Raw genomic sequence first — 111,634 nt, forward strand, 5'->3', positions numbered from 1 at the left:
GTATTCTAGCTAATTCGGTCTTTTTGCATCATGTATAGTCAGGGTTAGCTAGGTTTCTCACTCCAATAATTAAGCTCTAACCCAATTATTATGAACCCACTTTATTTAGTCTAAATGCAAGCTGCGCGCCTTATTATATCTTACGGAGACTATCCAATGATTGGTGACCTCTTTCCAAATGAAAACGTCGTATGCTATGGTTAGGTGCAATATCTATGTCATCTACTCTTTCTAAATGCAAATGTCGTTTCATCATGTTATGACAAGTTGTGGTTAATAAATTATGGGAAAACTGTAATGATTTTTATCGATCCTTGTTCATTTTTTAAAAAATGTTTAATTACCAATTTGAACTTGGAATTGAAACGAAATTCAAAGTTTGATTAATCTACTAATTTTAGCTTTAAAAGTGAACCATCTTTTTGTTTTAAAAAAGTCACCATATATATAATATGTTCTCTAATTTCGCTCTGATCTTTTGTCTCTTTATTTCTTAGTAAAGCATTATTCAATAGCAAAGCTGAGGTAGCTTGTCGAATATAAGATGTTCTCCGGTGGCTCCTTTTGGAGCCGGCCGGGTATAAACAAGTATGAACAAAGTTAGTAAAATGAGATCATTGATTAGCTTCCACCTATCCATTAATTAATGGTATAAACATACAAGATCATACAAACAGTGCAATTTTTATAATGATAAAATCAAGATAATCATGATTTGTCAAGATCATATTGTAAATATTAGTGTTTAATAATGAAAAGATCAAGATGATTACTTGTTTGAGATGACATGAATTCACCTAACCATTCAAGGACGAATCATGTAAAGGCCTGTGGCTAGGGAGGGCTAAGAAAAAAGGAAAAGAGGAAAAGTTAAAAATATATATATATATATATATATATATATATATATATATATATATATATATATATATATCTCCAAAATATGAAAAAGAAGTTATAAAGTGGGCTTGAGCTTCAATGTTTCACGTGATTCATGCCAGTCGCATTGTGTAGTATTTTTCGGTACTTTATTTTTTTTCATTTTATAAAAACAGAAATACTACTCTTTATTTTAAATTTTATCATCCACAATCATTATTATTATGTGATATATTGTAGGTAACTATTATTTAAATGTTTAAATAATAATCCTAATAAGGATTGATCAAGATGATCAGAAAGACTTGGATTTGGGCTTTAGAGGTATTAGATTTCTGGTTACGTTCTTCTATGGGAGCGAATTTAGAGGACTCCATGTCTGCAATTCACATGCGCTTATCTATATTTGTTTGAGTTGCCAGCAGAGCCGCAGTTGAGGGCAATATTATCAACATCAATGTAACGTGGAGTAGAATTAGCTATAGAAATATGAGAGAGAAGGAAGAGTAAGAAGACGAGCATAATAGGTCATGCGAGTATTGAGATGTTCCCCATGGGAGCAAGCTGAGATGATCACACACAAACGGGAAAACAAAAGGGCAAGCTAGCCTTTATATTCAAACTGCATAGAGATGTATCACAGCTAACATTATATGTACGTGCCAAGCAGCCGTACGCGCGTGCTCGAAATTTCATACCAGCTTCCCCACCTTCGCTTTCGGTAAAAGTAGCACGTGTGACTTGACTTTATTTGTAACATGATGAGCTTTTTGTCAAAAAATATATAAATTTAAAAAATATTATTATTTTATTCAAAAGTTAGTATCAAAGTACGCGTAATTTTGAAATGATTTCGTGCTAATTATATTATTTTATTTAATTAGTTAAGCACGTATTTCTTCCCACTGGCCTATAATATCATATACAAATTAATATCGTGATAATTAAATACCTTTTGAAGTAATATCACACTTAACACTACAAGGTTAAAGACTTTTACCAGTGATTATGTATCGCTGGCTATACCCACAAAATCGCTGGCGTACGTCTATGCCAGCGACAAATAAGTCGCTGCTATTTCGCCAGTATTAAAGCCCCACTTTAGATCTAGTCCAACGGAACCAAAAACTCGCCGCCATATTTTTGTTGTTACCGGCGAAATTTTATTCACCGATTAATGTACTTAATCGTCGCAAACTCAATATAGGATTTAGTTGTTAAACGCTAGGAAAGATATATAGCAGCGACTAATTTTTGACGCCAAAAGTGAAAATATCGCTGCCAATTATATTTACCAGCGACCAATCAAAATCGCCGTAATATAACTTCAACTGTGTAGGTGCATTTGGCAGCGATTAATAGTCGCTGGGTTTTATTAATACCCGCAATTTTTTTATCGCTGAGATTGGAGATGTCACTTTTACCAGCGAACACGAGATCGCTACCAAATGATAACTTACGGCGACTTTTTGATCGCCGTTAATTGGAGATGTCCCTTTAGCGGCGATGTGAATATCGCCGCTTTTTAATTATAGACAGTGATTTTGAGTTTCGCCGTAATTTAGTCATTTGTATTTAAATTTTTTTTGCGGCGAATGTTATATCGCTAGTATAAGGTTATAGTAGCAATATGTACATCGCTGGTGTAGACTTAGTAAAGTGAAAGTGATTTAGCGGCGATAAATTAGTCGCCGGCGAAGGCTTTAATTCGCCGCAAAAGATGTTTCGTGCTTAAATTTCCTGGGCCTGATTTTCTTTCTAGGCCTGGTTTTTAGTTGTTCCTAAATGCAACATTCATAATTAATGGCTGCCAAGAAATGAAAGTTGAACATCGATATAACATGCAAAATAAAATCCCATCAACAAACATCCAAGCCCATCAACAAATCCAAACTCATATGTATTACAATGGGGTGGTGTATTGTATTCTCATATACAAACTGAGCTATATCCATTCATATTAAATAACCATCACAGTCATTTCTCATTTTGTATTCAACTCTACTATCCACTGAGAATAAAATTACCAATATCAAACAAAGCCCTAAGCGTCGTCTCTGTAAAGTAATAGGGAACCCCCCCCCCCCCCCCCCCCCCCCCCCCCCCCCACAAAAATGCTATATATATGGCCCCTCATGCCCATGTACAGATCCTGCGACTTTAACCCAACAACGGCCAGGTTCAGTACTGGATTGGGCTAGCTTGGACCAAGTGTTGCAGCACGGGATGGGTTGTAAGCACTAGGTCTCCTCACCTTAATAGGGGCACCTTGGAAAAAGTAGAAACAATGAAAGGCATCAGTCCCATGTCATGTACTAACCCATCCAACTAATACATAGGTGGTAGCTTATGAAGACAAATCGAACTCAAGCACCAAAATACCTGGACCAGCACTGTTTCCTCCAATTGCAGCCATAACATGACCGAAAATATGTTGCAACAGACTGCAGTAGAACATTTAAGATAATTAGGGTACCCTTGGGTTTTCCCAATGAGCATGGCTAACAAGAATAAATAGTAAACCAAGCTTACAACTAAGACCAGTTTTTGCACTCCAAATGGGGCGGCTTTTTGTGTTCTTTACTTATGTTTATGGAAGCAAATTTTAACCCAAATAAATTAGATGCAACTGCACATGGCCTGAACTCATGCATACCTGTGATATCCCAGTGAATAGACCCTCAAACAATGTTTCCGGTCATAGTGCCCACCTCTTCCTCCCTGTAAAAGTAAATTATCCCAGTGAGAGGCATGCTGAATATCCAATGTAGGATCACGTCTCATTCTCAGAAGGTTTAAATTTTGGAATAACCAAATTAGAAACATTAATCGTATATATAATTATACGAAAAATATTATTTCTTATAATTTCGCAGAGAATGGTGCAAATCTGGCTAGCTAGCTATATGATCATGGTATTAGAGGATTGGCGCCATGAGTCCTTCATCAGCTCTGGAACTTAATTAAGAGTTAATATCTCATTATATCCATAGGCAGGGTCTAATAATATATATTATATAGGTGGTCTGTAAAACAAATTAGGCTTAGCTTAGCTTGAAAATGACTGGAAAATTAACCAACTTCCTCAACTCATTTGCATAAATCACCAAAGAGAGCATAAGTAATAGTCCATGCCAAATAGGACCTTGCAAATGTAATCTAGAATAAGAAATATAAGAGTGAATAGAAAATTCTAATGGATGGATCAGAGGATATTCCCCTAATCATTTGAACTTGTTCTCAATGAGAAAGACCCCTCGATCGTAAAAATGATTTATTTCCTCATCTTTAACATACATCTTATATTCCCTCCAGAAACTTTATTCTTTTATTGTGCCACCTCTATGGTCAAAATTTCTCACCATGGATATAAGAAAGATTAATATACAATATTCTTTGCAATTCTTTTATAAGTGATTTCAATTTAACTGCAGAGAAGTATACCTTTGCAAACTCAATTTGAACCATTAATTTATCTAGTTCCTATATTTATAAAAGCTATCAATTTCTGGAGCTGTGATAAATCCAAGAGAAGAAAAATGGAAAGTATATTTTACAGGTCCAAGATGGAGTCTGGCATTGTGGTTATCCAAGTGTTCATATTAGCTGTTGGTGTTTCCTACTGATGTTACAGATTTTTTTACCAAAAAAAGCTTTGCACCTTATTACAAGATGAACACTTTTGGTGAAGTGGTTATGGCACAATGCACAGATTAATAAATCTCCTCAACATTACATAAAGTTAAAGGTTTCGCTTCCACAAATAAGAGATTGCTACTATATTATTGACCACTTCAGATTATTCATGTGTGTCTCTTTCAGCTGCCTTCCAACTTCATTCTTCTTGAGCTCAGTTATACTTACAGACATTGGGCTAATCTCTAAATAAGATCAACTAACATATTCAAAACAACAAAAGTAAAAGGTTTGTCAAGTTGTAAAACGTATAGAAAAATTCATGAAAAGTTGGCAAACATGAAAAATTCATGTTTCAAAGTACGCACACCAGAATACAACAGAGTGCTATAGATGTCCGTATATAGTGTGGCATAACACTTTGCAAAAAGGGCATTTATGCCGACTTTTCAGCTTTCTAACTAAACTAAGTTTTCTTCGTTAAACACAACCATAACCAGTTAATGGTTTAAATAAGACCGAAAAACTAGCAGGGCTGCAACCAAGGATCAAGATCACTCTCCCTAGACATTTTCCCATCCTAAGCTAACAGCTTCAACCAATAACTCTTGTGAAAGGTGGTATGCGAGACAAGTTCTAACTAAACCAACTTTATCCTTACGTAGGTTTTTAGCCTAGCTTTTCATTGTCACTGCACCAATCATATCAGTAAACACTGGGAATCTATCGTCGACTCAAATAACCATAAAATCACCCATATCGAACTAGTACACTTAAAAGATACAAGCAAACAATCAGCAAGAGGCTCACCATAGAATATTTTGAGAAAAGATCCTTAGGCAGCTGTCACATCCCACTAGCTGAGTGTACGTAGATATTCTTCTGGATAGAGGACGACAGGAGCAACTGTGGCAAACACCAAAAATAGCATTAATATTCAGCTCTATTTGGGAAACCAAGTTGCTAGAAATATATTTGAGAACTTCATTTGTACAAGTACATTTTATGGTGGATAACTCCAAATGATACTAACCCCATTTTCAGACCATGAGAGATCCAAGCAGATCCCCGGTGTAGACATAGATCCAAGATTTATATAAATATATATATAGCCTAGTGTCGTATAGACTAAGTCCAAAAACCACCCAAAAGCACAACACGTCGACACCCTAACTTCATATCTCCCCGGTGTCACAAAAAACCACCCAAAAAATGTGCCCTTTTATGAGAAGCCCCTTATGGGCCGGGGGAATCGTTACACTGAGTCTGTCGAACTGACTCAGTGAACGATGGGAAAGTCCTAAAGAAAGACTGCATCAGATTGTCATTTTGTATTTGATGCTCCCTCAGCTCCCGCAACTCTGTCCTCATTTCATCCAGCTGACTCTTGTAAGCTTCAGCATCCTTCTTATATTGTTCAGCATCCTTCCTATATTGTTCAGAATCTTTCTTGTGCTTTTCAGCCTCAGACATGTATTGTTGCATTTGAAGTTTGTCACGTTGTCTACTTTACTCGGGGATGACCATTTCCCCAAGTCCCCGTGCATATCCAGGTCGATGGCCAAGAACCTCCCTAAAGACAATCGCTGCCGCCTCATCACTACATTGCTCTGGTCGTAGGCCATCCAACCTACCTTGCATCTCCTTCTGCACATTGACAAAGCAACGATTAGAAAGAAATAATCAGCTAGTGCTATGTTAATAAAATTATCACGTATAGAAAGAAACATAGACCCCAACGGCTGTTTCTGCACTACTCACATAAGTACTTTCTGTAGCTTCTGTGATAAATGCATTCTTTTTCTTCGACCAACACGTCTCTTTGTAGAAGTCGACCAAATTTCCATTCTCATTGCGCTGTCATGTGTGACAAATGAGTATAAGAATACTTATTTAATATAAGAAAACGTTATTCTGTGGATGAACCATGTGACATTTGAACAACAAAAGCTATGAGTAACCACCTTTAGTGATAGTAATGTAATATTGTCACTAAAATCTCCAAGTAAAGTGCATTTTCACTATTCTATTGAAATGAAAAGATTGTTTTTCCTTAGACATACCTTTTGCTCAAGTAATCGGACGAATGATTTACGTCCTGATGTGTGGTTAATGGCCTGCTTGTTTCGGTTCTCCCGATTTTGAGCTGAAATTTTCTGTCATACACATTAGGGAACAATTACTTATAATAGACAAACATATTTGCCACAACAATATTTAGACATATTAAATTGATGCATATTATATGGTTGTATGTGAGAAAGATCATCTGTACCTTGAAGGCATCGCTGCCCCAACTTTCACACAACTTCACCCATACAATGAGGTCCACTAGACTAGTTCCATTAGCCAACGCTTCTACGTGGCTTCCATAGGATTCATAAATCTTGTGCAAGTCGTGGTGGAAGGAGTTGAAGCGCTTACGTAAGGCCTTTGTCACCGTCAATCGGTGGTTTTCGTGATCCCAGTCCAACACAAAGTCACTCTACATAAGGCAGCATGCAAACAATCAATGTGTCATCTCGTTATTTAGGTGATGATTATACTACATAAACAACTTCCAAACAATCACAAGAACAAATTTGTATATATACCCGAACACGGTCGATGAGCTCCTCTTTAATCGCTGGTGGACATCCGACCAACGCTTGTAACTCATGTCACAGTATTGTTTAACAATCCACGATACTCGTGTTGTGAACATAGAAGCGTGTTCACAATATGGGGCTGTCTCACCATCATTTATCTTCAACTGCACTTTCCCATTCTTCCTTAGCTTGTCAAAGAAAATGCATCTAGATGGCCCACGAGTTCTTGAGCTCTGTTGAGTCGTTCCTTCGGTCTCCATTGGGGCATCTGCAGCTGTATTTTAAGGTGCAATATATTAGTATTTTTAACATCAAGTGGAATATTCACACTTAATAACACATACAAACATGTTGTTGCTTTCAAAATTAAAGTATTGGAAAAATACTCACCAGTTTGTTCTCGTGTAGGTGATTGTTCCACTATATTTGGTGGGGTTCTTGAATAGGTTCTGGCGCGTGACTTGGCACAACGCATGGTGGGGGACTTGGGGGCTGTGTCGAATCATCCGAGGAGGATTGATTACACTCCTCCGTGCTGTGATATGAAGATAATTTCGCACCACGGGGTCGGATGTGACGACCTGAGTATGGATATAACGCCTTGCACCTCGAAGACCGCGAAGTCTGCCTCTGCCTCTTGAACTGGGCCCCGGCTGGGTACCTGCACGAGTACAAGTTAATAACATAGTGGGATAAAATTCAGAACATAATTGATACAAAATAATCTCAATATGCACAGATAGGTTCGTAAACAAGGTCATTTATCTACAATTTTCAGTTACTTTTAGGTAGATTAACCCTTACACTATGAGACTTTAAATAGAGAAACGAATAACTGAGAGTCGGCCGTATATATACCTTGATAATGCATAGTGCTCCTCACACAGCCTCCTGGTATTGAACGTAACCTGAAGCAATAAACATCACATGTTAGATACCATTTAATTTAGGTATGGATGTTGTAAATTTTGAATACTACTCTCAAGATTGTTTGCTACTTGCATAAAAAATAGTTCGAGCCAGGTAAAATGAAATTCTTCATGGTGGTAAGAAATAAATCAGAGCATATATTTCAGCCAAACTCATATTGAACTGTCTATATACATATACCAATTTCAAAGTCAATCTCATATTGTCAGATGTCTATATACAAATGGAAATTTCGAACAAGAAACCTAATATCTCAACCTTAAATGAACGAAGTTCCTGGGTTGTACTTATAGGTTGCCAGGCTCATCAGATGTTGAGTGGACATCCTCATCTGAATGTTCCCCCTCATTTGTTGATAGGTCATCTTCAACTGAATATTCTCCCTCACTGGCCGCATTTCCAGAATCAGAAGTGATCATGTCATCATTAATAAAGCTTGTTAAATCTATGCATTGACCAACCGGATCCATGATTTCTCGTGCATCTACATGGCTAGGTAGTCTATCAGGCATATTCAGTTGAGTTGCCACTTGATCTGTGTTATCACACTGCAATGGTTCATAATAATATGATGGCTCGTTTTCTTGATCGGCATCAGGAGTACTTGATTCCCCATCAATATCTTCAAGAGCTCTCGGGAGTGGCAGAATGTTGTATACATTCCTATTTGCATAGTTCTGCACAACACCTCAATTCCCTTTCGCCCTTAAATCTCTTATGTAGAAGCATTGATCAGCCTGACTCGCCAACACGAATGGTTCATCCTTGTACCAATTCCTGTTCATGTTGACACTAATCATATGGTCATCCACCCGCACCCCTCGTTTTCGATCACCAACGTCAAACCAATCACATTCAAACAGGTACACCCGACGCCACTCCATGTAGCGTAACTCTACAATATTATTAATAACTCCATAGAAGTCCAAGTTATTTGTGGCCTCATCACCAGTTACCACCACTCCAAAATTTTGTGTACGCCGGCGAAGTTCACGCTGTTTCGTATGAAACCTTTTTCCATTTATTATGCAAGCAGCATATGTTGCAACCCAACGGTCAGGCCCGCAAGCTAACGCATACAGATCAGCAGACACATCAAGTGTATGCGAGGTACGATGTTCCTGGATCTATATATTTAAAAAAGCAAATTTCATAACGTTTATTGTCGATTAGATCCAAATCATATAAAATGAAACCTATAGCAGCGCATCTTAGATAGGAATGGATAAGAACTTACACGTTGCTTAAACCAAGTTGGAAACTCAGTTTGGTGCGTGCGATCGATGCAATCTGGGTGTTGCACCTTACATTTCTCGTAGTGTTCCCTACATTTCGTGCATCGAGGCGAAGCAACATATTGAAGTTAGATGGTATTGGATTCATAACAACTTGTATAGAATGAAAGATGATTTTTAAGTAGACTCGTTAATGCTTACTCTATATAAGGTCCAATCTCCGCACAATTATTGAGCACGTACCAGATGGCTGCCCTAAATAGTTTATCTTCTAATTGCACGTTAGAAGGCATGCCCAAGGGACGGACTTTCTGGTTGAAAATTTTGAACCCATCTAACGTTTCCTCTTCGTCAGCATCAATGTTGCGGTCCGGTCGACTAAACCTCGTCTCAACGTCTTTGAGGTACATGGAGCAAAATGTCAAGCATTCGGTGTGAATGTAGGCCTCGGCTATTGAACCTTCTGGGCGGGCTTTATTCTTAACATACCGCTTGAATTTGTCGAGATACCTCTCAAATGGGTACATCCACCTATATTGTACAGGACCCCCAAGTCTGGCCTCATGGGGTAAATGAACAGCTAGGTGGACCATAACATCGAAAAAAGAAGGAGGAAATATCATCTCCAATTTGCATAGAATGGTGACAACATCAGTTTGGAGTTGGGCCAGGCGGTTGACATCAAGTGTTCGAGCGCACAACTCTTTGAAGAAAGTACCAAGTTCAGTCAAAGCCAAGCCAATATCACTTCTTAAATACCCCCCAGCAGCAATGGGGAGTAGCCTTTGAAGGAAAACGTGACAGTCATGGCTTTTCAACCCTGAGATTTTGCACTCACGTCGAGAGACACAGTTTGAGATATTGGAAGCGAACCCATCTAGAAATTTGATATCAGACAACCACTCACAAAATTTATTCCTTTGCTCGACGTTTAATGTATACTGTGCATGTGGCATTGTTACACGATCACCATCACGCCTCAAGTGTAATTCTTTTCTATAGCCCAAAAGCTCTAAGTCACGCCTTGAATTGATGTTATCCTTACTTTTCCCTGGACTGTTCATTAAAGTAAATAAGATGTTGTCGGCAATATTTTTCTCAATATGCATAACATCTAAATTATGCCGAAGTCGAACTGTTGACCAATAAGGTAACACGAAGAATATGCTACACTTTGTCCAGTTCAACTCTTTAGCAGTGCATTTTTTCTTCGTATGAGATTTGCCAAACTGAACATCTCCAATCATCTGCAATTGATTTTGAATCTCTTCAGCTCCTACATCCCTTGGTGGCATGCGATGATCTTCTCTACCGTTGAACAACCCTTTCCTCCTTCTCCATATGTGATCTGGGGGTAAGAAACGTCGATGTCCCATGTAACAATGTTTTCGGCCATATTTCAACCAATTAGAGTCTGTGTCTGCATTGCAAGACGGACAAGCCAATTTTCCCTTTGTTGACCAACTAGACAGATTCCCATAGGCAGGAAAATCATTGATCGTCCACAATAAGGCAGCATGCAACATAAACGTCTCCTTAGTTGAGGCATCATATGTAGGTACCCCATCTTCCCACAATTCAAGCAGTTCATCGATCAACGGCTGCAAGTATACATCAATCTCATTTCCTGGTGACCTTGGGCCAGGAATAATCAGAGATGTCATGAAGAATTGGTCTTTCATGCATGACCACGGTGGCAAGTTATAGGGGACAAGGATCACTGGCCAAATGCTATGAGGTTTAGCCAAGTTGTTGAATGGAGTGAAGCCATCACTTGCCAGATCGAGCCTAACATTGCGAGGATCCGAAGCGAACCAACCATGATCTTCATCAAATTTCTTCCAGCACTCAGAGTCGGCCGGATGTCTCATACAAGTATCTTCTTTTGTCTGTTGCTCTTTGTGCCATCGCATATCACCTGCTATCTTGGCAGACATGAAGAGACGCTACAATCTTGATTTCAAAGGAAAGTGACGCAACACTTTTTGAGGTACCGCGCGTGGTCTGTTTGTATTTGGTATCCACCTCGAAGCCTTACATACAGGGCATTCATTAAGAGCAGCATTTTCCTTCCAATATAAGATACAGTCATTGGGGCACGCATGGATTTTGTGATACTTGAAGCCCAAACCGCGCTCCAAAGACCTTGACTCCTCATATGATTGTGGCAATAGGGCATTAGGAAAAGCAGACCTCAACAAATCAAGGAGCATGTCAAACGACTTAAATGACCATCCACCGATTGATTTGATGTGTAACAACTTCACAACGAATGATAACTTTGAAAATTCTGTACACCCATCGAAAAGAGGACGTCGGGCATCCTCTAGTAGCTGGTCAAAAGATGGGGCTGGTCCATCTACATGTATTGATGGCCTGTTTGGCATAGGAGTGCTATCTTGAGGCACATCAACGAAGGTGCCTGCCCGGATGTCATCCAACATATGCTGCATGTCATCTATGTATTCGTCTTCTTGGATGATATCGTCATCAAGATCATCATCACTGACGTACAATGTTGTCTCCTCCTCCCCATGAAATATCCACTGGGTGTAATTTGGGTTGATCCCTTTAATAAACAAATGGGTTTCCACCTCAGGTATAGGCAGCCACAGATTGTTAAGGCATGCACGACATGGACACCGAATGCGAGCCCTTCCACTTGCATGGTTTCGTGCTTGTGTGAGGAAATATTTAACGCCTTCGGCGTATGCAGGTGATACAAGCCTATCGGGTCATTAATCTAACTTTTGTCCATCTAAACAAAGACATGGTGGGCAAGAAAGTTAGGTCAGCAGAGACTTTAAATATATAAGTTCGATGAAAAACTCACCATAGGCCAAATGTTGAGATAGGAAAATAAATGTTTAAATTGAAGATGATTTATGAGATTGGCTAGCTAGGCATCTCAGAAGGTTTAAACTCCCACAAATTTTCAAGGATAATTGGCTAACAAAACTTTATTGGGAGCTACAATGTTTATGACATCATATGATGCCATATGTCCCAAAAAAATTTTAAACCGGGGGGATTCATCAAATGAATTAACGTGAGCCAAGTATCGATGAGGACGCTAGCTACGTAGTCCCTAGTTGTCCCCTCTTAAGGTTGTAATGTGTATTGATATATATATATATATATATATATATATTATATATATGTATTTATCAATACTGGACCAATAATGTTTGATTGTGATAGTAATAACCGTCGATGACCAACTACATGTCTAAGCCCCTTCACTCTCATGTATATATATATGGATTATGTGTGTGTGTGTGGGTATGCTTGAGATATACACATGATATATATAGACTTGAAAATGAACAACATCACCCAAAACAAAAAACCAATTACAAGAGAGTTTGGTAAGTAGAATACACTTGACTTAGAGTGATTATCTAAACATAATCCATAAAAATATGCAAACTCAGAAGGTCTAGCATATATAATAACACTCACAAAAAAAACATCCACCTATGTTTTGAGAATGAGCAAAATAGATAAAATATCGTCTTGAAGCTGTGTATGGATATTTATTACCTTCAATCCCCAACTAAAGGAATTTCAGCTCACACAAGAGTGAAATGGCTCCTCAACAAGCTTGTTGTCTGAGTCAAGTGTTTTTTAATCAAAAGCACAACACGTCCGCCTTACAATCTGCACCCAACAGTACCGAGTAATTTTCAGAACAAATCTCAATACCAAAATATAACACAAACAAAATCAAGAAACAAAAAAATATATATATATATACTAATAAAAGCCAAAAAATGTAGGAGCTAGAGGATTTAATCACAATATCAAAGACCTTTACCAACTATATAATTTCAAGTACAAAGCACTTTCCTTACATCCTCTTAACTTAGGGAAAATCAACTACAAAACACAACATCAAACCATGTTTTGCGCTATCCATAGTTAGCGTAAAACCAAACTTTCCTTTGTTGCAGCCAAAATTCAGAGGGAGGGACGTTTGTCGTGGGCGCTTAACTAGTTAATGTAGCTTGCATGATTGAACGTTGTTCCAAGAATTGCTTTGCCTCGTATTACGCTATTGTTTGAAAACAGAGCACATTATGTGATTCATGTTCAAAATATACCGACTGCACTATATGCATCTTAAGGTTTGGCAATGGGTTGCAATATCTAGCACGCACAACTCAAATGTGTCGTATAATAAGGTTAAATCCTACTAATTCCGTGCATATAACCTGTGATTAATTAGTGCCATCAATGGCATAAATCACATTCTCAGGTCCCATGAGTTTTATTACCAAAAATAAGTCCAGCCACTGAACCAACAAGGAACAAGTAAGTCCCTAAAATGACGACAAAAAAACATCAGAGAGATAGAGAATAAGGGGTTGCAAGCTGACCAGATTCAAAGAGCTTTGAGAATATCCTCAGCCCCACTGAACGTAAACGCTCCGCCTTCCTCCAAATTCAAGTTACATAGGAACATGCACATTTGTTTCGCAAGTTAAAGAAAAGTATTGACAAAAAAAAAAACACAAATTTTGCATGTCCAGTGTTCATGAGAAATAACCATTTCCAACCAAATACATAGTCAAGACTAAACTAATTACATGATCAGAGTGCATTTGGCAAATGACGAATTTTGGAATAAGCACAAAAACGAATTTTAGATTTCATTGAAAGGAGGAAAACAGATAAATTAGCAACGACAGATACCTATACGGTAGTTCCCTTCCCTGGAGCCGCCAACGATTATGCTTGACTGCGGCAAATCTTCAACTTGGGAAACGAAATGGAGGCAGAGAACGAATATTGTAAGGGAAGGAAACGTAGGGATTCGGCTTGTTACTAGTGGAAATGAAGGGGAGTGGATTTTTTCATTTTACTAGCTGAAAATCAAGAACCAACAACGGCAGGGAGAAAATTGTCGGAAAATGGGACAGTGAAAACCCGCTTTCGGTGAACGCGAAGGAGCTGACGCCGTGGGCAAACACTGGTTAGGGCAGCGGAGCAGGTGCAATAGTCGCCGGGTTCATCGAAGTGCAGAAGGTGGGTGTTGGGGGAAATGTGTTTGGGGGAAAATAATTAAGACCCCAAACCTGGATGTCGATTTGGCGCCCAAACAGTGTGTTGCGGGGAAGTTTAGAGCATTGTTACAGAAAATTTTTCTACCAGCGACTTTAACCGCCCCTATAGACCATAAAATCGTTGCAATAGCCATCTTCTATGGACCCAGTATACCATCGGTCGTATTTCATTTAAAAACTAGCGGCGGTTTTTAACTCGCCGCTAAATAATACTTTTCCCAACGAATTGTTTTGCGGCGACTAATAACTCGCCGGTATAGACCAACTTTCTTGTAGTGTAAGAAATATTATAAATTAACGGGAAACAATATATAGTATCAACGGGAAAAATATTACCTGTAATGAGTCTAGCTTTAGAAAAAAGCAGCACATTTGTATGCCTTTAGGAAATATTTGTTATTCCTCAAAATTAATATATAGTGATGAATCCTAAAAAAGTTAGCAAATTAAAAACAAAAGATAAGAAGCCAGCCAAGGGGAAACATAGAAACAAAGCAGATATTTCAACGTGCATGTAATAATAATTTACAGCACAAAGAGTGTAAATAATACAATTAGAAGCTCATGCATATATATATTTATATAATATTATTTTATATATTAGTTGTACACATTAATAATATAATTTTCATCCAAGGGATCACCATTGACCACATATACAATCAAAACTATTTAATAAAATGTTAAAGATATCACTTAATATTAATTTTACTAATTTATATTTTTTGTATTAATTTTTCTGTCAAGAAAAAAAAATGTTCATGGATCAAATAAGACCAAATAGACCAATAAGGCCGATAGTTAATGGTTCAGTCCAACAAAAATGATGGATCAAAATTTTCGATCCTTGACATCCCCTGAATTGGATCGAACCGATTACATTCTTAAATACTATTATGGGTTGGGCATAGGAGTGAGCATGAAAGACATTGAATAGGCCTTATTTTCTGCTTGTTGTGGGCGTTTTTTAACAATTAAGGATTTGTTTCAATACTAAGAGTATCTCAAATGATCAAAGTTTATCTATAAGGATGATGCTAGAGCCACAGCGGGAGCCCATAGGAGTGAGCATGAAAGACATTGAATAGGCCTTATTTTCTGCTTGTTGTGGGCGTTTTTTAACAATTAAGGATTTGTTTCAATACTAAGAGTATCTCAAATGATCAAAGTTTATCTATAAGGATGATGCTAGAGCCACCGCTGGGGCTCCCGCTGGGAGCTCCCGTTGGCTCTAACATAGTATTTTTTCATGTGTTTTTTTTTAGTTATTTTTTATATAGATGTTTTAATACTTTTAAATGTTTTGAAAAAATAAAATAAATTTAGAACATCATTAAAAAACACTTCCTTAATTAGAAGATAAAAAAAAATCATTAAAAAATACTTCCTTAATCACGAAGTAAAATAAAAATCATTAAAAAATACTTCCCTAATCACAAAGTAAAATAAAAAAAATATTACTTCATGATTAAGTAAGTATCTTTTAATAATTTTATGAATTTTTTATTTTTTAAAAATATTTAAAATTATTAAAAAAAATCTACATAAAACAAAAAAATACATAAAAAATACAACTAGAGCCCAGCGGGAGCCCCGAGCGGGGGCTCTAGCATTATTCTTATCTATAAATAATAGTGAGTTAAGATATTTCAGTAGATTTTGTGTAAGAATATGGGTCTCATTGAGATATATTTAGAAGTATAAAGTAAATTAAAAATTGTTTAACTTTATAGGTAGTTGAAAAAGTAATAAATTTTAACAATGATCTTGTTGTTGTAGTGATGGGATAATTATGAAAAATTTAAAAAGTAATTAGTCCCATCAGCGATTTGTCTTCGTCTTCTAAATAAATAGTGATGAGAACACATGATCCACTTGAGATCATTTCAAATGGACATAATTGTGATCGTTTGAATGCTGAGTATAGTCTAATATATGAAACTACCTCAAATCACCTTAGCATCCAAATAAAACTTAATAGTATTATTGTAACTGGGTAAAGAGGAGTGATGATCAAAAGAACGAGGGTGTAGAGACCAAGGGTGCGCCGCAAGAGTACACACATATATGACTGTTTAATGGAACAGTCATATATACTGATCATAATTCAGCTTTTCAAGTTTGTGAAATTACAACTACATTCCCTTTTTGTTGATTAAATTTGGAAATTACACCAATCACTTAAATTAACAAACCACTCAAATCAATGTTCTTGCTATTTTATTGATTAATTTATTCGCAAATTAGTAACAAAGTAAAAATACTTTCTAATTTATAGTTCTAATAACTTTTTTTTACCAGTGATCCATGCCATATATAGTTCTCTCACTCCGCATGGTGTACGTACTTTGCTTGACCATTGAGGTCTTCCATTATTGTCATTAGGTCAACTTTAATTTTACAAGAACGTACTTTAATCTTTATAAGTGGGTCAGGTACGGTTTCTTCGGCACTCTCTTTTCTTTGTAATGTCTACCTTTTTTTAATTAAGCTAGGGTGGTACGAATAATTTAGTGCAGATATATTATATGTTTAAGTACTTCACTGGATCTGAGAAACACAGACAAAGAAGTGTGATGCCACGCGCCATAAAAAGGAACAGAACTTGACCCCGTTAATTAATTAGCTCCACAACCATCTCCATCGCCCCTTTTGTTGCTTATGATCCTAAACATTTTCTTCTGGAGCTCGATCGACCTGAAATATTCAAGCTTAAAACGTCCCGGCCATGCATCTCGATTAATTTCATGTTCAAGCTGGTTGGTTTATTAATGATCCATCGAAATAGCTAATTACGACTTAATCACGAACTTTGTTGTTTTGTTGGTTAAACAGTACACTTGATTTAATATAAATTAAAGAATTATTTTGTTTAATAAACGGATACTTGATTTTTTAGTGCGTACGCGTAGTCCATTCATTAACCCTTCAACAGTGATCTTTGTCTGTACAGCTAGCGTGGAATAAAATAAATGTTTGCAACTTTATATATATATATATATATATATATATATATATATATATATACACTAGCAGTGGCTCAACGTGCGAGGCACGTTTACCCTGTTGGAAGGAAAAAAAAAGTTTACCAAAACTATATATAAAAACCCTTTGTAAAAGCAGATAACAATACAAATTTATTAAGAAATATGTTCATTACATAGAACACAAACGTAATGGTATTAAAGCTGTATGAGCTTAGAACATAGCAAATGATTTCGTGAATAATTATTTCAAGTCCATCAAAATAAAGCTTTGATGAAATACTTTTGTGTTCACCATACAGTTAACGTACATAATATAATTCTCTACATGTGACATATGATTGAATCATTGCGTTACCTGTTAGTTCACAAAAATTTACAGTATAAGCCCACAGTAGTAAAAACAAAGTTGGTGCTAAATAGAACCAATAACTTATTTTCATAATGCCTTCTAAAAAAGTCTTGTATGCCTGATTATATATAAAATTAACAGTAGGAGTTATGTAGAATACCACATATCATTCTTTTATTTATTTATTTCATTCTATTCTAACCTGATTTAATTGTCAGCTCCTCATTTTCAACAAATCAATTTTTATATTGTAATGGCAGATTTGTTTAAACGACTCTTAACATTTAAAGACTTATGATAAAATATGATTTTTACCCAACTACTTGGACTGCATAAGTCTCTTTTTCATATAATTTCTAAATGAGATAGTATCAAGTTTGTACGGAAATATTAGCACAATTTCAAATGAGATGTGAAATCAATTTTTAGCATCCAACAACTACCACTTAGTAACTGTAACAATAAACTTGCAATAGATTAAATAGAAGAAATCCTAGAAAAAGAAAACACAAGATGTGGATTTCTGAATTCTGATAGATTGTAGAAGAACATAGAACCTTGTCAAGGGGACACCTTCACCTTCTTTATAATTAGCTGGAGCTCGCATAAAACCCCAGTAACATCTGCCAAAACAACATTAATATCCATGTTAGACACACAAAATTACTATCCATATTAGACACACTAATGTGTGAATAAGTTAAAAAGAAGATGCTAATGCTAAAGTTAACCTGGCAATTTCTTGTCAAGGAAGAACACTGTCAAATTTACAGTATACCTGAAAAAGAATATAACAGTTCACAACCACTAAAACAATACCAATTAGTCTATTCAATAACATAACAAAATCCTTCTTTTGTTTACCAAGTGACAACAATATCGATTATGTAATGCTTGTGAGAAGCTATAATCAGGAGGCTCGAAATAATGACAAGTAGCCAAGCAAACTACTTAAGGTACCTGCAAGGATAAGCCCACAATAGTTATAAAAAAGTTACAGCTACATAGAACCAAAAAATTATTTTCATAATGTCAAACATCTGATAAAAAAAAAAAATCTCGTATTCCTGATAAAGTCAGCCCCTTTGTCTCCACCTATATATGCAATTGAGAAACAATAAAGACAATTGTCATGAACAAGCATAAGAAGCAATTGAGAATGACTATTTACCTTATTGTGCCTTATTTCTTCCATGTCAGAACAAATAATAACGTAAAAATAATGTGTGATAAAAAAATCAAATCACCGCAGCCATATATCATCTCCCCCAGGGAACTGCACATCAATTCAAATCATATGAGCAAGCTGGTGATGATTATATAATTACAGAAGCGTTGAGAGGGGAAAACATAAATAGCAGACTTCTATAAATAACAATCCAGGAGCCTATCATAAAAACCCTTTTGACTAACCAAAACTTTTCTTTATTTTAAAACATAAATAATAAAACATTTGATTTCTAGAAAGGAATTCCCTTTGAACAAAAAAAAAAAAAAAAAAGCCAAAGTTCAATATTTTAGCATTCAATATTTTAGCATTTAGGGCATTTCTATTTCTTTCTCTTAGCATTCCCAGAACTAAAGGACCAAATTCAAAGCCATAAGAAGAAGGGAAAAAAAAAAAGAGAACCTCAAAGGGAAACATTTTTTAAAGGAAAATAATAATTTGAAACATACGATCCTTAACATTATCTAATACAATATCATTTGTGTATATGCAGTAGGATCTGACCCGAAAACTATAGCACACAAAAATCAAAATCCAAAACCTTTCATCTCATCTTGTTAATATATCAGGAAACTAATGCACATCGCAATATACATAAAAAAACATGCAAAGAAATCAGGGTGTTCGAAAAATATAACAAAACTTTCACGATGTGTTTGGCTGCCAAGAAAAAGTCAGAAGTTTTGAATTTGAAAAAACGTAATCTAAAATCCTAGCAAAACGACAATGTAACATTCAAAGTACCAAACCCTCATTCACTTCCCATTACCTTCGCTTTCTCTGAAAGCACACACAGAGACCGACGAAGATCACTAATTTCAAATGCTACACCCAGATTAAATCTGAAAATAAGAGAATAAGAAAGAAGCAGAAAATACAAAACTAAAGAAAATCCCTGCGTCTGTACCTTAACCAGTGGGTAACCGAGGAAGAAAGTCCAACCAAACGCAACAACAACAAAAACTTCGAATCGGTGTTTTGAGTAAAAATAAATGAGGGGTTATTGCTTCATTTTCGATTAGGAAAACTCCTTTTTTTGGTTTAGTTGTAGACTTTCTTCCTCCTCGTGCTTTCTAGGTTTTCTGGGTTATTGCAAAAATCAGAGAGAAATATATTTTGCTCAGACAGGGACGAAATCGAACGAAGTGAGCAAAAAAAAATCAGGTCCTTCTCTCTCTCCCTTCCCGAAGCCCTCTCTCTATCTCTCGAATCTTGTTAGATCCTTATATCGCTGCCATGTGTCGCCCAATGGGCCCAGCCTCGTCGGCCTCAACGCCACCGATCTCCCCATGCCGACCACCAACGTAAGGTGGTAAGCCCTTTCCCTCCCCTTGGATCTCTCTCCCTCTCGAATCTAGATAGATCCGTGTACCCACGCCTAGCCCCGCCACCCACAGCCACTGGCAGCGCCACCACGAGGCACCGTGGGCCTCCTCCATGTCGAGCCACCCCGATCCACCACTACTCCAGCCCAGCCCAGCCCAGCCCAGCGTCCTTCTCCCATTCTCTATTTCTCAACCCGCGGCCTCCAGCCCTCCCCGTGTCGCCACCAACTGCCTTAGACCACCACGGCCCATGTCCCAGCCCACCTTCCTTAGCTACTGCCTCTGTTCCCTACACCACCAAGTGAAGAAAAGACCAAAAGAAGAAGAAGATGCAGAGATGGTGTTACGCGGAACACGTAGAAAGTAAATAACAAAAATAAAAACAAAACCGTAATAAGACCCAACCACAAATGGCACAGATGGAAGAAATAAAGTGACTGTTCATTCATGTTCATTTGTGTATAGCCGCTTTTAAGATATAAGGGATATATATTGTAACGCTCCGATCCCAATGATCTAAAGAGTTAACTCATATAATCTGATAATCAACTCCAACAATGCTAATATATTTCTAAAACCAAGAATATATCCTTCCAAATCTTCAAAACAACGCAAATACTTCAATTTAATAAACCATACATATTCACATATCAAGTCCTCAATATCACAACCCAAATAAAATATCAACTTTTCTTCATGTCTCAAATAACAAACTAGAATAAAATAAAATTGACATAAGTCTCTATAAACCATCTAAATCCATTGAAAACAACTTAACAAATAAATAACATTCAACAGAAACACTAATACCGTGAGATACCCAAAACTATTCATAGCTAATCTTATCCACAAACTCTAATATTGATATGCAGCTGTCAATGTCATCTGAAAATATTTGAAGATTAAGGGGTGAGTTATCAACAACTCAACAAGCAGAGAGCATATACTAGCATGTAAATATGAGCATTTATAACGTTTGATATGCAGAACAAAACATTTTCTTTCAGAATGTAGAAATAACATATTTCTATTTTCGAAATGCATAAACCAAAACTTGGTGCAAAAACATTAGAGCGAAATTTCTAAAAAGACAAAATTATTCCCAAAAGGAAAATACATTGGCATATCCAAACTGAAACATTATATTTATATCATCTCATAGCATCACATAGGGACAAATACCATGTTTAACCCCCGTGGTAGGGTTATAAACCACCATTATACCCATGGCTGGGCTGTATACCATGTTTCACTCCCGTAGTAGGGTTATAAACCACCATTATACCCATGGCTAGACCATATACCATGCTTCACCCCTGTGGTAGGATTATAAACCACCATTATACCCATGGTTGGGCCTTAACAGAAACAGAACGGAACATCATCGGAACCAGATCACATTCAGATACAGAATCAGAACTTCATGCCAAGGTTTTCAGATAACACATCATATTAAAACAAAATACTGAATAGTTTCAGATCATTTCACATGTTCGAAATAAGAAAAAACAAAACATTTTCATTTATTCATAACAAAAACTTTTAAATTTTTATATTCGCTCTTTCTGCATAGTTCAGAAACAGAATGCACAAAGTTAGCTCATGTATACACCAGTCATGATAGAAAATACTTTCTCTTATATAGAATTTATGCCAATACAGAACAAACATCTGAGGTCATTTTCATATTTCTTTTTAAAGACAAACATGCATATTTTTAAAGTCAACCTCATTTCACTTCTTTTATGCAAATCTAATATATAAACCTCGCTTACCTGACTTCCGTGTATTATCTACGCTTTGAGTCGGAACTCCAGTAGAAACACCACCTAACCAAAACATATACCCAATATTTAATAAATCAATCCAGTAAGCAACTATTTATTGAGTAATAAACCAAAACAGCCCTTTATTAACTCAATAACTATCAAAAAACTAAACCCGAACAGTACCCTTCTCAAACCCTTAGCATTTAAACCCCATCACAGCCACTAAAAATTTCCACGCAGCAGCCAAATACGACTCATAAAGATTACCTCTTACCAACAAGCATCTAATCAAAGACAATCAACCCCAAAACGCCACTCCACCTTTGATCAATGTTAATCCTCACCAGCCATGTAATTAGAATTCCACACCACCACTATATCAACTACACTTTATCCACATTTCAAAAACCAACAATGTAATACCCAAGAATATTATCAAAAGTTTCGGAAGAGACTTATCTTAAATAGTCACAAAAGCTTCGCACCTCCTCAAATCAAAGCAACCCACTGTAAACTAAGCCCAAAATTCACTGGAATCTCTAGTGAAAGAGATAGTGGTCTGCGCAAGGAAGGATGGAGGGGTCTGAGTGTGTGCACGGCAACCAAAACAGAGTGGGTGTGTGTGTGAAAACAAATCAAAGCAAAACAGAGTAAAATAGGGTCTGTGTGAGTAAAACCAGAGGAAAAAAATGAATGAGAGAAGGGAGTTATTGACGGTAGTGCGAAAATGATGAGGAGAAGGTCGACAGTGATAGCTCCAAAAACTCAGGGTTGAATGCACGGTGAAGGGAGAGATAAGTTGAGAGGAAACCGATTGAAAAGTGTCTGCTGAAAGGTGAGGATTTTTTTTTTTTTTTAACGTGAGAAGAGATAAAAGCAACTGCAGAAGTTATGGGTTTGGTGCGTACGGGTTGAGAAATATGCAGAATTGCAGTGCAAGGGAAGCTCCCGCGGAGAAGAAAAACAGTGCAGCAAAAAGAAAAAAAAAACTCACCAAGTGACGCCGTTTCAAGCTTCCTTCAAGTGATCACTTGTCGTGGGCCGGGCTCTATCAAGTCGGGCTGGGCTTTGGCCCAGGCGTTACATATATATATATATATATGTGTGTGTGTGTGTGTGTGTGTGTGTGTGTGATCATATCAACATTGTCTGATTGGTGTGATAAAGTCTACATCATGCATGATTGAAGCATACCATTTCTCCTGTTATATATAAATATATATATATATATATATAGTTTTAATTAAAGTTATATACGTGTAACTAGGGCTGCAACCCGATGACAATTAATCGGGTCTGGGCCCGATCCGATCCGACCCATTACTATTTGTGCGCCAATCCGGTCCGACCTGACCGGTTACTGTGCGGGTCGGATTGGTTTTTTTTTTTTTTTTTCTTTCTTTCTTTCTTTCCCTAGTACATCCCATAGTAGTTATTGTGTATTACCAACGGTTGAAACGTCATATTTTTGTAGACTAAGTTTATGCCAACCTCACTTCAACCATACTTACTAAGAAAAACTTATTAATGGCTAATGATACCACTAATCACCTCCTTCCTTAAAACTGTTTGATTTAATGGCTAACATATAGGTTAAATTTGTACAAAAACTAATAAAAAAAAACATACAAAAGTCATCTATTACAAAAACTATCTAAATTAGAAAATATGAATATCAATTATTACAAAAGACTAAGGAGCATCCAACGATCAAATTATAGCAGCTTCCCATCTCTTCCTCTATATCTGCCATTATGAAAAAATCTTAACACAAAATCAATAATGGCACATTAAATAATTTTTTAAGATCATTTTCAGCCAAAGTACAAATACTTTTACTCAAAAAGAAGTAAGGAAATGTCAAAATATTCAACTCAACCAAATGAAAACAGAGCAGTAATGCCTAAATATCAATGCTCTGTTCAGAGAAAAAACATAAGGATCAAGATTCTCTTTAATTCTCTATTGGTAATTATTAATAAAAATTAAGGATCAAGATCCTCTTCAATTTTCTACTGAATTGAATGGTCTAGTTTGAAGAGAGATATAGGGAAAAAATGCTACAGCTTTTGTAACAAATTAAAGACCTATCTAAAACTACATTTTGTTCCTGCCAAACTAATTTAACTTGCTTTTCTGGACCGTGAGACTAATAACAAATCAACCTCTAGACCATTTTTTTATAAGTAAATCAACCTCTAGACCATGAGAAGAATATGAATGCAAACCATGTCCATAATAATTAACTTCATCCAATCGAGTGAAAGCAGAAATTTCCTCAAATCTTACAATCATAACTTTCTACATTATTAGCCTCACCTTTATTTTTTTTACTTTCCCATTTTCCCCAAATTAAATAACCATATATAATGCAGTATGTTTCTATATGAATATATAATATTTGCTTAAACCAAGACGCCTTTGGTAAAGCTTTGTCTTCCTAATAGTTCTAACCATAGCAATAATATGGAACGTCATTATAACTATTTTAAACATATATCTAATCATTTATAAAGGTTTTTTTTGTCTTTAATTTGTTTTTGACTTAACGAGAGGAGATGATTATATTTTGCCAAAACTTGAGATGAAAAACTACAAACAGTACTTTTCATATTAACTTGGTTGGCTGCATCACACTCAAATTGTCGTGGGTCTTTTGTATATATTCTCAGCTATTGTGAGTTCCTTCCAATTTACAATGCAGTATGCAGTTTCCAGAATTGGAGGCGACCATGTCCACTTAATAATCATTTTCCTGCTTACTAATCTCTCTATCAACCCCTTATGCATGTCAATGTGAAAAAGCATTAGACAAATATAGCTAGACAATTGTGCGTTTAATGAAACATATAATAGATACAAAATGACTAAAATTATAATGCCATGAGCTTTTCTACTGATCCTTATCCACAACCGGTGATGAAAAAACGAAGAACAGGTAACTAGATGACAAGCAGCAAGCCTAAAAATTGAAATGGCAAGAGAGTAGAGGTCATATTCCCAGAGTAGGTGAATAGGAGAATCTTCACACTAGTCCAAAGAAATAAAACAATCTCTATATATATTTCCCCATTAGCCTATTTATTCATGGAACTTTAAATAATTACACCATAACTATTACATATAGTTGTCTGCATCTTTAGAGTGCTTTAACCTTCCTATACAGAGAGTAAATGAGAAAAATGAATAATTGCTTCAGTTATCTGCTTATCTTTTCGGTTCTAGTAGGCTCATTGGAGAAGTTCAATCTATCATGTGGTGCCAATCCTACTTATGGCTTCACCTCTGTCCCATTAACAGAAGCAAATTTCAAGTTACAAAAACCATATGACATACCTCTCGAGCAACGATACAGTTATGTTAATGGGGTTCACAGATTAGGATAACTAGTTTTTTGGGCCATGACGCTTATTTTCCATTCATTAAGTGAAGGTTCAAGGTTTTAATCTGTAAACCTACAAGTGATGTCCAGTAAAGGTAAGACCCATCTTGTTTTGGAGTAAACTACCACCACCCAAACAAAAAAAATACTAAAAGTTTGGATAATAAAACCAGACCCAAAAAATTAACGTGGCATAAAACCCAACAAAACAAAAGAATCTTCACATTCCCAAACATCAATTTTTCCCTCAATAACTGATGATAATCATCTGTTCATCTAACCTCAAAGAATATCTTCATTCCTCTTGCTATTACCCCGAATTCACATGATCTATTTTTTGGTAAGTAAATCACATCACCTCAGGAAGTGAAAAGCAAATCTACATATCAGATGGTGTTAAGGGACGACAGAAACAAGTGGAACGAGGTAGAGAGATTGAAAATCTACTTTTCTGTTCTACTTGAGTGATTGAAAAAAAAATAGAGAGAATCGAAACAGAGAGAGTCGAGAGATAGAGAGATAACCTTGGAACGGGGCAGTGGAACGGAGGCCTAGAAGCTCGAAGTCGGAGAACAGTTATGGCAACAGCGACGGCGACGAAGAAGGGCGACGGAGACTAGGGTTTCCGCAATGGTTTCGAAGGGATTCAGAAGAGAGTGATGATAGTGATGAAGAGAGGGATTTCGGTTTTGACGGGTTCGACGGGTTGATAGTTTAAAACCCGTTATTAAACTCTGACCCGATGAACCCGTTTTTATTCGAGTGGACCAAGTCGGTTTTGACAGACGGATCGGGCCCAAGGCCTTTCTGCACAACCCTACGTGTAACCTTTAAATTTGTTGTGGAAATTGTAGTTTATTCTCCAGCAAAATTAGACATACACATCGATTCAAACATACGAACATAACTGCATGGGAGTAGTATTATCCCGGCCAATCCTTAAAGAAAACAACAACAGAAGGATTTAATAAAACAAAAAGACACACACATAAGCATAGGATCTTATAGAATAACGAAGTTTACAGCTGATCAAAGAGGCGCATTTCCATGATTCAAGATCAGCAGCGTGAGAAGATATTCCCCTTGACACAAAGGTGATATTCTTTCTTTATCTGGGAGATACAAGTAGCATAAGGTGCGTCTTGAGGTTGACCACAAGTAATGGCTGGTTGTCCAGGTATGTCAGGTTTGGGCTTTGGATAGGTAATAAGCATCCGGCTTGCGTAAGGATTCATCAGCAACTCCAACTCTAATTCCTCCTCGAACAGGCATTCATCGAGGCGGCCACTGCATCGAAAACTGTTGTTGGCCTTCACAATGATAGAAGCACTGCAACAATATGCGTTGAGGAGTATGATAAGCATCACGAGAAATGCCAGATCAGGATGCATCCTCCCCGATCCCACCTTCATCTTGTAAGTGACGACCTCCATTGCAGTATTCCTTAATTTCTACTGATAACTCTTACAAGCTGATCAGAGCTCCCTTCACAAATCACTCGCATGCATGCATGATGTCTGTTAAGGGTACTAGCTAGCTATACTTATAATAGCGTGTAAATTAGAATATCAGTGTTTACCAAAAGAATAGTAGATCCCTATAGAGTATAGTGCGCCACTAGAGCATGCTTATTGTTTAATGGGAAAAATTATACCGACAGCACCCTTATTAAAGTTTTGGGACCCTGAGATTACACCACTATATTCGATCTTGTTTATTAAAATATATAGACCCTAACTTCGCAGATTTAAAAGATATGTTGCGGGGCCAACCTCGCACTATATACAAGAAACGAATTCCTAATATATTATTATTATAATGGTCAATAACACTTGGCGGAGACCAAATTATTAAAAGAAGTAACTAAAATACTTTTAAAATATTGTGTAAATCTTGTATATATATTTTTTTTAAAATGCCGAATATACTATTAAAAAAATAATTTATTCATATAAATTTTAGATTTATCTATCTTTTTTAAATAAAATACACGAGACTTATACATCCAACTAAGATTATAAATTATATAATTGTTTTTATTAAAGTATTCTAGCTAATTCGGTCTTTTTGCATCATGTATAGTCAGGGTTAGCTAGGTTTCTCGCTCCAATAATTAAGCTCTAACCCAATTATGATGAACCCACTTTATTTAGTCTAAGGGTGAGTTTTGATCTTGAAGTGAGCTGAATTGAATTGAGTTGAGTTAATAAAATATTATTAAAATATTATTATTTATTATTATTATTGTTTTAAAATTTGAAAAAGTTGAATTGTTTATTATATTTTATATTAAGATTTAAAAAAATTATAATAATGAATTGAGATGAATTGTATTTCCAAACGGAGCCAAATGCAAGTTGCGCGCCTTATTATATCTTATTTTCTACATAGATTATCCAATGATTGGTGACCTCTTTCCAAACGAAAACGTCGATCATATGCTATGGTTAGGTGCAATATCTATGTCTGATGTCATCTACTCTTTCCAAATGCAAATGTCGTATCATGTTATGAGAAGTTGTGGTTAATAATTAATTATGCGAAAACTTTAATGTATCATTTTTATCCTTATTCATTTTTTATAAAATGTTTACCAATTTGAACTTGGAATTGAAACGAAATTCAAACTTTGATTAATCTACTAATTTTAGCTTTACAAGTGAACCATCTTTTTGTTTTAAAAAAGACTGACCATATAATATGTTCTCTGAATTTCTCTCTGATCCTCTCTGTCTTTATTCCTTACAAAGCATTATTCAACAGCAAAGCTGAGGTAGCTTGTCGAATATATATATATAAGACGTTCTCCGGTGGCTCCTTTTGGGGCTGGCCGTGCCGGGTATAAACAAGTATATATGAACAAAATTACAAACAATGCAATTTTTTATAATGATAGAATCAAGAAACTCATGATTTGTCAAGATCATATTGTAAATATTAGTGTTTAATAATGAAAAGATCAACATGATTACTTGTTTTCGATTACATGAATTCACCTAATCATTCGAGGACGAATCATCATGTACAGGCCTGTGGCTAGGGAGGGCAAGGAAAAAAGCAAAAGAGAAAAGTGGAAAAGTAAAGTGGGCTTGAGCTTCAATGTTTCACGTGATTCATGGCAGTTGCATTTTGCAGTATTTTTCGGTACTTTATATTTTTCATTTTATAAAAAATAAAAAATAAAAAAAAAAAACAGAAATACTATTCTTTATAATTTTAAGTTTTATCATCTACAATCATGATTACTATGTGATATATTTTAAGTAACTATTATTTAAATAAATAATATATAAAATCACTTAAGTTTTTTAAATCAATAAATAAAAACTGATCATATTTACGGTGATAAGTACTCCGTTATTGATGTTGGAATCTTCGTTCCATTGAGCTAATTAAAAGATACAATAAATGGACTTTTTATCTTTCCAAGTAGGTCAGGTTTACTTTCTTTAAGAATCTCTTACTTTGTAAAGTGCATAGATATTTCACTTTTTGGGTCCAGTTAACAACACGCGCCAGAAACAAACGAAGAAACTTGAGCCGTTCTAATGGTCTGTGGGTCGGAGTCCACTCGATAGAGGTAATCCACCTCAATTAATTCGGTTTATTTGGAGACAAGTGCATGCTAGCTGTCGCCTTTATGGTTTTGTTGCCATCCTAAACATTTTATTTTTTGAACTTTGCTACACAACCTCCACCACACTTCATACTCCATCTTATTTTTAATTTTTTTAATTTTTAATATATTTTTAAAATTCTTTTTTGAATTTATTCTTTTTAAATTATTTCAAATTCTCTATTAATTATTCATATAATAAATATTTAATAAAAGAAAAAAAATAATAAAAATTAAAAATAATATGGAGTGTGGAGTGTTAGGATGTTATGAAGATTTTTTGTTATTTTTTTCTTGAACTCGACCACAATTCAAGCTCAAAATCCGATCGTCTAGCCTTTACATAAGAAAACCCGCCGTGTTATCCAGACCCTCCTTGAAAACTGAAATCCGCCTGTTTTTTTTTTTTTTTTTTTTTTTTTGATAAACCTCATCTCATTGATTAAAACATGATCATAACAGGTGCCGAATACAGGGAGGTGTTTCCTCCATATCTACTATACATTGAGATTCCATCAGAGTAGACAAAGCATCTTTACCTAGAGTATGTGCTATTACATTGCCTTCTCTATAGATATGATTAACTGTACATACATCAAAACATAAGATAGTAGATCTAATTTCTGATATAATCAAACCAAAATAACTCTCATCAACTGGTTGTTTCTGAATATCCATGACCACTTTTTTGGAATCACCTTCTAGAATTATCTTTCTCATTCCTAGATGAACTCCAAAGTTTGCTGCTGTAAAAGCTCCTGTTACTTCTGCTAACTGTGGATCATGAAGTAGAGATTGTTTCTTTCTAATGGTGGCCAATATGTTGCCTTCCTCGTCCCTGACAATTATGCCAATTCCAATCATACACTGACTTTTATTGACTGCCACGTCCCAATTGATCTTGCTAAATCCTAGTGGTGGAATCTGCCAAGTACTAGTTCTTGTTGTATTGTTATTAACACTATGTGATGCCCTTGTTTCCATTGTCTCAATATCTTGTAACATTTGAAGCACTCTGATCTGTACTGATTTAGGATCAATCAAGATGTTTTTAAAAATAAATTCATTCCTTCTCCACCAAAGATTCTATAAAGTTAGAGACAGTTCTTCCATTTCTTTTTTTTCCAGTTTACTAAACATATCTTCAAGTAGTACCTTTAAACTCTTGCATGATACCTTGCTCTTTTGGATCTTCATTGAACATTGTCCTAGGATATCATTTGCAGAGATGCATTCTCATAGAATATGTTCTATGGTTTCTGGTTCTTTTAAACAAAGAGGGCAAAACTGATCTTCTAAAATCTTTTTCTTACACAAGTTAACCTTGGTTGGAAGAATGTTGAGGCAGGCTCTCCACAAGAAATTCTTAGCTGCATGAGGGATATCAAGTTTCCATAATCTGGTCCAGCCTTTTGCAATGCAGGGATTTTGTGAGCTTTGTCCAATTTTCCTTTCTTGAATCTCTCCTTGTAGATAATAAGCACTTCTAACAGTAAAAATACCATTTTTTATACTTCTCCACATCAATTTATCAACCCTGTTGTGTAAGCTAATTGGAATTTGGCAAATTGTTTCAGCATCTTCAGTTGAGAAAACTTCTTTTATCAGATCACAGTTCCATTCTCTTTTTTCCTCATTGATTAATGCCACAACCCTTGCATCTGTTCCCAGCATATTCAATCCACTTTGAGGCAAAAAAGTAATAGGTTTTGGCATCCATTTATCTAACCATATTCTAACTGATTCACCATTACCAATCCTCCACAAAGTTCCCTCCTGAATCAAGGATTTAGCATATAAAATGCTCCTCCAAATATATGATGGAGAGCTACCTAACTTAGCATGAAAAAAATCAGAGTTGGGGTAGTATTTATGATGTAACACTTGTGATGCTAGAGAATTAGGGAACTGAGTCAATCTCCAACCTTGTTTTGCCAACAAAGCAATGTTGAAATTTTCAAAGTCTCTAAAACCCAATCCTCCCTCATCTTTAGATTTCCCCATTTGTTTCCAATTTATCCAACTGAGCTTTCTTTCCTGATTTATTTGACCCCACCGGTAACCTTTTTTCAACCTATTAAGGTCTTCCAACAATCTTTTAGGTAATTTGAAAAGTCCCATAGAGTAGGTAGGCTGTGACACCCCGACTCCCAAGTACAAAAATAAGGGAATCGTGACGTCAGGATGAAGACAACACGAGTCACACATCCCAACGAAATGTGCTCAAGTGTGTGCAACATGCAAGAGTGCACAATAAAAATCGCAGCGGATAATATAAATAAGTCATCTAAGTACCAGAAATTTAAATACAAATATTCAAAACAAATTACCTTTAAAGAGTTATACAGTCATCCCAAATATATTACAAAGGCAATACATAAATTGATAAAAAAAAACGAAACTCGATAAACAGGGGCAATCCCAGATCACTCCACCAACGGAGCCAAGCTAAGGCTCGCCATCCTCATCTGTATCAACATCTGCGATACCATAAAATGGTACCACAGGTAAGTATAAACCAAACAACTCTCGGGATAAAAATATATTAATGCAACCAACATGCATTCATATGACAAAATACACTTAGCCATAAAATACCATTTTTCCCAGAAAAATGATTATTTCCAACACACGCCAAAATCTCATTTTGGCCCAAAAATATAGTCTGTCATTTTTCCAGAAAATGATTCACACAAAACAAACCAATTATCGGACACTGTAGGTGGGAGTCGCAGGTGGGACTCTACCTCCGTCCCTGCTTACCACCATCCCTACCGCGTGCACCGTAGGCGGGAATCACAGGCGGGACACAACCACCATCCCTGCTTACCACCATCCCTACCGTGTGCACTGTAGGCAGGAATCGCAGGCGGGACTCTACCACCATCCTGCTTACCACCATCCCTACAGTTCATTTTCCTTTTTCTCAAACCAGTCAATCCAGTTGTTTCAAACACACCCAAAAATCATTTCTCACATGAAAACCCAATTTTCAAATAAACACATGAACATGTATGCAATCATGCGAAAACCCAGTTTTCAGTTACAAACATGAACATGCGTGCAAATGCAATGAACAAAACACGACACCAATATCCAACAACCAACAATGTCAGCACAATCCAATCACAAACCAAACATACAATCAACTCCGTCCGCAATCCATCCGACCCCCGAACTGCTCAGACTCAGTCCGGCATAACCAACCAGTTCATAGTAATATGTGTTAGTGTAAAAATGCATTTAAATCACGAAAGTTCTTTGGAAAAAATACTTACAGTGCTATATTATAATTTTTGAAGGATCACGAAGCTGCAAGAAGTGGCGGCTCAGCAACGTAACAGTCTAAAATACACTGTGGTCGTGGGTCTCAAATACGCACTTTTGAATGGGGATAAACTAAGACCCGAAATTGATAGGGTACGGCCTAGAGAGGTCGGTGAAGCCAATGGTGGTGGTGGTTTGCCGTGGGTGGTGGCGCAAAGGGTGGTTTTAAGGCCAAAAAGTCTGAAACGGAGATGGGCTTGGTTGTGCTTCACCGGTGACGGATCGGAGCCGGGGTTGGGTCCATTGGGTTGCCAAGAGGTCAGCGATGAAGTGGTGAAGAGATAGTGGCCGGAGGTGGCGCGACGGCGGCGCGCGAAGGAAGAGAAGGCCGCGGCTTTAAGCCGTGCGTGGAGGAGAACGCCGGCGAGACAGGGGCTGGGATTGACGGGGTGGTGTCGCCGGCCGATGGGGAGGTGGACGGAGGGGCGGTGTCGGTCACCGGCGGCTCACGGCAGCTGGCTGGTTGAAGAGAAATCGGACGGGGAGAGAGAGAGAGAGAGAGTGTTGCGCGGGATGGGGGGAAACTGGGGAAAAAGAAAAAGAAAGAAAAGAAAAAGGAGAAAAAGAAAAATGAAGGGAAAGAAATGAGGTCCAATCCTCATATCTTGGGTCACAGAAAATGATCCAACGAAAATGATTTTAAAACAGCAAATCAATTAAATTAAATTAAACGTAATGATACAATGAAAATAAAATAATTAAATCTCACAATCAATTAATTTAAAAGAAGAACAATTTAAATGTACAACAGTAAATAAATATTAAGAAAACATAACAATTTAATTTTCACAATTTAAAGATCATAAAATAACCCATTTAAAATATCCGATAATTATAAAATAAGAGAATAAATTTTTGAATTATTAAAATAATCCTTCAATAAAAATACACTAAAATACGGGATGTTACATCCTCCCCCCTTAAAAAAAAATTTCGTCCTCGAAATTTGTAGAGTCAAACATCACGCTAAAGCAGGATACAAGACATAACCAGAACACGCTTAAGAAAAATCACACGACCTCCAACACCCAACGGGTATGGGTACGGCTTGCATAACTTTTCCCAAAACTCAAGAATAAACCACACAAGACATCCATTACGAAAGATCAGGTTAGACCCTTACCTGCCATAACTCCAGCGTCCTGAGTCTCTGGAACCTCTTCGTCAGCACTACCAGGAGTCAACGCGTACATCCGAGCCTGACCTAATTGCCTTTGACTACCTCTACCACCGCGATGACCACCCTGATTCCCTTGAGTCCGATTAGGACACTCACGAGGAAAGTGTCCCGTCTGACCGCACTCATAGCACTGGTTCCAACCCTGACGACACTCGCCCTCTTGAGCTCTATTACATCTGCCACAAACTGGAGCTCGACCCCCAATACGTACACCAGAGGTTGCCTGCGATCGAGACCCGATCCTCTGCACGAACTTCTGCGGCGACCCGGAGTTGCTCCCTTCACCATCAACGTTCAGTCGCTTCTTACCCGGAGGGGAGCCTACCACAGCACCTCGCTCTCGCTCAGCAATGCAGGCCACCTCAACCAACCTCTGGAAGTTCTGGATTTGCAGGCATGCAACTTGTCTGCGGATCTGAGAGCGCAACCCTTCCTGAAAACGTTCGGCCCGCAACTCTTCTGTGGCTATCATATGAGACGCAAATCGCCCAAGCTCTACAAATTTTCTAGCATATTGCTAGACAGTCATATCCCCTTGGACCAAGTTATTGAATTTCCGAGCCTTTTGCCGTCTCACAAAAACAGGGAAGAAGCGATCGTCGAACTCTTTCTTGAAGCGCTACCAAGACACAGCCGCCAAAGATCCCAACTCCATCTCTAGGAGTTCTCGCTTAGTCTTCCACCAATTAGCTGCTTCACCTTGCAACAGGTAACTCCCATACAACACCTTCTGGGCCTCTGTACAACCACAAACTTCGAATGTCCTCTCGAGGTCTTCAATCCACCTCCCAGCTCGAAGTGGATCTTCTTCGCCCGTGAAGGCAGGAGTCCTATGTGCCAAGAAACGCTCATAGGTGCACCTGACTTGCACCACCCTATTCTGCTCTCCTTACTGTGGACGAAAATTCTGCTGAAGAAACTCTGTCACCCTATTCAACGCCCTCGCCATGGCATAATTTCCATCACCCCTCGGTAATTCATCATCGGGCTCATTAGCTTGCCTTCTTGGTCGTACAATCTTCCTGCTATAACGTAACCCTTAACCCCACTATCAGCTCAAAATAAACTAAAATATAATTATAGTAAAATAAATTAAAATACAACAATATCACATAAAATAAAATAAATAAAACCAACAAAATAAAATATCATAAGACAAAAGGAATAAAACAAATGAAATAGTACACAAGAAAATAATTGAAACAAGTAAAATTGCCAGCCATATAATAAAATAACTAAATAAACTAAAATAACAAAAATAAGATAAATAAACAAACAATTAACGTACAATAAAATAAATAAAACAATTAAAATAATATACTCCCAACAAAATAATTTCAAATCACAATTTTAAAATTTTCTGGTACTTCACCTAAGGGACATGTGGGTTTACCCAGCGCCGAACTGCTCTGATACCACCTGTGACGTCCCGACTCCCACGTACAAAAATAAGGGAATCTTGACTCAGGATGATGATAACACGGGTCACGCATCCCAACGAAATGTGCTCAAGTGTGTGCAACATGCAAGAGTGCACAATAAAAATCGTAGCAGATAATATAAATAAGTCATCTAAGTACCAGAAATTTAAATACAAATATTCAAAACAAATTACCTTTAAAGAGTTATACAGTCATCCCAAATATATTACAAAGGCAATACATAAATTGATAAAAAAAACGAAACTCGATAAACAAGGGCAATCCCATATCACTCCACCAACGGAGCCAAGCTAAGGCTCGCCACTCTCATCTGTATCAAAATCTGCAATACCATAAAATAGTACCACAGGTAAGTATAAACCAAACAACTCTCGGGATAAAAACATATTAATGCAACCAACATGCATTCATATGACAAAATACACTTAGCCATAAAATACCATTTTTTCCAGAAAAATTATTATTTCCAACACATACCAAAATCTCATTTTGGCCCAAAAATATAGTCTGTCATTTTTCCAGAAAATGATTCACACAAAACAAACCAATTATCGGACAATGTAGGCTGGAGTCGCAGGCGGGACTCTACCTCCGTCCCTGCTTACCACCATCCCTACCGCGTGCACCGTAGGCGGGAATCACAGGCGGGACACAACCACCATCCCTGCTTACTACCATCCCTACAGTTCCTTTTCCTTTTTCTCAAACCAGTCAATTTAATTGTTTCAAACACACCCAAAAATCATTTCTCACATAAAAATCCAGTTTTCAAATAAACACATGAACATGTATGCAATCATGCGAAAACCCAGTTTTCAGTTACAAACATGAACATGCGTGCAAATGCAGTGAACAAAACACGACACCAATATCCAACAACCAACAATGTCAACACAATCTAATCACAAACCAAACATACAATCAACTCCGTCCGCAATCCATCCGACCCCCGAACTGCTCGGACTCAGTCCGGCATAACCAACCAGTTCACAGTAATATATGTTAGTGCAAAAATACATTTAAATCACGAAAGTTCTTTAGAAAAAATACTTACAGTGCTATATTATAATTTTTAAAGGATCACGAAGTTGCAAGAAGTGGCGGCTCAGCAACGTAACAGTGTAAAATACACTGTGGCCGTGGGTCTCAAATACCCACTTTTGAATGGGGACAAACTAAGGCTCGAAATTGATAGGGTAGGGTCTAGAGAGGTCGGTGAAGCCAATGTTGGTGGTGGTTTGCGGTGGGTGGCGGCGCAAATGGTGGTTTTAAGGCCAAAAAGTTTGAAACAGAGATGGGCTTGGTTGTGCTTCACCGGTGACGGATCGGAGCCGGGGTTGGGTCCATTGGGTTGCCAAGAGGTCGGGGATGAAGTGGTGAAGAGATGGTGGCCAGAGGTGGCGCGACGGCGGCGCACGAAGGAAGAGAAGGTCGCGGCTTCAAGCCGTGCGTGGAGGAGAACGCCGGCGAGATAGGGGCTGGGATTGACGGGGTGGTGTCGCCGGCCGATGGGGAGGTGGACGGAGGGAGCGGTGTCGGTCACCGGCGGCTCACGGCGGCGGGCTGGTTGAAGAGAAATCGGACGGGGAGAGAGAGAGAGAGAGAGAGTGTCGCGTGGGATGGGGGGGAAACTGGGGAAAAAGAAAAAGAAAGAAAAGAAAAAGGAGAAAAAGAAAAATGAAGGGAAAGAAATGAGGTTCAATCCTCACATCTTGGATCACAGAAAATGATCCAACAAAAATGATTTTAAAACAGCAAATCAATTAAATTAAATTAAACGTAATGATACAATGAAAATAAAATAATTAAATCCCACAATCAATTAATTTAAAAGAAGAACAATTTAAATGTACAACAGTAAATAAATATTAAGAAAACATAACAATTTAATTTTCACAATTTAAAGATCATAAAATAACCCATTTAAAATATCCGATAATTATAAAATAAGAGAATAGATTTTTGAATTATTAAAATAATCATTCAATAAAAATATACTAAAATACGGGGTGTTACATAGGCAAAGCTTGGATAACTGATTTAAGCAATATCACTTTACCTGCCTTTGACAGAAACTTCAACTTCCAATTGTTAAGCCTTCCTCTGACTCTGTCAAGAATGTTGTTGAAAGCCCTTTTTCTAGATCTTCCAAACAAAGCTCGCAATCCCAAATATTTCTCGTAAGAACTTGTAGCCCTAATCCCTGCGATACTGAGAATACAATCTCTTGTGTGTTCTCTTGTGTTTTTGCTGAAAAATAAGGAGGATTTTTCTTTGTTTACCATTTGACCCGATGCTAATTCATATTGACCTATCAAATCAAGCATTCTACTCCATTCTAAAGATGTAGCTTGACAAAATAACAAGCTATCATCTGCCAAAAATAGATGATTTATTGTTAAAAGTCCTCTTGCCATTGGAAATCCTTAAATCAATCTCATCCTTTCTGCCTTGTTGAGTAACTGACTAAAAGCCTCTGAACACAAAATGAAAAGATAGGGTGACAAAGGATCACCCTGTCTTATGCCTCTCGAAGGTATAAAAGATTGTTGTGGATTCCCATTTAACAAAATGGAATAAGAGATTGTTTTAACACAGTTAAGAATAAGATCTGTCCATCTGTTTTCAAAACCCATCCTTTGCATTACAGCTTCTATAAAACTCCATTCCAATCTGTCATAAGCCTTGCTCATGTCTAATTTTAATGCCATATACCCATTTGATCCTCTCAATCTACTTTGCATAGAATGTAAGACCTCAAAAGCAACTATAACATTATCAGCAATTAATCTCCCAGGTACAAAACCACTTTGAGTATCAGCAATGATTATTGGCAAAATAATTTTTAATCTGTTGGCTAATACCTTGGCAATAATCTTGTAGATAACATTACACAAACTGATTGGTCGAAATTCAGTAACCTTCTTGGGATTATTGCATTTGGGAATGAGGACAATGAATGTATCATTAATAGAACTGTCCCATTTGTTTGTGTTTAAAGCTAAGATAACTGCCTTACAAAGATCATTACCTACTGTTTGCCAGTTCTATTGAAAGAATCCAGCTGAAAATCCATCTGGTCCTGGAGAGCTCATAGGATTCATGCTGAAAACTGCCTTTTCCACCTCTGTAATTGTAAATTCTGTTAGAAGCTTTCTATTCATTTCCTCATAAACAATAGGTTGCAAAGATTCCAGACATTCTAATTGACCAGAAGGATTAGAAGATGTAAACAGATTGGTGAAAAAACTTTGAAAGATTTGGTTTATCCCTTGTGGAGAATTGAATAAGGTACCATTTTCATCACTACTACTGCTGATATGATTTGATTTTTTCCTCTGAGTAGCACAAGAATGAAAATACTTGGTATTTCTATCCCCATTTTGAAGCCATATTTGCTTTGCTCTCTGTCTCCACTTCAGGTCCTCTTCCTCTAATCTCAATGACACTTCTTTCTTTATCTGCTTTATTTCTTATGAGTCTCTACCTGTATTCCTCTCCTGAAGTTGGATCAGTTTTGCCTTTCTATCCTCAATAAAACCTTTTGACTCCCTTTTTTGAAACATACACCATCTCAATAACTTGTCCTTGCATCTGTTGAGCTTGTTTGAAACTCCTGTGATAGTACTTCCAGTAATTGAGTTACCCTGCCAAGCTATTGAGATTATTCCTTTGCATTCACTCTTCTGACCCCAACTATATTCATATTTAAAAATCCTTTCCTTCCTTCTTTCATATAGAAATTGGGTGTTTAGTTCTAACAGAATAGAGTTATGGTCTGAGGTGCAAGCTGGTAATATGATGACATTGATATCCTGGTACAGATTGATGAAGTGAGAATTAGCAAGAACTCGATCCAACCTTTCTTTAGTGAACTCCTCTCCTTGTCTATTATTGGTCCAAGTATATTTTGGTCCTCTATATCCCATATCAATCAGATCAAAAAATGCAAAGTTTGAATAAAGGATTCCATCTGTGCTCGAGGTCTTAAACCTCCCCCAACTTTTTCATCTTGTTGTACTATTTCATTGAAATCCCCCATGCAAATCCAGGGTCTGTTATCAACTGGTTTTAGCCTTCTTAATAATTGTCAACTCCCCTCTCTAAGTGCTGTGCAAGGATTACCATAGAAGCCTGTGAGTAACCATATCTTCCCATTTTCAGGATCAGTGACATTGACAGAAATATGATAATTAGTATAGGACTCCAAATCTATATGAAACAAAGATTTCCACATTATTGTTAATCCTCCACTGAATCCTTTACTGTCTATTATAAAACTTCTGTCAAAACCAAGTTTATTTCTGATTCTTTCCATATTCTCCCTCTTACTCTTTGTTTCAATGAGGAAGATGACATGTGGGCTCTTTTGCTTCACCATAAAGTGAAGCTCTCTAACTGTTCGAGGGTTCCCAAGCCCTCGACAGTTCCAACTTAGGCATCTCATTTTTGTTGGTGGGGCTACTGAACAGGCTCCACCATTGATACCTGAGTTATGCTCCTTTCAGGACTGAGCTTATCTTTTTTTTCTTGAGAAGACCCTAATGTTCAGTGCTATCTACACCTGAATTCTGTCTTTTCCTGCTACTAGTTTCATTTGAATAAGTTCCCACAGATAACATATCAACATCCCTAGCGAAAGGTACTGCTCTTGCTCTTTTCTTCCAACTTTTTCCTTTATTAACAATTTCCTCAATCTCAGATGAGCTGGAAGCCCCATTCCTCAATAGTATGCTAGATTCCTCCTGCAGACCACCCTTGATGTTTAACTCAGAATCCAACTGGTTAATAAAAGATTAAGGGCATGTTTGGGTAATGATGAGATGATATGAGAATTCTATGAATAGTAGTGAAATGATTTGTGAATAGTAGTTAAATGGTTTGAGTTAAGATATTTTATTGGATTTTGAAAAATGAGAGAATAAAATTGAATAAAAATATTATAAAGTTAAAAAATTGTTTGAATATAATTTTTTATATTTTGAAATTTGAAAATGTTGTATTATTTTTTGTGTTTTGTTTAAAAATTTAGGAACGTTGTAATAATTAGATAATGATTAGATGGAAAATTTGAAAATTTGAAATTGAAAAATAATTTTTGTTTGAGAAATGTTTGGCAATGAAATTATGAAAAGTTTTGAGATGAGATGAGATTAAAGGTGACAATATAAGACCCATGAACCCAACATGAACATGACACAAAATTAATGAGTTTGTATTTGATATAAATAGGTTGAGTAAAAAAAGATTGACCTGTTAAGACACGATTAATAAACGGGCTAACCCACTTAACCCAAAATCAACCCACAATAACTCATTTAAATCTTATTTCAAAATTAAAATTTTGTTATTGTTGAGTTATAATATTAGTATTTTTCAATATGTTTACATTTTTATTATTAGGATTACAATTTTAGACCAAAGCTTATATTCGTTATTTAGGGTCTGTAATATTGATTTTATTATAGATTAAAATTTGAAAAATATTAACATTTTTTATTATGAGATTTTAAATTTTAAATTATTTATTATAATTTATATAAAAATTTAAAAAAATTATAATAATAAAATAACATCAAACATTTAATTCAAACGAGCCTCGGTCCATTATCAAGTAGTCTGCCATTTATGTTCTCTGGACCCGCAGGGCTCGAGTCCCAAGATATCGCATGGAAATCCTTGCCCTTCCAATTTTATCCATGAAAGTCTTTCGCTTTAGAAGTGGGTCATATTTGTCATCTTAATTCTTTTCTTTTCTTTTTCCTCTTTATTCCTCATGAGCAATTAAAAGCAGTTGTAGCTTGTTTGTAAAGCGTCTGACGATATTGTCGGTGGCTCCTAATTAATTAGAATAATGCTAGAGTATATGTTTTTATGTGTTTTTTTATTTAATTATTTTTTATATAGATTTTTTAATAATTTTTAAAAAATAAAGAAGTTCACAATATTATTAAAAAATATTTTCTTAATCATGAAGTTTAAGGAAGTATTTTTTTAATAATTTTTTTTTACTTTCTAATTAAGGAAATGTTTTTAATGATATTTTAAATTTATTTTATTTTTTAAAAATATTAAGAAGGATTAAAAAAATCTATATAAAAAATTACTTAAAAAAAAACAAATGAAAACACATGTTATAGCTCTAGTGGGAACTCTCAGCGAGAGTCTTAGCGGGAGCTGTAGCATCATCTAATTAATTATTAAAATATTATTCACTGAAAATACAACCTCATTCAATAGTAACTTTTAAGTACTAAACAAGCACAACATTCGGTTTTCAACTTCTTTAAATTTGGTCTCTGTAATATAAATAATTATATTTATATTTTTTTATTAATTTAAAACTTTTAAAATAAGTGATGATTTAATATAATATTAGAGTAAATGTCTTCATCTGAATTTTGATTCTACATTTTATCTTATTAATTAAATCTTTTATATTTTAGATCTATTTATTGAAAAAGAGTCTAGCATATTACATACGTATAAGGAGAGTATTAAGAATATAATATAAATAATAAAATCTATATGCTATGATAATTTGACGTGATGCATGCATATATCATGCCATGCACTCATGACATCCTACACTAGTAATCTTTGCTTGACCATGCATAATGCATGTCGTGGTCTTCCATTGTCTTTATTTTTCTGATCAATAATTGGGTTCTTTTGTACTCTCCTAGCTTCAATTATTATTGATGTTGGATTTTTCAACTAAAGCAAGAAGCTGTAGTGATGTTCACGAAAAGGTAATCCATGTGCATGATTTAAACAACTTTAATCTTTATAAGTACTCCCCACCACACCTTTATTCGGCGACGTCTTTACTTTTTTTTAAAGTTGCCTGCATGAGTTTGAGAGATCATCATATACAAAAAAGGATACATGAAAAATAATAAAGACACGTACAATTCTTGATAATTGCGACTCTATTTTGAATTGAGAACACATCTATAAAATACAATTGTAAGGTATCGTTTTTTTGTAAAAATACTCTATATCTTCTATATATATATTTAGAATCAAAATATATGGCCATGTTTGGTTTAACAAGCATTTAAAAAAAATCAATTAATATTAAACCAAACCAAACATCTTTAAATCTAAAATATTCTATTTCAACTTTTTAACTTTTCATTCAACCATTACCTAACCATTATCTAAACACAAAATTCAATACAATTTTTAGAAACTGCAAAACAAAAATATTTTTAAAAAAGTAAATTCAATTTTTTTAGTATTACCTATTCTCTTTCACAAACTAATTCAATGCAACACTTATTCTAAAAAAATATTATTCAAAATTTTCTCTCTCCATTTCAACAACTTGATATAAGAAAATTATTTATCCGTGGTCTTCTATTTTTTACGAAAATGACTATTTCTTCAAAAGTAGTCTATTTTTATCGTAAATAGTCATTATTCTTATAAATAATCTGTCACGAATGTTTTTTTTTTTCTTGTAGTGAATGTTCAAAAATCCTTAAAATCTTTAAATTTTATTGAAATATTTCATAACTAAACATGGTCGCATCACGTTCATCAATAAAAATATGGAACTTGGGACCGGTAAGGAACTAATAGTCTTGGTTATTTGATATATATAACCGTGGAGTTGTGCTACTAATCCCCCATTGTTATTACACCTTCAATAGTGTGATGGTTTGTATAACGCATGGACTGAAAATATGTATTTCTAACTATTTTATTATATATATATAATTGAAGTCGCACATTCAAAGTGAAAAATTATTATATTTTGAGATCCACGAAAATATCGAGCTGAGTTTGGATTTTTCCAAGCTCATTTCGTTAGGTAATGAACTTTAAACATTGGCTCTGTTTTGATTTTCGTTTAGTTAATGAACCAAACGCAAAATTGTTCGGTTTGGGTTTTTAGCCTATTTATAAGGTCTGGTCCAGCTACCTCAGGGCCTTCCATAGCCCGGGTTTACAATGGTCTTAGTTCTAGGCCCATCTTGAGATTCGGATGGAAATATGATTGAAGTATATTTGCAATGAGTCCGGCCCAAAGTAACTGTTCTGATTAGTGATGGCCTTAATTTTGTAACCAAACATACAGGAAATCAAATATTATATATTTTTTTTTTGAAGTCTACTTTTGGAAAATATTGAATTAAACCAAATGGCATCCAATTCATAAAAGCTATATATTATTAGTAAGGAGAAAATCTTGGTCAATTGATTTTAACATGTGATTGGCGTTGCATATGCCACTGAAAATATCAACTATATTTAACATTTGGAAAAATTCTATTTATCATTCCTTACACCATATACCAACATATAATTTATCATTTTTATTATTTTATTTAAACACACATTGAAAAAAAATCTATTGATGTGTAAACAAAAGTGTTTAAATAGAATGATAAAAATAACTAATCATGTGTTGGTGTGTGGTGTGGATATGATTAGTAACATTTCTCACACACTTTATTGAGTATAGGGTTGTAAAAGAATTATAAAATAATTGAAGTTAACAACTTTTTCACAATAATCCATCTTTTCTATTTTGTTTTAATGGTTGGAAAAAACTAGGATATATAGATCAAGTACAAATCAATTCGTTAAAGTGCCGTTTGGATAGTGAGTTGAGATGAGATAATTTAATATGGAAGTTGAATAAAATATTATTATAATATTATTTTTTAATATAATTATTATTTTATGATTTGAAAATATTAAATTGTTTATTATATTTTGTATAAGAATTTAAAAAAATTATAATGATTAAATAAAATAAAATTAACTAAAAATTCAAACAGGGCCTAAGTTATTCTCTAAAATGTCGAAGACACAACGGAAATATTATGTTATCAAATATAATATATAGATAAATTTTATTCTTAGTCTGGTTTTTTTTTTATCACACACCACATGACTTTTGATGTGGCAAACTCCATCTAAGAGAAGTCCGGTCCATTTGTGAATCTCGTTGTAGTGAATTGCTCATAGCCCCAGCATCACTCTCCCCCTCTCCCATCTCCCATTGCCTCTGAGCAATAAGAAATCCCTCTTCGATCCCCCTCTTGTTGATCCCCTCTCTCACGTGAACATAATTGGAAGCTCCTATCGATTGCCTCTTCCCCCTATGCATATCCCCCCTCTCATCGGTCCCATTAATGAATCGCTCGTAGCCTTAGCATCCATAGACCCTCTAAGTATTACATTGGATGTTTTACATTGCAGATGTGGATGAAAAAAAGAAAAAGAAAAAAAAAGAAGATGGATAGTGGGAGTCTCGCTTCTCTATGTTGGGTGGGTGCAGTGAGCTTTTGAGCAAATGCGAAATCAACGCCCCACAGGCGAACAAAATTCGTTGTTGGCTTTATTGTGTTCAAATGCACGTATTGTGTTCAAGCAAATTTGTTGTTGGCTTATCAGATATTGTATCCAACAAATGTCTAGTAGCTACCCAGGAAAATAACTCCCCACATGAGGACAAAATTCAAGGAGCAGCTTGAATATGGAGCGAAGACAACGAAGAACTGTAAAACCATGGATTAGCTTAAATATGGAGAGAAGACAATAAATACATGAAAATATTGAAAATTGTACAAAAATCATTGCAGCTTGAATATGGAGTGAGAGAAATTTGAAATCAACCTGATAGTGATTTGGGGTATGTATCATTGTATTGTAAGGTAAAACGCACGCTTTTTTTTTTTTTTTTATCATCGACGTGTGTGTGTATGAAACTTGCAGGTAGATGAATAGCATGGCTCATCTTGCCAATCCATACTTGTTTGGCACGTTGTAATACGTACTCGCTAGTCGACGCTTCGTAGTACTGTCCTGCATGTTGCTCAAATTGCCATGAAATAAACCTTAAATATTAATTTTAAATTATTTTACTATTATTTATAAATTTTTAAATATTATTACTATTTTATTATTATTTACAAATATTTTGAAATGTTCTTAATATCCAACTCAGCCCTAAATAGCAACTCGTTGATCAAATTAATTAATTTTTATTTTCAAGATTTTTCACATTTCTAAAATGATAAGTGAGTTATCTCACTGATTTTTATTCTAAAAAATTCAGAAAATTGAAAACAATAATAATAATAAAAATAAAAATAAAAACTCAGTCAAGTGGTTGTCATTGGTGGCCAAGTAGCATGGTATGAGTATCAAACCACGTGACCGTAAGTGTCTTGGTACTTGGTAATGGTAGGCATGCGTCTAATATATATAATTATATATATATAGACGATCCAAAAGTCACCATATTATTTTTCTCTTCATATTCTTTAAGATAAGAATTCACATTATATATATTTAATGCGCATGCCATTTCGAGAATATCACATGCATTATATATCTATTGTGAGTTTTGTTCTCTCTAACTTTTTAATAGAGATTTGGTTCATCATAAAAACTATTACTATATATATATATATATCAATAGTGGTGTCTCATATTATAATTTAAGTCCATCGAACATATGGAAATGATTTTTTTGTTAATTAATGTTCAATTATATTGTTTTGATGCGATGATATGATCTGTAAATGATTAGATCAATTATTATTTTTTAAAAAATAAATCTAGATATTGATAAATAATGTCATATCAATGCAATAAGAGTTAGGACGCTGTTATTTGGCTATATGAGTTTACCACTCATATGGATCGCTTGACCTAGAAGCATCACATGGCACTAGCATATTATATTATATATAAAAAAAATACTACATATACTTACAATTTTATGCAAATAACTATGCGTGCTAATGTGCCAGCTTTTGAAATGTTGAAAACTTTATAATTCAAAATTTGAATTAAAAAAAAATTTGATAAAATGGGTAAATACTCAATAACTATAATATTGTGCGTATAACTAAGTTATACGTACAAGTAACATTGCTAAAAAAACATAATGTAAAACTCATTTTATTTTTGCTTATTATCATCAGTATTAATTCGTTATCGCAATGACACGTATATGGACAATGATTCCCTAACTACAGACATTATCAAATTCATTAATAAACCATCAAAATGTACTATTCAATTCATGACAAAGCAATAATGTTCCTAGAAGTTTTGATCTCAATCTTCTTTGTATTCAATTAACGACCAAACAATAATGTTGTCAGTATGTTTTCAAAATCACACTTTCATTTATATTTCTATTTGTGATGGGCCTTGTTTTATAGTGATTGTTATTAATAACAAAACAGAATTAGGAGAAATGGATTCCAAGAAAATATGCATCACGTACAATTGAGGAAAATAAAACAGTTGTTTTTTCACTGTTACGTCCACAAACGAATTATACAAAAATAATCTTATAAATTGATGTGGTTTTATTTAATCTGTTAGATCTACTTTACAATAAACGTAACTTTATAATATGAAGAACCACATCGATCCACATTAACTTATGAGATTATTTTGTATAATTAATTTGTGATTAGAATATTTTTTCTTTTTTATAAGTTATGCGTGAGTATAATATTTTCATAATTAATTAAATTTATATCGTAATTTTAATTATTTTTATGTTTTAAAAATATTTAATTAAGTAACGCGACAGAATATGACAGCATCAGAGCATTTGGACTGACGGATCATTCAAATTTAAGGGAACGCTCACGCTCGGCCACACAGAGAGATGATAGAAGAATATATATCTTCTATAAGAAAATCACGCGCCGTGTTTGGTATCTTTTGGATTTACGTGGGGAGGGTTGGATTCTCATTTCTCACTTCTCTTTAGGTTCCGGTGTAGTGTGGCGGTGGCGTCATCTGAAAATTCTCTGAAACAATATGTACATGTACTCCAAAAAAACCATTGTATTTTATGTTTGTTCATCCAAGACACTATCTTAGATCCGTAAGGTTGGTTAAAAACAGTTAGCTAACGAAGATCTTTGTCCCCGAGTGGTTCTGACCTCATTCACTCTGTCAACCACTTTCTTTCTGAACCACCTTCACTTCCCGCGGAACACACATCCTCCTTCTTTGATGGGCAAGAAGCAGCACTTGGACTGGACCTCAAAGTCAATTGTTTCCTCCGGTAGCGAGAGGGTCTCTCTTTTGAATAAGGAGGTTTTGTTTTCTCTCTACTGGTTTTTTTTGTCTTTCTTTATGGGTCATGTATCGGAGGGTCATGGTTGTTCGTGTGTTGGAGGTTTTGCTACCATAGCCATATCAAGAACTTGGTTACATTCAATTTCTGTATTCATTGACGACAATTTTTATTTTTCTTTTATTTCCCCAATGTCTTTGGGTACACTATTTCATGAATTCTTTTCTATTGACATTGGTTGATTGAACTTACATGGTTTGGTTGTTTGCTGCATGCGTAGGAAGAAGTTATTCTGAAATTCTTGCGCTTTAGTTTGTTTTTAGCTTGCTCTTTATATTCGTTCATTTTGTTTCTCTCGTTCAAATTTTTATTCCCATGCTTTGTGTACGTGTGTACATACCTCTATTTAGTAGGCCTTGATGAGTCTGCTTATTTTGAAAAGGATAATTATGAGTCTTTAATTGAGAGAAGATTATTAAGGTCCTTTTTAATTCGTCCTGAAAAAAGAGAGACTTCGCTTTGGTTCATGTAGGCAAAGAAGAAAGCAAACGAAGAGCAATCCGCTGATGGTCTTGTGACAGACCTTGAGCACGGGGATGCAGTAGAGGTGATGACTATTCATACTACTAAGCCTACAGTTCTATTTGCCTCTGATTCAAAGCATTTTTTGGCAAAAATTTTATGGTTGTGTTTTGGCAAATGCAGGCAGCAAATGTTGGATTCTGCAGAGTATTATCACTGGTAGATGAGGAAGTTTTTTATGCATTCTGATTTTGTAGAAATGAGTTAAAAAATGTCTTAAGTTGTTGAAATCCTGCTGTTTTACAGGCAAAGCCCGATGCAGGGAAGCTAGTTGTTGCCACCATTGCCCTGTTGATCGCATCCACATCAAGTATTCTGATTGTATGTTGACTTGCCTATTGGTGGACATGCGTGTTCTTTCTCCTGTTTTTATCTTCTCCCCTTAGTTAGCATCTAACACGAATATAGGGAATGGCATATAATGAATGATTGTAAGAATGGTATGTAGTGAATGGATTGTTATCTTAACTGCCAAGTACCTTTTAGGATTGCTGCTGGCTCAACATGCCAAGCATCTTTTAGAATTGCTGTTTGCTCACCAGCACTGATTAGTGTGCTATTGGAACTTTATGTTCTATTGTGAATCCTGTATATGTTGGAGATTCAAGGAAAATGGAAAACTTGGTTTTTGATGAGGACAAAATCCTGATAGATATACCACATTTAATTACAAATAAGTTTCACGATTGATCCAATGATATAGGTTAACATTTTGTGTATCATCATGTCAAAAATATCAAAGAGTAAGTTCTTAACTCCACCAAGAAAAAGCTTTCTAGTCAAAATCTTTTTCTTTCATGCAGGGCATAATTTGAAGATAGCCCTCTGTTGCTTTTTTTCATCAATCTCTTTTTTCTGACAAGTAACATCCGACTTTTTTCCAAATATGCTCTTATGACATATCAAAAGTTACAATGAAACTACACACTCCAAGTTCATTTGGATCTCCACTGACTGAACTTCTCCTTTTCCCCAATTTATGTCTGAACACATAGTTAGCAATTCTACCACATAATTTTAGTGGGAATTTACAAAACAGCAGCTTGTAATACCAATATAGAATCAAAGAATATGAAGTTAACAAGCATGAAGGTTCTCTCCATAAATTAAGGTGGATCTGAACTAATTAGCTTCTGAAGCTTCCTTTGGCCCTCACTGGTGCATGAAAGATGAGTGCCAAGGAGCCTAGATAAGTGTTTTTCTGGATATACGAGACTTTGGCAAGCCTTTGCCATCTGCATAGACCTCTTTGTCTGAATGTTCTCCTCAATGCAGTATGGGGAATCTTGCTTCTCTTTTTCAATGGCCTTAATGTCTGATGCATCATGAATGTGGTTTTCAATCAGATGATTGTGAGACTTTCGATAATGGATCACCTAGATTTTCTGTGGGATTGCCCAAACACCAGTCTAGTTTGTTAGTACTGGCCTAGGATTTTAAACAGCATTACTTCTATCTTGGGTGGTATTGCTCTGTTTTTTCCCGGATTACGGCTTCTGATTTTTTTTTATAATGATAGTCTCAGTTACCAAGTGATGATAATCATTGGTAGTTCCTTTTGCAACTGGATAGTTGCATGTTTTAGTGAAAGCTTTTGATCTGACTCCATTTTCTGATTAGCTGAAAGAGATAGGTCCACATAGAATATGGATCAAAAAGTTATAGAAAGTAAATTTCAGCATATAACTCAGTTTTCATTTTCTGATGAGCATGTAACTCCATTCCCTCAGTTTTCATTTCATTCGTTTTTTTTTTCTAAAAAATATTATTATTCTTGTTGTGCAGCCAAAATATGGTGGTATGATAATAGACATTGTATCAAGAGAAATCAGAACTCCTGAACAGCAGTCAGAAGCTCTGGATGCTATCAAGGACACCATATTGGATATTGTGCTTATAGTGGTCATTGGGTATGATACTCTCAAATTTACAGAAACGAGAAAAAATAGTTTCTAATAAAGATAAGTTGAAGGAATGTGTGTGCATGTGTGTGCGCGCACGTGTGTGAGTGTCATCAATAAAATCCTTGTTTTACTGATCAAAAAAATGTACAATGTCCAATAAGCTGAAGGATGTCTTTCTAGAACAGAAGAAAAATAAGATCTCCATAGTTTCCAGCTCTTTTTTCCTTCCTAGGTAACAACATAAATTTCCTGATTTGAAACTTGAAAGCGTTATTTTTAGTGAGGCCTACTCTGTAGAGATTTTACTCTGGAAACTCAACTTTCTTCAAACTAGAAATGACAAAAGCAAGAATTCTAACAACTTCTATTAAGGTAAGTTTACTCTTTTCAACTTTCCCTTGCTTCGCTGTAACTTAAAGCTTAACACTGCAAATGCAATACAATCCAACGTACTATTGATTCTACAAGATCTCCATCAAGTGTGTGTTTTAGCTACAATATGCTTCGTGCCAAAAGTGGATAATATCAAACATTTGCTTGAATTAGTTATATTGTGGCATGAGAATGATGATGTAGTGCATGACCTGCTTCAGAGTCTTCACCTTTAGATAAAAAAAAAAAGGCATCTGCCTTTGAGGTAGATCCATCTAAATTTAAACGATATGTTGAACCTTTACATGTGCTTGTGTGGGTAGATTCCTATCTTTGTATTGAATTTCACAGCCTATATTATCATTGTGTTGTTTGCTGTTAATTGACCATGGTCTTTTTAGTTCTCTGTGCACAGCACTTCGAGCATGGTTGTTTGCTTCTGCCAGTGAAAGGGTTGTAACTCGTGTGAGAAAGGACTTATTCAGTCACCTTATACATCAGGTTAGACCCATTAATCCTCAGAATTATAAAACATGGGACAGCTACTTGCGAGATATGAAAAGACCCAGAAACACACGTACTGCAAACTAATTTTTAAACCACTCTACTAATTAGTATATCGTTTTTTTTTAATGCATTATGCAGCATAGATTTTTAAAGTGAGACTAACTTATTTAGTGTGAGTTCCAAAGGTGGCAGGTTAAGCACTATCAGAAACAATGATAATTGATTTTAGAAAATGGTTACCAAGTAATCCTGTTGTCATCTTATTAGTATTGATGTGGAATCTAAAATCCCTTTGGCATGGTTGCTCCTACATGGTTCAACAGGAAATAGCATTCTTTGATGTTACTCGAACGGGGGAACTCCTAAGCCGGCTATCTGAAGACACACAGATCATAAAGAATGCTGCAACGACCAATCTTTCTGAGGCACTCCGAAATCTGACAACTGCATTAATTGGCATTGCCTTCATGTTCACATCTTCTTGGAAGTTAACATGTAATTGATTTTATTTGCTTGCAGTAATGCTCACTAGTCTAATAACCCTTTTGCTTATTGTATTCTTTTTTTTTTTTTCCTGCTTAGTGTTGGCTTTGGCCGTAGTGCCAGTCATTTCAGTTGCTGTTCGAAAATTTGGGCGCTATCTTCGTGAACTCTCACATGCAACTCAAGCTGCAGCTGCAGTCGCTGCCTCAATTGCGGAGGTTTGTAAGCCATATGAACATTTATATGGTTATTTAATTATTTTGAATTGCTCTGTGCATGGTACTGGGAACCATGTGGTTTTCTATATTTTTAGTATTTTAATCCATAAATCCTTGCATTTAGAAAAAAAAATTAAGTGGCAGAAAGGAAGTCTAACAGGTAGTTTTGAGGACTTTAGATTACGATTGATTATATGGCAAGGGGCAAAGGTTGGGGAGTAGAATATTCAAAAGCTTGCTATAATAAGGGGAAGAAAGAGTAAAGATTTGATTATGTTAAAGCACCAGGAGTATCCTGGTTGTGGATTGAACTTTTAGGTCCACAAACCAAAATAGAATAGCTGGGGTAAAGGATTTGTTGAAGAAGATGGGAAAAAAAAAGGAAGAAAAAGGTTGTGACTCCGAAGAAGTTCTGTGCTGATTTGCTTGGATTCCTCGTGCTTCAGTTTTTCTAGGTCAATATGTTGATATTAAGTAGTTCCAGACATGCTTTTATAAGTAATATAAAATTTCGTTAAAAAAAATGGATCCAAGTACACTGGACATATAGAACAACCAAGTAAGTCATTATTAGGAATATTTTTAGTCAGTTTTTAATTCAAAAGTAATCCTTTTTCCTGAGCAATATTGACTCTTACTCTTAGGAATCTTTTGGGGCCATCCGAACGGTCAGATCTTTTGCTCAAGAAGCTTATGCAATTTCAAATTACTCAGAAAAGGTTGACGAGACGTTGAAGCTTGGTCTTAGACAAGCTGTGAGTTTCTTGACTAATCTTTGTCCCATCTTTCTCAGTCTCTCTTTGTCAAAGTTTCTGAGTTTTTCCTTTTCTACCACAGAGAGTAGTTGGTCTATTTTTTGGAGGACTAAATGCGGCATCCACATTATCTGTCATCGTAGTGGTGGTTTATGGAGCTTACTTGACAATAACAGGCTTCATGACTGCAGGCTCCCTTACATCCTTCATTCTTTACAGCCTTACAGGTACTTCCCTTCATTGTGAATAGCCTGCAAAATGGGACCTCAAGAGGCAGTGTTCAAGTTCAGTTTTCATTTTAGACAAAGTCATAATAAACTTTTAAAATTTTTAAGAACTGTGGGCAAAAGTATAGATCTCTCATGGTAAAAGAATGTAGTAGATGCTTAAAATGTGATAAATTTCTGTACAGGATCACTGAATTATGGGAAATAGCCTCTTAAGAGGCTTCAAGTTGGATGAATGTTGACACTTGACAGTTGACCTTGTTATTGTTCTGCTTTGAAATTGTGTTAATCATGTTATCTCATTATATGGTTATGTTAAATCAATCTTTGAAGACAAAGCTAGCATGTTTTCGATATTGTTGTTTGGTTGCTTCTCTCTCTCTCTCTCTCTCTCTCTACAAAAGCTTTATAGCTGTTATAAATATACAAAATTGCTAAAATTCTCTGCCTGCAGTTGGATCCTCGGTATCCTCTTTATCAGGATTATATACAACAACAATGAAAGCTGCAGGAGCAAGCAGAAGAGTTTTTCAGCTCCTGGATCGTATCTCAGTTATGCCAAAATCCGGAGATAGGTGCCCCATGGGGTAAGTTGTATTAAACCCCCTCTTGTTTTCATCCTTTTATCAAGATTGAAGTTATATCTTTGTCAGTAATGTCAGTCCTCAATACTTAACCAAAAAAATAAAAAGTGATGTCGGGTCCTTGATGGCAGAAACCCCGACGGAGATGTGGAATTAGATGATGTCTGGTTTGCTTACCCTTCTCGCCCAACTCATATGGTACTCAAGGTAATAAAACTCCTTAATCAGATTGTATTGTGAACTTGACGTAATGAGCATGATACTAAGAATTGATTTTTTGCAAATAGATTATTGCATCTGTTTCATGCGTACTATGACACTGAAATTGGCTTTATTGATCTAGCCCTTGCAGTCTTTACGATTAGGATGTGATAAAATGAAAAAAGATTAATAAATCGTAATACAAATGAATAATTAATTCTAAGATTCAATTTGGCTCTGCTTTGTTGCCCAGAAGCTCGGTTTGAACATGCTTAGCATAGTTCAAGACTTCCAAGTGTTTCTAGAACTTTCTTCTCATGTCAAGTGCTTTGTTTCCCAGGCCTTAGTGTGTATAGAAATACTAAGCATGTAGGACTTCTAACAATTTTCCTTGTCGTTATGTCTCCAACCTTTGATTCAAGTGCAGGGTATAAGTTTAAAACTAAGGCCTGGTTCAAAAGTTGCTCTTGTTGGTCCAAGTGGTGGTGGAAAGGTAAATATCGTAGGTTCAACATCTCTCTCTCTCTCTTATTTTTTTTCCTCTTGTGCCATTTGATATGTTGAGGAAGTGATTTTGCATTTGTTGATTGTTATAATTATTTATTATTTGTTGCAGACGACAATAGCCAACTTAATTGAGAGGTTCTATGACCCTCTCAAAGGAAAGATTTTGCTAAATGGGCTTCCACTAGTGGAAATATCACATGAATATCTTCATAAAATGGTAATTATAATTCTAAATATTTTCTGGTCGTACATTCAATTTTGTAGGATTTAGTTGTCTTGGCTCCACTTTACCTACAGATATTTTGTGTCGTAACATTAAGACATCTCTTCTCCCATTGATTATGCTCTCCTTTTGTGGCGTCTAATAATTGTTTGATACCATTAGACCTGTGAGACTTATTTGACCCTTTTATTTCCTGTATTTTATGATATTACAGATCAGTATCGTCAGCCAGGAGCCTGTTCTTTTCAATTGTTCCGTGGAAGAAAACATTGCCTACGGGTTCAATGGAAGAGCTAGCAGTACCGAGATAGAAACTGTAGCTGTGAGTTTAATCTCTTTTTTATTTTTCTTTTCTCTTAGCAAATGAACGTCTTTGAATTTTCTCTCCATTTGTGAATTGTGATAAAGTGATAATTATTCCAGAAAATGGCCAACGCCCATGAATTCATAGAAAAGTTTCCTGAAAAGTATCGAACTGTTGTTGGAGAACGTGGATTGAGGCTGTCAGGTGGCCAGAAACAAAGAGTAGCAATTGCCAGAGCGCTATTAATGAATCCAAAAGTTTTGCTACTGGATGAAGCCACTAGTGCTCTAGATGCTGAAAGTGAATACCTTGTTCAGGTGAGATTGATAGATTTTAGCAATGTAGGGATTTGAAAAGCACCAAATTTGTTGTGCATCTAAGCTGATGATGACCCGTGCATTCCTGCCTAAATATCTGTCTCAATTTTTAAAAGACCGACATTTCTTTTTAAACCATCTAGAGCTCCTCCACTTTCATCCTGCCCAACTATTACAAATAGAAAATAAAACCATCTAATTTTCTAATGTGTTCATTGGAACGACTGAACGACATTCTTGTGTGAATGTTTACTAGTCTCTCTCTGCTGGCCATTTTGACTCTCTTGGTCACACATAGCTATCACCCTCCGAGCGTGAAGAAACAAAAGAAAAACCAAACCCAAAATAAAGAATATCATCACCTTATTTCTCTTTATAAAAAAACTACATCCTTAGACAGGAATGCTTTGATATGCGAGTTCACAGCAAGTCATTGTCATGGGACCAAGTCTACCAACTGATTCATCGCCCTCCCCTGATAAGAGACTTCATAATTATTGCTACTTACTTCTAAAATGTTAGGTTCCATAGCATATACTGACAAGCAGCATGTAGCAAGAATGATTTAAGAATGAGGGTTCAATTCATTCCTATTCATGCTAGAAGATGAGAAAAAGGGGAGGATCAGTGAAAGAAGAATCAGAAGATAAAATTCAGATATACAGAATTTTCCTTATTTGACTACCATGAAATATCAACTTACCTCTTCTCATGCTATATATAGGATGCCATGGATTCTCTGATGAGGGGAAGGACTGTTCTTGTCATAGCACACAGGCTTTCAACAGTCAAAAGTGCAGACAGTGTTGCTGTTATATCAGATGGTCAGATAGCTGAAAGCGGCACCCACGAGGAGCTACTCAGCCAAGATGGAATTTACACTGCATTAGTGAGGAGACAATTACAAGCCCCAAGTACTGCATTGTAGTTTAAAACTGTAGATAAAACTACAGGAAGCAGGAATGAATCAAAATAATAGGTGAGGTCAAGTTGATTGAAATTCCAATGCTGGCTTCTCCTTCATGCTTATTGTGTAGATCGCGTAGATGAAGAAGTTCTTGGTCTCAAATTATTATCAAGTCCTCTTCCTACCTTGATCCTTTATTAGATGTACAAAAACCTTATTACTTCCCAGTTGTTATGGAAGTGTTCACCATCCAGATTACCCAGAAGCATTGTTGGTACAAAATCTTTTTTTCTTTAAAATGATTTTGGAAAACTGGCGGCTCATGGTACCTTTAAATATGCTGATTTTTGCTTGGTTGGCAGACGGGTGATTTTCAACCCAAATGTGCCTCTGACCATTTGTTTGGATGATATTTTTTAGTCTTTCTACTTACAGATCAGTCTAAATGATACACCTTTTGCGTTGATAACATGGCAAAACCTATCTCCAATTAAAATTTTGAATTTTAAATTTGTTTAATCTTGGATATCAGCGATGCGGAGACTAGGTAGGGTTGGATCATAAATAGAGTTTTCCTAATTTTAATTCCCATTGTATATCCTCTGCTCAACGGCAGACATGCAAAAATTAGACTAATATTATTCACCGTCTTTTTTATCATCATTCTTCCGTCATATCATAAATTTGTATTAAATGATTGGAATAGAAATTATTTGTTATAGTTCATTTGTGAACTAATCACGCGATATTACATTAGAGAATGTTGAAAGAACCATGATAATTATAATAATTAAAAAAAAAATCTAAAAATTTAAGAAAAGGCTGGCTCTAGCTCGCAGAATATCAGGGCTAACATTTGATTTATGAACTTATCTATGGGGGCTTCTTATATATGGATTGTTTCTACTCTTACCGCGAAAGGTAAACGGAGTGCGCACCGGAAGGGTAGGTAACTTTAGTATTCTTATTCAAAGCACAACCAAAAATTAAATAGTGCAATATTTTCCATGTGTGTATTAAGTATTAACTATATGATAGGGTCGATGCTTGACAAAATAATGGAGTTTGCTTGAGAGGCAATTGCTGTGGCGTCAATGTCATGGATCAATATCAGGCTGATGTCTTATCTCAACTGGCTGGATTTCTAAATGCATCACAGGTCTAAAACACAAGTTTGACTTTTCCAATAAGAAGATAAAGACCGAGAGCTAAACATTTTGAATTGACTTGGGGTGGAAAATGTACTCCAAAATTCCAAATGCAGCAGACAAGATGGGGTGAGTAGATCATGAATCAACAACAACTATGAATGAAAATTACAACCCATCAAAAATTTCGGCAGATTTAGGTTTAAGTTCCAAAAATACAAAAATGGGAATCAAATTTCCATGATTCACTACCGTACCAGTCTTCACTATCTCCTGCTAAAGATCTTTTGAACTAACTATATGGGTTGAGGAAATTCTTAACGAATCATCAAGCCTTGCATTGCCTGTGAGCCATCTTCAGTGATCCTGTTAGCTTGAATGGTGCTGATAACATTTGCAATGTTACCCTGGAAATAGAAACACGTCACTCATTAAGTGTCTTGTGCATATTCGGGACAGAATGACAAGCTAGTCAACATGAAATCCTGTGAGAACGCACCAGCAGTGCAAACCCACACCTTAAAAAATGTTTCCCTTCAATGACAATACACTTTCTCTAAGATAACTAGGATTTTTCTTTAGTAGACAGCATCAAATTGATAGTTACTACATAACAATAAACCACAAACTTCTTTCATCGGGCAATTAAGTAGACGGAGCATATTTATTTCAAAGAAACTGTGGGAAGTTCTTTTTACCCGCCATGCAGCAAGCCTTGTTCCAAGTGTTTCCCACTGATGCTGCCCAAATACACGCTCAGTACAGCGGCTACATGTCAAACATTCTCAGTAAGAATACAAGAAATTGATGTGGGTTGGCAGCCAACTATAGACCATACATCAACAGCCAAGTACTGAAATCAGATCTTGCTATAATCAAAGCCAAATGAACCACACACAGAAGGAGCTAAGAGTGCACCTCACAATCACAACTTGATTCATCTGGTCCATTTTACAGTCAATTAACTTGAATGTTATTGCCTTCACCACCCACAATTCCACCTCGTCATCATTGACCTGCAACATGCACCCAATATAACCAAGGAGGAAAACCAAAACCAAAAAGAGAAGAAGTCAAAGAAATTTACTCCGAGTGTATCTCTGATAACAGCATAAGGAATCTGGCCAGAGTCATCAGAGGCAAGATCCACCAGCGACATCAACCGCATCTTTGTGATACAATCTTCATGGACAAGACCTAAATCATTGCAAGAAGCATTTTCCCAACAAAAACTTAAGTCATGTAAAGTTTAATAAAGCTAAACTCATTCTTTTTGACAAGTAAATGAAAGTTTTAGTGATAAACTAAAAGAGATGCAGCCCGAGTATACATAGGATATACAAGAGAAAAATGTAAGAAGCAATGCAGTGAGCGTGTAATGAACATATAGATTACTGAAAGTGTACCACAGCTTTTAAGCAAAGTAGAATTTGCAGCATGAAACTCCAAGTAGGCGTCAAGCCTCTGAGTCAGAAAAATTTTAAGAAGCTGATATACCAGTGCATATTTAGCATCCTTCTCCAACTGCCCTACAGCAGGCATATCTAGCAAGTCACACTGCAATGCAGCAATAAAGAGTCAATTCCATGTCCTCCCAAAATTACAAGTCTCTAGGCGAATATGAAAGACATGCATATGTTGATGCATTTAAAAAACAAAAAAATTACATTCATGCCCAAAATAATCAGATCCACCCAAAAGTAAGCATATCACAAAATTCAATTTTCTCCATCCAAGAAAATGAAGTAAGAAAAACACCAAATGACAGCACTCCTGCAACCCTAGGTTGGCATCCCAAAGAAGATTTTATACCCAATCAACCCATTAGACCTATGTACTGCCCACCACAATAAATGCATATTAAAATTCAATCAAGTATTGCGTAAAGAGAACGACCACATTTACTAATATCCATTAATTTGAGAGGCCGGTGCCTTATCTCACACCGGGAATCTATTACCTCACAAAGACACTCTAATGTTTATTTTATTTTTTTGATAAGTAAACAATTTTATTAATCAATGACTAGGCATAGCCAAATAGACACTAATGTTTATTTTAATTAATTACACAAGAGCAAAGTATTCATATCTTTTTTCATATGCAATACATAAAAATATACAATTTCCCATTTCTTAGAAATCTGAAAGAACTATAGAGAGCTGAGCAGCATAATAAATACAAAGAACTCTCTTAAATTACTTAACTACCAAAAAGAAAAATATTAAGCATACTGATAGAGAAATTTATAAATAAATCATATTATGTTGATAAAACAAATAACCATACAAATAAGAGTATATGAGTATAGTAAGTAGCACATATACACTCCTAATAAAGTATAAGTAATAATTCACTAAGAGTGCATGATACCTGAAACATGTCAGCAGCCTTCACAAACTCCACAATTGCACGTACAGCTTCCTCCTTGGCTTCACTCATTGTATATGCATCTTCACCAGAAAACGTTGCCAAGTATTTTACCAGGAATTTGAAAGAGTCCTTTGACGAGCTGGACTTATAAGGTAAAAAAAATACGCACAAAATTTAATACTGACGACTCCATCTTTTACTTCTCTAAGAAATCATGTTGCATTTAGTGATGACACAAATAGATGATGACACAAAAACTTGGATACTACAACTGCTTCCCAGCTAACATATATCGAGAACTATTTCACTTTCATGTGTGACCCTTCCCCCAATACCTTTTATGTTCTTTCAAAACATTAGAGATGGTAAGAAAGAGCTCTCGCCGATCTGATATCCCGATATTCCACTGTTGGAGGAAGCTATCCATCTTTTTGAATGAAGGAACGATGTGTTCAGTGGCTTTCCCATTGGATGCCAAAGTTAGGGCCTTCATGTAAACATGGAACTGGCCGTGAGGGTTCTCCAGTAGGTTGTACAGATTGAACAAGCTAGAGGGAGAAAGAAACAACTATAAGAGATGCCTTCAAAACTTTGCAAGCTAAGATAATAACAATTAAAAGTGACATTACATCTTTAACCGCAATGCAGGTTTTTCATTTGGCTGTTGAATAATCTTCCCAGATATAACTTTCGCCATCTCAATCTCTTCATCTGAACTTTCAGACTTCGTAACAAGGTTGCAGATAACAGTGAAGATGCACTCAAGATCTGGGGAAGAAATCAACAAACGGCATTCTTGTCAATATGAATGATAAAAACAAAAAATTTCAAACTACAAAGAAAGCAATATATTGTCAGAAGTTTAACCCTCACTAAATATTAGATAACAAGGTGAAGTTCAAACTGGGCAACACAAAATTTGCAGCATTCAATGTAAATCATCTTATCTGTACTATCAGTTCTTGTTTACTGATCTAAAAAACAATCTGTACTATAGTGTTTGCCTTAAAATGATGACAGACATATTCAAAATAAATCATCCTAAAGTAAAGTGCTAAGGAAATGGTGTGTATAATTCTAATCATAACCCCCACAATAAGGGAAATGAACAAGATTCTGTACATTTGAGCATCATTGAAGAATCCAAAGCATTTATCTAGTAACAAAGTAAAAGGCAACACATAATTTTGAGTGAATAAATTTGACAAGAGGAGGAAACAGCAATACCCTTTACTTCCTGTACTTTCTCTTCTTACAGAAACCAATTATTAATCTTAGTGACTGGTGAAATGTAGGACTACAAAACTTGGAATGGCCATGGAATTGTACCAAAAAAAATCCCTTGCACACAGACATTAGCACATACCTAAAATCATTCACCAGAACCAGACATCACCAATGACAGTCCTTGGGGCACTAGATCTCAGTCCTTCGGGCTTGATGTATGTTGGGTAGTTTTTCGCGGGCTTTTGGGGCAATAGGAGCTCTCTAGTATGGGTTAGGGATTTTCTTGTATACATCCAATGTACTTGGTTACTCCTATTGATATATATATATATATATAAAATATTTCTGCTTATAAAAAAAAAAAAAAAAAGGATCTCAGTCCTTCCTACTAATCTATTGACTTAGCCCTCTTTACTCATGTCATTAATTTGAGGACTTCATATCAATCTGATAAAGCCTATGAAACTGTCAACCAAGTTGCGCCTAGCTCTCATACAAACTAATTATTACTCTTTTACACAAATTACAGATAGAACATTGTTCAAAATAAACTCAAGACAATCAAGTTACATAGGGAAAAATCATCAGCACATATTACTTAATTAATTGCTATAGAGCTTGACACTTTTTCGGATAGATAATCCTACAGATCATTTTCAAGAAATTTAAAAATCATTGAACAGAGAGAATTGGCACCTTTCTCAGACACCTTTGAGAATATCAAGTCAGCAGAGGCGAGCATCAGTGAAGCCAACTCCAACCATTTGTTCATTACAATCCATTCTTGGGCTTCAATGCAAAGTCTGGTAACTTGCGGCTCGGCAACCTAACCAACGACCAAGACTGGTAATTTTACGCACACAATAACCTTAACAAATACCAACAGATAAAAAGCAATCGTGCAACGTAGCCATACCGGGGCTAGTCCAGTGATAAAAGAAACTTGACGCCCTATATCACAATTCCCTTTACATGCCATTTTTTTCTCATTAATCAGATGCATTATAATCGAATTAATGAGTACAAAACTAAATTTTACAGGGCCCCAGAAATCATAATATGTAAAAGAAATTCTTCTGTCAAAATTGATACAAATTCTTACATCATAAAAATCGCCTAAACTCAGGAACACCAACAAAATAAACCAAGTTTTTTGCGTAGTATTTGAGACGCACACGTATAGATTCGTATATATGGCCATGTATGCATATAAGGATGGTGAAGGAGGAAGAGTGGTACCTCAGGGCCGGCGTCCGCCCAGGCGAGCTCGGAAGTGAATCGGACAACGGTGAGCGCCGGATCTTCCTCGGAGGTTGGGACCACAGTCGTCATTGTTGAAGCCCTCTGCAACTGAAAAGAGTTGAAAAGCCTAATTTTTGCTGTAGAGCGGAGAACAGCAGAGAGGGAGAAACCCTAGATAGGATCAACGGGGATGAGGTTTACGCTGCAGAAATTTTAGAAGTGTTATTACCTTTTTAGGCTTTTCGAAAGCTACAGTAGACGGCTATTACTCTCTGTAATTTGCTAATTATTTTTTACTCTACGCCTTCTTTTTCCCGTCAAAATTCCTCCATGTTTACCCCTTTTTTTTTCGCCCTTTTGTTAATTACTGTGTATAATAAATTGTTAATTATTCCTCTTTGGCATTATGATTTATTTACAATGTTACACCAATAGATTTACATAAACTACCATGCAAATGAATCAAATTAATTTGCTTTACGCAATGCAACAAGTCATTCTAAAATTACGTTTGGATGTTAAGATTAGTTGAGTTGAATTGTAAATAATAGCATTTTATGAATCTCATTGTGATAGATTTAACTTTTTTAAGTTGAGATAAATTTAACTTTTTCGGTTCTGGCCGAAAGAAAAAAACTGATAGAATTGAAAATGATAATGATGGGAATACATGGATCAAAGTTTTATTGTTATTTTTTCTTGAACATGTAAAGATGATAATGCTAGTCTTGATCGGAAAGAAAGTATACTTCTTGAAGAAGGTTTGTGCGACGGTACAACTAATAGGAATAAAGGCAGCAACTTGAGAAACAATACCCATTGGGGTTAATATATAATTCTGCACTCAGGCTTGTTTGGATGGTAAAAATATTTTATCTCATCTCATCATTACAATTTTTTAAAATTTTTATACAAAATATAGTAAACAATTTAACTTTTTCAATTTTCAAAACAAGAATAATATTAAAAAATAATATTTTAACAATATTTTATTCAACTTTCATCTCAACCTATATCATCTTAACCCACTATCTACACGGCAACAAAGTATGCGTGCAGACTGGGCCGGTAGCCGCTGCAATAGCTGTTTATTTGCTTGTTAAACTGCAGAAAACAGTACTCTTTGACATAGGTATCCAGGTAAAGCTTGTTGAAGTGAAGAATCGAGTTGCATCCTCCAAATTCAACTAGTTATCTATAATCCCTTTCTCTAAGAGTATATTAGCATCCTTGGCAGTGTTAATGAGGTTGTCAAAGAGTATAGGGTAACAAGTGATCACAGGTCTACAATTTGGCTGACACTGTTTGAAACTGATTAGGTTTCGAAAGTCCGTTTCTGTGGTTTCTTGAATCAGTAGAGGTGGGTGGGATTTACCATTGTGAAATTTGATGTCTAGGATGTTACTAGATGTTACTCTTGTGAACTTGATTCCGACCTCTTCCAAAATCCCTGCAGAAGGAATTGGTTGCCACCCATGAGTGTCGCCATCAATTCTTGTAGTTGAGAAAATCAGTGAATTCCTTAGCAAGTCAAGGATATGCTTGCTTCCATGGAGATGTTTGTTTCCATGGAGGTGTTCCATACGCTTGTTCAAGGATAATGGTGTTGATTGGAATATGTTACCGAAGAATTTAAGGGCAAGTTGTACTAGGGATATGTTTTCAAGATGGCTGGTCATGTGGAAGAGGCGCTCAAGCACAAACCAAGGCATTTGGTTTTCCAGCAAACACAAGTCATGGTGAATAAAAGACATAGTGAATACAGAGCAGTCCGTATCTCTAAGCTCCCTATTTGTGTGTCTGAGGAACAACTTGATTATGAAGCAACCATCAAGTACCAAGATCTCCACAAATTCATTATTGGGATGGCTAATTGGTGGGACATAGCACCCATGAGCCTCCCCTTCAACCTCTGCAATGTGTTTTATCATCTCACCCAGCTTTTGGGTCGAATCTGGAGATCTACTAATAAGGGCTTAAAGATACTTGAGTTTAACTTCTTCCGTGTCTTCCAAGCTTGCTTGGGCCTGGTGGAAGGGTCCAATTGAAAATGCATCCGGGATGTAAGCTTTCTCATTATGCCTGTTGAGTTTTTGGGGGGTTTTGAAGATGCAACACCAAGAATACATGCTTCGACTTTGGGACATCTTACCTCCCAAAAAAACAAAGTTCTAACAAAAAATAATCTAATCTCTTCTGATGAATGCTATCTATCTTCAAAGGTCCAGTCATTTCGTGCTTGTCAATTGCACTAAAGAATACATATAGGAATCATCTTCCACACAGCTGAGATTTGTGAAATACCGCCCAAGTTCATCCAACATGCTAGAAGTTCAACCATTGTTACAAGCACTAGGCTAGCTCTACCCGTCTGGACTCTGAATACATCATCTCATATCACTCTAACAACCTCCTAATGTAGTAGAAGATGATCCACCTACAGTCTCACCACTTTGTTTGCACATACAACACCAGTCCACTACTATCACCTTGCATTTTTGTAAGTTACCAATATCAAAATCTTTCCCAGAAACGTTGTTCAAGCCAAAAATACCGCCTTTAGAGGTGCCTTATTCCTCCAAATCGTGATTATTCTACAGTTGTATGAGGGCCTTACAGAAAATATGAACAAAAAAATATACTTTTTTTGGCAAGTACCTACCACAAAATATCAGCTCTTTGAGTACTCAGTCTCATGGAACATAAGAGTTGGAAAAAATCTGCAAAGTTGCTGACTTTCCAATCTTGGGCCGCTCTAGTAAAACTCACATTCCATTGGAGTCACCAACCATCACCATCAGGTTTGCCACTAAAGCTTCTTCTCAAGTGCAAGTCTGAACACTGTAGGGAGTGAATCCTTGAGGGCGCTATCTTCACGCCATATGTCATGTCAAAATTTAGTTCTTGAACCGTCTCCCAATTCTAGTATGAAGAACTAACACGCCCAACCCTTGTCTAATGTGCTTCCATATTTCCATGCTTTTCAACTTTTTGTTCTAATCATTTTCTAATTATTATAAATTTTTCAAATTCCAAAATAAACACAAAAAATAATATAACTTTTTCAAATTTTAAAATAAAAATTATATTCAAACAATTTTTTAATTTTATAATATTTTTATTCAACTTTTTCTTTCTAATTTTTCAAAACTCAATAAAATATTTTAATTTAAATTATTTTATTACTATTTACAAATATAATGAGATATTCTATGTATCCAAGGTGGCAACGTATTTCATATCTTTAATCTGTCTCTTCTTCTACCATTCGAGTATTGGGAGGTTAGATCTCTCCATTTGCCACAGAAACTTCCATTGGGATCGGTGAAATCCAAACTAAGATTTTCAGTTGGATAATATTACGGAGTTACGCTTGATTTGTTTGGGCATGGAAATGCAATATTTCTCATAAAAAGCCGCCGACATTATTAAGTCGTTACATTCCGTATCTTTCATTTCATCATCTTTGGTTTTCGGAAAATGCCACACATAATTTTAAATTTTAAATTTTAAAATATATCTTTTAAATTAAATTATATACTACGTGAATGATATGTAATGTAAAAGACTTTGAATAGAGTTATTCTTAGTTCTTTATTTTCTTAATAATATTAGATATAGTTATGGGTTATGCAGGTACAACATATTTTTTTTTAAAAAGAGTGGAGTCCACCATTAAAAAATTAATTTATTCACGTAGATTCTATGTTTACTTATTTTTTTCAAAAGGAGTACGCGACAATTTCGTACTCTATATTGCAAATATTATTTCTCTTATTTCCATGTACTCTAAGTAATCATTAGGAAGAAGTGCTTGATAATTCAGTATGTTTCCACTACGGAACGACCTAGGCAAATAAATGTGAATTGATTGTAATTCACTTTTGTTTTTGCCTAATTTGGCCACAAAGGATAGTACAATCTTATCACGAGAGTTAAACATGGTCTCTGTTCTGATATGATGCCTCTGTTCTGTTATGACAATGTTCAGTTATGTTATGCCAAATGATTTTTTTTTCTTAAAGATAAGTATTTCTGAATTATCGCTGTGATATTTTAGATATCATGTTTTGTTTTGCATTTCTCTAAATGACATTTCTCTAAAATGCCAAATGATATTTTAGTATTTCTAAATTGTCGCTATGATGTTTTGCATTTCTGAATTGTTGATAACTCACACATTATCTCTATAATATTTTACAAATGGTTTTGATAGTTCAGCCGAAAATCAAGAATAGGAAGCGTGGACAAGATTAATTGAGAATAGTGGACTTGATACATAAGAGTACTATTACTATTGGACGATTTTATTCAGCAGATTGGATTTCATTATATTTATTTGGTTTATTGGGATGTTGATAAATTATTGAGATTTATAGAATTTGGTTTATTGGGATGTTGACAAATTATTGAGACTTGTGGAATTGGTGGTACATTATGCTGAGGTCCTTTTAGAGGAACATCTACATTTAGTCTAAATAAATGCGTTTATGCTTATAAAATCTTTGGAGTATATATATTTTGTACTGTTGGGAGATGATTTTTAGACGCTAGGAAGTAACTCCTTGACCCTCTGGGTACAGGGCGTTACAATTCCTCTTAGGCATTATGATTTATTTACAATGTTACACCAATAGATTACATAAACTGCCATGCAAATGAATCAAATTAATTTGCTTTACACAATGCAACAAGTCACTACTAAGAGATCACTTTATCGGTTCTGGCCAAAAGAAAGAAACTGGTGGAACTGAAAAGGATGAGAACACATGGATCAAACTTGTGTTGTTATTTTAATGTCTCTACACCACATACCATCATAATTTGATTATTTATATTTATGGAAATTTGCTCAACTTATTTACATGTTGAGGGTCCATATCCATGACAAGTTAGATTTGGAACTCTATTTATGCCTTCCACAAGCTTACAGGTGATGATCATGTCTAATCAGATTGATTAAAAGAAATCAAAAACATTTTTAAGTAAATACACGTTTTTTTTTTTCCATTAGGTCGGGTCTATAATCAGTATACATGATGACAACATGTAAAGATGATAATGCTAGTCTTGATTGGAAAGAAAGTTTACTTCTTGAAGATGGTTTGTATGACGGTACAACCATTGAGAATAAAGGCAGCAACTTGAGAAATAATACCCATTGGGGTTAATATATAATTCCGCACCAAGTATGCGCGCAGTCTGGGCCAATTGCCGTTGTAGTATCTGTTTATTTGCTTGTTAAACTCCAAAAAATAGTACTCTTTGACATAGGTATCCAGGTAAAGCTTGTTGAAGAATCGAGTTGCATCCTCCAGATTCAACCAGTTATCTATAATCCCATTCTCTAAGAATATATTAACATCCTTGGCAGTGCTAATGAGGTTGTCAAAGAGTATAGCGTAAGAAGTGATCACGGGTCTGCAATTTGGTTGACACTGTTCGAAACATATAAGATTTCGAAAGACAGTTTCTGTGGTTTCTTGAATCAATAGAGGTGGGATTTCTAGCACACCATTGTGAAATTTGATGTCCAGGATGTTACTAGACGCTACTCTCATGAACTTGATTCCGGCCTCTTCCAAAATCCTTGCAGAAGGAAATGGTTGCCACCCTAAAGTTTCACCCTCAATTCTTGTAGTTGAGAAAATCAGTGAATTCCTTAGCAGGTCAAGGATATGCTTGCTTCCATTGAGGTGCTCCAGACGCTTGTTCGAGGATAACGGTGCTGATTGGAATATGTTATCAAAGAAGCTAAGGGCAAGTTGAACGAGGGGAATGTTTTTAGGATGGGTTGTCATGTGGAAGAGGCGCTCAAGCACAAACCAAGGCATTTGGTTTTCCAGCAAACACAAGTCATGGTAAAGAAGTTGGAGCATAAAAGACATGGTGAATACAGGGTCGTCTGTATCTCTAAGCTCCCTGTTTGTGTGTCTGAGGAACAGCTCGATTATGAAGCAACCATCGAGTACCAAGATCTCCACAAATTCATTATTGGGATGGCTAATTGGTGGGACATAGCACCCACGAGCCTCCCCTTCAACCTCTGCAATGTCTTTTATCATCTCACCCAGCTTTTGGGTCGGATCTGGAGATCTACTAATAAGGGCTTGAAGATACTTGAGTTTAACTTCTTCTGTGTCTTTCAGGCTTTCTTTGGCATGGTGGAAGGGTCCAATTGAAAATGCATCCGGGATGTACGCTTTCTCATTATGCCTTTTGAGTATTTGGGGGGTTTTGAAGATGCAGCACCGAGAAGACATGCTTGGACTTTGGGACATCTTACCCAGTAATGAAGATGTCAATGACCCAACATCGATTCCAACATGTAATTGAGACATTTTAAGATTTGTTTGCCTTTTCTTAATTTTGTGCTAGCTGCCCCTGGCTGTCATTGTATTCTGTAACAAAAGAAACACAACCACTTGAAAAGAGTGGAGAAAAGAAATTCATGTCCATATATATAATTCTCTTCAAAGATAACAGCAAACAAACATTCTGATCAGATAATATGAAAGTAACAATAACAACATGAATGAAATGCATGACAACAAGTGTTTCAGATATGAAACTGAATTTCAAATATTCCCCATGAAAACTTGTTCAAATGGCAACAAAATGACTTCCAAAATGTCAACCAAGTATACTATAGATAGTCAATTGGTAATGTACATACTGGTTTAAACAGTGCATGGACCACTGGTAGGCTCTCTCACAATTGCTAGGCCTGATCTATAATTGTCAATCACCAAAATATACTTAGTCCTGCTTTCGGCAAGAAAAACCTATACATAAGATAAAGAACTGACAAGAAAATTTCAAATCTGTCTTTTGCAAGAGTAGCAGGAAAAGAAGAAACGAAATGAAATGGAAAAAAAAAAAAAAAAAAAAGGGAGAGAAAATAAAAGAATTAGTTATAAATGTATACTAACACCTGCCGGAGCAAGACGTACGGGAGATATTTGCTCAATCCAAGCCAATATGGTTTCCCTTAATAATGCTATGCCTAGCAACAGCACTCTATATATAAGCTTTGCAACATTAATATATCACTACAAAAAAAAAAAAAAAAAAAGAAAGGGCATTTGGGACAGATTATTTGCGATGAGATGAATGACTATCTGGGATAAAAACAGACTCATTTTAGTATGAAATAATCATTTTCGCAGAAAATATTTGACAACAAATAAACAATTTTCTTGTAATGAATCGTTACAAAAATTAAAGTGATTAAAATGTTTAAGAGGAGAAGCCAATGAAGATGTTATCAGTTGTATAAATGAATAAATCTATTTGAAAGCTTAGTCGTGCATGGACACACTAATTAAATATATTATTAATATGAAAATCTATTTGAAAGCCAATGAAGATGTTATTACTTTTGTGACATCTTTTTATGATTGCAGCATTTCTCTTTTATAAATGATTTGTCTCCAAAGCCATATTCCTTTACAATTAATTAACGTGGCTGAGAATGAAACCCTTCTCTTTTAATTCAAAAGAAATAAGAATGAAGATGTGCACATCGATTGGCCTGTGCAGGTCATGACTTTGGCTATGTATATTTTAGTTTCAATTTTATCTCATTCTTATCATTTTCTAAAATTAGATATTTAAATTGGGACAGAAAGAATACAATATGGTATTTATATAGCGGCCTTTTAGGTAATCTCTACTAGTAGTTAATTTCACATGATCGACAATAATAAATAAAGTAAAAGTAAAAGGGAACTTCGATCCTCAAGAATATATATATCCTTTGCTTCATTGAATTAAAAGTCAGTTTCAAAGTATTCTCATTAATTCACTGTTTGCATGATAACGAAATAAAAAGGTAATTGCTCAATTACCAAGCAAAGGATCCAAAGATCCAGATCTTCTGATGATCTTAATACACAGATCAAAGAGTTCACTATCTTACAAAAAAATGGTCATTGTCGGTCCAACTTACAACTTCTATATGAGGTGCATTAATTTCAGATTGGGCATGCAATGGGGAGGACAATATATAAAGAAAAATTATTTCCTTGATGTATATGTAATTAAAGTGCTTATATGACATAATTTAATTTAACAAATAAGATTTTAAATTTAAATCTAACAAATCAAATCTATATGAATAGTATCATATGCTAAAAAATAAAATAATTCATATCATGTAAAACTACAAATAAAGAATCCGAGGTAAACAAGCTCGTCTGTTAATGGGCTTCTTTTCTCTCTCTCTCTCTCTCTCTTATAATTAAATTAATTTATTGTGTACATTAATCCCTATTGATTATATTCGATCTTTCAATATTTTGCTATCTCGTTCTCAGTCTCGATCTTTGTCTCTATCTCTCGCTATAAGGTGCGCGCATGCATGAGGTACTGCAACGCCAAAAAAATCTAGGATTTTAATTTAAATCCCATCTTCCGGCCACCTCCGATGGACATGGATTATGCAATGTTCCTTTTTAGATGCAAGCTGCCACCATGAATTAATCATTAAGTATGATGTATTTCGTATCGTTTGTCTCTTATTCTACAAATCGAGTATGGTGAAGTTTTCTCCCCATTTGCCACGCAAACTTCCATCCGGATCGGTGAAATCCAAACTGAGATTTTCATGAGTTGGATAAGATTACGATCGAAGTCATGCTTTGTTTGGACATGGAAATGCAATATTTCTAATGAAATATTGCCGCCGACATTTTTAAGTTCGTTACATTTCATATATATATATATATATATATATATATATATATATCTGTCGTTTCTTCTACATCTTTACTTTCCTTATTTTCCCCGTACTCTAAAATGATTTAGGAAGAAATGCTTGATAATTCAGTCTGTTACCACTGCGGAATGACGAACGTCGTAGACAAATAAATGTCAACTTATTGTAATTTGTACATGAGTTTAGAGATCTATAAATAAATAATTTCGTGCTCAAAGTCTTATTCATGGCAGGTTAATGAGTAATGATCATCTGTACGTTGATCAAGGCTTTGATCCAGACATGATGAGCCCTGCAACCGAATAAATTAAATTTGCTTTATTACACAAACGCAAGAAGCCATTTTTAAGAGACATCAGGATTTCATTAATGGTTTTAACCAAAAGAAAAACTGGTCATGAAAATGAAGGGAATTCATAGGTACTTAAAGCCAAATTAACTACACATTGATACACATGACTATGATCTCGGTCGAGTAGTATGTGATCAGGAGGAGTCTAGCTAGCTAATAGGAAAGGAAGTCTCTGCTGCTGAGATCACTTCTTGACGATGGAACGCACAGCTTGTACGATGCCGCAAATATTGAGGACAACTGCAGCAATTTGAGAACTGATACCCATTGGGGTGTACAAATAATTGCGCACCAAAAAAGTGCGTAATTTGGGCCAAGTGTTGTGGCAATGTAAGTGGATATCATTGGATAGTTGGAGATAGAAGTACTGTTTGACATAGGTATCCAGGTAAAGCTTGTTGAAGAATTGAGTTGCATCCTCCAGATTCAACCAGTTATGTATAATCCCATTCTCTATGAGTATATTAACATCTTTGGAAGTTTTGATGAGGTTGTTAAAGAGTATGGCGTAAGAAGTGATCACGGGTCTGCAACCTGGTAGACACTGTTAGTAACTGATTAGGTTTCGAAACCCAACTTCTGTGGTTTCCTGAATCAATAATGGTGGGATTTCTAGTACATGATCATTGCGTAATTTGATGTCCAGGATGGAACTAGATTTTACTCTCTGGAACTTGATTCCACCCTCTTCCAGAATCCTTGCAGAAGGAATTGGCTGCATTCCTAAAGTGCCGCCTACGCCTAGTCCTGTTGATTTCCAAATCAGTAAATTCCTTAACAAATCAAGAATATGCTTGTTTCCATTGGGCCCGTCCTCAGGTTTATCCGTGGGTAGAGGTTCTGATTGGAATGTTGTAGCAAAGAATTTAAGGGCAAGTGCAACGAGGGGTGGGCTTGATCTATGGCGGCCGCTGGTCATGACGAACAGGCGCTCAAGCACCAGCCAAGGTATTTGGTTTTCCAGCAAACACAGGTCATGGCGTAGAAGCTGAAACATACAAGACATGTTAAATACAGGGTCTTCCGAATCTCTGAGCTCTTGATGAGCGTGTCTTAGGAACAGCTCGATAATGAAGCAGCCATCGAGTACCAAGATTTTCACAAACTCATTTTCATTGGGAAGGCAAGCTTGCGGGGCGTAACACTCACGAGCCTCCCTTTCAATCTCCCCAATGCCTTTTATTATCTCATCCAACTTTTGTTTTGGATTTGGAGATGATGATCTACGAATGAGGGCTTGGAAATACTTGACTTTAACTTTTTCTGTGGCTTTTAGGCTCTGGTCGGTACGGTGAAAAGGTCCAATTGAAAATGCATTGGGGGCATAAGCTTTTTCATTATGCCTTCTGAGTATTTTTGGGGTTAAGAAGATGCAGCATCTAGGAGGCATGTTTAGATTGGGGCCCTCCATCATATTTAGTAATGAAGATGACAATGACACTACATCTATTGCAACATGTTGCCTTCTTTCCCCTGCCATCACGATTTTCTTTGCTTTCTCTTTCTTGGCCCAGAGTTCAGTTCATGTATCGTTTTCCTGTAGAAAAGAACCCCACCACCTTATAAAACAGGCAACAGAAGGATGACTTCCAGAGTGTCAACCAAAATAACATATATGTATATAGATGATGACAGGATAAATAGACTGTAATCGACGTACGTGCTAGTTTAAATGAACCCACTTGTAGGCGTGCTCGATCTCTCAGTAATTCTTGCCCAATTGGCCTGGTCTTTTAAATGTCATCATTAACCAACGTCCTTGCTTCCTCCAGCTTTCTGCAAGAAAAATCAATACAGAACATAATGAATCGAGAAGATCAAAACTTCAAACTTGCCCATGGAGGGATAGGATCATGAAAAACAGAATGTGAAAAATGGAAGAGGAAGAAGCATTTTTGTTCAGCAAATCCATGTTGAAGATCACACAGCTTATAAATGAAAACTCATGCAATAAATGCTTACATGACCTATTGCATGCATGGAACAAGATTTGAGCCATAGGCCCATATATATATACATATATATATATATGTATATGGCTTCTAATTGTCATATACTATGCCTAGTAACAGAAATCTATATATATATATATATATATATATATATAAGGTTTGCAGACGTCAGAGCGAGGAATAAAGGGAAGATTCTAGAAAACTCTAAGGGCCCCCTCCCATTTTGCATTTCGATGAAGTTAATGAAAATTCTTGTCGATTCTATGCAATCAATTCTAGTACTGTTAGTTTCTATAAATGGATATTAACTTATGTTAATGAATCAAATGATATTGCTATACAAAAAACTCCAATCTACTCTTAATTACCAACGTTGGTTGTAGCTAGCAGCTTGAATGTTCTTCATATTTAATGTGTTACATATGATTTGCATTTGAAACTGTTGTATTTATTAAACAGAATTTATTCACCTGTCCTCTTGGTCCAATAGATCTAGCTTGTTGGATTTCTCATGTTTCTTTACTTTTTTATGTCACTTCTATTAATATTGTACTTAGTATTATATAAACAAAACATAAGTGAATAATTAAGATCATGAGAGTGAAACTGTGAAACACGAGGGTATGCCCTTCTAGGGAGAGATTCTTAAAGAACGAATGAAAAAGGAAATGAAGTAATGATTTAAGAATTATTCCCTTCTTTTTCTTTTTTTTCTTTAAAAAAGAGAGGAAAAGAGCTGAAAATTGCACTCATCCTCCATCCACTTTGGAATTGGATCAGAATGCTTAAGAGGGAATGGAACAGAGGAGTGGATCCCATGATCTATTCCTTTCATTTCCTTTGAAGATGTCTTCCAAATTAGATCTCGATTGTTCATTTTCTTCAATCCTTTCTATCCAAATAAGTTAAAATATAAAACAAAAAAACATTTTAGGAATATCACTATATTTATCTTGGTTATTTTAAACTAAGATATTTGGACTGGGATTGAAAGAATACACTGTATTTGGACTGTAATGGTCTTTTATTATCTCTCTGGATTACAAAAATACAAAAAGAGAAAGTTCACAAATAATCTCAATGAGAATATATCCATTGCTTCATATCGAATTAAATTATATCTTTCGACTTGCTGTCTTTAGTGCTGGAATAAATCAATGAGCAAACAAAAGACGATATCTCAATGAAGATAAGGTTCACAATCTGAAAAGAGAGGAGAGCCACCCATATTAAGTATCGCGTGGTGGCGAGCATTCTATTAGTAAGTCTAATGGAGCGGGGTGATAAAAAGATTAAAAAGTTGAGAGTATAATTTATACAAAACTCGAGGAATAACCCATCTTAATAGGCAAACTATTTTAGTATTTAACTCTAATGTAAGCTAATAGTTTGAAGTTATTCACATTGCTAATCTATTATGTTGTTCAGGGCAGAATTGAGTTATCTATACATGAATCAAACTTGCTTTGCACAAATAGTTGTTGGTTTTGGCCAAAATATAAATATTGGTGGGAATGATAGGAAGCCATAGATTAAGCTAAATTGCAGATAATAGTAGTTCTTTTATCTAATTAGGCGCGATATTCAGGCCAACAGCTGCTGCACTACTAGTTTTGTGTCTCGCTTAATTGCTGAGAAAGCTGGTACTCGTTTAACTTGTGAACAAGATATTGCATGCTACTGGTATCTGATCTTTCCCAAAACTTAAAAAACACTTTCTGGAAGACACACACTTGTAACCAAGCAACCAGTTAAAGTTTCAAACCATCCAAGACAGCCATTAATTCAGCCATATTTATTAGTGCCCCTCCTGTAATGACTAGAAAAACCAACCAAGAATCTCCCAGAAGCATCCTTTCAGGGAGAGTTTGTTCAAAGGTTTAAAAGCATCCTTACTTCTTCTTCTTTTTAAAGAACGTATACAACTTTACTCTTCCTTCCAAAGGTTAAGAAGGAACTGAAGCTTTGGACTCTTAGTAGGTGTATTAAGAAGGAACTGAACTAGAATGTGTGTTTGATATAAAATCCCCGACATCTGTTTTTTCTTCTTCTATTTCTTTAAATCAAAGGACGTCCAGCCACATAAATTCCATCCAGACAATTCTACACTGCCCAAGGACAAAGTACATTTTTTTTCATAGAAGAGATACTTATTTTAACAATAACGAAAGATATCAGCTCATAGTGCATGACTGATGCATTCACGAGGATCAAAGACATCAGTTCCCACCACTACCACCAAAGAGGTACCCCAGCGAAGATCCACCACCAGGGGCAGAGTGAACTTTGGTTGAAGGCCGATCCTGCACTCACATTTGCAAACATTTTGAAAACATTATGATAATATTAGCATCTAGAGACTTAGAAGAGACCCTTGGCAATCAAACAGCGGCAAATAACTTGAGGCAGGTCGACAGAACCATCAATATTCTTCAGGGGAAAAAACAAAAAGCAAAAGAAATGACATATAAGTACAATTACAAACTCCCTCTGAAATGTAAACAATAGGATATCCTCCCGATTGATAAAAATTTTATAACAATAAAACTATTCTGGTGAAGTGTCATGGGTGTGTGTTGACTACATTCAGCTTTGCTTACAAAAGGAGAAAAAAAAAATAGCATTTAGAACACGCTAGCATGGTAACATTGCTAAGGGAGGAACTTGAGTGTGATTGGGTTAGGTGCATTTCTCCAACTTGAAATCGGGTGCAAGCACATTGGTTTTATATCTGCTACAGTATCAATATCATTACGAGGTGCTTGGACAAGTACTCACTAATTATTCAGCATGGTGCTTTGAACACCAAATCTGAACAAAAAATGCAACATTATTATACAAAGGAATATACCATAATCACCAAAAGGACTAAAGGGCATCAAGAACACATGGACACAATGGAATTCTTTTGGTTTCAAGATTGTCCACATCACATTAGCATATAAAGTCTCTATGACAATCCAAATTTGGAATTTATATACCTACAAGAATTGCTAATTCAGTGGATAGCTCTAGACAGAGGCAGAAAAACAAGCCAAGCTTAAAGGTGACCTGCAGTAATGATGCAGTTATTAGCACCAGTTCCCCCACCATCTTGTGCCATATCAAGCATATGGGAGTATCTGCAACTGATCTATGAGGTGTATGATGATTATTATATTCATAATATGATTGAAAGGAATGAATGTGGGACTACAACGCAGCCAAACCAATTTATTACACTGTTTCTATTCCAAAAGAGAACAAAATTGTGCATACAGCAGTACATTAAATCAGATCATAGTCAGTGCAGATACTACTTGATCAGCCCCTTCCCCATATCTCACTAATGGGACAACTCTCAGGTTGGATCCAGTTTGGCACCTTTTAGATTTAGTGGATTTTATTCATCTAAGAGAACAAATGCAAAGAGTTGGAATCTGGTTTCCGGTCTGTTCCTATTGTAAATATACCAGTCTGAAGGCTAAAGTGCCCAAAAGAACTCTATGAGTTTATGGATTTACGAAAATTTTAATGAGAAAATAGGCAAAGATGACTATTGAATATAATATGGTCTGAATGATCTTGACGCACTTGAATAGGATCATACCGTAATAAAGTTGCCACAGTTCTGCCCATCAGCCCGGGAGTAATTGTTTGTAAGATGCCCCTGAACACCTGCTGGAATCTGCTTATCGATTGGTTGTGAAGCAGCAGCAGTCTTTAGTGAAGGCCCATTTTTTGTTGCTGGCTCTTGGTTCTGAGCAACTTGGGTATTCTTAGTGGTCTCTCCTGTTCCAAATAGGTAACCCAAAGAACTCTGTCCACCGCCGGCACTGACACCCCGACCCATTTCCTCCCAATTTCAGTCAGATACTCTTAACTGATGAGAACATTGAAAGTTCAAAGTACATACAGAAGTAAATGCAAATATGAATAAAACATACAGAAAGCATCATAAATTATTCTTCATGAACTAGGTGAATTCACAACTTGTGCCTTCATTGACAGGAATGTCACAAACACACTTCAAGAGATAACAAGGTTCATTTCTTAATCAATTTAATAATATTATAAATCTTACAGGATTGGTCCATATCAGAATGTTGAGCACATCAAGCTACACTAGTAAGTGGGCACCAAAACTGGATGAGAAAACTAATCTTCTTTAGCACTTGCTACACGACCCAAATAGACTGGTCGGTAACTCCAAATAACCTTTGCCATCCTCCCTTTTTCTTTGTGCAATTATTTCATCCCTTCAACCCGATTTCATGTGCTGAACACACCAATTGAGGAGTTTATTAATATTTTGACAGGTGATGGTAACAATCTCTATCCTAAGCTATAACTTCTTTACTTTTCCTCCAAATCTTCAAACCATCATTTGTTACCAAGTAAGACAGGACATCAAGATCTCATGGAGCTCCAGCCTTGATTAACTCCGTTCTCAATACACAGCTTAAGAAGCCTCCTTTTCCTACGTTCTAAATACATGGACTTCAAATTTCGTCCATACAAAATGCACATATAGTCTGGGTCATCCTCACTCTTTTCATAACCAAAACAAAAATAATGTAAACGGGACATTGAACTTTTGTTCAAACAGCATTTCCCTCTCTCCTAATCACAGGACAGAAGGTGACGCCAATGCCATGCGTTCAAGACGGGAAAATTCAAAATAATATAACCGGCCGGAGAAGTAAAATTCTAAAATCCCCCCTCATAATCACATAACCAACTAACAATACAGCAAAATAAAGCACATTCAAACCCAATTTATATAAGCCCAACACAAGCTCATTAATAATAATCCCAACACACACCAAAAAAAAAAACCCAATAGATATCACGTAGAAGACAGTCAAGATAATGCATTAATCCATTAGCCTAGCACCGTAACCAAATTGCACAAAAATAAATCATTTACACAATGATGTATGTATACATGTCGAATAAAAATCAGCAGAAATTATAAGAAAACGTGAAAGATGCAGCGAGAAAGCGTGCGTTCGGTAATGAAATGGGATCTGAGCTTTGAAGCCTAAACAGGAAAGTGGTGGAATGGATTTCGTACCTTCGGTTTTGGGACACCAAAACCTGAAGCAAAGCAAACAGAGAATGCGAAGGAAAATGCAAAGCAAACAAGTGGTAAATATAGTGGTTCTCATCGATGTTGATGTTATGTTTAGGTTGAAGTAGCAAAACATTGACGTGGTCAACGTCCGAGCTGGCATTGTCGGTTGAGAAGCGTTTTCGCAAATTTATGTAAAAAATTTTCTTTTTTAATTGGACTCGTTTATAAAAAAATATATATTATATTCATCGTCTTTTTTATTATTATTTTTTTCTCATTTTATGATATTGTATTAAATAATAAATTTATAAGTAAAACATCATAAATAATTTTTAATCATTTAATATTACTTATAAAAAAAATTATTCTTTTTAATGGAACGCATGTTTTTATAATAGTGGGGCTACTATGCCGCCCCACCTTTACTGCTAGACGTATTGCCTAGTATTTTTTTTACATTTTTTAATACATTTAAATATTTTTAAAAAATAAAAAAATACATCAATATACTTAAAATCACTTCTTTAACTATTAAGTAAAAAAAATTATGCAAGCGGTCAAATGGAGCAATCAAATAAGCCCGCAACTATCTTTTCCCTTTTTATAAAGATAGTAAAACATTTATTAATTACCTATCATTCTCTTTTCGGTTTGGTTAAAGGGGTCGGTCTTGAAAAAATCTATCAATCATCCTAACTTTCATCATTTTCTCTTCATCCCATGATGTGGTATTAAATAATAAGTTTACAAGTGAAATGTAATAGATAATTTTCAATCACTTAATGCTATATCATAGGATGATGGAAAGATGATAGAAGTTGAAATGATGAGTAGCATTACTCGTCGGTCTTGGTTGGCAAAGCTATGGAACTCACGTGTGGTTTTTCAGAAGAAGTAACAATAGGATGCCACGCGCAAAGTCGATGTGATGCTGATTACCTATCAAACACCACTTGATTTCAAATCCAATCGATCTAAATATAATTTATGTGTTTTTTGTTTTTCAAACTCAGAACAGTTTTTTGAAAATAGTGGAAATTGTGTAAATTGCTTTTGTTCTTATTCGTTAAAAAAATCAAGATAAGATATATTAATCAAAATTGTTTTAGAGATTATTTTGGTGTGAAGAATTTAGTTGAATATTAAAAAAAATCTGCTTCATATAGTTACTTTTGCGTACTTCTTACGCATTATATTAATATGATTAGTCAAAGCAATATTTTATATTAAAAAAACGATACAATCAATCATATTAGTATAGTGCGTAAAAGAGTATGCAAAAGTGACTACGTATAGAATTTTTAATTAAAAAAATTTGAGAAATTTTGAAAAGCCCCTTGATGCCAAACAAACACCTCTAGTTTAAAAGACCCAACTTCGTGGACACTGATTGGGGGGTGGGGGGGGCCCTTGTGGTGCACTTTGCTTATACGTTTGTGGTTTTTGTTGCTGGGGGCAAAGGAAAGCCACGGGCGAGGACGGCAACTGAGAATACTTTTACCTCAAAAGCTGCCAAAACCCAAGCTTTCTCATGCAGTGAAGTGTCCATGTTGTGTATGTCTCAAGAACCAGTGCACCAACTGATGTCTTGCTCATAAAGTGCGTAGCCGACGGGTTAGGTGCCATCTTATATCAATGACAGACAAAAGAAGAAAGGCCTGTTTGGTGGGAAGTTTAGGAAAAGGGGAAAAATAAAAGAAAAATAATCCAAAATAGTGAACCCTAAGTGATCTCCATCTCAAACACCATCACAAAGCATTTAGCTGAATATAATTCGTTAAACCGAGATACTATTGTATTGATCGTCAAGACATCAGTTTTTTTTTTTTTTTTAACCATTTTTATTCATTGAATAAGGTCCCAAGTTGGAAAATCCCATCCCAATCTCAAAAGATGTGGTTAATTTTATATTTTAATTACATATAAGCAGTACTCCAGAAGGATAAACGTGAACATATTTACGTTGAGGTGAAAGCACTACATAGAATTTTATCAATGTTACGAGCATTTACACTATCACCAGAACTGCATAAATGAATGATGAATGAATCCGGTAGTTTTACCATATCATGTCAGCGGAGCCTTAGCAGGGATAAGTCTCTAGATGCCATCTAGCTACAAGACTGATTTTAAATTGAGGGGATCTTTGAGATCTCTACCAATAATTTGTGTAGGGCTTGAGGCTTTGAGAAAAAGGGCGAGTGGTCGGCGCCTTTTATCCGAAAAACGCATTCTGGGGGGCTCGAGTTTATCATGCTCTGTTGGAGAGCGATGGGTATGGCATTGTCTTCAGGAGTCTCTATATAAAACCGCCTCACAGATCCGTACTTAATATCAGTAAGAGAGAGCTTCTCCAAAACTGGTGCAAAGGGCATTGGCCTCATTGAAACAGACGCCAAAGCAACATCCTGGAATGGGAGAAGCAGAAAGCGATCAGCAAAAATGACAGAAAGTGAGCAAGTTTGAACAAAAATACAGACATATGAGGGACAGTTTGCAACGTCAATAAGCCATTTCAAAATAGGACGGCAAACTTTTGTAGAATGAAAACTACTTCAACGTTGAGCATGAACTAAATAGCATGGCACAATAGCAGCAAACTAAAGGTCATACTTCTATAAAGTTGACTAGTAATACAGAAACAAATAGACAACCCTCTAAAACATTCATTTCAAACTAAAACTGTAAAACATTAAAGCCAATTCCACATTCCCCATTAAAATTCAAGATTTGTATGTTTTCCTATGGGTTCAATGTCCACGCCAGGCTTCCAGCACATATCAATTATTGCAAAGACCATGTCAAGACAGGCTAAAAGGCGCTTTGTTGTCTCTATCATCTTCAACTTAATAATGTTACCACATTGGCTAGTCCTTTATCAGCTTCATTAAGTTGGCAAGTCCTTTATAGGCTTTCACAAATGTTGTGGAAACAACCTAATCGGAGCTATGAGGTACACAGCTAGATGATCTTAAGTCTTATATGTGAAGATCCAATCAAGACAATGCAAACCATGTGAGTGCCACATGCACATTCACACACCTCTCCCCGATTGCATTTTGTGTATGTCAACATATCCATGTTCCTAACAAGCATTCAATAGAAGTCTCCCAAATTTCACAATCATGCGTGACTAAATCAATTTACAAAGGATAAACACAACACAGTTTTCTTATCAATAATTTAATAAATTTGAAGTAAAATATACCTTGGCAGGACTTTGGTTGAATAGCAAATCTCTCAACAATGATCTTTCTATATCAACAGAAGTTGGAGGCTGATCGTTCCCATTTGCATATAAAAATATCTGAGCTTGTCGCATTAGATCATTGGAACCTGCCTGCAATTTAATAATGTATTAGTCAATGTCAACCCCAACAATTGTTATACCTAACTTTTTCTTATTGAAAAATAGCATTGTCCCCTTTTATAGCCAAACTTATCATTAGAGGAATGCAAGGGTCAGACATTCGTTAAAGTTATTCTTCCTGCACCTCTGGATTCACCGAGGTTCACCCCTCATGATGTCAGGCTCATAAGTTACACACTGTATTATGGGGCCAGAGCTAGTTCCAAACCCTAAGTTTTATTCTTGGGTGAGTCTCAAGTTTCGCTGGGGTGTCATTTCATTCTATGAAGGTTTGAGTACAATATCAGAGCAAAAGCAATATTTTCTTGCGTGTGTGTGTGTGTGGGGGGGGGGGGGGGGGGGGGGGGGGGGGGGGGGGTGTTGGGGTGGGGGAAGATTTGCACATATATATTGGCAACCCTTGGAAGGGGGTTGCTTCAGTAAAGGGGACATAGAAACAGCTCAAATTGCACAATACAAAATTCATCGTTTAATAGAAAGTAAACAATTCAAAAAATACAGATGTACTACAATGAAGGGGGAACCTGTTTGGAGAACATATCAAGAGTACTTTGTCCATTAGTCAGCATAGCTGCAGCAATAAAAACAGCCTTTGAGATTTTAGAAGGAAAAGACTCCATTGCATGTGATATACATGCACCACCAAAATCATGTCCCACCAAGATAACCTGCATAAATTTCAAAGCAATAAGAAAGTAAAAAAAAAAAAATAGAGATATATTCGCAAAACAATGCTCTACTAACTTATGATCCACTTAGAATATTATGGGGGATTAGCAAATAATTTTCCATAACAAAAGAAATAAATTTCATCAGCAAAATTCACTATTCTAGTTGGCAAGTATAAATTAAGGGAAACCATCAAAAAAATTTATTAAGGTTTTTCAAACTAAGCACTGCAACATGTAAATCCCAATTGCTAATGCAGTAATATGACAAATATAAGAATTTTTAACTCAAAAACTAAACAGCAAGTTCAAATACTTCTAGTATGAGCAAGCTGTATTGGTTCCATTCATCTCTCTCTCTCTCTCTCTCTCTCTCTCTCTCTCTCTCACACACACACACACACAATTTGAGTTTGGCAGTTTTGTTCATCTCATTTGGCAATGAGGAAGCCGAAATCTAGTGCAAGAGGGAACCCTCAAATTGTTAAATTTTTCAGAGATTGTGTTATGTGAGCACACTGGTGGACATAAAAAAACAAATTAAACTAAAAAGAAATAGAAAGAACCTTCTCGCCTTCAGCAAGATTTTCAAGAAAACCGGTGAGTGGCTTCACGTATTGTGAAAGACTGGTAATGTTATTTGTATCATATGCATGAATCCCGGAACCAGTCAAGTCTATGGCAGATACTTTGAAACCACCTTCTTCTAGAAGTGCTATAGTTTTATACCAACACCAAGCACCAAAGCCACCCCCATGGACAAGGACAAAACGGTTGGTTTCTAGATCATCAAGCTTTATATCCTGTCAAACAGAGACAGTTTGGAATAAAAAGCAATTCAAAATTACTTATAAAAAGTCAATTTAAAATTATGAACACTGAGACAAAATAAAATAAAATAATTTAGCCAGATACCAACCCAAATCAGCAAGTGATTACATGCACAACTTTAAACTTAATTCCTATCATGTAAACATTGCCTCTAAACATAAATTGGACCGCAAAAACTACTTTGTGTGCTCTTATACGTTACTAAGTCATTACAGAAAAAGTATAACGATGGTTACACAAACGACCGTATATTTGTGTGTAGACTACCGTTGGTTTACACCACGATTATGTCTAAGGACTACCATGTCTAACAGAGTTCTTAATTGAGCATAAACAACAACTCATCATTTATGTTACTCACAAACGAAAGAGAAACCTTTGAATATATATCCATTGATTGCCTTCAGTTTTATCAGTTGCCACATTTACCTTGCACCACATGATATGCATGCAACCATTTTTATCACAAAGAAGAAAGTAGTTTTTGTCAATTTCCTTCAGTCTCGCTATAATAAAGAAAATATCCAGAACAAAAAGGAGTGGAGTTACGTAATATATTGTTAATCATATGCCAACAAAGCAGAGGGATGCAAATTAAATAGCATGGAGACTTAAATTCTGCACCAAGTGTAATGACCTCCAATTTTCTATTTAAGACTCATTTTCAATGATTTTTAATTCATTAAAGAGTATCCACAAAAAGTAAAACGCCTCCAACAAAATATTTCCAATATAAGCTTAAATATGGGCATCCCATACAGTCATAACTCAAGAATATGCTCAAAATCAAAATAGTAGATCATATTCCAAAATATTATGACCCATGGTTAAGAAAATTCATGACCTAGAGGACCGCATCTCCCAATTCATACGGTGACCTCGTAATCATTATTAAGATAGCACAAGAGATGCAACACATACATAATGTATAAAGATCTGCTGAGGCACATATATACATATAAACGAAAATGGCAAGCAACTATCGAAGCTAATCTTAGACCTCCACGTAATCATAATTATTCCCATACCGACCCCCAAAAAAAAAAAAATCAAATGTCATAAACATCGTATCATCGATGAAACCACCATAGAAGAAAATTCACCACAACAACCGCAGTACAGCATCAATTCCATAAATAAAACTTCCATTTCGAGAAAACCAAGAACTCAAATAACAAAGAAACAGAAATCATACATCAACTTCAAAACTACTCCGAATTCCGACTATGTCATCCAATACGATAGCCTTCAGAATAGCAAGGGAAAAAAACCACAAACCCGAACCTGATTAACAAGCTGGTGAGGCTGCAGCAGAGGATCAGTGAGTGACCGGGCCCTTGAGCTTGAACTCCGAGGCAGTTGGTTCTTCTTGGACTCCGAATTCGGGTACCGGAGCGAAGCGGATCGATCGAACGGGAGAGTACCGTTGTGTTGTTGTAAGATGATGGTGGCAGCGGCGAGGGCTTGCTCTTGAATTAAAGCGTCGTCTAATTTTTCTTTGCGCGACGATCGGATTCGGGTCCATCGGTTGCTTGAATTGGAGGACACTGCTGGCGGGTTAGCAATCCGTTTTGCTGGTTTCTTTCTGTTCACCGGCTTGGGTGAGAGGCAGGCACAGAGGTTGCCCATTGGTGGTGCATGTAGGTAACACAAGCACACGCAAACACACGCCAATAAACAGAGAAAGATGGAGATGGAGACGGAGATGGAGCTTTCGCAGAAGGGAACAAATGGCGGCGAAGTCAGAGCCTCAGAGGTCACAAGAGCAGAGCGTTATTTGGAAGAATACGGTACTCTTGGGGGTACTGAAGAGAGCGTGTTTATTTATGTTCGGTGAGAAAGTGGATGACAAAGATGGTCTTGGTTTTGCCGTGAAACTTCGCCTCAAATTAGCCTTCCTCTTTGCACTTTTTGGTCAAATGAGAGAGTCCCAATCAAAAAACAAAATAATAATAATAAAATAAATTTTATTTATCAATTACTATTTATTCACACATTTCATATCTACAACTTTTTTTATAGGGTGTGGACGTAATTTTTTATAGAATGTAAAATTTTTTTTATAAGATGTGTGATATGAAATAATGAATAATGATTGATTAAAAAAATTTTCTAATAATAATAATAATAATGATGAACACTACATTGTTGTTTTTAAATTTTAAATTTTCTTATTTTTAATTGCATAAACGATTTCTTAAATAACTTGAAATAATGTAATAAAAGTGTAAATAGTAATATTTTAAATACTTTTTCTTTTAAGAAACGAAACTATAGTATCTCAATTTTACCTTATTTTCTTGTTATCGAATTTAATTTAATTAGAGTCTCTTCGTCCATGCTTGAACCTGTATTTTTATTGGAGTACATATCTTTTAATCCACAAAAAGGCTATTCTTAAACTGTTTTTATAGTTATTTTATTTTCTTAAAACGTGTATCGTCAATGGACAATGTTACAGTTGATTTCCCACACTAGGCGTACGTGACAGAGAATCCCCAATAGAATGGAATTAGAACATCCTACGAAAACTGAACTACTTTTAGCATTCAAAAAACACGTTTTTGTGTTACAAATTAATATCAATGGTCAAACAGGAAGAATTTCATGATAATGACATCTTAAAATTTCTTGGAGAGTAATATGAAATGGGAGACTTAAAATTGTGCCCAAAAAAAAAAAGAAGAAAGGAGGTTGATGAGGTCTTGTCTCTCCATATTTTTATTTATTTATTTATTATCTTCATAAAAAATAAATAGGATAAAAGGAAAGACAAAGCTCATGATGTTTTTTTTAGGTAGTTGAGTTGAATATGAAGTTGCTCCGTTGCTATGGCCTTCAGAACTGTGAAGATCCTCACTTTTGTTTAATTGCTTACGACTCTTTTTGCGTCTTTTGCCGATGGTGTGCAGTGTAAAGTAGTGGGTGGAAATTGTTTTGCTTTAATTGCCACCCACTTTATACCATGTTGATTGCCCCCAGCTTTTATTTTAAAATTTGCTTATTTAAATATAATTTATATGACTATATTTTATTTATATAAACTTATAAATATTATATTTTTATTTTAAAAACTTTTGAACTTGACATCAATGATAGCTAAGCCAAAGGGTGGTTTCTCTCAATTCAAATGAACAAGCATGTGTTTTAGAAAATAAAAAGTAAAAGATAAACAAGCATGCTCAATTTCTTGAAATTTAACCAAAAGATCTTGTGTAATGATATCCTTACAACCGGTTTACTACTCTTTTACTATTTATATTATATTTAAAAAAATTTTATTTTTTTATTATTTTATTTTAAGTATATTTTTAACATCTTTAATCATTAAAAAAAATTAAAAAAATATATAATTTTACTACTAGTCACTTTCTTAACTATTGAGTAAAATAAAAAAATCAAATAAAAAAAAGTAATAAATAAGTAGTAAGAGAATAGTAATCTTATAATTTTTCAAAGATTTTTTGGCGATCAGTTGCTTCATTATTGCAGGTTTTTTTTTTAGTACAATTATTAACACTTTTGTGAAATGAAAATCCGGTAATGAGGTAGATTCAGGACCACTTCTTTCTATTGCAAACCGAATGGAATGCAGACGGCATCATAGCAAAGCATATATACATATATAGATAGATAGATAGCATTGTACGCTCTACTCTAGGCATGAGTAGAGAGAGCATCATGGAAGATTTATGCATTCGAGCATGTGGTTGCATGATATGCATGAGATCATCCTCTTGCAGAGTAACATGTGAAAGTACAGCACATGAAAAACTGACCAAAAAAAAAAAAAGTTATCATCATCTGGCTGAACCCACGATGGTTGCAGAGGTGAACAAGCCCTGAAAAACTGTTCAACAGTCTCTTATTTTAAGTAGTAGATCCTTTTCAATTGTCATGTCAATGGCTTTTTGTTGTTTATTCTTAAACGAGAAATGATATTTACAGTCGTGTAAACGCCGTACAATCATTTTAAAAAAAATAAATAAATATGAGATTCACATGAAAAGAAATTAATTGTTAATAGTAGACCTCACTCTTTTTCAAAATGACTGCATGACATTTACGTATTCCACGACTGTATATAACATTACACTTCTTAAATATATACTTCTTCTGCCCTTTCATCTGTTGTCCAAATCTTAATACGAACCCTTTGCCAAATTTATTTAAGGCTAATGCTATCTCGTAAAATGTATATGTATTATACAGTCATTTAAAAAAAAAAAGATATATTATTAAAATATTTTTTTTATGTAGATAAATATCTATTTATTTTTTTAAAATGATTATATAACGCTTACATATCATAACTATAACTATCATTTCACTTTATTTAATATGAATCTTTTGTAAAATAAATTGAGATAAAAATTAAAAAATAAAATAAAATTCTATTAGAATATTTTTTTAATATTATTTTATTTTAAGATTTAAAAAAATTAAATTATTTATTTTATTTTATATAAGAATTTAAAAATATTATAATAATTAAATAAAATAAAATGATACGAGAATAATTATAAAAACAAACATGCTACGTCATAAACTCCGATTATTTTTTCTTCTTCCCTTTCTTCTCCAACAAAGATGTTCAATACACTTATGAATCCATCCGCTCGCTGCAATCGTGGTCACGACTGTTGGGTAATAATTCAACCGTGCAAATGAGGGATATGGACAAAAGATGTGCAGATACTATTATCCCATAGTTACTCAATGTTCTCGAGATTCTCTCTATAATGTGATCATCATGGCTTATTTGGACATTAGAGTATCTCAAAATCCAATCAATAGATTCGTTTGGTTAAGCAATTTAAATGAAATAAAAAAATTTATAAAAAAAATTATGTATTTAAATAGTAAGATAAGATGAAATAATTTTTAATTTAAGATTTAAAAAAGTATAGGTCCCACTGTTAATTAGAGAGTCGAAAAGTACATTGTTTATGTACTATTTACTATAAGTTTTTACTGTTCATGCACTGTTTAATATCAGTATTTACTATTTATTATTGTTTATTTAAGTAGATATTTTAAATTTAGAAATAAAATATAGTGTATTTGGATGGAAAAAACTACTGTACGGTATATATGATTAGCTAACCAAATGCGGCCTAACAATAAAATATTTTGAGTTAAAGATATTTTAATGAGTTTTAAGAATAAGGGATAAAAGTTTAAATAAAATTATATAAAAGTTAATAAATTATTTGAAAATAATTTTTATTTTAAAATTTATAAAATCTATATTAATTTTTTAATATTAATCTTATGAAAAGGCGGGATATTAGTGGGTATCAAAAATTAGATAAATATTCGATATAAAATCCACCTTATTTAAAAAAAAAAAAAAAAAAAAAAAAAAAAAAAAAAAAAAAAAAAACGTTAAAGTCCAGCCCATATTACAAGACAAAGAGATAGAGAGAGCCTGCTATGTAAAATTTGAGACTTGAGAGGATATAAAGTAGGGATTTGAAATAAATATACGCAAGGCAACTAGGCTGGCGGCTGGGTAAACAGCCCAAGATTAAATTGGACTGGGCTAGACTGCCAGAGTTAAAAAGGCCGGAACTATCCGGCTCACTTTCTAACCAGGTCCTGCCTTTCCGAGTTCCAGCTTGGAGACATGTTTATCTTTGCTTGTAGAGTGAGAGATCCCAAAACGCACCCAGAAAAAACCTCATCGTACAGTCGTACTCCATCTGAGATTCCAAGTCTCAAAACTCTCAAAGGTGCGCTCACACCGCTTGGCTGCGACATTGAAAGTTTGAAACTATAAGGTCAGAACTTTCTCCCTCCCTCTCTCTCTCTCTCTCTCTCTCTCTCTCTCTACCAAAATATTTCTGCATCCATATTGTAGTTTCGCATACAAGACTTTTCATAGTTCGGACCCGATATTACCATAAAAAAATTAGTTTTATTTAGATAAGCCCGTTTACAACCGTCCCTGTGGCTTTCTTTTCATGAAATTTGGAACGGCTTTGTTTCATGAAACTCGAAAGAAAAAAAAAATTATTTTTATTTTTTCCTTGGGTGTTCTATGCAACCACCCATAGTGTACTTGTTTGTTAGTTAATTTGTTTATCTTTGTTTTGAGATTTGCTGGGTGTTGATATCATTCCCGTTATCGTTTTCACTTTGTTGTTGGTTGATGATAAATTGGTATATATTTTGTTATTAATTGGATGTTATGTAAATGAGGATAATCTGTTGAAATGGTTTTGTTTATATTGCGATATGCGCTTAAAAAGAATGGAGATTCAATAAGAACTATTTGAATTTCCCTACAACGTACTACCCTTGCACTTTGGCCGTTTTATGTTTTATCGATAATTAATGATACCTCTAAATTTTATTTTGTAACCAAATACATATATAGAGGAAAACACCTAGCTAAAACGAGAAAATATGAATTCACTTGGTACTAGCATTGGATAATTTCGCTTCTTGGTATGAGCTCTCCAAAATCTAGCTTAGTTGCCATATTTGCAGCGCTTGAATGATTTTGGGCTGCGATTTAGGTCTTACTTATATTTTAGGATGTATTTTTTTTTTTTATTTCTTCCCCTTTTAGAGTAGTGAAAACTGAAATCATATAATAATCCAGTAAAGAAAAACATCTTTACTTGTTAAACAAAGAGAAACTTTAAATATAACTTATTTCACTTCCTAAGATTCAATTATTTCACTCTGGCAGGCAACATTTTGTGTACTAGATACTAAGTTGTATTTGTAGTTATTTGTATGTTATATGATCCTCAATTCTTATGAAATCTTGCTGTATATATTTTATTGCGTGTTTGCTCCTTTTTTGTTTTTGTTTTGTTTACTATCATTTTTTTAAAAAATAGGGGCATTTCAATCAGTTTCAACTGGGGGTATTTCATGAATGAAGGATCCGATAAAGCATGTGGAACCGACCCAGTTATGGCAACTAATAGAAAACGATCCTTACAGGAAAGTTATAAAGTCTTCAGGAATTGTAACTCTTCTGCAATGGCCAAGAGTGAAGTGCAGGATACTGTCTCTGAAGAAAATCCATCAATCGGCACTCCCTTTGCAGGAATTGAACAAACAGGAATGGAAACAATCCAGCATCCTTTGGAACTGAATTTGGCAAGTAAAAAGAAAAGAAAAAGATGAAAGCTCAAAAGCTGTCAGAGGAAGGGTGTTTGACTAGCACAAATTATATGAGTACTATGTCAGCACTAAGTCTATCAGATGGAAGAAACAGTGGAGGAAAAGTTGTTTCACTGGGTACTGATGAAACTAGTTCCTTCTTTGTGATCAATTCTTCACGACATCTATTACATAACAATTCTAATAATTTAAGCAATGGAAACTCTTACTTGATGACCAAGAGTGAAGTGCAAGATACTGTCTTAGGAGGAGGCTCAACACCATGCCCTTCCTTGGCTAGGACTGAACAGACTGGCATGGAAACGAGCCAAAAGCTTATGCAAGTGGATGTGGCACGAAGGAAGAAAAGGAATAGGAAAAATCAGAAGAAGAAGGCTAAGGCACTGCAAAATAATGGACAAGGTCCAAAGCATCCAGATCAAGGCTGCATGATTAGCACTAATCATACAGACGTTGTGTCAGCACTGAGTCTATCAGATGAAAGAAACAGTGGGGGAAAGTTGTTTCACTGACTGATGAAACTAAATCCTTCTCTGTGACCAATTCTTCACGACATCTATTACATAACAATTCTAAGAACTTAAGCAATGGAAACTCTTACTTGATGACCAAGAGTGAAGTGCAAGATACTGTCTTAGGAGGAGGCTCAACACTGTGCCCTTCCTTGGCTAGGACTGAACAGACTGGCATGGAAACAAGCCAAAAGCTTATGCAAGTGGATGTGGCATGTAGGAAGAAAAGGAATAGGAAAAGTCAGAAGAAGAAGGCTAAGGCACTGCAAAATAACGGACAAGGTCCAAACATCCAGATCAAGGGTGCATGACTAGCACTAATCATACAGATGTTGTGTCAGCCCTGAGTCTATCAAATGGAAGAAACAGTGGAGGAAAAGTTGTTTCACTAGGTACTGATGAAACTAGTTCCTTCTTTGTGACCAATTCTTCACGACATCTATTACATAACAATTATAATAATTTAAGCAATGGAAACTCTTACTTGATGACCAAGAGTGAAGTGCAAGATACTGTCTTAGGAAGCGGCTCAGCACTATGCCCTTCCTTGGCTAGGACTGAACAGACTGGCATGGAAACAAGCCAAAATCTTATGCAAGTGGATGTGACACGTAGGAAGAAAAGGAATGGGAAAAGTTGGAAGAAGAAGGCTAAGGCACTGCAATATAACGGACAAGGTCCAAAGCATCCAGATCAAGGCTGCATGACTAGCACTAATCATGCAGATGTTGTGTCAACAATAAGTCTATCAGATGAAAGAAACGGTGAAAAAGTTGTTTCATTGGGTACTGATGAAACTAATTCTTTATGGGCAACCAATTATTCACAAAGTCTGTCACATGGCAATTATAAGGCCTTCAGCAATGCTACTTCTTCTTCAGCGGCCCAGAGTGAAGTGCAAGCTACTGTCCTAGGAGTAGATATAACGCTCTACCCTTCACGTGCTAGAATTGAACAAACAGGCATGGAAACAGCCAAAAATCCTGTGGAAGTGAATGTGTCGAGTAAAAAGAAATCAAGAAGTCTGAAGAAGAAACCTAAGGCACTGCAAATTAGCGGACAAGTTGAAAAGCTACCAGAGGAAGGTTGTGTAACAAAAATTATGAATGTCGTGTCCACACAAAGTCATCATACGAATATTATGTCAGCAACGTGTCCCTTGGATGCAAGAATAGAAAAATCTATTTCATTGGGTCCTGATGCAACCAATTCTTTTCCAAGTCTGTCACATGAGAATCAAAAAGTCTCCACGAATGCTAATTCGTTTTCAATGAGCAAGAGTGAAGTAAAGGATATTATTCTAGGAGTGGATTCAACAGTGTGCCCTTCTTTTTCTAGGATTGAAGAGGTGGGCAAAGAAACAACCCAAATTCTGTGCACGTGATTCCAGCTAGTAAAAAGAAGAAAGAAAAGAGAAGTTGGAAGAAGTCTGATGCACTGCAAAATAGTAGTGAAGCTCGAACGCTCCCGGAGGAAAGTTGCCCATCTATTAAGAATCATATGAATATTATATCAACTCTATCTCCATCAGATGAGAGAAATAACTGCTCAGAGATTTCTCATATTCCTCTTTTGCGAGCACCAATTGGTCATCTGAGGAAGAAGCTTCTTATTCTTGATATAAACGGTCTGCTTGCGGATATAGTTCGTCCACCTCCAAAGAAATGCAAATCAGACATAAACATTGCAGGACGGGCAAGTGAGAAATGTCTTTTTAACATGAGTAATGCTAGGTACAAGCTCAGTAGACAAGTCCGTGCAAGTTCTTTGTAAAAAAGTGGGTCCACTAAAAAAGAATTGCTCATTATACATTTTTCAAGGTGGGTCTACTTTTTACAATGGCATGCGCGAGACTTGTCTATTTGGGGCTTGTACAAATCATCTCTTTTTTAATATTGTTCACTCACAAGGTTCAATGTCCTTTCGCCTTCAAAATTGAGTATTTTGCTCCTTGTTTTCAGTTTTCAAGAGGCCCTTCTATCTTGATTTCCTGACATTCTGCTTTGAGAGATTTGAAGTTGGTGTGTGGTCCTCAAGATCCAAGTACTCTTCAATCAACGCTTACATTATGTCATTCATATATCTCTTTGTTTGATGTTACCTTGGTTTCTTTTAATTTAGAGTTTCAAAAAAACCAGCTGAATAGCATGTGCCATTGTTGCCAGTCTGTATCATATACAGCATTAACTGCAATTGTTTATTGTTTTCTGAAGGAAAAATGTGGAAAAAGTGATTGACTATTTGATGGGAGATATGAAATACAAGCTGCTACTTTGTTGGGTATGCACTTTTCATTTTTTGTCCTTTGATTCTTCACAAGTTATGCCTTCTAATATGTCATTTTCATGTAACTTTCCTGCCAATAAGTTTGTGTTAGTAGTTAAATAAATCTTTTTACAAGTCTGCCCGTGTAAATTCTAGGTCATTTTGGTGGGTAACCTGCCCACTTGATTTGGTAAATTGGACTGCATGATCATTATGCATTGCAATCTTCTAATCTATAACTCTGCCAATAGGACTTGTATTCTTTTATTATCCCAGCATGTATTTCTTTTAAGATTTTTTTTTGTTTTTTTTTTTAATGTCGGGGAACCTCTCCAAGGCAGGGCCCTTCAGACCCACCCCTGCAAAGTAAACTCCGGTTCCGTGCATTACACCCTCGGAAGTTTTCCTACACACAACTGATTAAATCACTGGCTTTTCACCAGTGGGTGTGGCCCCTAGAGATTGTTTGCACCCAAGGGGATTTTTTTTTTTCTTTTAAGAAATTATCCCAGCATGTTAATGAGAGCAACTGGCAGTTGATTAACTGTAAAGATTTTTTAATTAACTTATTTTTTATAAGTATATTTAGTGAAGTATTATTAACTGACAACAGCTCTAGCTCTGAGCCATTGCAGTAATTGTGCATACCTTTCTGGTCTATATTTGCAGGATCAATCTCACTGCACCGCTACAAAGTTCAGGACTCTCGAAGACAGGCATAAGCCTATTGTTTTTAAGGAGCTGAGGAGAATATGGGAAAAACACGACCCTAATCTTCCATGGGAGAAAGGAGACTATAACGAGTCAAATACATTGTTGTTGGATGATTCCCATATAAAGCCTTGGTTAATCCTGTATGTTAACCGTTTTTCCTTTTCCACTTTTTTTTTGGGGGTGGTGGGGGAGGCTCATATTTAAATTCACGTGATATTTTGAAATTGTACCTAACTCATTCTTTTGGTCGTGTAAAACTTTCATCTTATAGCTGCACACTGCAATATTCCCTTATTCATACACGTTTCGGAAAAAGAGGGATAAGTCATTAGGTAAGATTGCTTTTGACTTGATCAGCTTGTCTTTTACTTTAACAGAAAATGTCGTATCCTATATTTGTAGCTTGAGTCTTCATATCAAATGTTGGTGCATGGTGATGCGCCTGGTGAGACTCCTGGCTGATATGCTGCTGCTGGGTTGTGCTAATTCCCTCTTCTGTTGATTACCCTACATCAATCTCAGTTGTTTTTCATCTTATAGCTGCGCACACAATGTGCAGTGTATGTGAAATTATTTTTTATTTTCTGTAAGGTATGGCAAATGATTAGTCAGTGTAATTTATGGCAGGTGCTGGTGGTGATCTAAGGGTTTATCTAGAGGGCTTAGCTGTGGCTGGAAATACAAAGAAGTATGTAGAGAAGAACCCATTTGGTCAAAGTCCTATCACTCAAAGAAGTAAATCTTGGGACTTTTACCAGACGGTTATCAGATCATTGGAATCCTTACCAACGACCGTATAACGTTTCTCCCTCTTGCCTTTAGTATGCATTGCTTATGTTTGTTTGGTGCTAATGCTAAAATTTTCTAATTGCCAAGTTTTGGATCGCATGTATCGTGCTTTCATTATTTTGTGGAACACCCTTCCATGACATCGGTGACCCCAAGTAGAGCTGGTGATTCATAAAAATTACATTCTTTGTTTAGTGTAATGATTTCGTTGAATGTTGTAATTTTCTTTTTTACAAACTGATTATTATAAGCATGTTTGAATTGCCTTAAAAGAGAACCACTCCTGTTTCGGGAAATCCTTATTAGCGCCATTGTTGTTTTGTTTGGAGTATAAGAAGGGAGACTCATTCAGATGACATACATTCCAATGAGCACCTGTGCTGGAAGGACTCAAGTTTATTTTTACAATTGTCATTTGCCTTGTTGCTGTATGGTTTTTATGGCATATTTGTAAAGAGAACGAGGAAAAGAACTGCTGAAGTGCTCGCTATGGATTCATGTATTGGTCTCAGGATTTTCCAGACGAAAATGTGCAGAGCATTCTCTCAACACCCATTTTCTCATTTTGGGCCTTAAAAAAAGTAAGTCACCAATGAGGCCTTACGGGGAAAGTTGAGGCTTCTCTTGGAGCCCAAAGATGCCTTAAACAGCACCAAATAAAAACGTAAATCCATGGCTAGTCATTTATAATGTTTGTTGTAAGTAGCATTTTCTTCTGTGAGAGGTTTGGAACGGAATCAACTGCGAAGGGAATACTGTAAATAAACGAACTCCAGAATTGCTGTAAACAAACTAGCCCATTTTGCTATTACGACCCTGAACTCAATGGACTTGCAAAAAATGGCTCATTTTTGCCAAAATACAGCAGGGCTTCTTCCCCTAGAAACTGTGCAGGCAATGGTGACTTTGATGGTACTCTTGAAATTTAAATATGGAAAATGCCAATAATTTTACAAAAAAGTTGGGAAAACAGAAAAAGAAAACGGAATATCTGTCCAAATTGAGAAACATGCAATGAGAAATGTTGAATGAATGGGCCTCTCTCTCTCTCTCTCTCTCTCTCTCTCTCTCTCTCTCTCACTCTATTTTACATTAAAGATCCAAACTTGCTCTTCCTTTTCTTTTTCATTTAACACTGGCATCAGTCTTTCAAACTACAAAAAAGCCGAAGAGATGCCAAGGGGCCTGCAATAAAGATCGAAGACTGAAATCCTGCCTTTGTTTCTGATCGAAAGGTTATATCCTAGGGAAGGACTTTCGTCTGATATTTATTGTCACCTTCAACAAAAACGACATAAAGTCCCAACTGATACCAACAAGTGAAAACGATTGCATCTATCTCATTGAGGACCACTTGGGATCTGACAAAGCTGCTGACTAACATCTTGCCATAACACAGTAATACTCATGACTTTGCCTTGCCATCGTGCTCTGTTTCTACACGTTTTCTCCTAAGACAGATCCTTGTTTTTGACCCTAAACCATTTGTGTCCGACTGCCCATTCCTATCCAGCCTTTACCGCACAACTCTCATACTCTTTCCACAATAGAATCGTAAGGTACAATACAGCAATTATAGACAAGATCACATGTATCCTACCAAATTTCAAAAAGGATTGGTATCATAATGCATGGTTTTCAATATTAGTATACTCCATGTCAGATTGCTATGGGGGTTTATCTCTATACGTGGACCACCAACCAGATGAAGAAAATGTGTCCTAGGGACCAGTTAACTTACCTAGTAATCTTCGCTACAGATTCAGAACAGTGGCATTAATTATTTATTATTTTTTTCTTTCTTTTGGGTGGCTATTGTTTAGAGCCCACCATCATGAGTCTGAACTGGTTTTGAATATAGGATCTAGGATACGAGCATTATAATAATAGAATGGAACTTGGCATGTGAGATGGATGACTTTGAGAAGCTTATTACCTGGCAATTTGATATTATGATCATCTCCTTGACTTTTCCCTACTGCCATTAGTCACGCTATCTCATGTATTAAAAATTAATAAGATTTAGTAGAAAAATTCTTCTCTGTACACCTGCCACGATTATTATTATTTTTGGTTCTCATGAATTTGAAAATGATATTTTTTTTCTTTTGGTTGATAATAATCAAAGGCTTTCTTAGCATGATCATCAAGGCCAGACCACAACATGTCCAACAGTATGCTGATAATTATTTAGGTTGCCGTCGCGATGAAGTTGTCCATATACGTACGTCAGACCTGGCAATCAGCATTTTCTTCTTAATTTAGTTTGTAAGAACAAAATAGAAGCTAGATATAGTATTGCTTAGTACTGCTGGCTTTTGTGTTTATTGGTAAAAACAAAAAATAATTAGAAAGACATGAGATAAAGTTTTCCATGCAACTTGATTGCCTTTTGGTTTTCTTACATCCCAAGCAGCTTAGATATGTGAGAAAGATCAGAACTCTAAGCTAGTTCATGTGGAAAAGGGATAAGATGGAATCTTGTTACCCCACAATTGAATAAACCTCTTGAGGTACGTCGTGGTAGTGGCACTATCCCTTGTTTAAGGGTCACACAATCTCGACTCGGCCTTTCTGTATATATAAACTGTTAAATTATAATGTCGATAGGAACCTCACACTGCAGGCTTCCTTTTGAAAATTATATATATACATATATATATATATATATATATATATTTATTTTGTTGACTTTAAAACCCAAGATTTATTAATGTACTAATTCACATGGTGATTTGGTGGGGGGATGAGTGGGTGGGGGGGACATCATGTGCCAATCATGGTAGACTGATGGGGTAATGCATTTCTTGGAACGTAGTTTAGGATGATGGAGATAGCTTAGTTGTGTTCCCTTTATGCATGCCTAATGAAGTTAAGGATTCCCAGCCCTCATCTCATCATGTGCCATCCTTACTTTTTCCATGTGGTTGTGCATCCTTCCTACTATCTGTATATATCCTTGTTTATATATATAATTTCAAGCATCACCATCAACCCCAAAGTACTGTTCCCTTTAGGCCCTGATGATTAATTAGAAGTGCTTGTTTGATAAACTGATCTCCTTTCTACAATTTTATTTACTTGGTTCTGTGAGAATTAAAGGATGATATTTTCTGCTTTGAGAAGTACCCCTGCCTGAAACAGGCATATATATACTGTATTACGTACATGATTTCTGCTTAAGCTGCAGAACTCATGATGATAGAGACAACACATAAACAAGGGATGATCGAGATAAGAACATTAATTATGATCACGCAATTATTACTGCATTAATTAATATGGGGAGGAAACATATGTATAATGGCACATGGAATGTTGTGTTTACAGTTAAATGAACCATCATCATCATCATCATGCATCAGGCCATGCAGGGAACCGAAAATGGCCGAGATAATTAAGAGGCCTTCTTCGATCTCATTCTGATCGACATGACGCATTGTCTAATTGATCACATGCATAATTGATTATGATTAGTCAATTGTTATTTATATTAATTTGCAATGGAACTCTTCTCATACCTATTCTATTATATATATATACTGCACAAAAAGAGAGAATTTGATCTCTCTTTTTTCAGCATTAAGTAATCACAATAATGGGTATTAATTAAAAAGGACCTCTCTCTCTCTCTCTCTCTCTCTCTCTCTCTCTCTCTCTAATCTTGCTTATAAGGTCCCTACACAGCTAGTTAATTAATGCATGGTTATATAATAACGTCCGCGTTCCAAGAAGGCAAGAAGAACTATAGTATAATTAATATCCAGCCTGTTGAAGCACAACACGTGACAACCGTTTCCTTAATTGGGATCCATCTAATGTAAATTCATGTTGTCAATATAAAGGCATATTTTTAGAAATGCATGTAGATTTCCCTCATTTTTCTTTAATAATTTTTAGGTTATATATCCAATGAGGGGAAATGCATGGTATCACATGAACAGTAGCACTTGTGTAATATTACATCATGAGTACTTCATATTAAAAATAAAACTAATAAACTTATTTCATTGACTGATCAAGGAGAAGAATCACAAAAAAAGAGATCTTATAAAAATAAATTTAAAAACTTGATTAATTTTGAAAAGCTATATATTTTTTAAAAGAAAACAACTTTATTGGCTGCATGCAGCGTGGTCTCTGTCAAATTGCCTTGGTTGTAAAGTAGTGCCTGATTGCAACTCAAGGTGAAAACAAAAGAACAACAGCAAGCAGGCATATGCAGATGATGCGGAAACCTAAACAATAATATTATTGAAAGAAGATGACGTGATGATCCAAAACCACATAAATGCATGCTGCATGCGCCCTAGCTAGCTACTGATCATATATATATATATATATATATATATATATATATATATATTATAATTAAGAGGGCCATCAACTTATAATCAGTACTTTTATTTTGTAATCAAAGTACTTTTCAATCATAGTACTACTTGATGCAAGAGATCGATCAGATTAAGGAGATATTCTTTTTCCATGTCAAATCGATCGTCAGCTCCACTATTCCTCGCCGTTAACTCCAACTAATTAAACAAGTACGTACGTATATATAATATCCCAGTACTGCATATATAAAATCTGCATGCCCTTTCCTCGAAATTTCATTAGCAAACTGATTCTACTCAAACTAAGACCATAATAATTAATCTGAGCCCTTTACAATCATGTATATATATCTATAGATATATATATATATATATATATATATAGGGTTTGTTTACAGCTGGGTTTAATTGTAGATGTTGGCTGGTGCATCACAATCATTCCAGGAATTAAGCATACTCATGACGAGGACACCCACCCATATGAATATATTAGGGATATTAACATAATTAAATAAAATCATTTCGAGATTTTTGAGTAATTATTACGTAGTATTGGAATTAAATTGAGTTAAGTGGTATTAGCAAATTAGTACTGTCAGTCTATCGCATGATGGAGTTTAATTAAAATTAATAATAAAAATATTAATTTTCAATTAATATTACTAATGATAATTACTCCAAATTTGTTCATGTGTATTTGGTGAAAGCAAGGTGGTATGGCGCCATTTCTTTCTTCGTATATCTCGAAATGCCCTGTTAGATACGTAGTACTCTAATTTGAATTTAAATTTAAATTTGAATTTACTATTACTGATTGAAGGTTTCGTAAGAAACATAAGCATGAATGCATCATCTCCATCAAAGAAATGCTTATTATAAGCAAATATGTATGCAGTACTAACTAACTTGATTCTATCTTTAGTTCTTCTATATGGCAATACGACAAGTCCCAATAGTGAATACGCCGTACGTACGATGTGAAAATAAATGCATACCAAACTTTTTATTTCAACTGCAAAGCCGCAACCGGCCTTCCAAGGGGGCCGGGGTAGTGCTCACACCCCACATTATGAACTTCATGTATCCATATTCGATCTAGCTCGAGATATAACTACCTAACCATGCGTACCATGCATGCTGCCTGCGAGAGGAATATATATTTAGAGAATGTCCAAAAGAATATAAAAATATTAATTAATAATGAGCATTCTATATATGTCACTTCAGGAGGACATGATCACTGCCAAAGATGATATGAAAGAGGAAAAACCAGAGGGAAATTAAAACTTGATGTGAAAGGACTAAAAGAATATAATTTTATAGATAAAAATGTCCTGATCAGAACATGACCATTGTTGTGCAAAAGATCAAGAGAGTACTGTCGCAGTATAAAATTATCTTCCTTCTCCTTTTAAGGTCAGTGCAGCAATGAAAAGATGGAGAATCTATTGGAGGAGGGTATTGTAGCAAAATAGATAGATAGAGAGTAATGGTATGGAAAGGACTTTAGACGTTGCAGGCTTTCCAGTACATAGATCCACTTTCATGTTTCTTCCACTCTCTGACAGGCTCCACATGATGCTCATGTAGAGGTCCTGGCTCCCGAGTCCTGAGTCCTGACCCCCACATTATCTTGTCCACATGGAAGTGGGAGAAAATGATCAGTCCAGATCTGGTCCACAAATTCACAACTCTCCTTCCTTCCTACCTATCTCCTTTTTCATTTTAGTATTTGTTTTGCTCCTCCCTCCCCCAAGACTTGACCCACACATGCACTCTCTCTCTCTCTCTCTCTCGTAACATTAAAAAAAAAAAAAAAAAGGAGGTCACTCGTCACAACTTCTCATTCTTCCAAGCTGATATTCAGCATTGCCTCCATATAATAAACTGCAGACCCCAGCATATGCTATAGGCTCTAGATTCATTTCCGTGATCCAGCCAAAAGACAAAGTATTCTTTTGTTCTGTGAGGAAAAGCAAAAAAACATTAATGCTTTGCTTTGCAGAACTTGCTTGCAGATTTATATTGATGGTACGTACTTAGAAGGTGGGGACTAGTGGTAACTTTTGGGTCCCCAACCATTTCTTTTTTTGTTACTTTTGAGTTTTGCAAAGGATATGGTCTGCCTTGTTCTGTAAAAATCCCCATAGAACAACTTAATTTACTGTTCATGGATAGGGATATCATTTGATGAGGTTCTGTACTTTCCTCTTCGTCTCCTTCATTCTGTTCCTTGGCTATTTCCTGTTTTTTCAGAAAATTCTCTGAAACTCCAAAACAAAAGTAACTCTAAAAGAAACAAGCCACTGAGCTTTCCCTACAGAGTGAATTAACTTTACATAAAGAAGCCTTAGTGCAGTGTTTCTGTCCTCCAAGTAGCTGGAAAAAACAACGAGTACTTCAGGAAAGATTGAAGTTCTATTATGGTCGAAGCCAAATTCTGTCAATGTGTGATTATACTATCCCAAGTATAATCCTGTCGCTTTGTTATCCGTTCTTGGAGATGGAATCTTATTGGAAGTGCAGCAAGTGTAATTTGTGAAGTAGAAACTAGAAACCAGAAATTAAGAGAAGGTGAAAGAAAATGTCTGCAAAGCTTTTGCGTACCATAACTGATGAAAATCAAGATCTGCATAAGCAGATTGGGTGCATGAATGGATTCTTTCAGCTCTTTGACCGCCGCCATTTTCTCGCTGGGAGACGACGCATCAACAGCCATGACCACAAGAGACTTCTTCCAGGTATTCCTCCATTCCATGATGGTGTGTTTTTAGCTAGGTTTCAGTTAACCTCAATTATCATAATAATAATAATGTGGATCTCCAAGTAATTGTTTTTGGTAGGAATGTGTGGTTTAGGGTTCGTTTAGCTCCTAAAGATTTGAATTTTTGAGATGCTTAAACGATCATTTCAGGAACTACATATTTCTCAAAACAGTTTTTACGATTTGTTGTAGGAATGAATTATTAGCATTTTCCATGGGCTGTTCTCTTTCACTTTAGCCTTGAAGGAGCATACAAATCTTCATGAATGAAACTCATATGGTCAACTTTTAATGTAATTCTTTGGTAGGTTAACATCAGAGCAGCTATTATTTACCATCACCATGGGTTTGTCATAGGTAGCCACATTTTCATATCCAAGTCTCCATCGGCTCTGAAACCGCTACTCGCAAACTATATTTTCTTCCTTTGGTTTTGTTTTGCAAGCCTGAGCATGAAATAACCATGAACCATTCTACCAATTTCTTCAACATCTCACATTTAGTTGTCATGATAGGTCAAAATGGCAGCCCCACAACAGAGCCTGACAACGCATTACACAGAGTTAAGGTAAGAACTTTGAACTTTAATCCCTACAACAATGATTGTTTCTAGCAGATGCATTTGAGCATACTTTCCCTTACAATTGCAGGAAACAAATCCAAAGAAGCTTGTGAAAGAGAAACATAGAGTCTCGACAGAATCATCCAAAACCTCTCTTTCATCCTCCTCATGCTCATCTAGCTTCTCCTCTCTTGACTATAAGATAGCACAATTCGAGTCATCTTCGTATAACCAACCCAGTTTACCTGAAACCCCCACTCGGCCCATGAACAAATTACCAAATGCGTCTTTGCAATCAAGGCAGCAATCCCACGACCTCCGAGATGTTGTTAAAGACTCCATCTACAGAGAAGCCCGTACATTATCAGTAAAAACTTGTAGAAAGGAGGAAGCAGTGGGTAGTACATTAAAATACATCGACTCGCCGCGGCCTTTGCAGTTTCCCAACTCTATCAAGCCCAGAGCTTCTGGTGCCAATGATTCAGTTCGCATTCTTGCTAAACTCCAGGAATCAAGGAATTACAAGGAAGAGAAAGCTAGCCTTAAGCTGTTGTCACTGAAGGAGGCTCCTCGGCTCTCTTATGATGGAAGGGTATCACAAGATGCATGCAAGTCTACCATAAAGCTCAAGGAACTCCCAAGGTTGTCATTGGACAGCAGAGTATGCTCCATAAGGGGTTCCGCCTCTGAAACAAAATCAAATTTTCTTTTGAAGGATCTGCAAAGAAGGTCGGACAACTCCAGCAATATGCTTAACCAGCAGCAAGAACCAGAAAGTTCCAAACGATCATCCACCATTATTGCAAAGTTGATGGGATTGGAAGCTTTCCAACAATCAGCATTGACCAGCGAGAATCCATTAGGGTTCATCAGTAGCTGCCAAACTGAGAAATCTGACCACTTCTCAAACTCAAGAACAACTGATGGAAACAAGCAAAATCAAATTCCTGGGTCCCCAAGGAAATCACACAAGGACCCCATCCAAGCCAGGTTGAAAAATGCTGATCATGTTATAAGGCCTACCTCAGGATCAAGATTTCCAGCAGAACCAACTCCAAGGAGGCAGCCAGATGGCAGCCAGAGTTCTCAACAAACAAGTTTCGGGCATGGGAAAGCAACCACAAAAGCCTCAAACTCTTGCCCCTCTGTTTATGGGGAAATTGAAAAAAGGTTGGCCGAGCTGGAGTTCAATAAATCTGGCAAGGATCTCAGAGCTCTTAAACAGATACTTGAAGCAATGCAGAAGCCTAAAGAAGCATTAGATACCAAAAGAGAGCAGGCTTCGGAATTTGCATCTCAAAGAAGCAATTATAGCAGCTCTCTGCAAAGCTCAAATTTAGCAAGCCCAAGAAAGCTACAAAATAAGGACCCAATTTCTGACACAATCAAGGGGCCACAATCTCCAAAGAGTTATAGACCCCCAATGGCCATCATGAAACCAGTTAAACTAATCAGAAGAACAAGTGACTGCGCTTCCAACATAATCCCAACTGAAAGTATGTCACGACCCAACAAGCATGGTGACACTGCAAATGGGAGAAAGGTTGACAAGCTAAGAGCAAAAGATCTAGCTCCAGGAAGCAATTATCTAAAAGACCATTTCAGTTCACTTTCTTGCTCCACAGATAAGAAAACCAATGCAAAAACTTCAAAATCAACATCAGCTTTAACAGCACCCCGACACATAATTGGAGAAAACAACACGAGCTCAGCAACTGTGAGCCCCAGACTGCAACAAAGGAAGCTCAGATCGCAGAAGCAGTCACCTCCCACCATCCCATCTTCAGATTCAAGCAATGCCATTAGGCAACCTACTAGACAACCAATGGGATCAAACTCCCCTGGTAGAAAACTCAGACTAAGATCTCCCAGTTTGCAGCAACGCAATGACCAATTGAGTGAGACCAGCAGTGGCATGAGAGATTTAAGTCACCAAGGTGACAACATTTCTCTGCAATCCGAAAGCAACATTAGCTTGTGCTCTGATATTGACATGGAAGTTCCAAGAACCAATCAATCTGACAAGATCAATACCACCTTCTTCCAGCAGGATGGCAAGAAACAAAAGGTAAGTGTTCATGCTCTTATTTACCCATACAAGAACCTTATTATCTCGTTAACAGGTTTTGTTTCTCTCACTCAGAATCCAACAGGGTGCATCAAAGACAGGTTGATAGTCGAACCGGCAATAGCTACCCTGGAACAACCAAGTCCGGTCTCTGTTCTTGATGCTACATTTTATAGAGACGAGTCACCATCTCCAGTGAAGAAGATATTAAATGCCTTCGAAGGTCTGCTTCTTGTGCATTTGACATGATATCTTTAATCCATTGATAGAGAGTAAACAATTGCCTCATCTACAACATTGATTAATGCTTTCCTAATGATGATTAAAAGAGACCAATGTTAACATAAGCATGGATAATTCTAAAATGAACAACAGCATCAATGCATCACAAGGTATAGCAACCCTGGTTTTCCATATTCGATTTGTTTCATATCTACAAGCCATTTTAGGAGTGAAACTGTTCACTCCGAATTACAATAGAGATAGAGAGAGAGGCTACATTATTACAGCATACAAGACTTATTAATGTATCGATTAACGTATCCAATTCTCCTCAAATTTCTTGCTACAGATTATGAGGCTCAAGATCCTGATGAAGGGGAATGGGTTCCATTGGATCTAGCTCAATTGCAAAAGGGCACAAAACCCATTTTCAGTGCTTACATTGATGATAACAAATCAGAAAGCATCCGGCATGTACTTCAGAATCTTCAACAAATAAACTGTACTGAAGAGAAACCAATCACTGACTACACCACAGCCCTCCACGAGAGCACGAATTCAGACCACAGATACATTTCAGAAATATTGTTAGCATCAGGTCTCCTCAGAGATCTTGACTTTGACTCGATGACCATTCAGCTCCAAGCATCAGGCCACGCCATCGATTCTGGGGTGTTCCTTGCATTGGAACAAACAAAGGCAAGTGCAGGGCTCTTGAATGATAAACTAAGTGGCAAAATGATTGTTGAATCAGAACATCCTGAGAAAATTCAAAGAATACTCGTATTCGATACTGTTAATGAAATTCTTGCTCAAAAGTTGCTGTTAGGAGGTCCTCTACAGAAGTGGTTCTCACCAAATAAGCTAGCAGGAAGAAAACCAAGAGGGCAGCAGCTTCTGGAAGAAATGTGTTCAGCAGTAGATCGGCTACAGAATAATCACTTGAACAGAAGCCTAGATGAGGAGGATGACAGTTTGAGGAGCATCATATCTGAAGATTTAATGCAACAATCCATGGATTGGATAGATTGCCCTTGTGAGATTCCTGGCATAGTGTTGGGTCTTGAGCGGTTGATCTTTAAAGACTTAATAACTGAAGTTGTGAACGGGGAGAGAGCTGGTCTGAAAGGCAAGCCTGGTGGGCGTTCCAGAAAGTTATTTTCCATGTAGGAGTTTTGGTAATATACAAAAGATCTCTCTCTCTCTCTCTCTCTCTCTCTCTCATTTCATGTATAGCTGGGTGGGTTTACTCTATAAAAAATCACAATATTTATTGGGTAATGATTGAGCTCTTTGCTAGCCTGTAAATGTCTAATAGAGGTTCTTGACATTAATGTAAATTATAGTCGATAGATAAATAATTTAGGGGTAATTACATTTTTCACCCACAAACTGCCACCTATTTTTCACTTTGCACCCTAAACTCTTTTTTTATTTTATTGAGAAGTCACTTTGCACCCTAAAGTACAAAAAGTTTCAATATTCATTCCCCTATATTTTTCAGTTTGCATTCTAAGTTAAGACCTGACCCCTAAGACAAACGAAAACTTGGGCGTGCACCACAGTCCTGATGGTCAGATTTGAATGGGCGGTGCAAAGTGAAACCTATTGCTAGTTCAGGGTACAAAATGGAACTTTTTGTATTTTAGGGTGCAAAGTAAAAAATAAGTAGTAGTTTGTGGGTGAAATGTGTAATTCCCCGAATAATTTATCCTCCCTTACAAAGTTTTGGCTCCATCTAAGCTCCCATCCACTGGCTGACCTTGAACTTATCCATTTTTTTACCAAAAAGAAAATAATAATAAGAAGAAGAAGAATGCAGATGATGTAGTTAAGACAAAGGATTCCTCAACCCGCTTCCATGGCAAATTCCACAAGGCTGCTAGTTACATGCGATAAATTCTAGCATCTATGAAGTGCCTACAAGTCCATTCTCCAAAAGCAATTTATAATTTTGCACAGAGAAGATTAAAGTAACAATATATGGTCAATAATTAGGGAAAAATTATCTTCAGAGTTCTGTTTGATGACAGATTACAATGTTCTCAGGTAAATGCATCAAACCACAATTCATTTTTGAGAAGACAGCTGCATAACTAACTTCCAGAAGAAATGCTTGGCTACAAGGATCTAGGAACTTAGTGAACATAAATCACGCAGATTCAGAAAATATGCATAACAGTCCAATAAAAGCAAACATAATCATGCGTTTGAGTAGGCAGGAACAAATTCAGACTGTTTAGAACTTTATCATCAACTGAACAAAACCAGAATTCTCTGGTAATCAGATTCCCAGTCCTTTAGCAATATTATGCACTGTTTCCTGCATAATAGGGCAGTTTCAAGAATGATGATCCAAATGTCATCATTCTTGTTACTAACTAAGCTTTAGTAATAAGGAAATATCCAACCTTGTATCTCTAAACTAGCATGCTTAGGCGGTGCTCTTGTACATGTCCCGTATACTTGGGCTATTGCCTACACTTTTGATCAATATATATTTGTTTACTGCTGAAAAAAAAAAATCCAATGTCAATACGATTTCCGGACATTAGTATACGGAAACTGAGGCAGATAATAGATAAACGGAATATTATCAGCTTTATCGACATACCGAACAAGTTCCCTAACCGTGCCCGAACTTGCGAGGCAATGCTCAATGTCTGAAGCACCCAAAAACCCCAGTGCCAAACCCAAATCTTCGAACCCTTGAATAACATAAAAAAAACATTGCACTCTGTTCTACCTGCAAGATTAGCATAGAGACGTGCAGTCTTACCAATGTCACAAATATACCGAACGGCAATATCAAATAGTGTTTCAAGAACAAACTGCTGAAAAGCCTGAAACCCCTGACTCTCGCATATTTGTGCTACCGCAATCTTTGGAACGGCTTTGGCCAATTTTTCAGGTACTTTCAATATCCCAACCTCCATAGCTCATATTCAACACCACGTATCACTTCATCCGATGTCGCCAATCCAAATGCACCATTCGACCCTAACAAATCCCTCAAAATGAGCCTTATTCGCCCACAAATCATCGTTTCATCAATTACCTTTCCTTTGGTATCTGATAAAACGTTGGAAAATATAAAAAATGTTGGAAGCCATCAGAGATAAAAATTTTGAATGATGAATCCTTAAAATAAAAACCAAGAGAAAATGAGAATGAGAAAGATAACCTATGAAACTGAGCCTGATGAATTTCACAGTGCTCCAAAATTTCAGCTGCCAAATGAATTTTTAAAACGTTTCGAGTATATGTAACGTTATACACCTGCTTTTGACAAACATAAAGTAACTCTTCGTGGTAAATTTGTTCTCTATGCTGTTACCAGATTATAGATAAGAAATTTAAAAAATTAATAAAACCAATGAGAGACGTCCTGATATTAAAAGTACAAAAAGAAAACCCTAGAGACTGGCGTTTTCCAAATTACACAAGAATATTTTTTGATAAATTAGTTACACAAAGTCAAACAGATAGGAGTAGAATACATGTAACATAAATAATGGAAATTCAGCTCAGCAGCGCTTATCAGTCATTTCTAGGGTTTGTGTCTACTTTGAGAATCGAAGAAGTGAAGGAAGTTGATCTTGGAAGACAGTGATCCAAGAAATACTAGGTTTGAATAGAACAAACGGAGAAAATAAAAGATTGTTGGTTTGAATTCTAGGGGTTTTAATAGTGGGCATTAACCCCAGTAGAACCCTCCGATCAAACGGGAAGCAAACACGAAGATGGAAAGAGAGGTGATCATCTACTTGCAATGTTTTGAATACCGTACCGGATGGCGTACTGGTCAAGGCACTAGAATAAAATATTTCAGTACCAATACCGTTTCATATATTGTTTCGAGATAGTCAATATATGAATAAATTATATATATAAATATATATAACAATTATATTCTAAAATAATAGTTTATATATGAATAAATTATATATAAATACATATTGAAAAAGCAGTGGTTCTACTAATCACTACACCTAGAGAGGGGGTGAATAGGTGTATTCCAATTTTGATCGTCTTTTCAATATTAGAAACAAATAAACAGTTAATCAATGGACAAAAACAATTAACACAATGATTTTAGTCACGAAATGGAAACTCATTTGAAGAACTTCTTCAAATTCTAAAACCACTCCGGGTGTAAGGCACCACCTAAAATCCACTATAGAAAAAGTTTATTACAACCAATTTAGAGACACTCACAAAACCTTTGTAGTTCTTAAACCTGGCTTGCAACATCACGAATGACCCACTCGATCTCTACACGCATGTAATGTCGGAACTCCGACCTTCTATAGCTTTCCACGAGAACCTCTCGATCTCTGCATCACAGCAGCTCCAGAAACCTTCCGGCCAACAACACGTCCATTTCAATGGACTTTGAATGAGATTTTATCTTGAGTGTGGTGTGGTGGATATGTGTTTGTCCAAGAGAGATTCACAAGGTGAGGAATAGGTTTCTCTCTTTAGCTTTTGAAACACTTAGGGTTTTTCTCTATTTTTCCACACCTCAGAACAGAAATGATCTGTTCTATTTATAGTTCCAGCAAGTCACGGCGCTCAAAACATGAATCTTTAGGTTGTCTTGAACATTGGCTCGAGCGAGGTGTCGAGCGAAGGTCGAGCGCACGTTATCTTCTGAAACCGCTCGAGCGAGGTGTCGAGCGAAGGTCGAGCGAAGGTCTCTAGATGAGTTCAGCTCGTGCGCAACATCGAGCGCACATCGAGCGAACCACTCTGGATGAGTTCCGCTCGAGCGCTGAGTCGAGCGCACATCGAGCGAACCACTCTGGATGGGTTCTGCTCGAGCGCCACGTCAAGCTCACCTCGAGCGAACCACTCTGTTTGGGTTCCGCTCGAGCGCTTAGTTGAGCGCACATCGAGCGAACCACTCTGGATGGGTTCTGCTCGAGCGTTACGTCAAGCTCACCTCGAGCGAACCACTCTGCCTGGGTTCCGCTCGAGCACTTAGTCGAGCGCACATCGAGCGAACCACTCTGGATGGGTTCTGCTCGAGCGTTACGTCAAGCTCACCTCGAGCGAACCACTCTGCCTGGGTTTCGCTCGAGCGCTTAGTCGAGCTCACCTCGAGCGAACCACTCTCCTGGTTCCGCTCGAGCGCCAGGTCGAGCGCCCATCGAGCGAACCTCTCTGGAAGGTTCCGCTCGAGCGCCAGTCGAGCCATGTTGAGCACACTTCAATCTTTTTCATGTACCAATCCATCAACACTTGTTACAACTCAACTTTACATAGGTTTTCACAAGAATATGCCAATTAACTCATTTTTCCCTCAACAATCTCTCCCTTTGGCATTTCTGTGACAAAACCTCTAACATATACATAGGACCTAATCCTAACACACCCAAATCAGGATTCCCATTTTTCAGGCAAAAAGTCTTGAGCACATTGAGATATTTCTGCAAACACTTAGCAAACGGTTAAACGTACTAATAACAATATGCAAGAAATAATCATAAGCATAAACATCTGTAGCACAGTTTTCAGAAAAGACTTTTCATTAAGAATTAATTCAGACATTGTTTTCAATTTAGACAAACAATATTAGCACGAGCAGCATGTGATACAAATAAAAATAGCTGCTCCCCCACAAAACAAAAACAAAAGCAAAAGCTGCTCCAACAGCTTTCTTGCTACTCCCCTAAATCTCTATACCACTCCCCCTTAATCTATACTCCCCCTTTTTGTCACAAACGCCAAGGGTCTCAAGTATCACCATGAGGCTGACTGCCATCATCATCACCATCAGGCTGACTTCCATCATCATCAAAGCGCTCCTCTATATCGTTGAAGCGTTAAGTCAAAAGCTGCTGCAGGTTGTTAACTTTAGCATCAAAGCTATCAAACCGTGCATCAAACCGGGCTTCAAGACGGGCAAGATACTCAATGACCCGCTGAAGGCTGGGTTCGGTCAAACCAGGTGCCGAGCTATGAGGCTGTGAGCTTGAAGGCTGAGAGGTCGATGGCTGAGACGTGGATGGCTGGGAGGAGGATGCAGGAGGATGCTCAACATTCAGTGGGTGAGGGGTAATGTGAGCACGACTCAGCTGCATGGTCCTACGCCCAATAGGAGCCTTAAAAGGAACTCTAGGCTCATTAGGAAGAAGCATAACAGCCTGAGAGAGGGCTATCCTAGTGATTAGGCAGGCGAGAGGCAAGCCAGTCCGTAATTTCAGGGAATTAAATGCCTCAAGCATAACCCAACAGAGATGACTCCCCAGATCAATGGAGACATCATTTATCAATGCATACAAAAAAGTGGCGCGGTCAGGACTGACATCACTTTGATGACCAGTAGGATATAGGTTTGTAAGGACTATCCTACTGAGAATGAGAAACTCGGGTGTAAAACGTGAGGTGAGAATGGGTGATTTACCATCCCAACTCGAAAATGGACCGATTAAACATTCAACAATGACAGTCGGACTAGGAGGAGAAGTCCGTGTATATGGATATGTGGGGTTTGCCACTCGCGGGGCATTTAGCAAATCCGCAACCATGCCCGGAGTCACCCGGAAGACAATGTTCCGGAGACTGACTTCAAAAGAGCCATCATCAGAGATGGCAGCAATATTGGAGTAAAACTCCTTAACCAACTCCACAGAAGGAGTGGGATGACCAATGGTCAAGGCCAGCCACTGGCGAGACTCAAAAATGCAGGGAATAACAATCTCAGAAGGCTCACCAAGGAGAACTTCCCGCTCGACAATAGGAGAACGGGTAGAAAAATTTTGAGTGTAAAGTTCTCTTACACGAGGATTGCGGAAATGTGCTTGAGCGGGGGCTGGAGGATTTTGGCGTGAACGAACACTTTGAGACATGACAGAAGCTGGACAAAATCAGTGACCGTTAGACAAGGCTAAAGGTAATGTGAAATGCCCAAAACTTGATGAATGCACATGCCTAATTTTGAACCAAGCCAAACTTAGGTAAAAAAAATTTTAAAAACAAGTCATGAGTGTTGTCAAAAACCATTTTAAAATGCACAATGCACATGCCCAAAAACACAATTGAACAACCCATTTGGCATTTTGAGCACTTCAAGTGCAACTAAGCCAATGTTGGGTTTTAAACCCAATGGAGGTCCCAAGCCTCAATGCCAAACACTATCCCTATACTAGAATAGACAAAAATGACCATGGGGACAAGGCAATACCAAAGCATGATGAAAATAGGAAATCAAACTTCATTGAAGCAATTCATCGAGCACTTGGAATGCATCCAAGTACACACAAAATGAAAAATCCCTTGGGGGTTCTAAGAACCTCCTAAATACAAAGAGAATAGGAATGGACAACCAAGAGGTCCATTCAAACACCAAACAAACCAACCAATGTGTTCCATTTCGGAATCCCCAAATCTAAAGCCCTAATTTCCGAAATGTATATGCATGGAGATGTATGTTGCAAAATGAAAAAAAATGTCCAAAAATGATTGAGAAGAGGGAGAAATAAGAGACTTACCGTGATTGAAGCAAGATTTTGGGAGAAAATGAAGGAAACCACACGGAGAGAAGGGGAGAGGTTATCGCACGGGGTGGGGAGAGGAAACGGTGCAGGGGGAAATACGGGCTGGGGAAAAAGAAAAGGGAGGGGGGCGGTTTTAAAACACGTTCGCTCGAGCGGCTTTTAAGTTCGCTCGAGCGGCTGCCCAGAAATTTTCAGCCTTCTCTTTTCTTACAGAAATTCAGTGTGATCCAACTATTAATGAAGTTAATTTTTAAATCATTTACACACACATCAAATGTAGAAAGGCATCATGTCCTTATAAAACACGCAGGTAATAAACATAAAGTATCACAAGTAATAAAGACAGCCGTGTTAACAAATTCCTTGCTCAATCAAGAAATTTCAACCAAAAGGTGTGAGTGGGGTTGGGCTGTACAAGAAACCACAAGTGTTTGAGAAACTCTTCCAAGATGCAGAAAGTCAAACCCAATGTTGCTAGAACCTAGATGCTTCTGTTTGATTATCTGTATCTATGTTAAGATACTTGTTTACCCCCTTTTTTTTTTTTTATAAATATATATATGCAACAACAGCCCTTTTTCTTTTCAATGACATACAATATCATCTTCTTTTCTTTTTCTTTGCACAAGGGAACAATAATGAGGTTGTCTAGCCCGTGGTCAATTCTGTGTGTAGGTAGAGTTTCCTAACACTTTTGATTGCCTCCCCAAAAACTCACGGTGGT

The 111,634-nt window shown here is 36.1% G+C and overlaps 8 protein-coding genes, 1 long non-coding RNA gene and 1 pseudogene across 11 annotated transcripts; 3 read left to right on the plus strand and 7 right to left on the minus strand.

Annotated features, from left to right (window-relative positions):
• Nucleotides 1-3,006: 3,006 nt before the first annotated feature.
• LOC121249201 (splicing factor U2af large subunit B-like) lies at nt 3,007-3,663 on the minus strand. Its single transcript, XM_041147925.1, has 3 exons — nt 3,536-3,663; nt 3,262-3,323; nt 3,007-3,147 (listed from the first exon to the last, which is right to left on the minus strand). The coding sequence occupies exons 1-3, from the start codon at nt 3,661-3,663 to the stop codon at nt 3,077-3,079; spliced, it is 261 nt and encodes an 86-aa protein (XP_041003859.1). The 3' UTR covers nt 3,007-3,076.
• Nucleotides 3,664-17,863: 14,200 nt separating this feature from the next.
• LOC121248397 lies at nt 17,864-19,603 on the minus strand. Its single transcript, XR_005937440.1, has 2 exons — nt 18,709-19,603; nt 17,864-18,630 (listed from the first exon to the last, which is right to left on the minus strand). It is a non-coding gene; the product is annotated as an uncharacterized LOC121248397 (long non-coding RNA).
• Nucleotides 19,604-46,613: 27,010 nt separating this feature from the next.
• On the plus strand, nt 46,614-55,362 carry LOC121248275 (ABC transporter B family member 27-like). Its single transcript, XM_041146682.1, has 17 exons — nt 46,614-47,026; nt 47,539-47,613; nt 47,712-47,747; nt 47,835-47,909; nt 49,374-49,498; nt 50,266-50,365; nt 50,695-50,866; nt 50,954-51,072; nt 51,717-51,827; nt 51,910-52,054; nt 52,509-52,641; nt 52,770-52,845; nt 53,267-53,332; nt 53,456-53,563; nt 53,784-53,891; nt 53,993-54,190; nt 54,915-55,362. The coding sequence occupies exons 1-17, from the start codon at nt 46,943-46,945 to the stop codon at nt 55,116-55,118; spliced, it is 1,935 nt and encodes a 644-aa protein (XP_041002616.1). The 5' UTR covers nt 46,614-46,942; the 3' UTR covers nt 55,119-55,362.
• Nucleotides 55,363-56,297: 935 nt separating this feature from the next.
• Nucleotides 56,298-61,368, minus strand: LOC121248319 (eukaryotic translation initiation factor 3 subunit M-like). The gene is made up of 10 exons (XM_041146757.1): nt 61,085-61,368; nt 60,542-60,671; nt 59,248-59,386; nt 58,954-59,166; nt 58,619-58,757; nt 57,652-57,802; nt 57,333-57,442; nt 57,164-57,261; nt 56,944-57,013; nt 56,298-56,652 (listed from the first exon to the last, which is right to left on the minus strand). The coding sequence occupies exons 1-10, from the start codon at nt 61,175-61,177 to the stop codon at nt 56,563-56,565; spliced, it is 1,233 nt and encodes a 410-aa protein (XP_041002691.1). The 5' UTR covers nt 61,178-61,368; the 3' UTR covers nt 56,298-56,562.
• Nucleotides 61,369-66,006: 4,638 nt separating this feature from the next.
• LOC121248316 (UPF0481 protein At3g47200-like) lies at nt 66,007-67,682 on the minus strand. Its single transcript, XM_041146749.1, has one exon. The coding sequence runs from the start codon at nt 67,426-67,428 to the stop codon at nt 66,175-66,177; it is 1,254 nt and encodes a 417-aa protein (XP_041002683.1). The 5' UTR covers nt 67,429-67,682; the 3' UTR covers nt 66,007-66,174.
• Nucleotides 67,683-70,184: 2,502 nt separating this feature from the next.
• Nucleotides 70,185-71,785, minus strand: LOC121248346 (UPF0481 protein At3g47200-like). The gene has a single exon (XM_041146793.1). It carries the CDS (start codon nt 71,636-71,638, stop codon nt 70,706-70,708), a length of 933 nt encoding a protein of 310 aa, XP_041002727.1. The 5' UTR covers nt 71,639-71,785; the 3' UTR covers nt 70,185-70,705.
• A 2,338-nt stretch (nt 71,786-74,123) lies between these two features.
• On the minus strand, nt 74,124-77,322 carry LOC121248388 (protein SPIRAL1-like 3). 2 transcript variants are annotated; one of them, XM_041146849.1, is made up of 3 exons: nt 77,167-77,322; nt 75,700-75,972; nt 74,124-74,413 (listed from the first exon to the last, which is right to left on the minus strand). In XM_041146849.1, exons 2-3 carry the CDS (start codon nt 75,940-75,942, stop codon nt 74,330-74,332), a joined length of 327 nt encoding a protein of 108 aa, XP_041002783.1. In that variant the 5' UTR covers nt 75,943-75,972; nt 77,167-77,322; the 3' UTR covers nt 74,124-74,329. The 2 variants fall into 2 exon arrangements, with proteins under 2 accessions (XP_041002783.1, XP_041002784.1); XM_041146850.1 differs by having other exon boundaries at nt 75,700-75,967; nt 77,167-77,297.
• A 1,781-nt stretch (nt 77,323-79,103) lies between these two features.
• On the minus strand, nt 79,104-83,844 carry LOC121248326 (putative methylesterase 11, chloroplastic). The gene is made up of 5 exons (XM_041146767.1): nt 83,320-83,844; nt 81,771-82,007; nt 81,061-81,204; nt 80,375-80,506; nt 79,104-79,574 (listed from the first exon to the last, which is right to left on the minus strand). Exons 1-5 carry the CDS (start codon nt 83,662-83,664, stop codon nt 79,296-79,298), a joined length of 1,137 nt encoding a protein of 378 aa, XP_041002701.1. The 5' UTR covers nt 83,665-83,844; the 3' UTR covers nt 79,104-79,295.
• Nucleotides 83,845-87,661: 3,817 nt separating this feature from the next.
• LOC121248354 lies at nt 87,662-93,726 on the plus strand (annotated as a pseudogene).
• A 6,650-nt stretch (nt 93,727-100,376) lies between these two features.
• LOC121248234 (protein LONGIFOLIA 1-like) lies at nt 100,377-105,059 on the plus strand. Of its 2 annotated transcripts, XM_041146634.1 has the most exons (5): nt 100,377-100,533; nt 101,072-101,124; nt 101,207-103,186; nt 103,262-103,409; nt 103,758-105,059. In XM_041146634.1, the coding sequence occupies exons 1-5, from the start codon at nt 100,377-100,379 to the stop codon at nt 104,576-104,578; spliced, it is 3,159 nt and encodes a 1,052-aa protein (XP_041002568.1). In that variant the 3' UTR covers nt 104,579-105,059. The 2 variants fall into 2 exon arrangements, with proteins under 2 accessions (XP_041002568.1, XP_041002567.1); XM_041146633.1 differs by having other exon boundaries at nt 101,207-103,409.
• Nucleotides 105,060-111,634: the final 6,575 nt, after the last annotated feature.

The sequence above is a fragment of the Juglans microcarpa x Juglans regia genome, chromosome 2D (assembly GCF_004785595.1).
Source record: "Juglans microcarpa x Juglans regia isolate MS1-56 chromosome 2D, Jm3101_v1.0, whole genome shotgun sequence".
NCBI classification, from domain to species: Eukaryota; Viridiplantae; Streptophyta; class Magnoliopsida; order Fagales; family Juglandaceae; genus Juglans; species Juglans microcarpa x Juglans regia.

Bases quoted from the DNA above. Each gene is read 5' to 3' on its own strand.
- LOC121249201 (XM_041147925.1), bottom strand. From the start codon at position 3,663: ATGAGACGTGATCCTACATTGGATATTCAGCATGCCTCTCACTGGGAT. The intron at 3,324-3,535 runs GTATGCATGAGT...GTTCTACTGCAG, and splicing joins TATTCACTGGGATATCACAG to TCTGTTGCAACATATTTTCG. The intron at 3,148-3,261 runs GTATTTTGGTGC...ACTTTTTCCAAG, and splicing joins AGGAAACAGTGCTGGTCCAG to GTGCCCCTATTAAGGTGAGG.
- LOC121248275 (XM_041146682.1), top strand. From the start codon at position 46,943: ATGGGCAAGAAGCAGCACTTGGACTGGACCTCAAAGTCAATTGTTTCC. The intron at 47,027-47,538 runs GTTTTGTTTTCT...TGGTTCATGTAG, and splicing joins TCTCTCTTTTGAATAAGGAG to GCAAAGAAGAAAGCAAACGA. The intron at 52,846-53,266 runs GTAATAAAACTC...ATTCAAGTGCAG, and splicing joins CAACTCATATGGTACTCAAG to GGTATAAGTTTAAAACTAAG.
- LOC121248319 (XM_041146757.1), bottom strand. From the start codon at position 61,177: ATGACGACTGTGGTCCCAACCTCCGAGGAAGATCCGGCGCTCACCGTT. The intron at 59,167-59,247 runs GTAATGTCACTT...TTCTCCCTCTAG, and splicing joins CCTGCATTGCGGTTAAAGAT to CTTGTTCAATCTGTACAACC. The intron at 58,758-58,953 runs GTATTGGGGGAA...TTATAAGTCCAG, and splicing joins GTTTTGAAAGAACATAAAAG to CTCGTCAAAGGACTCTTTCA.
- LOC121248316 (XM_041146749.1), bottom strand. From the start codon at position 67,428: ATGTCTCAATTACATGTTGGAATCGATGTTGGGTCATTGACATCTTCA.
- LOC121248346 (XM_041146793.1), bottom strand. From the start codon at position 71,638: ATGGCAGGGGAAAGAAGGCAACATGTTGCAATAGATGTAGTGTCATTG.
- LOC121248388 (XM_041146849.1), bottom strand. From the start codon at position 75,942: ATGGGTCGGGGTGTCAGTGCCGGCGGTGGACAGAGTTCTTTGGGTTAC. The intron at 74,414-75,699 runs GTATGATCCTAT...ATGTGAGTGCAG, and splicing joins ACTGTGGCAACTTTATTACG to GATCGGCCTTCAACCAAAGT.
- LOC121248326 (XM_041146767.1), bottom strand. From the start codon at position 83,664: ATGGGCAACCTCTGTGCCTGCCTCTCACCCAAGCCGGTGAACAGAAAG. The intron at 80,507-81,060 runs GTTCCCCCTTCA...ATTAAATTGCAG, and splicing joins TTGATATGTTCTCCAAACAG to GCAGGTTCCAATGATCTAAT. The intron at 79,575-80,374 runs GTATATTTTACT...CTCCCATTCCAG, and splicing joins TCAACCAAAGTCCTGCCAAG to GATGTTGCTTTGGCGTCTGT.
- LOC121248234 (XM_041146633.1), top strand. From the start codon at position 100,377: ATGTCTGCAAAGCTTTTGCGTACCATAACTGATGAAAATCAAGATCTG. The intron at 100,534-101,071 runs GTATTCCTCCAT...TTGTCATGATAG, and splicing joins CCACAAGAGACTTCTTCCAG to GTCAAAATGGCAGCCCCACA. The intron at 103,410-103,757 runs GTCTGCTTCTTG...TTCTTGCTACAG, and splicing joins GATATTAAATGCCTTCGAAG to ATTATGAGGCTCAAGATCCT.